The sequence below is a fragment of the Festucalex cinctus genome, chromosome 9 (genome assembly GCF_051991245.1).
Source record: "Festucalex cinctus isolate MCC-2025b chromosome 9, RoL_Fcin_1.0, whole genome shotgun sequence".
Taxonomy (NCBI): Eukaryota; Metazoa; Chordata; class Actinopteri; order Syngnathiformes; family Syngnathidae; genus Festucalex; species Festucalex cinctus.
Window position 1 is genome coordinate 19,603,881 of NC_135419.1, and position 144,179 is coordinate 19,748,059.

A 144,179-nucleotide genomic window follows, 5' to 3' on the forward strand; every position below is an offset into this window, starting at 1 on the left:
GCATCCTGGCCATGGTCCACGAGGGCCACCTGGGAGTCGTGAGAGTGAAACAGCGCTGCAGGGGTTTGGTTTGGTGGCCGGGTATCGACAGGGACATCGAGACCATGGTGAAGGATTGTGTGGCCTGCCTCACCAGTGGCAAGACGGGCATGACACCGCCACCGCCTTTGCAGCCCCTCCCGTGGCCAGCTGCTCCGTGGTCCCACATCCAGGTGGACATCTGTGGGGACCTGCACGGCGTTCCCCAGCATCAACGGTTCCTCCTGGTGGCCTATGACCTGCACTCCAAATGGCCGGAAGTGCATCCTGTTGGGTCTGTAACCACCCAGGTCGTCACTGACTTCCTCTCTTCTCTCTTCGCCCGCTGGGGTGTGCCCGACACCATCACTACCGACAACGGGCCTCAGTTCATCTCAGCGGATTTCGCCTCCTTCGCGGAGAGGAGGGGGATCAAACATGTCAGGACTGCCCTGTATCACCCACAAGCCAACGGGGGCGTAGAGAGGTTTAACCAGACCCTTAAGAATGGACTCAGAGCACACCTTGCTGATCATTTTCCATTTTTAGCAGCACTGCAGAACACCCTGCTGCACTACAGAGCGACGCCTCATGCCACCACAGGTTGCTCCCCAGCACTCCTCATGCTGGGTCGGGAACTCCAACTTCCTTTGGATCGTCTACGGCCTCCTCAACAACCCACTCCAGGAGTGGCAACACCTCCAAGTGACAGAGTGGCAGAGCAGCAGCGTCGCATGAAACAGCGCTACGACAGGGTGCGTCGGGTGAGACACCCCGCACTCGCAGTTTCAGATTGGGTCCGGATCCGTAGACCCAGCCGACCACACAAATTGCTTTCGTTTTGGTCGGAGCCTCAGCAGATCACAGAGCAGCTGGGACCAGCCACATTCCGTCTGACTGATGGCTCACGGTGGCACGCCAGCCGTCTTAGACGAGTTGCTTCACCACCGGCCCCTGACGGGAAGGCTGCAGCTGAACCGGATCAGGTGGATGTGGACTGGGACTTTTCCTCTGCACACCCGGGGGCCCCAGTAGCAGACCCACCTGAGCTGAATGCACCAGTTGGACCCGTGCGTTTTGAGCCACGCCCGGCCCGGGTCCGCCGGAGACCTCTGTACCTCCAGGACTATGTTTAAAAGTTCAGGGCCACTGAAGTTTAGTGCATAGCCTGTCACGTGGCAGAATATTCCACAAGGTTATGCGGGTGAACTGGTAGTCTACCCAGTTCATCCAGTCAGGCCATTTACGTTTAAGTCTTTGTTAATGTTATGTTATTTGCGATTGGTTTGCACTTCTTTGAAAGGGGGGGGTAAATGTGGTGTATGGCTTTAAGCCATTGTTTATGGTCACGGGGTGGTGACGTCACGGCGACCGGGCCCAAGAGAGTTGTTGAAATGAGACAATAAAAGTTCAGTGAGCACAAGCCGTTGTCCGCTCGTTATTGGGGCATAACAGTGACGAGCACAGAAGTCCAATAACAGAACACCGCTCGGGTTCCGATCAGGGGGGCCGTTCCTCCCAATCACGCCCCTCCAGGTCTCACTGTCATTCCCCACGTGAGAGTTGAAGTCCCCCAGCAGGACGAGGGAGTCCCCAGAGGGAGCGCTCTCCAGCACACCCTCCAAGGACTCCAAAAAGGGTGGGTACTCTGAGCTGCTGTTTGGTGCATATGCACAAACAACAGTCAGGACCCGTCCCCCCACCCGAAGGCGGAGGGAGGCTACCCTCTCGTCCACCGGGGTAAACCCCAACGTACAGGTGCCGAGCCGGGGGGGCAATAAGTATGCCCACACCTGCTCTGCGCCTCACACCGTGGGCAACTCCAGAGTGGAAGAGAGTCCAACCCCTCTCAAGAGGATTGGTACCAGAGCCTAAGCTGTGTGTGGAGGCGAGTCCGACCATGTCTAGTCGGAACTTCTCGGCCTCACACACCAGCTCGGGATGAATACTTATTATTTTTCTGATATTGTGACAACTTAGTATAAGTGAGAAACAGTGGACTGTATCAAATGTCGATAATGAGTTGACCCAAGTCCCCACCAACCCACAAAGTTTCATGGTTCAACCATTTTAGCCTAATCCTCTTTCCACCAACAAATAAATAGCAGTGAAATCCTCCTGGCAGAAGTCACGAAACACACAAAACAGCTGGAACATATGTAAAGTTTGAAATAAACTCATTGGTGCGCTGCACAACAACCGCTGTGTAAAAATTGTGTTTATTTGACAAACATGAGCCACATAGGAATCGTAAACAAACTATTGAGAAGTGGAAAATGTACCCATGCTCTACTTAAGTAGAAGAAAAGGTCAAATTAGACATACTCAGTAATTTGTTGTTTACATTTTGTTGTATGCGACTTATACCAAAACTGGTAAAAATAAATAAAACACGTCTGACCATGAGGCGCTCTAATGCTGGCATACCAGACCAAAGTCCCCGTCCACATGCTGGCTACCGCATCTGACTTAAAAATAAATAAATAAATAAATAAATAAATACAATAAATCCGCCTTGCTCTTCCACCTTCTCTGCATGATATGCGCACACTCATGGCCAACGACGAGGCACTCGAAAACGGCTGAGACACTCATGTTGTGAACAAGGTGCTTATACAGTGGGGGAGGGGACACGCACATGCTCTCAGAAATGTATCTTCAATCATACCTAATGTATTTACAAAGTCAGAATAATTTTGTATGTTTTCATTCAGTTAGACGTCATATTCCCACCAGAATTCTGCCAAACGAGGATCCACGTACATCTCCATCACGCCACCTCACCCCACCTCTGCTTGTGTGTAAAGCTCGGAGGCAAAACAGTAGAGGAATGTCCCCCCTCCAAAGTGACGTCGCACTCCCCCCCCCCCCCCCCCCAATAAAAAGGTGCCTGACGCGCGAGCTGCTCATTGTGCACACAGGCACCGAGAGGTCGTCCCTGCATGTTCATCTTGCTCTTTTTTTGCACGCCACACTCCATGCAAAACAAAAAACAAAAAAAACAAAAAAAGAAAAGAAAAGAAATCTCTAATTAGAACTGTCTCTGTCTGTCGTCCCGGGTGGGAGCACCTGTCCGGAGGATACGGAACCAGAAGAGCGAGAGCGAAGGAGGAGATCTCCCACCGCAGAACACGTCATGGCAGCGGGGAGAACCGCGGCTTCCTGACGCGCATCCACCTGAGGCTTCTTTTAGTTCGCTTGTCATATTTGCAAGCTCTCTGTTGAGGGGCACATTTATTTTGTCGCACGTACTGCAAGCAGAAAGTCATCTACTACCAGGGACGATTGCTTTCCAATTTTTGGGGGAACTTTGTTGAAACGTTTGGAAAAAGGATGACGGTGCTGTGTGCCTGCGTCAAGTTGGCAATCATCTTGAATTGGTCGTCCCTCACAAGTGGTAAGATGACTTTTTTTTTTCTTTTTTTTTTAATGAAGCTGAGGTCATGTTGAAGTCATATGTTAGTTAGTTGATAACAACTATTCTACCATTGGCTAAAAAAAAGAAAAAGAAAGAAAGAAAAGAAAAAGGTTCTACAGATAGTACCCCATAGTTTTTTTTGCTTGTATGCATATCTTTCTTTGTATTTATTTAGCACCCGTTCTTAGTATATGGATGTTGGAAAGTATCCAAAAGTGGTTCTTTGGCTTGTATGCATATAGTGAAAATGATTTTAGCAACTATTCTAGTGGTTTTGGGTGCTAAGTACCCACAAGCAGTTTGCCCAAAGGCCAAATGAGTACTATAGAAGCTTTTTCCCCCTTTCTTTTTAAGATTGTACATCAATAAAAATATCATGTCAAAATGACCAACAAATCTTCATTGAGATGCAAAGAAACTCAAACGTTCATCTTAAAGTATGTTTCTGACATAACTCAACTCAACTTTATCTATAAAGCGCTTTAAGAACAGGCATTGCTGTATACAAAGTGATGTACATAAACATAAATATCAGTTGTGCAGTAAAGAATAAGGAAACAAAACAAGAACAAAGCAAATATTTTGAAGTGCGTATAAGTATATGTCAGTAAATTAATAAGAAATAGGCGAGTGAATAAAGAAATGAATAAATGCATAAATAAGTAGACTAAACATCAAATTCATAAACACCAAAAACAAGTCTCATGGTGCGCCAAAAGACAAAGAATACAGATGAGTTTTAAAAGAGGATAACTCTGCATTCTTTTTGATCTTCTTCAGATGTGTGTGGTACTACTACATTTCGGGTGTCCTTGGCTTTTCACTTCTTTGCCAATCCACTAGAGGTAGCCCTGTCCCATTGTAATGTGTGCCGATTACTTTAATGCTTTGTGACACTTAGCAGCCATGTGTCATATCTTTTCTTGCATTTGCTCGAGCGCAGTATTGATTGAAGACGTTTGAAATCAGCACATTCCTCACAACGTGTTTGTTCCAAGCTATTGTTATCAAGAGGATTCAACAGATACTGTACAGTTTGTTTCTTCTCCACGGGCCCCAGCACGCCATGTCATTGTGTCTCTCTTGGGACATGTCAGCAATGATAAGACAAGAGTGTCAAAAGGTGTGATACGGTCAGATACACACACGGCGTTTCCAAATAAACAGCTCATCCAAACAAAGGAAACGGTGTTCCTGCTCACACCTTACGGTAGTTTGGAGGACATTTCCTTCACGTCCGCACACAAAAGGCGTGGGAAAGACACAAAGAGGAAGCGGACGTTTGGGCTTGAAGGCAGGCAGACCGCTGGGGGGTGGGGGGGCTGAGGTCACGGATGTGTGACATGTACCTGAGCAAAAAAAAAAAAATCATCCTGGATGCGACTCACAAGCCGTGACTGCATAGCAAGAGCCGAGAGGGAAGGAGAGCATTGTTATTGCACAGGAGGAGCCGCTGACTGTTAGAGCAATTAGTGAAGGAGCGGCACTGCACTGTCAGTGATGATGATGTGTCCTGATATTTTGCGTCCATTAGGCCAAGGGGGGGCCCCAACTTGGTCCAAGGGGACGTTTGTGGCCTGCTGCGCTTTCTAATTCTAATAATACATGAAAAAATGTGGCACGTATCACAAGGTTCGGGAAAAAGTTGGACAATATCAATTTATTATAAGTAGAGGGATACTTTACTAATTTTCCAATTTTCTGCAGTAAAATTTAACATCTTTTTAATTAATTTAACTTCATTATTTTTTTTTATGTACAATTAACACTTTAAAAGGCATTTTGCCATTTTCTGTCAACTGAAAATGACACCAGCAATAATCAAACAAAATTGCAAAATTAGTCAAGTATCTCTTTAGGTACACAGATATCACACTTTTTATTTGCTTATTGTAAATCATTCTTAATAATTCATGAAAATGTGTGGCATGATTTTTATTTGTTTATAGATGGATTGACTACAACAATGATTAAAAATGCAATTTTGCAATCACACTCATTTATCATTTTTAAGATAAATATTACAAGATATGGGCAGTTATTTTTCATGAACAATTTTAAAACTTATTTTAAATTATTTTTGAAACCTAAAAATTTATAGCAATTTTTTAAAAAAAATATTTAAAACTGTTAAAAATATTGCAAGACATTATCTAATTCTATCATTTGGCTACTTTTATTTTAATGAGGGAATATTTTTTATTTTATTGATGTTATATTGTCTAGTATTTAAAATGTATTTTGGGTTGTGCTTAAAGGGGCTTTTTCTTCAAAATTTTAAAGGGATACTTGATTCATTGATCAATTTTCAGCAGCGAAAAGTTAATATTTTGTCCAGAAGGAATTTGATAATTTAATTATTTTTCATGTACAATTAATACCTTTAAAAAGTAATTTTTCTACTTGCTGTCGACTGATGATGACATCACTTGTGCTGAGGAAGTAGGTAACGGCCAATCATGGCTCACCTGTTTTCTGGGTTTGGTCAGTAAACTGACTGGTGGTTACCTACTTCCTCAGCACAGGTGATATCATCAAACGACAACAAATAGAAAAAACATTTTAAAGGTATTAATTGTACATGAAAAATAATGACGTTACCAAATTAATTATAGACAAAATATTAACCTTTTAATGCTGAAAATGGCTCAATGAGTCAAGTATACCTTTAATAGCCAAGCCAAACCACACGAGGCAAGAATTCGCTCTTCTTAGTTGGGGACCTTCTCTGCTTTTTCTCCTTTTTAATTATACTGCATCTACTTGCTACTACAGTGAAGGCGGGCTGTTAAAAACCCCTGAGAAAAAAAAAAAAGACTGCTTAAAAATCTGTGATACAGCTTACTCTTGTTTATAACTGAATCTCTTCTTTTTTATCACTCAAATATTTGCTCTAATAATGTGAGAATCTGGCTTCTATGTTGTGTCTGGCTTGTGTTTTTGATTTTGCTCCTCGCTCGGACACTTGAGATGGTGGAGTGGAAAAAGGGAGTAATGAGAGGTCATCCAAGTCCGATAGAGGCTCATTGCTCACGGCAAAAAGCAAAAAAACAAAAAAAAACACACACTCAGACACTCTCCTGGGCTAAAAATCGATTCCACAAGCTATTAAGTTTAACGATCCAAATTGCTCTCTTCTTATTGGATGATTGAGGCGTCTGTCCACTCCATATTGGGCCTGCCAAATATTCTTGATAAATCCTGCATGAGATTTTAATTTGAAGGAGCTTCCGTGTGCCGCTCAGTCGCGATTAAGTGCGACGGAAGCAGAATCCGTTCACGTTTGCCTTTTTAAGTGCTTCATCCAACAGATTCCTGTTTGTTGGCTTTCTCAGACTTATATTGGACACCCTTCACGACCCCCAGATGTTTCTTTTCTTTTTTTTTTTTGCCTCCAATTCTCCGAAGACTAGTTTTGAGCTAATAAAACAGCTCTCTCTTAACTGTTGTCTTAACCTCACCGCTGGCAAAGTGGGAACATTTCAGAGGAATAGGAAGAATAAATTCAACACGCACACACGCCGGCTGTATAGATTGAGCAGTTTGGCAGTGGATCTGAGGTGGCGTCCCGGGCTCAAACTTGAGGAGTGACCTCTTATTTTCTTACCGCACGTCTTGAGACTCTCCAAACGAAGGTAACTTGCCGTGAAATTTATTTTTTATTTTTTGCCAGAACCTGCTGCGCGCCACATCGTAAAACCGCCTCCTTTTGTAAGGCTGTGTGAGTTCTTTTTATAAACTGTTGGATTTTTTTTATTTTTTTTTTTTATAGCCAATACAGAATATCAAACACAGATTGGTGGCCCGTCTTCTGATACCGTTCTGATCAAACTTGTCTGTTATGGATCCTGTAATGCAAATGCAGAACATTGTTTCGAAATAAACCCGCAAACAAAAAAGAACTACAGTGTACCCCCGTTTTCCGCTGGGGTTAGGTTCCAAAAAAATATCCGCAATAAATGAAATCCGCTCAGTAGTTAGCTTTATGTTTTACATTGATTATCAAATCAAATCAAACTTTATTTATATAGCAGCAAGAAAAAGCCCCCCCCCCAATAGCCCCATGATCGTACCCACAGACACACACACAAACCACAACATGGCGGGGCACAGAAGAACCCTGTGAGGAAAGGCACACAGGAGGAGTTCATCATATATGTTTTAAGGCTCTAAAACCCCTTCACCACACAGTTTATACACTTTTCTCATCGAGGCATTTACATTTTCTCACATTTCTCTCATTTAAAGTTTTGCAATGTTCAAACCTTCATAAATTTTATAAACTACGTACATTACTGTAAAAAGATACATGCATATACTGCGAATAGTGAACCGCATTAGAGCAAAGTAACACTGTACTAATAATCCTTTGAAACAACTTCTATTCGAACTAGAGCTGTCAAGATTTTCTTTTTTTAAGTCAGATCAATCATATCTTAGAATTTTGATTAATCATGATTAATCGCTTAATTAAAAAGGCTTTTTTTTAAATCAACATTTCTTGCCTGCCAAATGCATGCAAAATTGCACACAAAAAAAAATCCGCGATACAGCGAGGTCGCAAAAAGTGAGCCACGTTATAGCGAGGGAACAATGTAGGAGATTTTTGTGTGACCCGAGCCCCTCTCCCAGTTGTACAACACAGTCAAATGGGTGCTATTAATATTTTTAAAAGAGTAATGACAGCTTCCAGAAATAACTCATTTTTGCTGTTGTAATATTATGAATGAAATACGATGAATTCCACTGAATACATCCGCGGAGCTGAATCTCTCTGCCAACACTACCCACGCCGTAAGTTAGACCTGTTTTTTGCAAATCTACAATCTAGTCTACTTTTTTGTCACCATATTGCAAGATGCGAGAAGCAACACGGCACAAAAGTGACAATGTGCCTGTTTTTACTCCGACCGCCTGTCCAGGAAAATAGAGCCCGAAGTGTCAAACTGTTTTAAAACCCATTTTTATATAATGTGGTGTCAAATTGATGTCATTTTAACTGTAACGGGAACTTTTAATGTATCACAAGTTAGCCTTCCAAAAAGTGAGGCAGGCCGAGACAGGATGCACGCTGCCATTTGCTACCGTTCCTCTCCAAACGTCAGGGTCACAATTTCTTTTTTCTAGCCCTAATGACTCTTCCCCCTTTTGTTAATAATGTCACCCGCGCCCCCTTTTTCTGCGTCTGCTCTTGGAAAAGAGTGGCATGCCGAAACAAAAGCGTCATCAGGCCGCATTGTTCCATTCACCTTGATGCTGCCGTTGGAGACGACGTGTAAAAGGAGTGACGGGAAGTCCTGACATTATTCTCTACTCTTTGCGTTTCCCTGAACAGTGATAGTCATCTCATCGGGAGCAATAACGGCTTTTACTGGAGATAACTGGGCTCACAATTCCTCTGACACAATGACTTTGCTTCTTTGAAAAAAATGGTCCAACAAAAAAGCATTGAATCGCATAAAACCCTTTTAGGGTATATTTGGTGGTGCAAGCTCAAACACAGCCACTTTGTGTCATGCTTTTAACTCAGGTCAATGGTATTCTCTTGCTTTCTGCCACCCGGAAGGATCCTGTTGCTTACTGTGAACATTAATGATGAAATAGTCTACTTACAATGGCAAATCCTGATGTGTGTGACTGTGTGGCCAGTAGCAAGTTGGGTCCAAGATGGTGCTAAGTTCACCGAACTGTTTCTATTTCTTCCTCTATGACTACTCATTTGTATTTTTTAGCTGTCTGGGTAACCTATGCTGCGTCTCATAGGTCAATCTTGGTACTAACCCCCCATATGGAGTGGAGATATGTGATATATGTGTGGGGTGTCTCATAGTAGAAAGAAAGAAAGAAAGAAAGAAAGAAAGAAAGAAAGAAAGAAAGAAAGAAAGAAAGAAAGAAAGAAAGAAAGAAAGAAAGAAAGAAAGAAAGAAAGAAAGAAAGAAAAAGAAATACACAGAACAGCTCACTTTCAGTCTTAGCACGAATCTCTATTTGACATTGATTTTCATTTCAATTCCCCCTGAGCTATGATGAATCTATAAACCAGTTCCAAGTGCATCTTAAAGTGTTGGGGGAATGGAGACTGAACAATTTGGACATTTTCACTCGCGGGTCAACTCACTTTTGTTGCCAGCAATTTTGACATTAATAGATGTGTTTTGAGTGATTCTGAGAGGACAGTAAATGTATGACAACGTCATACAAGATCTACAGTGAAATCTTGACATTGTTGCAATTCTTCAGTCTTGTCCCATGAAAATGTATAAAGGTATTGAATCTTCTCTAGAGTGAGACAGCTAAACCTGAGGCGAGAGGACATTTTGTTTTTCATGTCAAATTGTAAATATCCAGCTATTTTTTTTTTCTTGAGGCTTTTGAGTGTGGAGTTTATAAGAACACAATTGCTATCCATAAAGAATGTAGGGGGAAAGACTGTTGTGAGCTAGCTAACGAGTTGTTATACTGTTGTTAGCCTAGATGCTAGCAAAAATTTGCAGTTGGGATCAGTTGCCACATTCTCTTTGGGATTGGTTATCAGTCAGGTTATACACAGTAGGCATATTTTTCCTGTTCATATTCCTTATTTTGTATTAAGATGGATTACATTTCTCAATTGTTCAATTCTACATTTTTATTTTTTACATGGTTATACTGTTTTTAGCCTAGTATATGCTAGCAAAAAAAAATAAAAAATGGTGGGATCAGTTGTCACATTCTCTTTGGGGTTGTTTTTCCAGCCAGGTTATACACAGTAGGCATGTTTTTCCTGTTCATATTCCTTATCATTTTGTATTAAGATGTATTACATTTCTCAATTGCTCAACACTGCATCATTTTTTTACATTGTGACAACCCCATAGCGTGTGACAACCATCCCCGAGATCAGGTTGTCTCAGAATGCCTTTGAAAATTAATTGCCTTTTTAAAAAATGAATTTTAAGTCAAAATCTTAAGCTTCGATTTTGTCACGTCATGGGGTGTGGTGGTGGACCCAAATGCAGGGAAGCAGGGCGTGGAGGCAGAGATGTAGTCAAATAAAGGGATTTAATTAAACAAAAACAAGGAAGTAAACAAGGACCTGGCTAACAAACAAAACATAAAAAAAAACAACCCAAAAAACAGGCAAAGCAAAAACATGGGGGAACTTCAAGGCAAAAACCGGCAGCATGACAGGAGGAAACCACAATGAATCGACACAAACAGAGGGGAGACAAGAGACTAAATACACACACACTAATTGACAATGAGACACAGCTGGGCAAGACTCAAGTGGCAGAGGGTTCTGATAGGTCGACACACAAGGAAGTCACACAAACAGGTGGGCAGGACAATGCTTGACGAGAAAATGGGAGACACTCAAGGAAAGCAGAACATAATAGATGATAACAGAAATTTAAACTCAACTCAACTTTATTTATAAAGCGCTTTAAGAACAGGCGTTGCTGTATACAAAGTGCTGTACATAAACATCAGTATTGCAGTAAACAAGAACAAAGCAAACATTTTGAAGTGCGAATACAGGTTTTCTTTTTTTTTTCTTTTTTTTTTTTACAAGTAAATACATTTTACATCAGTGAATAAATAAGAAGTAGTGAATAAAGATATAAATAAATACATAAATAAGTAGACTAAACATCAAACTCATACACACCACAAAACACCAAGAACAAAACAAACCCAACCCAAACCATGACAGATTTCATGAATGAATTTGAATGAGAGCTGTTTTGAAGTCTCCTATATAGCGAGAAAGTGGCGCAGAGGTCAGTCGTCTTGCTTTTGTTGCCCTTCTGCGTCTTTGGTGCTTGCCTGTCCTCTCTCCCCTAATGGCTCCTAATGAGAACCAGCTTCAGGACTCTTTGAACCAACACGATAAGCGCAATTTCTGGCATTTTCTTCTGGCCGTCCCGTCGGAGGAACGTGGGCGCACGCAGCTGGCCCGGGGGTGGGGGTGTGGGAAGGTGGGGGGCCCGGGGGGCGAAGGGTGCGGGATATTTGCACCCTTTGCGGAGGTCAGTGCCGGCTGGCCAAGCAGCGGCCGGCGCAGGTTTGGGAATTGGCAACCGCGGGCTGTTTTCTTTCATTGGTTGAGCACGCTCCCAAGGGGCCCCTGCCGATTCATCCATCTGTAGCCAGTTACGTTGGAGCATCGCTTGGCAATTGGCCTCTTTTATGAAATGAGTGAGTGCAAATCAAGGTCAAGTTTCTTTTTTCGGTTTTGGTTACGTATGCGAGCAGATGTCTCGTCCTTTACATGTGTTGCATTCCAGATGCGTTCTTTTTCAAATTTGCTCCCAGGAGGACCCAATTATTGTTTGAATCGTTCCTACAACGTTGTCAACTTCCTGCCATTCGTGAACACGCAGATGTGAGGCAACACGTTTGTTTGTTTTTTGTCGCAAGAAGCAGTCAACAGCAGATTTTTATGTACTCGTGAAAAGTATATTCTCTCATTGTTTGTGAAAGGGCACACAAACCTTGATTTGTGTCATCCATCCCGCAGATAAAAGCCGCGCGTTAACTTTTCCTCTTGCATGGCCTTCGGACAATCAAACAATGATGTTGGGAGTATTTTTTTTAAGGGAATCCGCTGCGGAGTCTTACGACCGGCTTTGGCGCAGTCAGCTGTTTGTCAGCTCGACAGCTGTTCTGAATAACAGTCTGTTGTAGCTGCAGGTGTACGTGTGCATGCGTCTATCAGCTTACTCATCGTGGGCCGGAGAGTGTCAGCCCTATTGTGCAACTATTTTCATTCAAGGCTACGGCTAACAGCTCTCGCATGTTGATAGCTGACTCAAAAGAGTTGTTTTGTCAAGTGGAAGTCTCGGTGAAAACGAGGTGATCTGATGTGGAGCTCTGTGACACCTTGTGGAGCGGCTCAGGGAGGATCGCGGTGTTTCCTAAAGAGGGCTCAAAACGCAGCTTCAGCCTGGTTCACACATAAAGAGAATCGGTCTGTTTTTGTCCCGATATCTCCCCTTCCTGACCAACGACGTCAAACACCCGACAATCTTTTGTCTTATAAGATTATCTTATAAGATTATCTGTATATGTGAGATGTGTTAAGAGTGGATTTGTACCGATAACTGGGTCAAAAACCAGTCGGGGCCGACAATCTTAAATAATGAACATGTTCAATATTTACGTAAAAAATCTTAACGTCGGCAGGTACGCCGAGGTGCGCCTGCGCCACCAACTGTGACGTCAAACGGAATGTAGCCAATCAAGAGGCGCCCTAACTGAAAAAGACGGAAGTGTGCGTATACAAAAACAACAAGCATATCAGAAAGCATGTCCGACCAGAAACACAAAGTCCGGTGGACCTCTACCATGGAGGACCAGCTCGTGGGAGAAGTAGTCCGCAAACCACCATCATTACTTCTAGTTCGTCGCGTTCGTTGTCTTCCATGGTGTGTCTCGTCGTTTCCAAGTTGATTCAGTTGTTTTTTTTTTTCCCCGTCCGGTTTTATTAGATCACGTATAATCACGTGAGAGGTGTCTCACAGAGAATCATGACCAGTGTTGAAATGATAATCTTTATTTTTGTGAGGGAGCTGTGATGAGATTATCTGCGTACCTTACACACAATATGACCAAACCTGTTAAATGCCTGATTTTTTATCTTTATGAGTGGCATCTGACAAAGATAAAAGATTTTAGATTTGAAAAATCCTTATATGTGTACCAGGCTTTAGCAGACCTCACACACGGCAAAGAAGAAAATTGTGTTCTTACTGTTCTTATGCTGCATTCAAGGATGGTCGGAAGTCGGATATATCTGAGTTGGTTTCTCCCAGTTCTGACCTGAAAGTGTTCGAGGCGAAAGTAAACAGCCAAAATGGCAGATAGTGGTAAATTGTTTTTTATTGATCTTTTTGACCTCCAGCAAACTTACCTTCTCGCAATTTTGCTTCATCTATTGTTTTTAACTTATTTCATAAGCATTTCATACAGTTCAGTAGTTCACCGTATAATTTCATGCCGGGAGTTAGCGGCATACTGTCGTATGTATGCTGCGTTACGTGGATATTTATGGATGAAGAAAGATATCTAGTTTTATACTTGAGTAAATAGTGTTTTGCCGTGAGAGTGACGTCACATTTTAGTCCGTCAGTGAAGTCAAGTCAGGGTCCTTTTTTTTTTCCAACCTCGCAAGTGGAATTTCCAAGTTTGAGGAGGCGTTCCCGTACACACTTCCTGGTTTGAACTCGAAAAAGTCCGACTTACAACCATCCTCGAATGCAGCATTAGTGTGTGGTGTAAAAGAGGCACTATACATATACAATAACTGCAAGTGGACAATAGACATTAGGGATAGACGATAATCGGCCAGGCCGATTATCGGTGCTGATATTTGGCATTTTGACAAATATCAGCATCTACCTTTATACAAATAAAAGCCGATAAAGCTGGTACCTCACCGAGCAGCGATTGTTTGCGAACGTAGCAAATTTAGGGTTTTCATCACAATTTGCAAGTTGTTCACAGACAGTTTTCACTTGTCGCAAAGACATTTTGAACAACCATTTTTAACCGTCTGTGAGGATCTTTTGAAACTTATATGAACCCTGACAAAAAAAAACAAACAAAAAAAAACAAACAAAAAAAACAAAAAAAAAGAAAAACAAAAAACAGCTACATTAGCATTAGTCGCTCAGTGAGATACAGGAAACTTTAATGTATGGGGGCAGCCTGGCTCAGTGATATGGTGGTTGACTCCCAACCCAGAGGTTGTGGGTTCGATCCCATGCCATTGTAACCGCGTCAAAGTATCCTTGAGCAAGATACTGAACGCCCAATTGCTCCTGATGCTGCGTCATCAGTAGGTGAATGGGTAGTCAAAATGTAAAGCGCTTTGAGGGCCTTTTAAGGTGGAAAGCGCTATATAAATGAAGTGCCATTTACCATTTGCATTAGTCGCTCAGTGAGATATAGGAAACTTTAATGTATGGATTTGTTTAAATTTCCACTTTATAAGAATGAGGCTACACTGGGAACTCCCTAAGCTTTTTCTTTAAAATAATAATAATAATAATGATAATTAAATTGTTGAAATTTTCAAAAACTTAATTTACAGTAGAAAACGTTAGGGAACTATTCACTTGCTTAATTTTTAATTTAGCTTAACACATGCTAATTTGAGTACTTATACCAAAGTTGTTTTTCTACATAATTGTACTTACTGTAAGTAGAGAATGCCAGTACTTTTCCTCATCTCTGCTCCTGTACATTAGATAGATGGAAATATAAATAGATGATGGTGTCTATGTTGTCCAGGATATTTAGCGGGAGAGGGCTTGCCGAAAATATGGCCTTCTGAGAATCCCATCGTTCTTCACCGGGGGGACCCTCTTCACCTCATGTGCAGGTAAGTGCCAAGAAAACCCAATGCTATGGAAAATGGGGCAAAAATTTTATTCAGTCTCATGCTCAGTGACCAGACAATTGAAGTTGAAATTGCCTTTTTAAGACTGCTTTTATGACAAAAAAAGCCCCCAGGGAAATGACTGAGGGCAAATAGCTTCAATGACACTGGAACATTTGATGGCGCTCCAACATTTATCAGTCGTTAGGGCCGCTGGGACCGCTCATATCTCTTTTAGCCGTCATCGTTTTTGCAAGCCTGCAAGGAATGTTCAAGAGCATGTAAAGTGTCGACGTAATGCAGCGCTTCCCTATAAGGCCGTTTGCTCGGACAGCTGTCCTATATTTTCCCAGTCTTCTGTTACTGGATGAGAGCGGCGAGAGGGTCGTTTGACCCCAAATTGTAACGTGGTATGCAAGACATGCTTGATGGTCCTCTGGGATGCCTTTAATGAGAAGGTTAAAAAGTGGGCGCTTGTGTGGAAGGAATGTGTGAGCTCGAGCACGTTGTTTGAGAGAAATATGTTCCCATGTGAAAGTTCACCTTTATCAGATGAGTGGAAATCAAGCGAAAGCTGTCGCCGGGTCCGAAATTCCCCCGAGGGGAGATGCCGACCGATGCTGCCATCGTGAACTAAAAAGGCGTGAAAGTTGGATTGCCAGCTGTGGCACAGTTCCTTAAAATAGACGTCGTCCGCAACGTATCAAGGAATCCAACATGGAATGGCAATTCTTTGCTTCGATGAGTTGCTTTTGTATTCAGTTAAGAAGTAACCATATAATTAATTTCTGCCAGGTATTTGTACTTTACTTGAGGATTTACTTTTTCTGATGACGTTTTTCACATCTGTGCTTTCTATTTTTGTTGAAAATCGGCCTGTTTATTTAAAAAATGATGTTGCGTTTGGGGTGCAGTGGACTGTTTACATAATGCTAATGCTAGCTTAGCGTGCTAATGCTAAGTTAACATGCTAATGTTAAGTTAGCATGCTAATGCTAAGTTAGCAGGTTAAGTTAGCATGCTAATGCTGATCGATTTTAATATCTTTTGTCCCATAAATTAACAACAAAATAGAATTTTAAAGGCCATTTTTTGTCTGACCGTTTTCTTGAAATTTACTGTTTACATTAATGTAAAAGTATTTTATTGCACTTTGACAATTCAGAATCTTTTTAATTTATATTTACGATTACTGAATTAGAATTATGAAAACATTTTCAGCTCATCCATGCTGATGTCAATGTTTGTGTAACACTTAAGTGATTATAATGTGTTATTATTTTTTTATTAATAAAGAAATAATTTAACCAGTTACTGCCCCTGCAAAATTTAATTTGGAATTTAATGTTTGTGGAGTGTTTTTTTTTTTTTTTTAAATCATGTCCTTATTTAGGAAGAATTGATGTTCCAAAATTCAATATTGGATTGAACTAAGTGAATTGAATCGACTCAAAAAAAAAAAAAAAAAAAAAGAATTAAACTGAACTCATGAATCAAAATCCTTCACCCAGTACTTTTGGGGAAATTCTGCTCAGGGTGCTTCAGTTTTGGGAAGAACTGTGAAGGAGAGACAAAAAAAAAAAAAAAAGTAAAGCTAAATCAAATGTTTGATGAATTTTTGGGGGCTAAGATCAATAGTGTTAAATTGTCGCAGGTCACAAGCCAATTAAAATTGCACATAAGCTTTAAAAAAAAATAAAATAAATAAAAATCCTTAGCTTAATCTGAGTTCGTGGTGCTTTGAGACAAGGAGTTGAACCTTTTACCAGCGTCTGTTTCACTAATCATTATTAAACATATGGAATTGCTTCTGTCCTTAACCAGGGGCCACGGCCAGCTGCACTGGACACTCCCAAAGTCGGTGGACTCCCGACGGGAGAGCAAGAAAGTGCAGCGGTGCGATTCCAAGCATGCGTCGCACTGCAGCAAACTGACTATCACGCACCTGAACGCCAGTCACACGGGGGAGTACAGTTGCGGCTACTCCGCAGGGGGCTCGGAGCACGTTGCGTCCACGTACGTCTACATCACAGGTGAGATCTCAATCATCAGTGAACATGATTGACAGCCCGTGAAAGCCTTTCGAGGTTCCCCCAAGTCAAATAAACCAAAGTAATGTTCCACCATGAGAAAGTCAAGTCCAAACTGCGGCACAGCGGATAAGAATCGTTTCTGGAATTGTTTTCTTTGTCGGGAGGGTTGCCCGTTTGTTTTTTGTCAAAGTCATGAAAGAGCCACGATGAAAGAGGCGTGCGAGGTTCTCACAGGGCGATTGGGATCTGCTGACACCAGTCGAGAGCGCGATTGTGCTTCTTGACGGACAAAATGTAAAGTGGTCAGTGTGCATTTCGCAACCCCGTAGCAAAAAAAAAAAAAAAAAAAAAAAAAAAAAAATGGATGTCAGAAAGCAATCGTTAAATCCTGTGAGGTATCGTTTTGCCCAAGCTTATTTCAGAGCAAGACTGAAAAAAAATCAAGATTACTTCTGAAGACTTCACATTGTTCAAATTCATTAAATGTTCCAATTCTGCTCCAGATTTAGCTTCAGATTTGTGTGTAAGTGTCCCTCGCTAAAAGTCTCCCTTCACGTCTTAAATGGCCAAAGATATTCGATTCAATTCAAAATGTTGATTTCATTCTTTGAAAAAAAAAAAAATGAAAGGGGGCAGAAAGAAGTAAAACAAAGTGGTATATAAGTAAAGATGACTTGACTAGTTCTGTATTTAGGTTTGGAAAAAAATAGATGTTCCTCTTAATTTGTACTCACTTTCCCGTTTAAGAAAAATAAAATAAAATAATAGATTTTCATGTTAATTGGTACAATTTAATGATGGGTTTTATACATTATTTAATGGTGGCTGTACTCCAGCAAGTTCTTAGTTGTATAAATAATGGATTAGTGTGGTCTCTGTATCCACATCCAAACACGACACGAATAGCACGTTTCTGTAAAAGAAAAATGGATTTGGTGTAGGTTTTGCAGGCAAAGAATCAGTGAATTATATAACAATAACAAAGCATTCTTGTTCAATGTTTCTTTAACCTCGTATAAAACGGGTACGGTTTGGGTTACCGTAGATTTGACATGTTCTATATGTGCTTTCCATGTTAAATATTCTTCAATAATAATGCCTAGAAACTGTATTTCATTAGTCCTTTCTAGTTGTATACCTTGTACAATCAAGTGTTGCTTCAACATCTATATTTCTACAACTGAAAATCAAAAATCTGGTCTGTTGGCGTTGAACCACTTCATAATATTCTTAAACGCTTGACTCATATATATATATATATATATATATATATATATATATATATATATGAGTATATATACTCTGAGTATATATATATATATATATATATATATATATATATATATACTATGAGTATATATAAATATATATATATATATATATATATATATATATATATATATATATATATTTTTTATTTTATTTTATTTTTTTTCCCCCCAGATATAAATTAAAGTGGTGTCGACTGCAAACAAAATACATTTTAACAATTTTGAAATAGTTGTTATATTCACATACAACAGAAAAAGTACTGGCCCCAGAATTGATCCCTGGGGCACCCCACAAGTTACATAACTGTGTTTTGATCATCTATGATTGAATTCAACACGTTTTATATTTTTTTATTATTATCTATTTCTATTTTTTTTTCTTTTTTTTCCCATTGTTTAAGTAACTGGTCACCCATTGATGTGCAACACCTCATGTACCATATTTGAACAATTTATGCAATAATATTTCATGAATTTATTTAATCTTGTCACATAAAATTTATGAACTGGGAGAGAGGAAATTGTGTCTGACTGTGTCGAGTTTTGTTGCGAGCATAGGTGAGAAGGAGCCGCGTGATTGCAAGGGAAGCCGCGGTCTCCGATTGCGATTTCCTGCTCGAGCTACTGTTTCGCTTCAAAACAACACATGGAACAAGTTAGCGCCGATCGAGTACAAAGGAGATCGTGTGAGGCAGCAGAACAACGAGTACAATTTTATTTCGGAATCAGACAGTTTTCCTTGGATTTGCATGAAAAGTCTGATGGACAAATAAGCAAGCGACACAATTTTTGGGGATATTGCACCAGGCAGACTAAACAAACGAACATTTTGAATGTGTTTCCTGATGACAAGTCACGCAGCCTGCCTGTGCCTTTGTTTAGTCTCACGGCCTTTTCAGCTGTTTGTTACATCATACAATGAAACCCTGTTTAAAAAATATCACAAAAACAGAGCTTTTTTTTTTGCTTTTTTTTTCTTTTTTTTTTTTTCAAATCTATAATTGTCCGCCCTTTTTTGCCCCTGCAGACCCAGAGCAGCCATTTGTGGAGCCCCATGACGACACACCTTACGTCTTGTTTATCGACAGGCGTGAGAACAGCCTGGTGATTCCTTGCCGTACGTCGTCTCCTAGAACTGTTGTGACGCTAAGTCAGGTAAATACCTCACACGCGCACACTTGAACCTATTGAAGCACAGTCGGCCTATTCCTTAGCACCTTTTCTCTCACTCTCAAGAAACGGGAGACTATCGTATAAAATCATTTTGAGCACCAAATTAAATGCAAAGTATGCTTGCTTCAGGTTGTCACTCGGTTTACTGTAAAACTGACACACAAAAGAAAAGAGATTGGCCTAATGTATAAAAATAAAACAAACCAAATGTTTAAACAAACCATCCTTGTAATTAGTGTTAATTTGTCAACAAAAATTAAACAAAAATAATTTCGCCAACACACGTTTTTCACCGGACTAAAACTAGACTAGACTAGACTGAAACCCTCATTAATAAACAATAACTGGGACTAAATCAGTATGCATCTTCGTTGATTAATGAAGACGGGACGAAAATGTCCTTCACTTAATTAAAACTAGACTAAAATCTATGGACATTTTAGTTCATGAACAGAAATGAGACGAAAAATATGATTTTGTAAACTCTTGTCTCTGCTAATCTGTCATGAGACACAGCACAAACATGGGACAAACAGGAGGTTAATTCACAGTGAAAGGTTAAAAAAAAAAAAGTACATTATAGTTATAATTTAACATTAAAGGTGGGTTCAAGGATATTTTTGTGGCTGCGTCTTCCGGGTGGATCATCTTAACGATTGTTTCTCGATCCTGTCAATTAATCTGCGTAATGACGTGGTGCGTGGTCGTTCCTAGCTGCGCATGCCCACTTCGAGTGCTTGTAGCATGTAGCTAGCTTCGTGTAGTGAGCTTCGGATTCGGCCATTCATCGTTGTAGCTCCACCGAGCTGACCGTGTACTTTGAAAATAGCTGAGAGCCACAAGAGGACGGCTGCAGAGACTGATGAAGGTGATGGTGAAGATGAGCTCGGACGTTAGCAACATTTGAGAGGCACTAATGCTGGCTAACTTACTAGCTAATAGCATGGAGTCATAGTAGCCACTGTAATTGTGTGTCAAGTTGTTTTTTATCATCAAAAAGATGAGAAAGTTTTAGGTGAAATAGTTCCGAAAAGGTTCAATATAATCTGGTGACAAAAATATATACAGGGGTAAAAATGGTTGTCCTGACTAAAACGTTGATAGTTTTTGTTGACTAAAACTAGACGAATAAAATTACGTTTTCTTGGACTAAAATAAAGACTAAAATGCTCAAGTTATAGTCGACTAAAAATTGACTATATAAAAATGGGATGAGGTTGACTAACTGTGATAAAAACTAACAAGTGTGCCTGAAATTGGACTAAAACTGAGACTAAATTTAACAATGGCAGACAAAATTAACAATACTTGAAATACCAGTCTGAGTTTAATGCTAACATATATTGTGATATGGGCTAGATAGGCTAATACAGGGATGGGCAATCTCGGTCCCCGAAGGTCGCAGGCCCTGCAGGTTTTGCAGGCTTCCCTCTTCCAACACAAGCTGTTTCCAATCAATGGGATCGTTATCAGTCTAATGCAGAGCTTGCTGATGAGCGGATCTTATACCAGCTGTATTGGAGAAGGGCAACATCCAAAACCTGCAGGGTTGCGGCCCTCGAGGACAGAGATTGCCCATCCCTGGAATAGGAACAATGGCCCTAACAAGCTGTGAGTGAAAAGTACCAAAACAACACCATCCTATTGTTGCTCCCTCCCAGGGAACAAACCCACCATGACATAAATAGAGGGACTCCACACCTAAATTTCAAACTGAAGAAGCTTGTTGAATGAGCGGTAACGTTAAACATCATCAACAAACAACAACAGTCCAGTTGCCTTGACTCAACTTTTGCGGATGAATCAAATATGAATGAGTTTATTGCTTCATTTATTGACATATTCAGTGTGACAAAATTCATGATAACAAATCCAAACAACATAAAATAATGCTCACCAGCAGATGTTCTCTCTGCTCGGTGGGAACAACAATAGTTACTGAAACTTCTAATGTAACCTCTTCCAGTAGACCTCACACAACGTAGTTCTTCACTGAAGCCACACAACTCGGAACTTGAACTCCTGTATTGAGTCAAACCCCCACACACACCAAAAAGAACACAAAAACATCACGTAAAAATCAGTGATACCGTGGGTACATGAAAGATAAAACCACAATGTTGTGAGGGTTCACTGTACAAAACTTGCTGAGAATCCAAGATTTGACTCTCGCAGAATTTTCGCCTTCACTCGTCACCTTGTGGTTCCCACAAAAAACAAATCTTAAAGAAACACATCAGGGGAAACGAAGGGGAGTCGGTCTGTCTGCTTCCTGTTGGAACAGGAAGGTGCTCCAAGAGTGTTTTTTTTTGCTCAGAATAGAATCTCCGGCTAAATTTGGTTGTTTCAGGAAATGCAGGACAAAACCTGTACGCACCGTATCCAGCCGCAGGAAACAACAAGGTAACCTACACCCCTGAGGACTTTTCATTTTCATAGTATTTTCCATTGGATGCCACAGGAAGAGAATTCCGCCGGTGAACTTCTCAACTCGTTGGCGCGCGCCCCAACTCAGTCCGTTCAGCTGTAAACTCGCCAATCGCGGCGCTATTTGTGGCATTGATTTATGACTGCGTGACTTTGTGCCCGCTTGTGGACAAACAAGCTGGCAGAGATGGAACAGATAGTGCTGGTGTGACCTTCCTGCCATTGCTAAAATCAATGGCGCTCCTCCTTCCTGCTCCCTTTCCTTCCCTCCTTCCTTCCTTTCACTTCCCTCACCTCTTCTCCCAGCCGCACTTTTGGCATCACAACAAGCAATAGCAACCTATTCCAAGTCCACCATGTGCTGTGCTACATTTTCTACAAAATAAAATCTACAAGATTGAGAGACCATATAAAACTAGTATTACCTTTCACGCATGCTTTAAACCAGTGATGGGCAAACTCGGTCCTCAAGGGCCGGAATCCTGCAAGTTTTCGATGTTTCCCTTCCCCAACACCGGTCCGCTGGTATATAATCAGCCCATCAGAAAGCTGTTCCTGATCCTGTTGATTGGAATCAGCTTGTATTGGAAGAGGGAAACCTTTAAAACCTGCAGGACTACGGCCCTCGAGGACCGAGTTTGCCCAACCCTCCTTTAAACACTTTTAAAGGTCATTTGTGTGTAAAAACGACAAAATATTCTCTCATAACTTAAGTGTCCTTCGTTTAGATTTATTGAACATAGACCAATGCTGCAAACTCAGATCTGCATATGTGTTTAATAGGGCTGGGTATCGATTCAGATTTCCAAAATCAATTCGATTCAATTCAGAAGGGCCCGAGTGTTTACATCACATACATGTCTCACTACGGGGAAGTAAACAAACATGTCTGACTATATCCATACATTGGCCCTTCAAGATGCTCTGGATGCTTTAAAAACCCAACAGGAAACTTTCCAACGCGAAATATAAAAGTGGAGATGTCTTCTGTTGAGATCGTCTTAATATAAAAGTAGCCTGAAACTGCTCACTTACAATCTAACAGTACAATTTGGTCTCACATCAACTAACACTAACGTCACAGATGGGCTAATGGAAATTAGCATTTGATAGGATAACTTTAGAACAACTGCTACTTTAACACACATACGAAGCATAAACACATGCAAACAGAACAAAGAAGAATGGACAATTGTATGTAAAAAACTCCAAATTATGTTTGATTTTGTCATACAGGGAGTCCTCGAGTTACGTCGGAGTTGCGTTCCTACGCTAGCGATAGAACCTAAATTTCGACCTAAGTCGAATTTTCCCATTAGTCAATATTTACATCAAAAATAATTTTCATAAGAAATCTAAAATACATTAAATTGAAAATAAAATGCTGTACTTACCCTTACTGCTTAGAGGCGGATGAAAAAGAAGGGGGTGGGGAGGCTGATGTGGGAAAAAAAAAAAAAGAGGGCGAAAAAGCCAAAGATACACCCACAAGTGCACAAGCGCTAACACTAGCTAAGGGCTAAATAGCGGACGAGGGGAAAACACTCCGGGCTATATGGCGGATGAGGGGCCAAAATGGCGGACCGGGTGTAACCGTTGTAAAGTTGAAACACCTTAACTCGAGTGTGCCTTAACTCGAGGACTCCCTGTATTTGTTTTTGTCAACCAAAAGTCTGTTAGCTTAATGCTAACATCTCATGTGAAACATCGTCTCAACGTGATTTACAGCTCTCTTCATCAGAGACGATTGACAATGAATGGGACCCAAAGGTGGGCTTCACAATTCCCTACAGCCCGGAGACGGTGTACGATATGCTAATCTGCACCACCGTTGTCAACGGTCGCGAGTTCATTTCCACGTACATGCCCAAGAGACAGTGTGAGTGTGTTGTCTTTTTCACACTAAATTCACAAGTAACAATGTCGTCGGTTTCACAGCCCGTGTCTCATTTCCCCGTTGACAGCACTTTTTCTTGAGGACGTAACCATCACGCCAGAGAGGGTCAAGGTGTTGGTCGGCGACACGCTCTTCCTCAACTGCACCGGCGTGACCACCTATGGTGAAAGAATCAGCTTTACGTGGGATTTTCCCAGAAAGAAAGTAAGCGGGATGCGCTCAAAACTGTAAGCCCAGATGCTACGAAGGCGCTCATGGGATATATTTTTCCTGTCTACAGTATAACCGCCATTTCACAAACAAGACCAAAGATAACCCCGCTCTTGCTTTCACCATGAGCAAGGCATTAGTCTTGTACAACATCACAATGGAGGACAAGGGCTTGTATCGTTGCAAAGCTGAGATTTCACCCATCAAGCATAAGAACGCAACAGCGAAAGTCATCGTTTATGGTAAGCAAATCAGTGATTTGGAATTGTAATTGTACACTGTCAAGAAATGGTAGACTATCGCACACATTCATTTCACATTTCATGGTTTTATTTCAACTATCTATTTTGTTTTTGTGTTCACTGTACAGACCCATCTAGTGTGATGTCACGTTTAAGAGACATCACGCTAGATGACTTGCGATGGAGGGCAGGGTGTCAATGTGAGTGAATTAGAAAACAATCAGTATGAGCTAGAAAATAAGTCAAACAGTTGATAAATTAGCGACCAATGCTATGGTGAACTAGTGTGCGGCCGACGGATGCTCTTAATAGTTCAAAAAGAGATGAGAACGTTCTTTCGGAGGCTGCAGTGATTCTAAACCAGGCGGAAGACAGTGAGGTGTGAAAGACGAGCACGGTGGCTAGCGCCAAACAACTGCTTTGCACCCACAAAAAATATGATGATACGCTCAGATCATTTTATATCAGGTCGTTTTTCTCTTGTTCATATACACTGAGTCATAAACATTAACCTCTGATTGTAAATTCCAGGCAGACGTGATGAGTGTGCCATATCTTTAGTGAAACAACCATACTTTTTTTTGCATACTTATTCAAGTAATTTTGAACAAAAAGTTAACGATTTAACACGATTATCACGACACTCCTCTGCTGAGGAATGTGTTGTAAACGTGTGGTCTGTTTGTTAGCAGCTAGCAAGCGAAGCTAACTTGAAGACTTCGATATACAGCAAGACGAGTATACCCGGACACAAACAATTTAATGAATGGCAATTCACACCATGAAAGTAGTGATTGACATATTGTTTCAACCAAAAACAATATACCTTAAGCTTCCACTTCGCCCTCCATTTTATGGAGCTAGCGGCTCCAAACGACTGGTTTCAATGAGGCGCAGTAATGTAGTGTCCTACTCGGGATGTTTTTTGGACACTTGACGTATTTCCCACCTTTTTAATGTAAATGGGAGCTAAGCAGTGACGTCAGCTGGAAGGGTCTAAAGCACTTTGTATTCATCTTCTGTTGTTTGTTAAAGTGCTTTATAAATAAAGTTGAGTTCACCGAATGAAAGGAAGATTCGCTTGCCGTTCTCCAGCATAAGATGTGAAGTGTGCTTGCTTCAAGCTTTATATTCGTCACTCCCATTTGAAGTTTAATGTAAAGCTGGCACACAAAACAAAAGAGAATTACACTTTTTTTTTCAAACAACTAAATGATGTCCGCTAGGCTAACGCATTAACCCCCTCCCGCAAAAAAGAATAATAAAACAAAACAAAACAAAACAATGATACAATAGTGGTTCCAATGATGTGTTTTGTTGTTTTGTTTCAGAGCACCCCTTCCTCAACATCTCATACAGGCACCAGGGTAAAGTGGTCGTCAAGGAGGGCAGAAAGAGGCTTGTGTTCGAGCCCAAGGTCAACGCTATGCCGCCTCCAGATACGCTGGCATGGCAAGTCATGGTCACAAACGTAAAAAGTAGACTGCGAGCCCACTCAATGCTTAGAATTGACTGATTCGTTTGACTCTCAGGTATAAAGACGGCATCCCCATCTTGAAGAATTCTACCTGCTACAAGATTTCTGGGCACAACTTGATCATCTCTGACGTGCAGCAGAAACACGAGGGCGTCTTCACCATAAGCCTCGGCAACCAAGCCCATCGCCTGCACCGGAACCTGAGCTACACGTTGGAAGTCGAGGGTAAGCTTTGAACGGGGATGTCCACTGTACATGTGAATGAAAAGTATTTTTTTTTTATAAAATATATATTTTTCATGTATTTTACTTTCATTCAGTGGTGACCGGTAAAAGTTAAACATCTTCATGTTAGCTAATGAGCAAACTTAGCTAACACACATTAGCCTGGCCATCGTGTTAACCTAAACAAGCTCATGATAACTCAAAGAACATTCACATTTTGACCTTTTGACCTTCTTCAGGCTGGATAGAGAGCTTTTAAATGCCAATATTTCTACTTTATGTCACTGGTGTCCAAACTATGGTCCGGGGGCCATTTGCGGCCTACCCACTGTTTTTTGGGCGGCCCACGACAAAACACTATGGTCAGCTGACTACAGATTGTTCTTGTTTTGGTTCTGAACGTGGAGATGGAATTCAGCTGCTACTTAGTGGTGGGGCAGATCTATTTTTCAGTGGGATGCAGTAAACTTAAAAACTAAACAAAACCTTTGACTTATCACCTTGAAAAGAAATCCTTGACAGCAGTTTTTCAAAGTAAATATATTAAACAATGTGTCACTACTTGCTTGATTGATTGGTTGGTTTTAGTATGTTTAACATATTTAAAGGAACTCAGACTTGTGAAAAACTAACCAGCTATTCTGTAAAATGGTTAATTTTAACTCGTTCCTGAAAAAAATTGCCAATTTATGTTGAGCAATTATGATTTTATAGCACTTTTTATGAATATTTTTCCGTTAAGTACTGTATCTGGCATTTTGGACAGTCACGTGATCATCGTGACGTATCGCATGCGTAAAATACACATTGAACGAGGAATATCACGTCCCACGGCAGACATCAAAGGTGGAATTTCACCTTACAACAAGGAAGCACTTCTTCAAAAGGAGTACAGCCATGGAGGACACGCCAAAGATTTGTTTCCAATCGAAACTACATGTCGTGTACTAACTACTTTAGCCCACATTAGGAGAGTTTAAAATAAAATACGGGGAATAAGATGCCAGAGATATTTGCACTTTAATTCTTTGTACATGTCAGCTAACAATTTCTTCCGATTTTATTTGATCCTAATGAGTAACAAGATGTTTACCAGTATGTGCACATTTTAGTCATTAAATGTCACAGGGTAAAAGTGCAAGTTTCCAGGAATTTCTGTGACAATTCTACTTCAGTGAAAGTATTTGAACTTGGTCACATTACAAAAAAAAAAAAAAAAAGAAAAAAAAAAAGACTGAATGGCAGGTAGCCGCTTCAGTATGAGAGGAATTTGTGCGCTTGTTGATTCCAGAGGGAGATTTGACGTGGATGGCGCAGCAGCTGTTGTTGATTAGTGGGCCTCTTTGGAAGGGGCTTGGCGCGGTGTGTAAACGGGGCCTGGCTCCATTCTGCACACTCAAGTGCTCCAGACCCCCCTGAGTTCACAGCCTTTTGTTTGCATCCTCACCATGTGTACACTGTACAATACGTACGCAACTGGGCCGCTTTTAGAATCACAAATGGAGTCAACATGGCCTGTATGGGGGGGCTTGTAGAAAAACAAAACAAAAACAAAGTAAGACTGGAACATTTTTGGGAATTACAGCGAGGCCCCATTTATCACAGGGAACACGGTTACACACCCTCCGCAATAGGTGGAAATCCACAATATAGATAAAAAACATTTGTCATAGTTTTGCACAGTTCTCCAAATAAGAGACAGCCGTTTATTTGTAATATTAAATACATGCAATTAACATATGTATATCTTTAGCCTAACCCTGGGATTACACCGGATGCGTGTGCGTTGCGTCTGCGTTGCGTTCCGGCGACGCAGACGTTTCCATTCATTCAAATTGTTCAAATTACACCGGATGCGTGTGCGTTGCGTCTCAGCTGCGTCGTACGGCAGCTCTCCGCACGGATAGACCTATTTTCTATTTTTGACGGACGACGCATCCGTCGGCCTCCGTCAATGGGCAAGCTAGCACAGAACACATCGAGCGGGACAGGAAGACCGACGCAGTTTCAAAATAAATTTCTAGTTACTTTTCAAAATAAAACACTCGCCAGCTCCTATTTCGCAATCATGTCAGCAAAACGTCATAATGCTTAACGCTTAATTCACTGTTTAAACACCGGCGAACATGGATAAGGAGAGATTTATAACTGAGGTGGAAAGCAACAAAATTAGATAAGACACGGCACATCCTTTTTATAAAGATAACTTAAAAAGGAATGCTGCATGGAACGTCATAGCAGGAGTGGACGGTGAGTTCAGTCAAAGAAGGTCCACCTCTCTTTCTACTCCTCTGTTGAGCACAGACCTTCTGTGTCTTTGTTGTTGTTTTCAATGCCACATTATCGCGCGCGATCACGCGAGACACGGCGGGAAGTTGTCAGTGACGGAGCTGCCAGACCGCAGTTGTGCGCAGCCGGTGTGAGTTGGACAAAAAAATGGATGCGTCCGGAGCACGCAGTCAAGACGCAGCGGAGCGGAGATGCAATGCATACGCATCCGGTGTAATCCCGGGGTAATAGCATAGTTGCCTTTTGGAAAATTTTCAGGAAACAAAAAACCTGCGGCAAATTCAACAAATGAGTAAAGTTGCCTCGATTCAGTTTTTGCTGATTATCTTGACCTGGATGACTAACAATCTACAGACATTACAAAAAATAAATAATGATTTATTATTATTTTATTTTATTTTATTTTTTAAAGCAGGCATACTTACAATATAATCAAAAAGTGGCAGCAAATTTGGCAATTACGCTGTTACGGTAGGCTAACACTTTTTTTTAAACATCACAATTTTCAGTCAACCAAACTTCCCAGATAATTATTTAACCTATCAAAAGTCCACCATCTTAATGACGTATAATCAAACTAACAAATAAATAAGTAACATCTAATGTGAACCGCATAGACAGGTTCACGGAAATTAGCGTAGCCGTTGCAATAATTATTTAATAGAAATGTTGCTTGATTTTGAGTCCCGATGAAGTACCTCAGAAATTCATTAAAAAAGAAGAAGAAGAAAGAAAAGAGAAATTCCACTGTTACACGACCATTTAGCAATTGCATATAGTGTGAGAAGTTGAGTAGGAAAATGTAAAAATCCTAATCTTTTTGACATGACATGATCGGATCAGGAGAAACCAAAAATTGCGAACCTACAAACAACGTAAACACACGCAGCTAGCAGCAACACATACATATCTGTAGCACTCGTCTTTATTAGTGTCACGGATTTGACTTCTTGTGGGAGAATGCAGAATGATTTCATAGCATTCTACAGACATTAAAATGCCAAAAATGTGACGGAAAAATTTATAGTTGTCCCATGTTGCATCACTAAAACTTATTGGAGTGACATAAAATGAAGCTTACAAATAAACATTGCCGGGAGAGACTCTGCTTTCAATTACAAAAGTATGTAAACGTCGTTTATCAGATGTGTTTTGAGTGCCGACAATGCTGCACACAGTCAGAGGTGGCAAAAGTACTCACGTTCTGTACTTAAGTAGAAGTACGAGGAAAAAAATTGTAAGGTATAACTAGAAGTACTATTTCAAGTCCTATACGTAAGTGAAAGTATAAAAGTAGAAACTCTAAAAAGTACATATTGGTAACTAGTATAAGTAAGATTACATTTTAATTTAGGTTTTAAAAATGTGCCTATAAAAATAATAATGATGATGATCACGAATAACATTCAAATTGATTGAAAAAGGTGCCGCTTCTTTCTCTTTTCCTGTCCCAGTGAAACCAAGTATTTCCGAGTCCGAGTTTGCCCCAGTGGACATCCAACCGTACATGTTTGGCAAGCGCCACGAGCTGACCTGCACCGCCTACGGCAGACCCGCAGCAAACATCACCTGGCTCTGGCAACCTTGTCACACGAACCTGGTCCTCAAACAGTAAGTGCTCATCATCATTTTTTTTTTTTTTTTTTTTTTTTGCTGGCAGGCATCATGCAAAAATGCTTCTGAAATGCCTTCAAATTCCCTTTAAATTGTTTTATTAATAATTAATAATATTCATTCCCAGCCATTTCACCCCTTTTGCTCCTTGCTTTTTTCCTGGATTTTGACTGATTTTGCAAGGCCCACAGAATATTCTGTTCTATTTCTATAAAAAAAATATGGGACCTACCAAAAGAAAGATTAGGAATTAGGAATAGATTTTCATCAGGAAAAAAAAAAGTATATTGCTATCTGTTTCCATTTTGCAGCATTAGAACATAGCCAAGTTTCGTCATTATTCACAAACCTGCTTAGAACTGTGGGGAAATCACCTTGTTTTTAACATGGCCCTGGTTGGTCTCTTATACTCTGCTGGCCATTTTTGTAATTACTGCCATTGCTTCAACCGTTCAATGCAGTAAAGAGGCTGAGTCAAAGCCATCTGTATGCTATAACATATAAAAAAACATAAAACGTATAAATACATCTTTGGGTGTATGATAATATTTAAATAAAACGTTATTTATACGTTTATGGGAGAAAATGAGTTAATGATATTCATTTATGTGAAGACATTCTAGACATCTCTACCAGTGTTTACATTTTCAAACGAAGGCTATCAAATATTCAGATAAATGTCTCGTTACTGGTGAGTTATTTTTAGCAGGACTGGACTGGCCATCTGGCTTAGAGGGCAGATGCCCGGTGGGCCAGTCTCTTTTAGGGACGATGTAGTGTTTTTTTTTTATTATTATTTTCCCTACATTTTACCCCTAGAGGACTGGCCCACAATTTGGAGCGACCAGTCCGTTAATACAGTTCGAATATAATAAATATCAACAAACATCAGTGCCAGAACTACATGTTAGGCAGGAGCTGGGCCGGGCCGGGCTGGTGGGTTTAAGTCAAAATGCCCAGGCTGATTTTGGTGCCCGTGGGCTACGGTTGTCTGTTTCTGTATGTGCCCTGTGATTGACTGGCGACCAGTCCAGGGATCTGCGGCGTAAGAGAATGAATGGTTGAATGGGCTAGGTCCCCCCATTCTTGTGCTAATATGAAAAGCAACTTAGTCAACAAAAGGTCTGGATGATGGATGGATTCATGTCTGCACACAGAGGAAGAAAAAAAAACTTGAGTTCAAGCCTAAGTTGTATAAATGAAAACATGCAAAGTTTTTCCAGTTGATGTGAAGTCTGACAGTTGCATTCAAGCCACCCTAGAGTCCCAGTTAAAAAAAAAAACAACAACTCCAGTGCCTACACTGCCTCAGAACGCAGCACATTAATCAGCGAAAAGTTACCCTGGAGAGTTGCCCTCCCATTTGAGGTCAGCGCGTTTGGAATCCAAAGAGGAAACAGTGGGGAGATATATTACCCCTGTAATTCTTCATGTACGATGAGTGACTGCTGCTTGCTGAATACCAGCCTGCTAGTGAACCCACAAACAAGATGAACATTCCCCGAGCCGTGACAGCGGGAGACCTGCGAGTCGTAAGATCAGCAACAACAATGGGCCATTAGTCTCGAGGTTATCAGGACCCGGCACCATTAGCAAAAACAACAGCGCCTGACTGAGGTTGGGGTGCCTCAATTAATGCCTACAATAAACACACATTTCATTATGCGTTAGTAATGGCAGGGTCAAGGTTAAAATAGTTTTGAAATGCAGTTGGATTTAATTAGTGTTTTGAGCGTTTGTGTTTTATTTTCTTACTAATTTTTCTAGTTGATCCCCACCCCCCTTAGTTTTAGTATTAGCCTTAGTTTTTTCAGAATATGAGGTAATTGTCATGCAAGATTAATAACGCCTTGGTGGTACTTGGACCAGTTTTGGGCTTTTTGATGGTTCTGACTGGTGATAGACCATATGTTTTTTCAAGGCCGATACGATACAAATTATTAGTAGTCAAGGAGGACGATAACCGATATTTCAAGCCGATATTCATTTGCGGTAAAATAGAAAAAAAAACAAAACAACTTCTTTTAAACTATACAGTATTGTCAGATTTGTTAAAAAAAATAAAAATAACAAAAAAAATGCAGTGAGCTTCCAGGGTCATTAGCGTGTGTTAACCTCCTGACTACCAGGGGGAAAAATATTGTCCAATCATGTTTATTTTGATATTCCCCAATCTTTGTAAAGTAACTGGAATACTGCAAAAGACATTTTTGAAAAACAAAAAAGTTTTTATTTTTAAGGTGTGATGTGTCCACTCAGAGGACATTTTTTTAAAACTTAAATGCTCGGATCAAATACAGTTAAAATAATTCAAACAATACTTTCATGTGTTCTTAAAAGTCTTATAGAAAACATGCTAACAACCTTTAAAGCCTAAATTTTCTAAAAAAAATTATAATAATAATAATAAGTGTTATACACTTACTTTTCCTCTTCCCTAAAAAGTGTTTGCACCGAGGGAAGCCATTTTCTTCAAAGGTAGCAAAGCCCCACCCCTACACATTTAGTATCATTGGAAAGCTCTGAGTGTCCTCTATAGAGCACAAACGGAGTTAATTCAATCATATGCACTGGGTGGGAAATATTCAGATTTAAAAAGGTCCACTACAGAGGACAATTTTGAATTGCTGGTAATCAGGAGGTTAAGCTAAATTAAAAATAATAATAATAAATTAAAAAGCAAGTAAATAGATCCCTAAAGATTTCTACTGTAAATAAAGTTTTCTAAAAATTCAACATAATTTCTTGATTTCATTTTTTAAAATAAAAAGTGTAGGGAGTTCCTATTTTTTTAATAAAGTGGAAATTTAAATAGATCCATAAATGAAAAGTTCACTGCATCTCACTGAGTGACAAATGCATGTGAATGTAGCTAATTTGGGGGTTTTGTTAGGGTTCATGAAACATTTCAAAAGATCTTTGCAGTCAAAAATTGTCTGAATATGTTCCAAATGTGTTTACGACAAGTAAAAACTGTCTGTGAACAGCTTACAATTCCTGATGAAAACTCCAAATTCGCTACGTTCGCAAGTATTGACTGCTCAGTGAGAGATCAGCGTTACTGGCCTTCAGATTTAAAAAAAATAGCCGATTCCGGTATTTGTTAAAAGAACAAAAATCGGCACCGATAATCGGTAATTCAAAATAAAATACCATCCGACAACAAAAGATACCAAATATTTACAGTGGTACCTTGACTTTAAAGTCAAGCGATTAGATTTTTTAAATCAGATTAATCACATCTTAGAATTTTGATTAATCACTTTATTAAAAAGGCTATTTTTTTAAATAAACAATTTTTGCACCCCAAATTTGAAGATCACCTGTTAAGTGTTCATTCTTTCAGAATTTTTCAACAATTTTTGATCCACTGCAAACTCTCATCCTCTTTTTCTAATCACTTAATTACTTGCATAATTTAAAATGAAAAAAAAATATATCCCAGTAGTTTGACATGAACAAAATATTCTGAATGTCATACACAAACATTTATTAAATGCCTTACTTTGTAGTTATGCTTATTGCTCAACACAACCTGTGCTACATTTAATGTAGCCATCCGCTGTCAAGATAAAGGATAATCTGTGGTCAGTATTAATAGCGATTAATCGGCGCTAATACATGATTAATGCAATTTTTTTTTTTTTTTTAGACTTAGACTTGACTTTATGGATCCCTTTGGGATGGCTCCCTCTGGGAAATTTACAATTACAATTTATTAATTAATTTTGATAGCACTACTTTAAAGATTAATTTGATCCACAACCAAGCTTACAACTCAATTTAATCACGTAGCAAATAAATTTTCCCATTAATTGAATACACCCCCACCCCACAAAAAAATTGTTACACTTTTAACAAAGAAAAATAGCACCATAGAAAATTAAAAGAAAAATAGGTATTATCAAGTGTAATGAAGTTGAAATTCACACGCACTGTAGTATTTATTAGGGATGTAATGATATCCAAACATCACGATACGATATCACGATATGAAGGCCATGATACAATAATTATCACGATATTGTGGGGAGGTTGGTGATACAAAAAAACGGTCACAATATTGTAAAAAATAAAAACAAAAATTAAAAATTACAAAAAAATCATCTGACCATTAGCATGGATTTTAAACATAGAAGGGCCAAAACATGCCTTGTGAAAATTAAACTACACACAAAAAAAAACTAGCCACCAGAGGGTGTTAGAACTGCACAAATGGAAATTAACTTTACTTTGTAAACAGATGCCCTTCTTTCAATATGGTGACATGACCACGCCGATATTTTTTTGTCAGTGATGTCTCATTTTTATCCAGAACTCTCTGCCGATCACGGCCCCCGAGCCGGATTTGTGTCTACGTCTGGCGTAAAAAAGTTCAGGGGGGTGTCTTTTTGGGTTGCCAGGTTGAGAAGTTATCAGTGGTCCCCTGTTGCTCGCCAAGGTCTACGCATCAGCCTTATCTCCTTGGAGCAGATCACGCCGGCGTTTCCTGTTGGAGGTGACACACAGCCAGGCCCTTCCTGTCGCTCTGGCCCGTTTCCTCCTCTGACTCTCGTCTCATCAGCTTGATTGTTTGCCACGCCAAGCGGCGGCGAAGGCATTGGGGGCTCGGAAGGAGGGCGGGGGGCCGTGGCGAATCGAAACTTGCTCTCCACTCAGCCAAGGACGGTTGAAAAGCCGTTTGAGCAGTTAGCCCAATAACCAGCTTAATGGCCACATACTAACTAGTTCACTCTTTGGCCTCACTAGTAAAATTAGTCGTGAAAAAAATTACTAGTAAGACACAGTCGTAGTGTGTCCTAGTCATTCTACTTGTGCACTGAATTGCCTTACTAGTGCGTACTTGCACATTGACCTTAACCCTCCTGTTATGTTGCGGGTCAAAATGACCCGCTTGAAAGTTACAGAACAAATGGTAGCTTTTCACTATCAAACTTGGCAACGACATATTTTTTTTGCTAAGAAACTTCAAATTAAAAGACTAAAAATATGTTTTAAAAAATGACAGGTACAATGAAAACTGTTAATAAAAAGCTATTAAAAAAACATTTATTAGGTTGGTTTTGGAATATTAAACATTCTGGGTCAAATTGATCCATTTGAAGAGTGGAAAAGTATAAATAGTTTGAAACGCCTTAGACAGACAATTAAAATGTTTCGATTATACAAATTTTCAGTTAAATGTTCATCGGAATGCTTCTGGAACATTAAACGTAGCCCGGGTCAAATTGACCCATTTTAAAGTTTAAGAACAAAACCTTAGTAGCTTTTTTGCAACAGAAAATTAAAATTGATGATTTTGGCAGTTGTATTGAAAATGTGAAATTGTGAGCTATGATTCATTATCAAGGGCGCTCTTGGAAGAAACATTTAATAGCCCGGGTCAAAATGACCCATTTAAAAAAACTGCAAATTGTATTTTATTTCATGATGAAACTTGTTACAAATGGTCATTCCAAGTTCCAACTATTTGCAATGAAAGCGGTTAGTAATGTTTCTTGGGATGTGTTTTTATCATTACAAATACCTGGGTCAAATTGACCCGGGAACATCATTGCTGTTCTTGAGAAACCAACTGGAGCGTTTGATACCAAGAATATGGAATCATTGCTCAAACTCTTTTTACTGCATTTCCTCAATTTTCTTGATAATGAGGCTACGAGTGAGTCAACATATGCCTTCTAGTCGGGACTCGTAGTTGTGGGAACGCTGAAAGCATCCCACTTATGTTATTCGGATTTTTATTCTCCATGGCAATTATGCTTATAGTGATATAACTGTATACCAACTGTCATATTAGGAAATGCATTACAATTTCACTGAAATGATTAAAGACACGTTGGCTTTCATCAGATGGCTATTTTTTAATACGCCATTAGCCATGAATTTGAACAAGGCAAGTTAGCTCAGTCAGAGCAATTTCTTCCCCCATGGAGAACCTGGGTTCAAACCCCGCTTGGACAACATTTTAGTACATTTGATGGTTTGATACGAAGTGACTATCGTTTCAGGAAATTAATTATTATTTCTCTGAAATGATTAAATCCTACCTTAGATTGCAGTTCAAGTTTTCTTCTTATTCATTTATCTTTCAACTTTGTCATTTTTACATAATTTATCTTTCAATTTACTTCATAAGCATTCAGCTTAGCAGTCAGCTATTAGCATTCAGCTTTCAGCGTTCCAACGCAATTTCTCCAGAAATTGCACGTAGTCTAGTTTACTAGTAAGGTTCAATTTTGCACTAAAAGGCCAAAACTGGCACTAGGAGTGGAAATAACGACAATTCGCACGACACACTGCTTCTTCTCGTACGCTGAATTGTCTTACCAGTGAGGTCTTTGTCCTGACTTAAGCTTGATATCAAGGAAAAATGTCAAATAGGATCGGACTGTACTCTCCCTGTGTAGTCTCTTGTGTGGTGACAGCTGTGAGGCTGTTCGGATGAAATACAATCGCATAACCGCTCCACTCGTATTCGTTCCATCTGGGCAAGCGTTTCATACAGATACATGTTATATCGTTCAAGGTTTAACACATGTACGTTTGTTTTTTTTTCCTTCATCCTCGCCATTTTTACGGCCATTGTTGCCTCTCCATCGCAGATGCATCGTCTACTCGGAGCCAGAGGTGGTCAGCGTTACGCGAAAGGGAAACACCAGCAACTGGATCGAGCGTATAAGCAGCAAGCGTCAATTGGTTCAAGGGAAAAACAAGGTAGGCCGTTGTCGCATTGTTTTCTTTCTTTTTTTCCCCCCATTTGAAATATTAGCGACCACATTTTTTTTTTATGAGCACTGCAACTGGCCAATATCAAGACGATATCCAATAGCAAGGTCAGATCGGAGTGGAAATCTTCCACGAGGAGCACATTAAAGTCATATTCCTCATCTGAAATGAATAAATCCTTTTCCAATTCGCGTCCAATGAATGTGACGCGTAACTCTTGCATGAGCAACTGTGACCAAAACACATGCAAAAGGCGGCGCATTCATGGGAAGTCCAAGTTCAAGGAATCTATTCTTCATTTGTGAATCCACTTGGATTTATTTATTCCTGGACGGGAGAAACCAGGAAAATGAGATACAGGGTTTGTGTTTTGTTTTGATTTGTTTTTTGAATGGCAAATGGGGCCCTGAATCTGAAAAACATTAAATGGTTTTCTTTTTAAACTACAGAATTAACATACTTGCACAACTGAATTTGTTTTATTTGGTACTTTTCAAAGAGGAAAATTGCATAAGCTCCCGAATGGGGTGGGGGAGAGAGGAAAAAAAATAAATAAAAATAAGCGAGGATGATTGCTCAGATGTCGAAAAAAAATATCAGCACTCATGAAAATACGAAAAAGTTGGCAAGTTTTTACCTGTCACCATGTGTATTACTTGTGCGCAATACTTAAAAAACACCATGGGTGCAACGTCATCTGAAGGTGCTTTTCTATTGGCTGCTGCGAGATGACGTCACTTCTGCGTGACACATTATCAAACGTCATTATTATAAAAAATAAATCTATTAAATATCACATTTAAAATCATTCCCAAAGGCTCATGCATTAAAATAATTACCAAAGACTGAAACGAACGACGTTTGCTATAATTATAGTTAGTTTTAGTTAGTTTTGTAAACATAAAATATAGTTTCAGTTAGTTTTTGTTTTTTAAAAAGCATTTTCGTTTTTATTTTATTTGAGTTTTTACATTAGTTTTAGTGAACTAAAATAACCTTTAAAGCCCCAGTGTGTAGCTCACGACCGCCATCTATCGGTCAAACAAGATAATGCAATGATTTTAAGCACACGAACTACGGCGTCCCAGAGAGACCCTACTTCAACAGCCTACCACCAATTTCACCGGAACAGAACGCAAACAACTTCTGGTATTCCCTCGAGTGATGACGTAAGTGAATTGCATTTGTTAGACATACTGTACAGATCCCTAATAATTGTGATTTAGTCATTTAATTTCAGAATTAATATTTTTGTCGGCATTGTTTGGAAATACTGTACGTCAGCTAATGATAATGGCTATCTATGTTCATATTTGTTAGTGCAAGTAAATCATGCAACAGAGAACACACAGTTATGTTATATGTTTTATAGACATGTGGACCATCTCAAAGAGGGCGAGGAGGGGGCGAGAGAGACGACGAGGAAGAGAACGCGGAAGAGAACGCGGAAGAGAACGCGGAAGAGAACGCGGAAGAGAACGCGGAAGAGAACGCGGAAGAGAACGCAGTGTCTCGTAACGTACAATTATGTCATCATGGAAAAATAATTCCATTCGAGCATGCATGTGAATGGCTCAAAACATACCTTTGCTTGGAATATGTGGTATTTAGATTACATCGTTTGCTGATATGTTTAGTATATCGTGCAAAAATAATGGTGTTAACTGAACGACACATCTGCAACTCAGACTCGTAATTCCCCCCGTGTCTTGTTGCTACTAACCACTCAGAAAAGTGCTGCTTACAAAAACATTTGAAACCCTTTACTCAGATATCGATTTGTCACCATGTTGAACAATTTTACCTAATAAATATCACTAAGCAACTTAATTAGTTTTGATTGAAGATACAACAGCTTCCTTGTACTTCGATGTGCAGGAATTTACATGGCTTTCACAAATAGTCTTGCTCATGTAATAATGTACTTCATTGGCTCAGTGACTTTCAGTTCATTGTTTGGTACCTCATCTGACATACAATTGTTACCTTCTTGCAGAGACTCGTACAGGAAATTACCATGGAGGAACATGAAGATATCCAAGTCCAGCTGATAGACTGACACCAAGAAATACTTTTTGACACATTGCTGACACATCAGCACCACCATGATTTCCTGTACCTGGATCCCAGACTGCAGCACCTTGGTGGACTTGTAGCAAATAAGTGACACTTTCCCAGATCCTTGAGGACAATACAAAGGTTTTTTACCTGGCATATAATTAGTCCATGTCTGACACTTGTTGTTGTAGTTTGTATAACGTATATTGTTGTTGTGTGTTAATTTGTACATTTTGAATAACTAAAAAAATACTATTTCCTTTGGCGTCAACATGCAGTGTTCATTCGACACCTAACCTAACACTATTTTACATGACCAGAAATGTAAAACATCAAAAGCCTGGAGAATTATTATAAATGCTTGCAATGACAAGGAATTCTTCATTGGCCAATGAATGTAAGGTACAGTACATGAAAATGAATGAATAAAATAAAGTAAAATAAAAGTCTACATGAAATGAACATATTAACTAAAAAAAAAAAAAAATGCTGTTAGAATATAATGAGCTACATGAATTGCAGTTGTTCCAGAATTTTACCAATACGCTGTGCATTTCAAAATATGGAAAATAGACATACAGGTTTGGGCCAAAAGTAGTGTTACAGAGCAGGTATGTGTTGTACACAGCTAAAATATCTGATTAACTCAATACCATGATGTTTTTTTGTTTTTTTTTGTGTGTGTGTGCTGACATTTCCCCCCATTAACATTGCAACATTCCTCAAACTCTCCCGAACACAGTATGATCTGTAACACTACTTTTCGCCTACTCTATGATGTTATTGGGGCAAAATTAAGGAAGGCTTGTCCATTGATTGTGTGAACAGACTGCAGTAAAAATGAAGTCACTTCAATGTTTGCTGGTTTTATTAAGTTTGACATGCTCCTTGACTGCACAAGTACATGTTATGGAGTGAGGGCATGTTCCCACCAACGATGATATCATATTCTTCAAAGGCTTGCTGAGGAAAGTGAGGGAGGAGTCACTCCATGGCTTCAGACACCTGGTCAGCAGGTCCTGTGTAAAACAAGTGGTGCTTGTACATGTGACCATTCCGTATTGCTTCACACAAAAAGTTAATGTAGTGTGCAATGCCGTCCATATGTAAATGACATACCAAGACGTCGGCTGACTTCAGTTTGTTGCAGCTCAGATATGGTAGGTGGAGATACTGGTGGTACAACACCGAAGCCTTCTGGGGTCCTCCATTCACGTGTCCTCATTCGGGGCATTCCAATTTGGCTGCTGACTCTCCCCTTGATATTTTTTTTTCTTGCAGGTCGGTGATGTATTTAAACGGTGCATGAATGCTTGTATACATCAGAATATGGTTCTGGAACCCCTCAAGTTTGGCTGTTGATCTAGTGTGACACAAACAAAAACAAAATTATAAAATAAAATAGAATAATTGATGGTACTACTATATGTCACCAACTTTCCAACAAAGCCCCCAAAATAGAGGTAAGATCTTTAGTTTTTGGGCCCAAAACATTGTATTAGCTAGATAAAAGTAACTTGACTGCATACTGCATAGAATATGCAAAGGCTGCTTGCTTGTCGAATTTCCGTGGAAAACGTGGCAGCCTGTAAATTCTTGTGCACCCAATTACACAATGGACCAGTACACACTTGAGTGAGAGAGTTCAGACTCTAGCAGTGCTTACGGTACAGCCAGCATTTAAGTCCAGAAAGTTATTCCCTGCCGAAAATTAATTTCGAGAACACTATTTTCACCAACCACAACGAAAATAATTTTCAACTCCTCCACTAATACACTATGCTTTAGATTCTCCATTGAAGTTATGGGCAAATATACCTCCGAAATCACAGTTACATTACATTACACAATAACTTGCGCATTTACTCTAAATATAACGTGCCAGCGGGAATCTTTTTTTTTTTCAAAGCAAGTAGCTACATAACGAAATCGTTCGAGTGGTGCGGAGTTGCTAATCAACAGCTACAGTGATCGTAAAACAAAGGTACGAACATCGTATTAATTAGTACAGTGTATACTTTTTCTCTCGCTCTCAAAACGTAAACACAAATGTACTCTTACTTACCGGTCAAGTAGAAAGCAGTCGAAGGCACCGGCACGTCCCAAACCTAGTCTGTTCCTCATTTCTCTCCATCTGGCAAATGCGGCTACAATATAAACTCTTGTTTTGTCGCGCTGAAATAAAATAAATTCCCAAAGTAAGTGTGATGCTTGATAATGCTCTCTTCGGGGACCGGAAACTCTTCTTCTTCGTGGACATGCGGTCGCCATACAAACCGGAAGTGCGTTCCAAAAACGCGTTACGATATAGAGCGCTGAAATTTGTCTTTGACGGCACCCGTAGCAGAAAGATGGCGGCGAAACATGGCGGACACTAGAAGCCGCGGCCCGGACATGTAAGATAATTTGCGATTTCTAGACTAACCGTTATATTTAAAAAAAGTACGTTTATGCGATACAACATATCTTTTTACATACTACTAACACAAACAATTGTTGTTTTTTTTCGAATGATTTATTGTTTCACCACTAGATGCCACTGTATAATACTGAGTGTACCTTTAATGGCACCTGTTTTTTGATACCCTCCCTTCTAAATTTGACCATCTCCAAACATTTTTGTTTTATTTTATTTGAACTGAGTCAAATGCCATTTTTAGCATATGTCGCGGGCCACTGAAAAATGGGCCGCAAATGCCCCCCGGGCCGTAGTTTGGACACCACTGTTTTATATGAACTAAATACTTTAAGGGCAGTGAAAAATGTATATTTAAAAGATTGTTGACATAATACGCATGCACATTTATTATACGTGTGCACGTTCGTACAGAAATGTGATGACGGTTGAAAATAAGATCAGTTTTAATCAGATTAAGTTAAACAAATGACTGTATCCCTTCAGGCTGTAAATGGCATTCAAAGACTCCAACTAATTTCATCATGTAAACCCAAACGAGAGACAAGAAATTTCACCTCCAATATAATCAAGAGCAGATTTGACTGCATCGCGTGGGTCTTTCCATAGAATAAATATTTAAATACTTGACTCAGTTTTTTTTTTTTTTTTTTTTTTTTTTTTTTTTTTTTTTTTTTTAATTCTAACATTTCGGCCTGTATGTCGGAATTTGTCTGAGTGTGGATTAAAATTAGATTTTTTTTTTCTTACAAGGCTAATAATTGTAAATGTTGCCATTTTCATAGGGCATCCTTCCTAATACGCGGCCGTCGTAAATAGCGGAAGGTGGCCCCACTTGTTTACAAGTACCTGCTGCCGCAAGGCTTGCTTTATGATGGGTGGCCACCAAGGGTCAACGATAACAAGCGGGAGTTTAAAAGGCGAGGGATTTGCTGGCGAATTCCTTTCTGTCACTCTACATAAATCGTGTGGGCCCGCGAATTAGACGCCTGTCGCGATGGGGGTCCTCCCAGCCGAGCTGCTCCCCCAGAAGGCCAGCGAGGGAGAAAACTATAAAGTCTGCTGGGGTCAACAACACTCAGACTTGCAGTACAGTGGTAGTTTTGACGCTTACATCATAATGGATGTAACTTCATTCCTTGCCAATGTTTGGGTGAATTTTGTTGAATTTCACTTTCAGCCCTTTTAGCAGTGCAATGACAATAATATGTTCTATGCAGCCCCACTAGTCTAAATATGTTATTCTGGTTAATGTTGCGCTAGTGGAATATGATTAATGTAGCAAAATGCAGCCGTTTTGATCCATCTTGGGGGGCGGCCATTTTGCCACTTGCTGTCGACTGAAGATAACATCACAACCAATCACAGTGTCGCTGCAGAAAACAGGTGAGCTGTGATTGGTCGTTGCCCGAGCCCTGCACAACTGTGATGTCATCTTCAGTCAACAGCAAGTGGTAAAATGGCCGCCCCCTGAGATGGATCAAAACGGCTGCATTATGCCTCATAACTCATATTCCACAAATGTAATATTAATCAGAATGTCACGTTTAGACAAGTGAAGTCACATGTGACATATTATTGTCAAGAAATGTTTAATGTCCATGTCCTAGTACGCTCTTTGTCCTCACTAGTAAGACAATGAATGAATGATGATGAATGAAAATGCCAATAGTTGCATGTTAAACTACACTAGATTAGAGGTAAGATCGGACCTAAAAACAATCTAGCCAGACACGACCCAGGCCCGTGGGCATTAAAGCTCGACCCAGCCCGACCCCGACCAATTAACTTGATTTGCAGGCCCGAGCCCGAAGCAAACCCGAATTTTCAATTTATCCCATTGTATTTTTGGCAGAAAAAAACGCAAGATTTTTTCAGGTTAAAATAATCTACATATTTTTATGATCATGATAAATACATTTGCACAACGAAATAACGCTGGAACACACAATAAGAGGCCGGACAAAGAGAGTGAAAGAGAGATCTTGATGCGCACTCGCTTAATTACGTGTAGAAATACGGCAGCGCTGCCTTCTCTGTTTTATCCAAATTATTTATTTACAACAAGTATTCCTTAGTTTAGTATCCATACATCGTTTTTCGATACATTTTTATAAACATATATTTATTTATTTTTTAAAGTCAGCGAGAGAGAAGCCCGGCCCGAGCCGGGTCGGGCTCGGGCTAAAGATCTTATGTCTACACTAGATATATAGTAATGATAAAAAAAAAAAAAATCGTCCGAAAACAATACTGTGGTCTAGTAGTGACTGTTTGTCAACATATACTGTCTATAAACGCATTCGACGTTAATTCAGGCTTCTTGTGTTACCAATAATTACTACTACAAATAGGGATAGACCGATCGGTGCAAATATTTGGCATTTTGACAAATATCTGTATCGGCCTTTTTACCAATCTGAAGGCCGATTAAAGCTTCTTTTTTTTTTTTACATATTTAGACAATTTTTCGCCGTCTGCGAAGATCTTTTGAAAATTTGATGAACCCCGATGAAAACCCCAAAATGAGCTACGTTCGCATGCATTTGTTGCACAGTGAGATACAGGAGCTTTTCATTTATGGATCTATTTAAATTTCCAATTTCCAGGACTGTCTCAGAAAATTAGAATATTGTGATAAAGTCCTTTATTTTCTGTAATGTCATACATTTTGGATTCACTTGGAAACACTTGCAGGTGTTTTGAGTTTCAAGTGATTAGTTGAATAGCCTACTTGTATACTTTTTCATAATATTCTAATATTTTGAGATAGGATATTTGAGTTTTGTTTAAGCTGTAAGCCATAATCAGCAATATTAAAATAAAAAGGCTTGCAATATTTCAGTTAATTTGTCATGAATCCAGAATGGATGAGATTGTTGTTTTTTAATTGCATTCCAGAAAATAAAGGAGTTTATCACAATATTCTAGTTTTCTGACTCAGTCCTGTAATGATGCTGACACTGGGAACTCCCTACACCTATTAAAAAAAAAATAATAATAATAAAAAAGCTAAAAAAGAAATGTTAGAAAACTTTATTTTCAGTAGAAAACTTTAGGGAAATATTTACTTGTTTAGTATTTAATTTAACACATGCTGATGACCCTGGAAGCTCCCTGCATTGCTATATATATATATATATATATATATATATATATATATATATATATATATATATATATATTTATATATATATATATTTGTATATATAATTATTTGTTATACTTTTTAAACAAAGCTGTCAGTGTAGTTTAAAATTAAAATAAAAAGTTTTTTTTTGTGTTTTTTTAAAGTTTTGACACTGTTTTTTCTTCTACTGCAAATGTATATCGGCTTGAAATATTGGTTATCGTCCTCCTTGATGACTAATAATCGGTATCAGTATCTGAAAAAGTCATATTGGTCTATCACTAACTACAAACTTTATCTTAAGTCATGACCATTTTAAATGACGGATTACATGTTACTGTTTGTAAAACAGGATGTTTATCTGGACTAAAAAAAACAAACAAAAAAAAACTGTCTGACTCCTCTTTGTCCTGTTACGAGTGAATCGCTACTACGAGGCTATTTTTCCCCGCAGTTTTACTATCAATTACTGTTGTTCCCATTTAGACACTGAGCACCCTGGTGATCGGACAAGCCCGAGTGTCTGGAAATTTCTCCTGTTTGGCCCAGAACGAAGACGGCAAAAGCGTCATGACCATCCCTTTCTTCGTTAGCGGTAAGTGGCTCGCCCCTGCACACGTTATTAATTTGGTAAATACGCCTCTGCAAAAATAATATGGGATGGATACCAGATGATTTTCCTTGTACAATATTCCTGACAAGTAATTACAATAACGTGGAAACGTGCGTGGCGGGTGTACATTGTGCAATAAAAGACACCAGAGGGGGGCATTAATTGAAAACACGTTCCCGTGCAGCTGAGCGGCTTCGGGGTGTAAGCGAGGCTAATCCATCCCAAGCCATATGGAGCACTATAATGGCACACGTTTAAAACAAATAAATTATATATATATATATATATATATATATATATATATATATATATATATATATATATATATATATATATATATATATATATTAGGGGTGTGAATTGCCTAGTACCTGACGATTCGATTCGTATCACGATTCACAGGTCACGATTCGATTCGATACCGATTAATCCCGATACGAATTTCTAAGTCGATTGTTGCGGATTTTTTTTCATTCAAATTTAGAAAATACTAATCAGTAAGCTTGTAGAGTGTAAGATTTATATGAAAATGTATTATTTATTTATCTGAAATTTCAGTCTTATAGAGGTTGTAATCTGTTTCATGTTTGAACAGCATTAAAATAAAATATTATGGCTTAATGTTCCGTTCATATAACATTCTTCCATGCTCAAGGTGTGAATCCTAAAAAACAAAACAAAAAAAAAAACAAAAAAAAAAAAAACGATTCTGCCGATTATTGAATTGATTCGAGAATCGCGCGATGTAGTATCGCGATATATCGCCGAATCGATTTTTTTAAACACCCCTCATATATATATATATATATATATATAAACAGCTACAAATAACTGCATTCTTTCCAGTGCAAGTAGGTCTTTCTTTTTTTTCATCTGCGAGGATTCACTATGAGTGTGCATTTTATGTGCATCTGAGCAGTTCCAAATGTTCCCACATTGAATAATCCATTGCAGAACTGGCCTAGCAACATAAACTCAAATTGGCGAGAAAAAAAAAAAGAAGAAGAGAAAATCACAATTGAAATTTTGAAGCCTATTAGACCCCAGCATGGGAGCGTTCCCAAGAGGAATCTGACGAGGGATGTTGGAATGCGGCTAAAAAAAGAAACGGACGAGGACAGGATTGTAACAACAGCTGTCTTGTGTTACGGAACACAGAATGCTTCCCAGCGACGTGAATAAACAAGCGCAGTCTGGTTGGTCCCCCTGGGGCCGGCGCTGCAGCTTGCCCGCAATTGGTTGACCGCTGCCGCACCATCAGAGCCGCCGCCGTCGTCGTGCGCCAACGTGCTTCCAATTATCGGTGATGAAACAGGAAATAACTCACATTTGACATTCCTGTCCTAGCTCTGTCTTCAACGCAAATTTTCTATCCACTTCAGAATTACTCGAGGAAGCATCAATACCATGCTGACTGCTTAAATGCAACATTAGCGGGGCAGGTTATTTTAGTTAAATAAAACTAACGAAAAAACTAAAACTAATATTCAGAAAACAATTCCGTTAATGAAAAAAAAAACGAAAACTAACTGGAACTACATTTCATGTTTACTATAATTATAGCAGATATGTCCGTTTTAGTCTTTGGTCATTAATTGAATGCATGGGGATGATTTTAAGTAGATTAATTTTGATATTAACCAGAATAAGGACTTTTGAAAGTCTAGCGACGTCATCTCGCAGAAGCCAACAGTATTGCACCTTCAGATGATGTTGCTCCCATAGTGTTTTTTTTTTTTTAAATATTGTGCACAAGTAATACACATTTAAAAAACTAAAACTAATACTGAAACTAAAACTAAGCATTTATTAAATAACTAAAACTAATAAAAACTAACAGAGCCACCATGAAAACTAATTAAACCAATTAAATTTAAAAAACAAAATTCAAAACGAAATAAAAACTAACCAAAATGAAAAATTCAAAAACTATGATATCCCTGGTGGGGAGTGGGGGGTTGGGGGTACACTGTATAGTTTGTTCGTAGAGCCAGCATTAGGGATTGTGAAGGCCCTGGGCAGATTAGATTAACGTGGCAACACAAATGCTGAGTTCAGGTCAAGGATTATTTTAGTGAACTAAAACTAATGAAAAAACTAAAACTAAAATTCAAAAAACAATTTTGTTAACGAAATAAAATAAGGAAAATGCTTTTTAGAAAACGAAAACTAACTGAAACTACATTTTATTTATAAATTATAATTATAACAAAAATGTCCTTCGTTTTCATCTTTGGTAATTAATTGAATGCATGAGCCTATGGGGATGATTTTAAATGTGATTTTAAGTAGATTTATTTTGATATTAATTGGAATAAAGACTTTTTTTAAAAACTTTATTCAATACTTTCCATTTCCAATTACAATCAAGAATCAAGTACATCAAAACCAGTACCATTCAAACATGAAAAAAAATCTTACAATATGTAATTGACAGAAAATAAAGCCTGAGTTCATTAATGAAGGCCAAAAAAAAAGAAGGCTTAATTCCCACAAATTTACACTTATGTATGTGAATTATTATTATTTTTTGAACACTTTATTTGAAATTTTCCATTATCACATGAAACAATCTTATCCAACAAATAACAGATATGAACAACCCCAACAAAAACAGATCAGGTTCAAAATTCGACTTGCGTAATAGAAAAGAACAAACCCCCCCCCACACACACACACACAAAAAAAACCAAGCAAAAAACAAACAAACAAAAAAACACAAGTGCACTTCATAGCTACGTATGTGAAATTTTGCCAAAATAATAATTAAATTAATCAAAAACACCTTTATTTTTATTTTTCCACTTCTTTCAACAAAACCAAAAATAACATTCTTCCAAAATAAAACAAAACCTTTGTCAAAATAAGTTCTTATAAAAGAAACCGGAATAAAGACGTTTGAAAGTGAGTCAACACAGAAGTGATGTCATCTAGCAACAGCCAATAGAAACTCACCTTCAGATGACGTCGCTCCCATGCTGTTCTTTTAAATATTGCGCACAAGTAATACACATTTTTTTTTAACTAAAACTAATACTGAAACTAACCAAAACTAAGCATTTATGAACTCTTTGACCGCCAAAAATGTTTCTTAATAACAATTAGTAAAATCACAATGTATGCCACCATAAACGTTAAATGTCAACTACGTTTTTTGTTTTTTTTGTTTTTTAAATCAATGGGAAGTTAAGTGCAGCGCTGCCTGGTCAATGGGTTGTGGAATCAAAACCATCCACTAACTATGGCCAGCAGATGGCAGCATTGTATCTGGTTTCTTATCTCAAGGTGTATGGAATTACAATGAAACGTGACGGAATCTGATGAAATCTGATGAACTAGAACGTTTTCAAGGATGACGTGAATGATCAAAGCCTTTGTCACAAAACTCAAAACGAAATCAAAACTGACTAAAATGAAAATTCAAAAAACTATTATACATCTGGTTCAGATTAGACAAAAAAATAAAGAAATCCAGCATAGCCAAGATAAGTAAATGTAGTTTAATGTTTCCAATAGTGTTAGTATAAAGTCGAACTTGGTGACACTGGTGACATCATCTGTCCGTCCGTCTGTCCGTTCTTGTCCCACCAGATGACCCCGAGGCCATTTCCATCCAGCCGCGGTCGGCCACGGAGCGAGACGACGTTACGCTGAGCTGCCGGGCCTCCCGTTATCTTTACGTGGACCTGCAGTGGTTGGATTCCCAGAACGGAACCGTCGTCACGTCAGACGTGTCACCTCTCCGGCTCGACCGCTACTCCATCGCCGTCTCGCTACGTTTGCGCAACGTCAGCAAAAACAGCGCCGCCGGTTACAAGTGTCGAGCCTTTAAGATGCAAAATAAGACTGAAGTCAAGTCGGCTACGTTGGATGTCATCGGTAAGCAATTCACTATCAGATTTTTTTGTACATGCACTAGTAGCTTTTTTTTTTTTTTTTTTTTTGGTCCTTACCGCTTTACTACTTGTAATATAATTCGGTTGCAATAGTAGAACAATTTATTAGCGACTCCTCCCCCCACAGTTCTACTCACAAGAAGTACTAAGCTGCACTAGTAGAATGACTACTAATGTACTTGAAGTACTTGTACAGCACACTAGTAGAACTTGTTATAATTAATAATAATAATAATAATAATAATAATAATAATAATACCGGTAATAATAATAATAATAATAATAATAATGTCACTAGTAGGTCTGCTCAATTAATTAAAGAAAATATTAATATAAATATTAACGATCAATTTGGTAATAATTGAAATCACGATTAGGACAATCGTTTGTTTTTTGGTATAAAACAAGAACGTGTAAAACATGTTAAAATTTTAGAATGTTGGAATTTTGTAAGATAAGAATAATTTAAAGGGATACTTGACTCAAACAATTTTCAGCAGTGAAAATTGAACATCTTGTCCAGAATAAATTTGATAACTTCATTATTTTTCATGTACAATTAATACCTTTAAAAAGTCATTTTTTTCTACTTGCTGTCGATTGATGATGACGACATCACCTTTGCTGAGGTAGTAAGTAACGGCCAATCATGGTTCACTTACCTTTTCCAGGTTTGGTCAGTAAACAGAGCCATGATTGGTCGTTACCTACTTCCTCAGCACAGGTGATGTCATCAGCAGTTGACAGCAAGTCGAAAAATTACTTTTTAAAGGTACTAATTGTACATGAAAAATAATGAGGTTACCACATTAATTATAGACAAGATGTTAATTTTTTACTGCTGAAAATAGCTCAATGAATCAAGTATCCCTTTAATGATCCCCAGAGGGAAAACTAGGTATAATAATAATAATAATAATAATAATAATAATAATAATAATAATAATAATAATAATAATCACCATCATCATCATCATCATCTTCAAAATGATGATGTCACTACTGATACTTGTAGCAGTACAGTATTGTCATTGCCAAGTGTTTTTTTTTGTGTGTGTGTGTGTGTGTGTGTGTGTGTGTGTGTGTGTGTGTGTGTGTGTGTGTGATTCAGCGCGAACGCAGCCCTGGCTGAGTCAAAATCTGACCGACCGGGAAGTGAACAGCAGCAACACTTTGACGCTGACGTGTCTGGCACGGGGAGTTCCTCAACCCAACATCACCTGGTACAAAAATGGCATTCTGCTGGAGGAAGGCCCAGGTAAGATGATGTCATATAAATAATGACATATGTCGAATTGACGTTTTTTATACGTTATGTACAGTATATGAGAGGCCTTGAGCGAGTTACTGCAATAGTAACATCCTTGGTGTGTTTATTTACTCAACTGGGTAAATATTTGCTTTGGTCTTTCTTCCCGATTTGTATTTTATGTTTAAAACAGCACTGATTCGGTTGTAGAAAATGTGGGCTGCCATTCAGACAAATTAGGAACAGATGAGCCCGATGAAAACTGCCTAGCAACAAGTGACCGCATGTGACAAGAAAATAAAATGAATTCATGCAACGTCAAGCTGGCATATTTTACCACCTGAACATATAGTCACCACTAACAAATATGTTTGCTACTAGGCCACATTTTCACAAGCTCAAGCGCCTGATGAAAAGGACTTCACATCTATTTTTTAAGCTCCCAAAGACGTATAAATACGTTCTATTTTTAAAATTATGGGTGTCCCAAAGACGTATTTATGTTTTTTTTAATGCTAGAGCATACAGAAGGCTTTGATGCAGCCTCCGAACTGTAGAGAATGGTTGAAACAATGGTAGTTATTACAAAATCGGCCAGCAGGTGGCAGCAGAGTATCAGATTAGCCAGAGCCATGTTGCAACAAGCTCTTTTTTTCCAGTGTTTTCAATGATCAAACTTAGCTATATTCTAATGCTAATTTCTGCAAAATGAAAACAGATACAAATATACTTTTTTTCCCATGTTTGTGTAGCAATAGAACACAATATTCTGGGGGCCTTGCAAAAATCAGTCCAAATCCAGTAAAACAGCCGGGAGCAAAGGGGTGGGTCGCTTCAGTGAAAATGGCGGCGAGCGAATGAGTTAATAAGCGTTTTTCCCGCCGGCTTGCAGGAATCACTCTCAAGTCGGACGGCGTGCTGAACATCGAGAGGGTGAAGAAGGACGACGAGGGTCTCTACGAGTGTATGGCCGCCAACAGCGAGGGCGTCGTCAAGACCGGCGCTTTGGTCACCGTGCTCGGTAAGATTTCCGACCGTCGTCCACTGAGATCGAATCGCCTCCGTCCATGTTTTGGCTTCGCAGCCACAAATACAGCTTCTAAAGTTAGACACTATATTTCAAGTACAAGTAGTGGGGTTTAAAAAAATAGTCCAAGTCAAAGTACAAATAATTACTCTAATAAGTACACAAGTAGAAATTGGTTAGTGTCAGCGTATATACAGAACATGTTTTGATAATAAATCAAAACAAAAAATATCCGCACATAATGGTTTCCTCTTTTGCTAACTTTAAAGGCATGACAAGGCAAATTTCTTTTTATACAATCATTCATACAAAACTAAAATTCAAGCTAATTTACGGAGAAAATGAACTTCAAAACAAAAGCAAATTAAAAGATGAAAATCAAGAGAAACTCCAACATAAAACATCACAAAATTAAATATATAGTAAAGTTATATTTTTTTAATTTATAAAAAATCCACAGAGACCATTAACTCATTTGCTCCCAAAAATGTATAAATACATTCTTTTAAATGTTTTAAGTGTCCCAAAGACAGTATTTTTTGGTTTTTGTTTTGTTTTGTTTTTTATGAGAAAAAGGCTTTGATGCAGCCTCTCGACTGCAGAGAACGGTTGAAGCAATGGTAGTTATTACAAAAATGGCCAGCAGGTGGCATCAGAGTATAAGAGATCAACCAGGGCCATGTTAAAAAAAAATTATTTCCCCACTGTTCTAAGCAGATTTGTGAATAATGATGAAACTTAGCTATATTCTAATGCTAATTGCTGCAAAACTGAAACAGATTGAATTATTATTATTATTATTATTATTATTATTATTATTAATATTATTATTCCTGATGAAAGAAAAGACTCATCTTTCTTTTGGTAGGTTCCATGTTTTTATAGCAATAGAATGCAATATTCTGTGGGCCTTGCAAAATCAGTCAGAATCCATTAAAACAGCCGGGAATGAAGGGGGTTGCTTCAGTCAAAATGGCTGCCAGTGAATGAGTTATGTTTTAGGTGTGACTTAAACCTGAGCTAAATTTATAGTGCTCGTATAGAGAATAATAATAATAATAATAATAAAATAATAATAATAATAATAATAATAATAATAAAAGCTGGCGGTGTTCTTGTTGCTTTGCTAACATGATCAACTTACAAACAAAAACAAAAATGATAAATTTGCTAATATTCAGCCAAAGTATTACACCTGCTTATTTCTTCAGATTAGATGGCAAATTTTAGGCTGGCACAATACACAACAGATCAGGAATAGCTTTAGCATCTAAACCCAAAAGATGGAAAGAGAGTGGGAAAAGCAGAGCGTTTATGTATACAAATGTAGTGAAATACAAGTGGAAAGACTAAGACACACATGTAGAGTATGAAATACAATCTCAACTAATCAAAATCTGGAGTAGTCATCCCAACCGGTTCTAACTAGCTAGTAACTAGCCTATTTTATTTTGACAAAGTAGAAAGTACAAATATCTGTTTCTATTCATGTTAATGAGCTGCTGGATACTTGTTTTACAGAAATTGTTGTTTCCCGCAGATTTGGCCCCCAAAAAATTAGTGGAAAGACTAAGACACACATGTAGAGTATGAAATACAATCTCAACTAATCAAAATCTGGAGTAGTCATCCCAACCGGTTCTAACTAGCTAGTAACTAGCCTATTTTATTTTGACAAAGTAGAAAGTACAAATATCTGTTTCTATTCATGTTAATGAGCTGCTGGATACTTGTTTTACAGAAATTGTTGTTTCCCGCAGATTTGGCCCCAAAAAATTAAATATTTTGATGAAAATTAATGGCACTTTCCCACAACTGGATGCCATCGTCATATTCAGTTTCATAGGTTGGATCAAAGTCAGAAGAAATCGTATACTGCCCCCTATAGGTCAGGAGTTGGACAACAGCAACAACAACAAAAACAAAAACTTGATTTCGAGCAGTAGTCATCTGAAAGCCTTTTCCAAAATGACAAACATGGATTTGGCCCACTCAAGTTGAGTTGTTGTTGCATTTTTCTACAGGGGAGGAAGGGAAGCCAAACGTGGAGGTTATAATTCTGGTGTGCACTGGAGCCGCCGCCACCTTCCTCTGGCTCATGCTCATCCTCTTCATCCGCAAGCTGAGGAAGGTAAGAAATGTTTGTTTTTTTTGTTTTTTTTATTTTGCGGCAAACAACTTAAGTTAGGGATGTAATGATAACCAAACGTCACGATACAATATTGGATTTTTATGGAGAGGTTGCCGATACAAAAAAAATACAACAATATTGTGCTTTTGTCCAATTCAGCAATGGAAAATATAAATATTATACATATTAAAAAAAAGAGATATAAATTTAATATATTTATACATATAAAAAAAGATTAATGTATTTATACATATAAAAAAAGATATTAATGTATACATATAAAAAGTATTAATTTAATACATTTATACATATAAAATTATTAATTTAATACACTTATACATACAAAAATATTAATTTAATACATTTATACATATAAAAATATTAATTTAATACATTCATACATAAAAAAGATCGATTTAATACATTCATACATATAAAAAAGATACATCTAATTCATTTATACAGATAAAAAAAAAAGAAATTTAATATATTTATACAGATAAAAAAATTTTTTAAATATATTTATACACATAAAAAAAGAAATTTAATATATTTATACACATAAAAAAGAAATTTAATATATTTAGACACATAAAAAAGAAATTTAATATATTTATACACATAAAAAGGATACAAATTTAATATATTTAGACATGTAAAAAAAGATACATTTAATATACTTGTACATGTAAAAAAAAAAAAGATGATAGATAGATAGATAGATAGATAGATAGAGGCACTTAGTTGCTAATGCACGCACGCACACTGAGTTCCTCCACGTATTGACTCGGTTATGTTCCCCTTCATCTGACCATTAGCGTGGATTTTAAACACAGAAGGGCTAAAACATGCCATGTGAAAATTAAACTGCACTAAAAATAAAAAGAAAAATAAACTAGCCACCATAGAACTGCACAAATGGTAATCAACCTGATTTTTTTTTTAACAGATGTGCTGCTTTTAATATTGTGACATGATGACGATATATTGTGGCACTTTTAATATCGCGATATCACGATATTGCTGGTATCGTTATATCCCAAGTCGTGGTTTTCTAAATGTGTCATTGTCAAACCTTTTAAAACGTGTACTAAAAAGTCCAATACAACTGAATCGCATTCGGTCAAGTATAGCACGAAAGGTTTGACTTTCTAACCAAAACAAGATTTTTGGTTATCCTGTCCCCCCACCGTCCATAGCAACAGCCGGCGCACTACAAAATGGGTCCGTCCATCATCATCGACCCGGACGAGTGTCCTCTGGACGAGCAGAACGATCTCCTGCAGTACGACAGCAGCAAATGGGAGTTTCCCCGCGATCGCCTCCGATTAGGTGGGCACATGTACAAACAAACAAAAGCAGTGCCATTTCCAACATGTCACCTAAACATCAGCCAAACCGTCTTCTCCCTTCACCAGGCAAAACTCTGGGCCACGGTGCCTTTGGGAAAGTGGTGGAGGCCTCCGCCTTCGGGATTGACAAACTCTCCACCTGCAAGACTGTTGCAGTCAAGATGCTGAAAGGTTTTTTTTTTTTTTCATTTGTCTGTTTTCATTCTTGTCCACGTAACACAAACGAGCAAGTCCCGATGGCCCTCTCAGGTTCAACTTGGGGGCAGCACCGACACGAACTGGCTTGCATTAAAAGCTCACATGGTGGATGGAGCGTTATGGGGAAGCGGTCGGATGGCGAAATCCATCTTCAAGATGGATTTCGGCCACACATGACGGATGCGCCATTTAATTCAAAGTCAAGTGCGGTTCTAAGTGTACGCAAAGGGCATCCATCTGGAGGTTTAAGTCAGCGCTTCTCAAACTGGGGTCTGCGAGTCGTCGATTGTGGGTCCGCAAAATCATTGGCAGTCATATTATTACGTCCAAGTGTGCCGGTAAATATTAGGCAATAAACCAGTGACTCATTAATGCCTTGGGCCAATTTAAAGCTATAACATGATCGTGACATATCATCACATAAATCTGGTCACCAAATCAATTAACTCATTCACTCCCAGCCATTTTACTGGATTTGGACTGCCCTCAGAATATTGTGTTCTATTGCTATAAAAACATGGAACTTACCAAAAGAAAGATTAAAATATCTTCTTTAGGGGGGGGGAAGTACATTTCTATCTGATTTTATTTTGCAGCAAGCGCATTAGAATATAGCTAAGTTTCATCATTATTGACACATTTAATTAAAATTGTATTTGAGCTTTTTTTTCAACATGGCCCTGGTTGATCTCTTTTGCTCTGCTGCCACCTGCTGGTCGTTTGTGTAATAACTACCATTTCTTCAACCAATATTTGCAGTCGAGAGGCTGCCTCAAAGCCTTCTGTATGCTCTAGCATTAAAAACAAAAAACAAAAAAACAAAACAAAAAAAAACAACAACAAAAAACGTATCAATACGTCTTTGGGACACTTAAAACCTTTAGAATAGAACGTATTTATACGTTTTGGGGAGCAAATGAGTTAGACAAAAGTATAAAATAGGAATACTGTATACAAATTCAAGTTTTTGATATAGAAGCCCAACAATATCACATGAAAACAAGATATACAGCATATTGCTCTAGCATAAAAAAAACCAAACGTGTGTATATATATATATATATACACACGTCTTTGGGTCACTTAAAACATTTAATATAGAACGTATTTATATGTTTTTAGGAGCAAATGAGTTAATTTTTGAGAACAAAAGGCACAATGCAGGAATAAATTATCACTATTTTTGTTTCTTTTTTTTTTCTTTTACTGAGAATGTCCCAAACATTTTTTTATTTATTTATTTAAAAAAAAGAAAAAAAAAGCGTATTTTCCAGAGTGAAATTTTTAAAGTTGTATTTTTGAAATTCCATTAATGACTTTATTTATTTAATTAGTTAAATATGTATATTTATAACAATTAATTAATGATATTTATTAATAATATGATTACTATTTATTTCAGGCAATAGCATTTCACAGAAGAACAAAATGGAGATAATCAATTATATTGCTAGTTTTGTATCATACCAACAAAAGAGCAAAATGTAATGATGCATTCATTGATTTCCTTGACCGCTTAATCCTCACAAGGGTCGCGGGGGGTGCTGGAGCCTATCTCAGCTGGCTCTGGGTAGTAGGCGGGGCACACACTGGACTGGTTGCCAGCCAATTGCAGTGTAATGATGCAATGATGTGTTAAAAAAAAAAAAAAAAAAAAGAATTTCATTTCAGATGTATTTTTCTCAAAAATAGCCGTTTATTGCATTTAATGGTACAGATGGCAGTTTTGTTTATTTGGCGTTACGATTATGATGCGGTTCTTGGAAAACTTTTTCATCCAAAATGTTTTCCTTCCTGGTCCCCGAAAGAGAGAACAGAGCACAATGGAGAATGGGAAAAAAAAAAAAGACAAATATGAATAAGCAAGGAATTGAACATTTTCTTAGTTTTTTTCCTCCCACATCTTTTTAAAATTTAAGTTCATTTGAGTGAGAATCGTCTATTACAAAATGGTGTCGAATTTAAAATCGATATGCACCATTTTTTAGATTTGCACACTATCATCAATCCTCATAATTGTGATATGAGCGGATAATGCATCAGCACAGATAAGCATAGGAATAAATGGCAGCGGCTGCTGTGGAATTCATCTTCATCACAAATAAACGAACGCCTCTCGCTGGCTCCGTCATCGACTCGCAGGTCAACTTTAATGGCGAGCGGCAGATTGACTCGCTTTGGATTTTGGATTGCACGAGCAGAGACTTTTTGTGGCTCATAAATTTCAGACTGGGCCAAGCAACATGAAACCCCACAAAATGTCAAAATCCTCGCTAAATCAAGATTATCTGCATCTTTCACATCATGTTTAATGAACACGCGTTATTAAATTCCAAACTCAGCCGGTGTTCCGTCAACGATAACAGTCTCGTGTTTGGAATCGTCTGTCCTATTTTGCACATGATGACTTCACCGTTATATCATCTGGAACAGACTGAAGTTATGCTTCATATCCAGTTCAAGGTGCACTTTGTTTTCACTAGTAGACTGATTAATCGGTCTTCAAACATTGGCAAAAACAATTGGCCAATTATTTTCCCCTTAAAACGTTAGAAGAAAACCAAAGTTTCCGACGCTGTGAAAGTACCCTGAATGCATCATTTTGCTTGCTTAGCATTAGCAACTAGCAAGTGTGTAGCGCATCTTATTCTGGTTATTCTGTTGTCTCCCCAAGCGTCCTTTAAGCTGTTTAATAATACCGCAGTTGGACTTAACTCATTTGCTCCCAATAACGTGTAAATACTTTTTTTTATTTAAATGTTTTAAGTGTCCCAAAGACGTATTTATACGTATTTATACGTTTTTTTGTTGTTGTTGTTTTAATGCTAGAGCATACAGAAGGCTTTGATGCAGCCTCTCAACTGCAAAGAACGGCTGCAGAAATGGTAGTTATTACACAAACGGCCAGCAGGTGGCAACAGAGGAAAGGAGATCAACCAGGGCCATCTTAAAAAAAACAACTCAATTACTTAGAATTTTAAATAGATTTGTGAAAACTGATGAAACTTAGCTCTCTTCTAATGGTAATTGCTGCAAAATGGAAACAGATAGAAACATTTTTTTTTCCTGATGAAAGAAGAGACTTTAATCTTTCTTTTGACAGGTTCCATGCTTTTATAGCAATTGAACACAGTATTCTGTGGGCCTTGCAAAATCAGTCAAAATTCAGTAAAACAGCCGGGAGCGAACGGGATTGCTTCTGTGAAAATGGCTGGGAGTGAATGAGTTAATTGTAAAACTAAATACACAACGCGAAGAATTACATCCACTCTATATATGTAAAACATGCTTCGTTTTTAAAACATCGCTAGCCTAGCGCTAACAGGAAGTTAGCAAATACTAGCAGGACTTAACTTTAAAACTAAATACACAACGTTAAGAATTATATTCACTGTATATATAAACAAAACATGCTTCGTTTTAAAACATCGCTAGCCTAGCGCTAACAGGAAGTTAGCAAATGCTAGCAGGAAATTAACATCGACTTCAGGAGTGTTTTTTTCCTTCAAATATAGAATAACCACACACAAATCTTGTGGGAACACATACCCACAGATGGGATAGAAAAGGTCAGCGCTTTACAGCAGTTGTAAACAAGTAAGAATGGTTTTATTATTGATGCATAAATCTATACAATAACCTTGTATACTTCATGAAATGTTTTGATATGGACTTGTCATTCAAAGCAGAAACTCTTAATAGCGAAAGTTTGCGTTGCAAGTGGCATGCAAAGGAATTGGGGAAAGGGTTAATTTTATGCATTATATATTGTTTTTAAATAATCGACGGATTAATTGGTAATTGTTTTTTTTTCCTGCCAATAATCGGTATCGACCCCAAAAAAAATGCATAACACTCAAATGTTCTTTCCGTAGTAGCTCTGCTTGATTCAGATTAATTTTCTGAATTTGTAGCGGATAGAAGAAAACGACTCATCTGTTGTCTGTTCCATATTATGCAGATATCGCGATGATCGTAAACAGTCGAAGAGAATTGTTATTCGAAATGGCTCAAACAACTGTGCGTTCTTCCCCGCAGGCGGCGCGACTTCCAACGAGCGCAAAGCGTTGATGTCGGAGCTGAAGATCCTGATTCACATCGGCCACCACCTCAACGTGGTCAACCTGCTGGGCGCTTGCACCAAGCCTGGAGGTCAGAAATTATTCTACACTTCCACCGCCCTCCTACTCACTCGTATACAGTGTTCCCTCGTTTATTGCCGGGTTCATCTTTCATGGCCTCGCTGTTTCGCGGATTTTTTACAGTGTGCTTTTTTGTTGTTGTTGTTGTCTCTTTGCGCAGCCGTATCTCTCAAACCCTACGTCCAATCCGCGTATTTGTCTTGACGAGACCTTTCCAACGGTGTCTGTCCCGTCGCTACACGACATTGCATTACGAAGATAGGAAATATATACTGTGCTGTATAACAAGTAAATTAAAAACACATATTTTAAAAATGACTGTAAATTAAAAAAACAAACAAATGATGAATGAAAAATCATTCATAATAAACTAAAACTCATACTGTGTTCCCTCGTTTTCCGCTGGGGTTAGGTTCGAAAAAATACCCGCAATAAATGAAATCTGCCAAGTACATAGTTAGCTTTTTTTTTAAATTAATTATAAATGTTTTTAAGGCTCTAAAACCCCCCACCACACAGTTTATACATTTTCTCATTGAGGCATTGACATTTTCTCACATTTCTCTCGTTTCAACATTCACAATGTTTAAACCTTCATAAATTTTATAAAATGGATACATTACTGTAAAAATACAGCGAGACCGTGAAAAGTGAACCGCGTTATAGCGAGGGAACACTGTATACTGTGATAAATGGAAAAAAAACAACAACATACTTTTAATGGAAAAAAAATGAATGTAAATGAAAATAGAACATTAATGAAAAAGCATTTATAATCAAGTAAAAATCATACCAAAACGAAAAAACAAATGAAGAAAATATATATAATTAATGGATTTTTTTTTTCTTTTTTTTTTTTAATTAACGCGGATTGCCATTATCGCAGGTAGATTTTGGAACGTAGCACCTGCGATAAACGAGGGAACACTGTAATCCAAGATGGCCACTTGAATCGGCCAAATTTACTATCACCACAAAATTAATGAACACAGCCATTAATGTCTGAATTGTTGGCAACAAAAGTGAGTACACCTCTCAGTAAAAGCTTGTGGTCTGTGATTGGCTGGTGACCAGTCCAGGGTGTTCACGCCTTTCACCCAAAGTCAGTTGGGATAGGCTCCAACTCGCGCCCGATGACGATAAATGATCATCATCATTTCATCATCTTAAAAAAAAAAAAAAAAAAAAAATCTGCTAGTTTAATGCTAACATATAATTCAAAATGCTAAGGTAAATTAGCATGGACGTCGGCTAGTCGGTTCATTTGGTGCGTCTCGTCTTAAGCAGGGCCCCTGATGATGATCGTGGAGTTCTGCAAATACGGCAATCTGTCCAACTATTTACGAGGCAAGCGAGACGACTTTGTGGTTTACAAGGTGAGTCTCCTCCCGCTCCGTTCGGTGGTGAGACGACTTCACCGTTTGAATGGCCACATCGTTGTCATTTTTTGCGTTTCAGATTCAGGACGGCAAGGCGCCGTCGTCGGGCACGGCGTGCGAGCTGAGCGAGTTGATGAAACGCCGCCTGGAGAGCGTGGCCAGCACGGGAAGCTCTGCCAGTTCCGGTTTCATCGAAGATAAAAGCTACTGCGACTCGGAGGAAGAGGAAGAAGGTAACCGATGGGCCTTGCATTCCTTTGCGGCTTCCGTTTCTGTTTGGTCCTCCTCCTGTTTAGCCTCCAACTTCTTCCTGTTGCTGCTTCAATGCTATAACAAGCAGTGAATGACCGACATTTATAACCGAAAAGTTTCATATTTTTCTATGAAAACGGTTCTTAATAACATCTTCAGTTAGTAGCATTTCATTCAGCTGCATTGCTTCCAGCACGTGATGTTAGATTTTTTTTCTTTTTGTCAGATTTCAGCTTCTCAATTGAACTATTACTTCAGCGATGCGTTAAGGATATACAGCACACCCTAAGAACAGCTGGCTCAAACTTGACGCAATTTTGGGAGAATGAATGAATGAATGAATGAATGAAGAAATAAAGAAATAAATGAAAGAATAAAGAAATAAATGAAAGAATAAGTAAATAAATACAAAAATAAAAATATACATAATTAAATAAAAGAATAAATGAAAGAATAAATAAAGAAATGAAGATAAAGAAATAAAATAAAGAAATAAATAACTAAATAAATAAAAGAATAAATAAAGAAATAAAAGAAAGAAATAAAAGAATAAATAAATAAATAAATAAATGTAAGAATAAATAAGGAAATTAAAGAAAAAGAAATTAAAGAATAAATATAGAAATAAAAGAATAAAGAAATAAAATAATAATTTAAAAAAAAAAAGAATAAAGAAATAAAAGAATAAATAATGAAGGAAAAAAATCCAATCACTACTTGGGTCAATTTTACCCAACTAAAAGTTGGGTTGTTTTACACAAAATCATTTGGGGGGGGGGATTGGGTCATTTTACACAAGATAACCCCCCAAAATTGGGTCATTTTGTACAAAACAACCCAGCAAGTTCTGCCAAATTAACCCAAGCTGTGGATTGGTGCATCTCTTACCTAAATTGGGATATTTATTTGGCCCGACTGTCACTTATTTGCATGAGATACAGACAGATTGGCCCGCAAATAGCGAAAATATGCCTATTAATGATGCACATAATAAATGTAGTGTGTGTGTGTGTGTGTGTGGGGGGGGGGGGGGGGGGGGGGGGTGTAGTGTCCCACCCCCCACCCCCACAACCATTTAAACATCCCAAATTAATGAAAAAAAATGGGGATAAACTTTCAATAAAATGAATGGGAGTTAGCTACTTGGATCAGCTCAAAAACAATAAATAAATAAATAAATACATAAATAAATATTTTTCCCCTCCAAATTGTTTAAAATAAATAAATAAGATACAAATAATAACTGGATCCTTTTCACCCAACTAAAAATTAAACAAAATTAAAAATAACCCCTCAGGAGGTTTGACTTCTAATTATATGGCTTGACTTGACTTGACTAATTGAAGGCAAGTTGTTTAGCGCATCATTTCATACCCTGTTGCTTTTGACCTCTGCAGATGCCACTCGGCAAACGTTTTTGTTCCCTCCTTCTCGGTTCATATTTTGGCTTGCCCTAACAAAACGTTTCCTCACCTCACTTTGTGCCTCTTTTCTTTTAACGAGCTGTTGACGACTGTTACATTCAGGTTCCATTTGCCCCAGGAAATAAGAACATTTTAGTTGGCATACCCTCTGATTGGTTGTTCAGAGCGCAACTTGTTACCGAGCTAACTTTGACTAGCAAAACACGTCTGTAGCCAGTGGCCCCCCTCTTCCGCCTCCGTTTGTCCCCCTTGACCCCAAACTCCACCTTCCTCCCACGCCGCTGTTCCGCCCCTCGCACTGGGGCACAAACACTCCCCCTCAGATTGTTTTGCGGACGTTTCCTCCTCCTGTCTGGCCGTACAATCGGTGCAGCAGGCGGCCGCCGTCACCCCACTGGGTCTGGAGGCGGTTGCCTTTCCTGCGCCGACCCGCTCTCTTTCTCTCTCCGCCCCCGAACGGCAGACGTGTTGTTCCGGAGGTGTTATTTGGCTTTGATTAGTTGTTTGTTTACTCAGGTGGTGCTTCTTTTGAACCCCCCCCCCCCCGACCTGCAGCTTCCAATCCCGTGTGCGCATGTCACCTGACCCATAGTGCTTTCAATATCCAAAAGGAAACATACGTGACATAACATGGCCCCCCACTTATACCTGAAGGCACCTTTTAAAATGCCACAGTAGGGAGTGAACTTGAAATTTTGTTTGCCTGTTGATTCCGCTTATAAAATAATAATAATAATAATTAAGAACTGGATTTAACATAATAGCAGTCAGGCATGATAGTACACCGTGCATGCTTGAAAGTGGCTCTGGATCTTCACGCACCCTAGCTGATCATGAGATGGGTGGAGAAAGTTGAGAAAAATTGTAAAATACAACTTGACCCAGTCTCCACAAATATATTATTACATTTATTACTGCTAAATGTTTATGTGGACATGTCTGATGCATTGCGAATGGAATTCCCCCAGTACAGACTTTCCAAGTAAAGGGCGGTTATTAATTGCACGTTAAAAACAAAAAATAGTGGCATTAAAGTAACTTTAAATTAATTCAAAATGAAGGCACTCATTTTGACACTCCTAATATATATATATATATAATTTTCTATAATGTCTCAGTCTTCCTTGAAGAATGATTCCTATAAATCCAGAAGGAAAAACATCTTTCACTGGATGATATATATATATATATATTTCTTTTTTTCAATCCTTTTATTTGTTTTGCAGAATCCGAGGATTTATACAAGCGAGTTTTGACTTTGGAAGATTTGATTTGCTACAGCTTCCAAGTGGCAAAGGGCATGGAGTTCTTGGCCTCTCGCAAGGTACTCAAAATCACTTTACGTAATGTGTTGCGCAACAGCAAAAACTTCATTACAGCAAATGAGAAATTTTCCGTTTTTATGCAAAGGTCATGTTGTTTTGATTGATTCAAACGAAGAGCCAAGCGAGCTCAAGTCCAAAAACTTGAAAATGGTTTTCTCCATCGTATTTTCAACCCCACCTGTTTATCGTAGTCATTCATTCTTCCAAGTTGAGTGGCTGGGACTGATTTAGAAATGCAGCCATTGTTGTAAATCAACATTTTCAGCCTGGATTATGGACGACATCATGTCCTTTTTCTTTTTTTTTTTTTTTGCAATCGCTTAACCTCATGTTGCTTTTCAAGCCTATATTAACTACACGCGAGCCTCCAACTCACAACTGGCTTTTTTTTTTCCTGCGCGCCACTCAGTGCATCCATCGGGATTTGGCTGCTCGAAACATCCTCCTCTCCGAGAACAATGTGGTGAAGATTTGCGATTTTGGGCTGGCCAGAGACATCTACAAGGATCCCGACTACGTGCGCAAAGGAGATGTGAGTTTGGCCGACGTCAGCCGCCTGGCACTTTGCAATGATGGGAAACGTCAATGTGATATACAAAAATTCAATATAATGATTGTGAATTCTGATTTTGTGCTTCTCCAGGCACGCCTGCCGCTCAAGTGGATGGCTCCCGAGGCCATTTTCGACAAGATCTACACCACCCAAAGCGACGTGTGGTCCTTCGGTGTTCTCATGTGGGAGATCTTCTCCTTGGGTACATACAAAAAAAACAAAAAAAAACAACAAAAAAAACACACATTTGATCGCTCTTAATTCAAGTCGATGTCTTTGTTCTTTTCTAAATTTTGGTGGCTGTAGTAAAATATTTGATTGCACAAACATACTAAAAAAATAAAATAAAGTAAGAATGTTTCTAATTGAAGTGTTAAGCTCTGTGAAAAGTCTGAACTCAACCCGCCATTCAAAGTAACGCCCAAAAAAATTGCAAAATAACTTGTGTTAAGGCTGCTCGATTATGAAAAAATATTGACAATTATTTTGGTAATAAATGAAATTATGATTATATCAAGCCATTTATTTTTTTGGTACAGAACAATAAAATATTTAAACATGTAAAAAATAAAAAAATAAAAATATTTGAAATACTAATAATGGTGTTAATTTTTGGACCACACAAAATTGATTTATTTTTATTTTTTTTAATTAAAATAAAAAATTAAAATTAAATTAAAGAAAAAGGTGCAAATGTATAAATTCAAGTATGGTTTCCTTGCATAAACAAATGAAGCGCATTGGAGTTTATTTGCAATAAAATTATAAATTGCCATAGGACTGTTTAAATAGTTAAATAGTTTTGAATAGATCTCGCAAGTGCAAATTTTCAACTCATAGTATTAGGCATTGTAAAACGAATACTAGTTTAACAGCCTTGAAAAAAGTGCAACTTGTTTAAAAAAAAAAAAAAAAAATTGCGTTTTTCTATTTATGCCAATCTTGTAATTGTGGAGCATAATTGTAATCGTAATTAATTTTGATTAATTGCACAGCTCTAACTCATGCTATCACCTGGAACAGTTCACAATCAATAGTCATCTAATGATGACCAAAAAAAAACAATTAAAAGCTGATTATTAAATATTTTAAATCTTTAAAGATGAGTTTTGACAGTTGAAGTAGACCGTATCACATTTTGCTCTCACCAACTAATCAAAGCAACTATTCAAAACTCTTCGAAACTCTTCATCCAGTGCCAGCGCTCTGATTGGATACAAAAAAAAAAAAATCTAACATCTGTGTTTACTGAAAGTCCGAGTATAGATCAGGAATATAATATAATTTCATAGAATGAATATTTGGCATGAAATGTAAAATGTAGGTCAGTGGCCACCACTTCTCGAATGCGAGCTGACCAAACGGCGTTGCCAAACAACCGCGTCCTGATGTCAATGCAAAGTTGCGAACCCCCACACTGTTAAACGGTGACGAGGGCATTGTGCATTGCTTTTGCAGCCAGAGCGAACGTTTCTATAGGCGGACTTAACATGAAATATTACACGTCACCACGGGAAGCCACGAAGACATCACAGAAAATGGGGGGGAGTAAAAAAAAAAAAAAAAAGAAACCCGCTCGATGCAATGCTTTTGAGCGGGAACATTTTGAAAAGAATCGCGGTGTGACCAATCGTCCTTCAGAAGTGACGTCACTGACACATTTGTCTTGTGTCAGCTGGAACACGCACGTACACATCTGGCGAGCGTTAGTCGGACAAATAAATCTTGAAAAGAGCGATACCGAATGAAACGCTTTTGTTCACGCGCTGATTGAGTGTGTACAGAAAAACCAAACGGATGATTGCTCGTTTCCATTAAACAATGTTCATCAATAAGCAATTGGGACGGCTTTTACCGTGGCAACACCTGGGAAAAACTAGGTCAAGTCAGAAAGTATGATATTTGCACAAAATGTGTTTATTTCTATACCAAGTGGGTTTCTAAGGATTATTATAGTTTTGGAATTTTCATTTCAGTTAGTTTTCATTTCAGTTTTGTTTTTTAAATGTAGTTAGTTTTAATTAGTTTTTAGTGTGGATGTTAGATTTTATTAGTTTTAGTTAATAAATTCTTACTTTTAGTTTAGTTTTAGTTAGTTTCAGTATTAGTTTTTAGTTGTATTTACTTATTTATTTTTTTAAGTGTATTATGCACAATATATTTAAAAAAACAAAAAACAAAAACACCATGGTAGCGATGTCATCTGAAGGCGCTTTTCTATTGGCTACTGCTAGATGACGTCACTTCTGTTTTTTTCAACTTATTCCGGTTAATATCAAAATTAGTTGTAGTTAGTTTTGTAAACATAAAACGTAGTTTCAGTTTTCATTTTTTGAAAAGCATTTTCGTTTTTATTTTATTTCGTTAATGAAATTGTTTTTTGAATTTTTGTTTTAGTTCGTTCGTTAGTTTTAGTTAACCAAAATAACCTTTGTAACACCCAAAGATGCCTTTTTTTATTCTTTATTCATCCTGAGTCAGCCAAACTTGTGCAACGGGTGCTAGTGCTGTCACGATCTAATATTTTTGGCATCGATTAATATATTAATTACTCAGTCGATTAATTTGATTCATTTTAAGTTTGCATTAAAAGTGTATTACAAAAGCATTTTGTTTGATGGTGTACTATGTTACCGGTTATTGTTTTCCAAAGTAAAAACAGATGTTTGCAAATATCTTACTTTAATAAAACGCAGAAGAAAATCATTTCTTTCAAGAAGGAATACAGAAACCGGTGAAAAATTACTGTTGATATGCTGAAACCTGCAGAGGATTTGGACAATTTTAAATTAACTCATTCAAACCCAAAAAACATATGAATGTGTTTTTAATACTTTGTCCTGCACCCCCAAAAACTAATTTATATGTTTTTTGTTTCTTTTTATGCTAGAGAATACAGAAGGCTTTGATATAGCTACTGACATGAAGAGGTCGCTTAAAGCAATGGTAGTCATTGCAAAAAAAAAAAAAAAAAAAAAAAACAGCCAGCAGATGGAAGCAGAGTATAAGAGATCAGCCAGGGCCATGTTGCAACAAACTCTTTTTTTTTTTCCAGTGTTTTCAACGGGTTTGTGAATAATGATGAAACTTAACTATATTCTAATGCTAATTGCTGCAAAACAGAAACAGATACAAATGTACTTTTTTTTCCTAATGAAAGAAGAGACTAATCTTTTTTTGGTAGGTTCCATGTTTTTATAAAAATAGAACACAATATTCTGTGGACCTTGCAAAATCAGTCAAAATCCAGTAAACCAGCCGGGAGCGAAAGGGGTTGCTTCAGTGAAAATGGCTGCCAGTCAGTAAGTTAAAAAATGGCTCCATGATAATCGATAAATTTAAACTTTAAACTTTAAACATTTAAAAAGCAACAACCGCTACGTATGGTCTCAGAGGTCGGACCTGGAATTGTTCCAAAAGCTGCCAAATGATATTCGAGTGAAAATGTAGCACTGCTCTTTTTTTTCCCCCCCACATGGAACGTACGCTCCAACATTCCCATTTGAGTTGCAGCCTGAACATTTTGGAAGCAAATAAATTGCTGCTTTTTGATTGATGATACTCTTAAGTCAAACACAACTCAGGAGTAAGCGTGCCGTATTTTACATGTATTGACACTGCACCGTAACTACTACTGTGTATATTTTTGTGCCCAAAAAAAAAAAAAAGTGTGGGCGGAGGGCAATCATTTAACTTTTATTGCCGCCTCAAATCTTATTTACATAATTCTGGCTTGAGTTTGCAGCCTCCATCATCAACGTCACCGGGGAAAACATGGAAAGCCGTTTAGTCCGTAACGTACTCGTTCGTTCGAATTGTAAAGTGCTAGTCCTATTCTTTGTCCTAAATATAGTCATACTAGTAACATGTAGTCATTCAATTAGTGTGACAGTGACCTAGTTTTACTAGTATGCAGAAATGTCATAACTGTATAATAGTGGAAGGACAAGAGGACTAATAAGACAGTCATAATATAATTTTGTGTTCCTGTCGCCTGGTTTAGGAGCGTCGCCGTACCCCGGCGTCCAAATCGACGAGGAGTTTTGCTGCAGACTGAAAGAAGGCACCAGGATGAGAGCCCCGGAATACTCTTCCTCTGAAATGTTAGTCTTCATCTCACTCTCACTACATTGCAGGGGACATGAGTCAGTACAACTATTGTATTGCTTGTTTATTTTTGAGGTGAAATTACACTGTTTTGACCACTAGATGGTGACAACCTTTTGTTGGACACTCAATTTGAAAGAAGAAGAGAAGAAGTAGCGTAAAAACAGGAAATATTTCAAGCTCAGCCAGCTGATAGCCCATACACGCCCGTGCAAGCCGTTGAAGTCACAGGGTGGACATCTTGTTACTCCCACCTCACCAGCAGACTACGGTATAAACCATACGGTATACGTACAGATAGATGAGACATACAGCTCGTGGGGGTGGGGTGGGGGTTGGGGGGTTGGTGGCGGAGATGTCCCGGGGTGGTCATTAAGTAAAAAAATTCTAATAGATAAATAAACCAATAAATAAATAAACAAATAAATAAACAAATAAATAAATAAAAATGATAAATACATAAATAAATAAAAATAAGTGGTATGTGCTGCTCATAACTCAGTTCAGTTCTTTAGACCTCAATATTAGATTTGGCAGAGGCATCTTTTGTTGAATTAGTTATTTAATTTTAAAAAATAGTTTGAGTTTCCTTTTTTATGTTTAATAAATTTAAAACACCATAAAATTATGCCGTTTTATACTAAGTACTGTCTCAAATGTTCTCCAATTTGGATACTGTAAATGTATCTGATCGTATGCCAAGAAACGTTTCTCGGGAGGAGCTATATGGCGGCCTCGCGACCTTAAAAGTTTTGGCCTATCGGCTATCCAGTCATATAATATAGATCAGTGAGCTCAGCCTAGTTTTTGCTGTAGATTATTGAATGTCACTCCATTTCAATCCTTCTTTTTATGCCTCCAGAAAGTGATGGCAAAAGGTTCATTTAATTATCTTTGGGCATGATTAATGATTAATCTTGCGAGATAAGAAGTTAAGTTTGTTAGCTTGGAAGTGGAACAAATGGGATTTATTTGTTGTATACATGGAGATGGATCGGTACACTTTTTAGACCGCCTGCCCTTATTTAATAGGCAAAATATGTTTTTAAATGTGTTTGTATTATTTTAAAATTGTGTTTAATGACCGTAAAATTAAGTCACATAAATGCTATAAAATCATGACTAGGGAATATTTAAATAGGGAATTTTTATATCCCGGACTTCACTTACTGCGAAGGTGTTGTGAAACGTAACACGATGGAGAGGGTTTACTTTCATACTCATAGTCTATGTGGCTGATTTTTTTTCACCAATCTGCAACCTATTCCTCATAATATCTGAGATTCCCTTTGTCTTCACATTGTTAGTAGCGTTCATTCGTCAAACAGAGCGCAGTCGGAATGATTCAGGGCCGCCCCAATTCCGATTTTGACCACGTAAATAAACCCCCGTGACGAGACGTTGCGGCTCCAAACACGCACACAATTAACCCCAACGACTGCAAGTGCATTCCTCGAGATTATCAACAGGTTTCATCTTCCAATCTCACATCGATCAAGAGGAGAAAAACACTCGGCACCGGCCCGTCTGCATGCGCTTTTGATTTTCGCCATCATCTTCAATCAAAGTCTCGGCCGCAAAGTCGATGAATTCATTTTGTTTTGTTTTCGCTTGGCGCGAGAGGGCCGTAAACGTGTCGATGGTTCGATTCCAGATTGTCATTAAACAGAAGTTGAGGCGAACCGCTTGGAAAACAAGAAAGATTGATGGAACTACTCGAGTGCAAAGAAAGAAAAAAATCTTTCAGCATTTACTGCATTAGCCTTGACATCCATTTCAAAATCCATATACGAGTGAACACTCCTTTGTCGTACTCACTAGTAGGATAACACAGTATACTAGGCCAACAACTAAATGCTACTAGTGAGGCTGAACTTTGCACCTTCTACCTACATTCCACCTTATAAAAATTTAATAGTGGCCGTTTTTGTGCTACCTAGTGGGGTCCTGAAGGGTACCACTCAACTCAGCTTTATTTATAAAGCACTTTAAAAACAACCATCGCTGCATAAAAGTGGCGTACATGGAGTAAATATAGTTTCTAATTTAGCGTTTTTAGCATTAGCATAGCTATGAAACTGAATTTTGACCAGAGCCTATTTTTATTTTTGAGTTAACCACGATTGCGACCATTTAAAAAAACGCTGGGGGGGGAGGGGCGCGGCTTCTTTTTCCTCCAAATTCCTGCATGAGAAGATCGAACCTCACACGAGAACTTTGTGAGTCTTCCCACATGGTCCCGCCCGACACTGACAGCTTGTCACGGAGCCGCCACAAGCGATGTGCTTTTTTTTTCGCACCCGAGACCATCCCACACTATGCGCCGCCGCTTCAAAAACAAACAAGAGGGGATTCAGGTTCAAGATGACATGCACACAGAGGGGGGAAAGTACTCTCACATGGACTGAAGTAGAAGTATAGAAAAAAATATTTTTTTAATTTCTTTTAACTTCTTTAAGTAATTGCATACAAAAGTAAACCAATTTTGTGCCATCAATCTGCACTAGCCACTTCAAACTGCCATTTAAAAAAAAAAAAAAGCGCCTTTAAGGGGTGGGGCCCTAAGAGTGATTTTAGGAGTTCCAAAGCTAGTGGGAATGCTAAGTTAGCATACTAAGCTAATGCTTAGCTAAAGCATGCTAAGCTAATGCTAAATTAGCATGTTATGCTAATGGTTATCTTATGCTAAATTAGCATGTTACGTTAATGCTTATCTAATGCTAATGCTAAGCTAGTGTTTATCGAATGCTAATGCTAATCTAATGCTAAACTAAAGCTTATTTAGCATGCTAAGTTAACATGTTAAGGTAATGCTAATGCTCATATAATGCTAAAATACAGTGTTCCCTCGTTTTCCGCTGGGGTTAGGTTCCAAAAAATACCCGCAATAAATGAAATCCGCGAAGTAGTTAGCTTTATGTTTTACAACTCTTAGAAATGTTTTACGGCTCTAAAATCCCGGACCACACAATTTATACACTTTTCTCATTGAGGCATTTACATGTTCTCACATTTCTCTCTTGTTCAAACATTGACAATGTTCAAACCTTCATAAATTTTATAAAATGGGTATATTACTGTAAAAAAAAATATGCAAAATTGCACTTAAAAAAAAATCCGCGATACAGCGAGACCGCGAAAAGTGAACCGCGTTATAGCGAGGGAAGACTGTAATGCTAAACTAATAAGCTAATGCTTAGCGAATGCTAAACTAATGCTAATTTAGCATGTTAGGTTAGCATACTAAGCCAATGATGATGCTAAGATAATGCTAAGCTAATCTTAAGTTAGCATGCCAAGCTAATGCTAAGCATTAAACAACACAGCAATTATCGACTTAACGGTCGACATCTGCATCTAAATTATTGATTAATCGGTATCAGTTCAAAATAGCATTATCGTGCATCCCTAATAAAAACATATTTCTAAATGCACTAAATACACGACTTATAATAATATTACTACTACTACTACCACTATTACTAGTAATTACTGGTTATGTAATTTAAACAATTTATCCTTCAGGCATTTAGCTATTAGCATTCAGCTTTCAGCATTACCACGCAATTTCTCCAGAAATTGCACTTTGTCTAGTGTTTTGTGGATTTGACAGTTTATCCCATTCAAACCACAAAAAAAAAAAATTGACAGCTGCTAACTTTATAAACTCATTCATTTGGAGCACTCGGAAGTCCAGGTGCCACTGTCGTCAAGTTAGGTACAGATCTAGCGACAGTAATCAAGCATTTGTACTTGGTTACTTGCCAGCACTGCCGAGCAACAGATGTTGCGCCTCTCTGACTAAACACCACCTGGCATTTGTGCACTTGAACATGCTAAATATTTTGGCACTGTGAGGTGCCATATTACATTACCTCAAGCCTAATGTATGTTCTTACAGAGTGTGGCTATGTGTGTGCGTGCGTGTTGTAGCTATCAGACCATGTTGGCGTGCTGGCAGGGCGAACCACAAGAGCGGCCCACCTTCACCGAACTGGTGGAACAGTTGGGAGACCTCCTTCAGGCCAGCGTGCAGCAGGTATACAACACCACACCAACATTTTTGACATTCTTCCAAGGGCACACTTGAACGACAATAAATGGAAAAGAACATTTTTTGTTTTGTTTTATGACGATGGGCTCAGTAGTTATGCTGGTGATCAGCACAAGTAGCTTGTCTATCTTTTAACTTCCTGTGTCACCAACAACATTCCATTTAAGTTGGATTTATAATCAATTTAATTGCTAATATAATTTTTTTTAATTAGTTTTGTAATATGTAAAATATGCATTTTTAATTTCATGTGTATTTAATTTTGCATTTTATTTTTAAATTTAATTGGTAGTTTTATAAATATTGTTTCCCTTATTTGTGTATTTTTCATTTAATTGGTAATGTAATGTTGAAGTTCTATATAAACTAATTAGATTTTATTTAATTTAGTATCTTTTTATATTCATTTTAATCTGCTATAAAAGCTTCATTCTCCTTCTTCTTCTTCTTTCGGCTTTTCCCTTCAGGGGGTCGCCACAGCAAATCAGTTGCCTCCATCTAACCCTGTCCTCTACATCCTCTGCTCTCATACCAACTACCTTCATATCCTCTTTAACTACATCCATAAACCTCCTCTTTGGTCTAAAAGTTTCATTCTCATTAATTGTTTTTAGTATTTTAAATTTGATTTATAATTATTTAATTGCTAATGTATTTTTTAGATTAATTTTGCCATTTAAAAATATGTACTTTTAATTTAATTTGTATTTAATTTTGCATTTCATTTTTAAATGTAATTGGTAATTTTATAAATGTTTGATTTAATGTTTCCCTTATTTGTGTATTTTGCATTTAATTGATAACAATGTTGAAGCTTTATATAAACTAATTAGATTTTATTTAATTTTGTATCTTATTTTTATTTTAATCTGCTAAAAAAAATTCATTTTCATTAATTATTTTTTTATTATTATTTTAGGTTTACATGCATTGTTTAATGCAATTTGTGATTGAATTAGTATTTTAATGTCATGTTAAAATTGTACTGTTTTTGAAAAAAATTATATTAATTGAAATTTCATTTATTTTAATATTTATTATCAATTTGTAATCTAATATGTTGGACTTTTTAATCAAATAGTATTTTATATATTTATTTTTTAATATTCTTTGTATTTCAGTTATTCAATGTTAACTTTATTTTTGTATTTATTAAAAAAAAAAAAAAAAAAAAATTTAATTTTTAAATTCATTTACATTGCAAATAAATCCCAACTCAAAGCCGATTGTGAAGCAACAGGATCGTTTTAGCGTCACAAACGGAAAGTTGCAAGAGCCGCAAAGTAGCAGGAAGTGGGCGTGGCCTGGCTTGTCCCGCGGGTTGACAAGAAGCAGGCGGGCGGGTGGGCGGTCAAGGCAAGCGGCTCACAGTAGCCGGCAAAGAGGAAGGGGTACTCATCGCGTACAAACATTTGGCGCAGATGACGCTGACACCATCAGCCTTTTATTAGCGCTTCAGAGGAAACGGGAAGAATTCCATCAGCGTGACGTGAGATCATGCTACAAATATTTGACAAATAGCAAGCACATTTGTTACGGTTTGGCAAAAACAAAATATAAAGTGGACGGAGCTACAGTGAAATTATTTTAGGAGAATGGTTTTGGGTTTTTTTGTGTTTTTTTTGTTTTGTTTTTGTTTTTTTTACGATGCTTTTTCCCCAAATCAGGTCCAAACTCACATCCTATGTTAGCATTAAGCTAGCGGACTATATGGTTTGATTGAACATTTTAGTGTTTAAATGTTTTAAGAATTGTTGTATTCTGTTTGAAGGTTTATAAAACACCGTAACATTTGTGCTATTATACAATCTTTAATTCTCTTGTTATGGTTTGAAGGTTAGCAACAGTAACCGGCACATTTATGCCAACTCCGTAAGCCTGTCTATGGAAATTTGCATTACACGTTAGTATCAAGCTAGCGGACTCATGTTTGACAGATGATATGGTTTGATTGAACCATCTGGTGTTGAAATATACAATGTTTACATTGTATACCCCACGATAAAAAAAGGTTTCACACACACAGTAAGCTTCTCATTAGTGATACCCATGAATCAAATACTTGTACTCAAATGGTTTGTGTTTGTGTGGCCCATTTAGGGGGGTAAACACTACATACCCATCAACACCGCCCTGCTGGCCAAAGTCGGAGATGAGGACACCAGCAAGATGGCAGAAGAAACGCACACCCGGCCCGTTTCGCAGCGCGACTCAGGCGGTACCTGGTAAGTGGGGGGTGGGGCATCACAATCACGACCAATGTGATCCTCGCACAATTACAAGATTTAATACAAAAAGGATATTCCTGTCATTTTTTTTCTACTTAAATTTATTGAAATGTATTTTATGATAGTTATGTTTCAAGAAAATGGGGGGGGGGGGAGGTTCAATCAAAGCAAATTTAAAACCATAAATTGGACCATGAGCCTCCAGTATTTGAGGTGAATCAAATTTAAGTACATATACAATATTTTATTACATAAAATACATTGACCAGTTTTATTAATTTTACTAAGTAATATTAAATTAAACCTAATGTAATGAAACAACATTCAGGAAAAGATATTTCAATAAATTAATTTGACCAGTTTGTCTATTAAAAAAAATAAATAAATAAAGCTAATTTAAGTGTAAGTAAATAAATTACATAAATCAATTTGACTGTCAGTAATTGAAATAAGCCAAATTAAAAGTCAATTTAGAAACAAATGAATTACATTTACCACCATATTTTAAGTATACCAAATGAAATTTTAAATTAAATTCAATAAAAATACATTAACACACTAACGCGTCATGAAATCCAAACATTGGACAGCACTGTGATAACCAATGTGATAACTAAGTCATTTATGAATATTTTTTTTACTTACGACCACTCAAAATGTTCAGTGGCATCTGACCTAACCATACATATGTTTATATATTATTTATTTTTGATACCCTCTATGTACAATAAAAGCAATACTGTGCTACTAGCAAAAAAACCCAAAACAAAACAAAAACCAAAAACAATGTGTACATCTATATATAAAAAAGTTCAAATTGGAATATTTGATATGATGTAATCAGGGCCTTGAATATGTTAATTATATAAAAAAAATAAAAATAAATTTGGAATGCTCATTTTTCTCGACAATGGCACTTTTCTATTGTTTAGCCGGCTAACGCGTCATGAAATCCAAACATTGAACAACACTTTCAAAATGTGATAACTAAGTCATTTATGAATATTTTTTTACTTACGACCACTCAAAATGTTCATTGGCATCTGACCTATCCATTACATGTATGTTTTTATTACATTAAATTAAATTCAATAAAAATACATTTAATGTCGTAAATTTAAAACAAAAGTATATAACAAAAAAATCAAATTCAATCAATTGAGTAGTATAACTATTGCGAGGAACTGGCATGAGTTTTTTGTTTTTTTTCCCCTCAAACTTGCTAGTTGCCTTTGAGAAGTTTGCAGGCCGTCAACCTGCTTTCCGTCATGAAGTTGCAGCAGTTTTATTGCCGCTTGGCTTCACCAAAACGCAAAATGCTGACACTTTGATTTTCATCGGAAAATCTTTCTGTGCCTTAAGGAACATCAAGATCAGACCGGCCAGCGTCAAAACCTTCGACCAGGTCACCGTGGACGGCGACGACAACCGCATCAAAAAGGTACGATGGATAAAAAAGGCAATTTGCAGATGTTAACAAATGAATACAAACATTTTTTCATATTGAACATTTTTCAAGTGTGAAATTGGTATGTAAATAATTTTCATGCGTGCGGGTGTGTCCATTGCGCAGGGCGTGCAATGCGACAGCGGGATGGGCCTCTCGTCAGACAACATGGACACTCTGAAGAAGCTGGAGACGCTGGCCGGACGACCTCTCAGCATTATGGCTCTGGCGTACGTACACAAACACGCAAAATGGCACTAGTAGCAGGGGGAACCCATTAAGTCATTTTACTTGTGAGGACGAGTTCTCATACATGGACCGAAATTCCGGATATCGCATGAGAACCTTTCTGTTAGAAATGAAGATTTTGATTCATCTTTCTTTCCTTTGATCTTTCCTCTGGTCTCTTGACCTTCACAATTTTGAAGTATCTGATTAAGGTGAAGAGTAATTGGTTTGTATTAGGTTTCAGGTGAATTAATGAGCACAATTAAAGTCCAGGCGTGCCAAGAATGATTTTTGCGCGTGTCCTTGTTGTGCAACTGACCACTCACATACAGTCCACCTTTGAACTTTTCACAAGCACCCCACCCCGCATCTCCTCCACTATCCACTCTCGCCCCTGTAGGCCGCCTTTGTTTGAAAGCAGGCGGCCTATTGGTTACTGGCAGGGCACGTCCACATTTCATCATCATTATTATAATCGGTGAAATATGAGGGGAAATTGTAGATTTCATGCCACGCAACCACCAACCCTACACCACAAATGCTTCATTTTAATAGTAGGGCTGCTGGATTGTGAAAAAAACATTCATCACGAATAATTTGGTCGTAATTGAAATCGTGATTACAACAATCATTTGTTCTTGTTTTTTTTTTGTTTTTTTTTTGTGTGCAAAACAAGAAAAGATTTAAACCTGTAAAAGATATTAAGACTTAAAAAAAAAATGTCTTTGAAACACTAATTATGAAAGTTCTTTTTGGACCAAGCAAGATTTATTAAATTAAATTAAAATTATTAAGTAATTTAAAAAAAACAAAACAAAAAAAAAGGTGCAAATATATCAAATTTAAACAACTCAAAATTAGTATCAATCATCTTTTATTTTTGTTTATGATTGTGCCGATTTTTGTGTAGTAACTGAAATTGTAATTGAATTTCAATTAATTGCAGAGCGCTGTTTAATAGTTTTGGTATTAGTTTAAGTTTTTTTTTAAATATATATATATATATATATATATATATATATATATATATATATATATATATATAGTTTGTTGAGGGCAAGATTTAAAAAAAAAAAAAGATTAAAATAAAGGACATTTTTACTCTAATTACAGTAGTTTGAGTTGGTTTTATAAACTAAGATGTAGTTTCAGTTAGTTTCAGTTTTTTTAAAAACATGTTTTTTTTATTTTTTTAATATTATAATGTAATATAACATAAGGTTATATCTATAGCACGACCCAGTGGTGCCAAAAATTGTCTTCTTTTTTTTTTACATTTTCATCTATTATAGTTAACTACAATAATAAATATTGTAAAATTACATGTAATAATTACAATTAATTGAGCTGGTTTTATCAACGTAAGATGTAGTTTCAGTTAGTTCTAGTTTTTTTAAAAGCATGTTTTTTTGTTTTTTTTTCTTAACAAAAATACTTTTTCAATTTTAGTTTCTTCATTAATTTTCATAAAATAGAACCTTGCGACTCAGTAAAATGTCCATGTGGGAACTTGATACAGCTCCACATTGTGCCAAATAAATAAATAAAACATTTTACTATAGCTGTCAGCGACCTAGCCACCAGTTGAAAATCATTTTTGAAAACAATACGAGATGCAGCAGCAAAACAGCATTCAGCTGCAAGTTTATGAGAACGTGCAACAACAATGCAAGTGGAAGTTAACGTGACTCGCGTGTGTCCTTGTGGTTTGCAGCATGAAGGCGATGAGCAAGAGCAAAGAGTCGGTCCTGAGCGAGGCCGACAAGGACAAGTACTCGCCAAGCGTCCCGCCGCTGGACCTCGGCCTGGACGACTCGGCCTTGGACGCCGACCTGGAGTGTCACAGCCCGCCGCCCGACTACAACTACGTGGTGCGCTACTCCACGCCGCCCGTCTAAGATGGCGGCTCTCCGCTCTCAATCAAGCCTTTCGAGTGTGCTCAGAAGACCTCGGGCCCTTTGAGCAAGAACAACAACCGTGAAATGAGCGACGGGCTAAATTACGACGCGTCGGGCTGACTTTGTTGCAAGCGAAAAAGTGGCTCAGGTATTTGGGTCAGCTCCATATCAGGATTTTCTACTGTGAAAACGGCTCCACGAGGGCCAGCAAGAGGACCAGACGAGCTTCGAGGTCAGATTGTGACAAAAAAAAAATAAGGAAACTTTTTTCAGTATTGCTTTTGTTGTTCACAATTCAAAAGTGTCTTAACTTGCCGGTGAAAAAATTGCTAAGGACCCCTTTTATAATCCTAACGCCATTTGCAACATAACCGCCGTAAAGGATGATTAAGTTTGCCAACTAACAACACAACTGCTGGCACCAAGATGCCCATTTTGGAACATTTTTATTACAGCTCTGCTTACATTTCCACACTAATGTAGTGAAACGTCACCATTCATTTGCACCAAGAATGCAAATGAATGGCGTTTGTGACCCAACTATCCCATATAGGTCATGAAAAAGTCCATTTTTCAACACTGTTAATCGCAGCTCTGCTTACCTTGGTTTTAATGTAGTGGAATGTCACCCCTCTGTTACCAGAATTTCACCATTAACCCCGCCCCGCTCCTCAAAAGTGAATATTTTGTCTAGAATTAACATGGTAACTTCATTATTTTTCTTGTACAATAATTGGAAGTAGGTAACGACCAATCCTGGCTTAGTTTCCTGACCAAACTTAGAAAATTTCCTCAGCACAAGTGATGTCATCATCAGTCGACAGCAGATGTTAATTCTACATGGAAAATAATGAAGTTATCAAATTCATTCTGGACAAAATATTAACTTTTCACTGCTGAAATTTGCTCAATGAGTCAAGTATCCCTTTAAAATTTGTTCCAAGAATGATCTCACTCACACAAATTTACAAAAATTCTCATAAAGCCACAAATAAAACAATTTTCTTCTTTAAAAATAAATTAAAGAAACCTCTACTCAATTGTATAGTTCCTCATTTACAAATTCAGATAAAAACACAATTCCGACATCATACGAAGCTTCTTTTTGTTCACATTTTTTCCCCCAAACACAAAGCATGTATTTATTTCAATTGTAAACACTGTCAACTAGCAAGTTGTGGGCGTGGAGTGATGTTTAAGCAAAGCTGACGTGCACCACGCAGATGTTTATGCTGCTGTATTCACTGACAGAATTCAGCGGCTCGACTCCGCCTCCTCCTCGTCGTCGTGCCAACCATTGGCTTGCACTTTGCCCAATGCCATTATTTTTTTTTTTTAACAGAATTTTTTTTTGTTTTTTGTTTTTTTTGGGGGGGGGGCCCTTAGATACTCTTCGGGGTCAATTTTGACATTTGAGAGCAATTAAAGAAAAACAAAAATGTTCGTTTACCAGGAAGTTGCATGACTTTTCCTAAAGTCCCGTGAAATTTTGAAACAATCCAAGTCATGTACATATTTTGTTTTTAATAGAACAGTGTTCATAGGGCAGTTTTAAACCATACGAAGAACTGTCTATATTTCCACCACAGAATCATGCGTCTTTTGAAGGTCATAGACGGCATCTGAAAACAGCAGCATCGTCGTTTATTTCCAAGTTGGACATATAGGAGGCAAGATTATTTTAGTGAACTAAAACTAATGAAAAAAAACTAAAACTAAAATTAAAAAAAAATTTGTAACAAAATAAAATAAAAACAAAACTGTTTTTTAAAACTAACTAAAACTAATTGTAGCAAAAATGTCCTTCGTTTTTTTAGTCTTTGGTAATGAATTGAATGCATGAGGCTTTGGGGGATGATTTTAAGTCGATCTATTTTGAGATTAACCGGAAAAAGGACGCTTGAAAGTGTGTCACACAGAAGTGACGTCATCTCGCAGCAGCCAATAGAAAAGCACCTTCAGATGACGTCACTCCCATGGTGTTTTTTTTTTTAATATGGCGCACGAGTAATACAGATTTTAAAAAACAAAACAAAAAAAGACAACTAAAACTAATACTGAAACTAAAACTAAAAACGAAGCAATTCTTAAATAACTAAAACTAATAAAAATTAACAGAACCACCCTGAAAACTAATTAAAACTACCTAAATTAAATTAAAAAAAAAAAATCCCAAACTATAATAACTCCTGATGTAGGAGAAAGTAAAGTTATTTTGTGGACTCCTCCGTGCAACACTGGGCCAACTCCCAATTACAAGACGGTCACGCACCACCTTGAAAGCAGGTTTCACCTTTCCCTCAAAAAAAATTAAAAAAAAATAAAAAAATAAAAAATCCCCAAAAAGTGACGCTCACAAACTAAGAAAGCTCGGAAAGTTACTGGCGTTTTTGCTTGGGTGTTCAAGTATCTGCGTGGTAAAAGTGAATGTTTATCATCATCTCTCAAGAAAATATCAAATGCCAACAGATAGAGTATGAAAGGGTTACGTCAAAGTAGTGTGGACCAAATGTTAACACATCAGGTTGCTTGTTTCATGACCAACAGGAAATGCATCAAAAAGTGATTTATTTTTTTTTATGCGCAGAGGAAATGATAATGCACTGATACTTTATATCAAATGTATTTGTTTTCATATTATATTTGTCACATTTTTATTCCACAGTATCGCTCACAAGTTGTACAATTAAAAAAAAAAAAAAAAAAAAAACTTGAACTCCTTTATTAGCCTTATTCATTCCAACATTTGTTGTAAAATTCCAGTTAACCAAAATGTTTGCGTCAATGCAGCTTATCTGGAATAATATCTGTTGTTTTATTTTTATGTATGTAATATCTGCAGCAGTTTATTTGTCATTCAACTTCATTCATGTCATGTAACACTTTTTTTGATTTTTATTATTATTAATTCTCCACAACACTGTTGCTGAGCATATAGAGTAAATAAAGATCTATATATTTATACTTTAAATGTTTTCTGTTTTTTCTTGTCTTATTTAATCAAAAATTTATATATATATATATATATATATATATATATATATATATATATATATATATATATATATATATATATATGTATATATGTAGTGATGAGTTTACCATTATTTTTACCCAAAATCCCCGTTCTTGAATCGTGTTGTTGACAGCTCCAATAATGTGATTATCTCCAGACTGGCCACATCGTCATGTCTTAGCTTGCCTGCTCACGATTCTTAATACGTAATTTGAAATAAATCCTCACAAATTAACCAATTTTGTTATTAGAAAAGTATCCCCCAAAAAGAACATTCCAGTAAAATGACTCAAAATGCAGCCACATAATCGCTTTCCCTCAAATATATTTGCAACGTTCTTACTTTCTTGCTTGTCTGCTACTCTTCCAATGTTATTTTTGCGGAAAGGGAAACGATATTTTAATTTGAGGCCTATAAGACCCAACCCGACTTCTATTCCTGCCTGAGGAACATTGTGAATGACGAGGTCGGAGGTTGCAAGATTTCCTGCTCGACTTCCATCTCGTCGTTTTCAACCTTGACCTTCCTGTTGATTCACATTTTTTCAATCTGGACTCATTCATGCCTCTGGAGAGGAATGCTGGCGCTCCTCGGACTGCGTGACGGCTGGCGCTTCCCGGTCGGCAGAGCTGTTGGCAGCATGTCGGGGACAAAAGGAAGGAACTCTTCATCGCGGCGGTGCGACTAAGGGACGCCACACGCGAGGCTTCCTATGGGAATTCACTGTGTTCATGTTGACGCCTGAAGCCATGACAACACTTTGGCGCCGTCTTGTGGCACCTCAAGGCAATTGCAAGCCTTTCTCGAGGGATGTCAGTTCTCAGCAACTTTCATCACAGGAATTTTATTGGCGCAACAATAGTGCACAGACGTCAGTTAACTAGTCCACAGTTTTACCTCACTAGTAATAGGAGTGTGACGATTTATCAATATCGCTTTGTCTCCCGATAGATTATCGATAAGTCTACGCAAGTATTGCGATATTTGTAGTTAATATACAGCCACTACAATGGCTCCCTTGTTCATTACTTATTGAGCAATTACTTGGCGGGCCACTAGTGGGCACGCTTCATAAACGTTGCTGGGAAATGGACGGAAGTCTTCAGGGGAAGAAGACTCGAGCTTAGTTTTTTTTTTTTTAATTATATATATATATATATATTAGGGGTGTCACGATTCGCCAACTCCACGATTCGATTTAAATTTCGATTTTGGGGTCACGATTCGATTTTTTTTTCCGATTTTTTTATTTATTTTTTTATTATTTTTTTTTTCCGCTCCCCCACTTTATAACACAGAGGCATATGCTTCTGTAGGCTAAGGCTAGTCTATGATCATTGGTTCTATTCATTGTACAGTAAATCTTATTTCAAAAGATCGGCTACATATAGGTGATGCAATTTCCATATTATTTTTGTGTAAATTTATGTAATATATGATAATTGACATTAGGCAGGAATGATCAAATTCAAAGAATTTATTTACAATATAAAGTTAACCGTCTTGTTCTTACTGAAGTGTAAAATAAAAAATAAAAAAACAAAAACAAAAAGTCACAGTGGGTGCCTGCCATCTATTGACTGTTTTTGGTTACAACAGTGTGCTGTGCGTTCCTCTTAAAATAATGTGCAATGTGCAACAACAACAAAAAATATATTGTATCCAAAGTCATGGAACAAATACAGCCTGAACAAACTATATCCCAACATTTACAGTTGCTGGGCATACTGTAGCGTGGTTCAAGTACACTAATTAAATGTTTGAATTCAGCGTTTTCCACAGCCGAATAAGGCTGCAGGTCTGCTGCTATAAATAGACCTATGGATCTGGCGTTTCGCGCGAGCTGAAGTGTGTGGAAGTTGAATCGTGTGTCCTCTCTTCTATTTCGATGCTCGAAATCGTGACGTAATTTCGATCGATTTCGATAAAAAATCGAAATCGTGACACCCTTAATATATATATATATATATATATATATATATATATATATATATATATATATATATATATATATATATATACATATATATATATATATATATATATATACATACATACATATACATATATATTATTTATATTATATTTTTATTACTTATTTATTATTCAGTAATTATTTTGTTATTCATTTATATTATTATTAATATTATTCATTTATATTATTAGGATTTAATTATTTTTATTTATTTATATATATATATATATATATATATATATATATATATTTTTTTTTTTTTTAATATATATTATATTATGTACTTATATTTATTATTATTTATTAATTAGGTTATTATTTTATTGATTATCATCATCATCATTATTATCATTATCATTATCATTATTATCATCATTATTATTATATGATTAGTTTCATGGATTTATGACCTGTCCAACATATCGATAATCACGGTATCGTCATTTCGTGAGATAATCGCTATCGTGAGCCTTGTATTGCATATCGTATCGTATCGTGAAGTAGCCAGAGGTTCCCACCCCTAACTAGTAACATGTTGATGTCCTACTAGTATGCCATATGTGTCCTCCTGGGGAGGACAAAGAGCGTACTAGTACCTTAATTAAGATGGACGTGAAGGATATCAAATAAATGCTCAAATGGCTTTCCATAATAAAGTCATTTATTAGCGTTTATTCAATATTCTTGACCAAGAGGTAACTAGTGCATGACCCAGGCCTATACTAGTTGGTCCTAGTAGCATAACTAGTGCAGCACAGTCCTTAGCAAGTTCAACTGCGTACTGTAACTACTAAAGTGATAGTAGCGTTGAGAGGAACGTTTCTCGTAAGACACGTTCTACAAGTGCACCCTTTCTACTAGTGCTCTGAATTGTTTTATTATAGCAAGGACAAAGCGTGTACTAGTAAGCGGACTGGGAGGGGAACCAGAGTCTCCTTGAGGGTCTGACATGCAGGATGTGTCATGTTGACGTAGAGGTGAGCAGCAAAACACGCACAAACAAGGGAAGGATGTTGGTGGGGAAAGGAGGTGAAAGGGGGTTTGAGATGTAAGTGGGCGGGGGGGGGTGCTACTGTCATGGTTTTTGTTTTTTCCATTTGGCAACAAACAACAGGCTGGTGTTGGCCACGGTTATTTTCCATGATGACTGGCATCCGTTTACCTTCCTCGTCTTAAGCTGGAATTGATTTCCCAGTGACAAAAATCCACTGCAGGATATCCGAAAAGCGCAATCATCATCATCATCATCATCATCATCATCATTTTGCAGAAATGTAGCATCAATCAACCCCCCTGAAATATGTGAAAATACCCAACACAGTGTCCATTGTACATTTTTAGACAGTCGTTTTACATTTTCAACAATTTTTTAATACTTCAATTTATTAAAAGATACTTTAAGTATTCCCTAACACCGGTTGTAAATTATTTTAGATATCATACATATTTTCATAATAATAATAATAATAATAATAATAATAATAATAATAATAATAATAAATAATTATAATTGTTTAATAATTAAATAATTAACTATTTGCTACATTTTCTTTTAAGTTGACGCATTAAAAAAAAACAAAGGAAAGATAACTAAAATGCTAAAATAAATTAATACACAAATAAAATCTTCTCACATAAGACCCAACAACTCATTTTGTTTGTTCCCAAAACAACAACTTGACCGCTTAATGTCATTTATTTTGTGTTGATTATTATTATTATTATTATTATTATTATTATCCATCCATTTTCTTGACCGCTTATTCCTCACAAGGGTCGCGGGGGGTGCTGGCGCCTATCTCAGCTGGCGCTGGGCAGTAGGCGGGGGACACCCTGGACTGGTTGCCAGCCAATCGCAGGACACACAGAGACAAACAACCATCCACACTCACAAGCACACCTAGGGACAATTCGGAGCGGCCAATTTACCTGCCATGCATGTCTTTGGAATGTGGGAGGAGACCGGAGTACCCGGAGAAGACCCACGCAGACACGGGGAGAACACGCAAACTCCACCCAGGAAGGCTGGAGCCTGGACTCGAACCGGAGTCCTCAGAACTGGGAGGCGGACGTGTTATTATTATTATTATTATTATTATTATTATTGTTGTTGTTGTTGTTGTTTTTTTCCCCCCATTTTTATTTTATTTTCTGATCAGGGGCAAAGTCATACAAGTTTTACTTCTTTCTGTCCCCTTTCATTTCTTCTTTTTTTTTTCTTTTTTTTTTGTGAATGTAATTTTTTTTTTTTTTTTTAATTGAATTGAATTGAACTCCATAAATGGACTCATGAAAATTACAATTGATGTTAGAGTAATTCTAATCCCTGGTTAGTAAATGTACGTGTTTCCCTAATTAAAAATTAAAAATAAAATAGGAAGAAAGAAAATGTACTCACTCATATGCCTTTATTGTTTCATTGTTGGATTTGCCTATTTACACCATTTTTTCCAGGCGCTCATCCTCCATTATTTCTTGAAAAACTCCCCTATTTGTCGTTTTTTGCTCAGCTGTGTTTTGAACATAGCAAGAGGGGGGGGAAAAAAGAGCTGTACTGCCATCCTGTGGCATCGATAGGAAACTGCAAACCTTATTGAACGTGTGTCAATTACTTTCTGATTTTAACATTTGTGGCAGTGGCTCAGTCCCTGTTTAACTGTAATGAAATATCCATCCATCCATCCATCCATCCATTTTCTTGACCACTTATTCCTCACAAGGGTCGCGGGGGGTGCTGGAGCCTATCTCAGCTGGCTCTGGGCAGTAGGCGGGGTACATCCTGGACTGGTTGCCAGCCAATCGCAGTGTAATCAAATAACTGTAACAAAACAACTATGTGGACATGAATTGAGGAACAACATTAGTAATACTTTGGTGCCATCTTGTGGCATCAATGAGAAATTGAAAAAAAAAATGTAGGGGCTGTCAGTTTTGTGGATTTTTCGCTGACCTTTAGCAAATTACAACATGACAAACATCATTATGAACTACACTAAGTGCAATTTCTGGAGAAATTGCGTGGGAATGCTGAAAACTGAATGTCAATAGCTGACCGCTAACATTTGAATGCATGTGGAATGCTTATGAAGTAAATTGAGAGATAAATTCTAAAATTATTCCTGGTTACTGGACAATGCGCTTTACCAACTGTGCCACCGAGCAGTATCAGACACCTGGTAATGATGATAAGTTATATGTATAGAAGTGGGTGCGTAAAGTGATACTTAGAAAAAGTTCAATGTCTGTCCCATTGAAAATTAATAGGAAAAGTTGATATTGAATGTTAAATTGTTGCAAATACTGTAAGTAATGTGGAATCAGACGATATATACCCCGGGAGGCGTGAATCTTTGAAGATAGTTGAAATTTGAACAATGTAAATTGGAAGTATTATGTGATAGTTGTTACGTAGCAATAAAGTATAAAATCACAATAACATATGTGGGAATGCTTCAGTATTCCCACAACTAGACAAAGTGCAATTTCTGGAGAAATTGCATGGGAATACTGAAAGCTGAATGCTAATAGCTGAATTCTAAGATTTGAGTGCATGTGGAATGCTTATGAAGTAAATTGAGAGATAAATTATGAAATTATTCCTGGTTACTGGACAATGCGCTTTACCAACTGTGCCACCGAGCAGTATCAGACACATGGTAATGATGGTAAGTTATATGTACGGAAGTGGCGTGGAAAGTGATACTTAGAAAAAGTTCAATGTCTCTCCCATTGAAAATGAATGTGGAAAAGTTGAACTTCAATGTTAAATTGTACGTGTACTATAAGTAATGTGGAATCAGACGATATATACCCCGGGAGGCGTGAATTTTTGAAGCTAGTTGAAATTTGAACAATGTAAATTGCAAGTATTATGTGAGAGTTGTTACGCGGAAAAAAGTGTGGCGGATAAAAAATCACAATAACATAGGTGGGAAAACTGGGAATGCTTCAGCATTACAACAATTAAAGTTTGATTTGGAGCTGTCCAAATGGGCCCCCCTGATGTGTAAACGATTCCCAAAATGTTCCCTCCGGAATGTGTCAATTCCTCAAGAGCGCTTGCCTGCCCGCCTGCTGGATGGAATCAATGCTCAGCCTGACTCGGCACGCACGCACGCACGTCCCTCTGATCTATTTTTGGGCACATGCTCAGACTCAATTAGTTGCAATGTGATGCGCTTGCAGGATCCGCCAACAGCGCAACGTGTTGTTGTGTTGCCATTCCGTCTAAAAATAGAAGCAGATGTTCCCGTTTCGCACGCCTTCCCGCGGCGAGGCGCTGCAGCCGCTTCCGCAAGTTATGCAACGCCATCAGTCATTTGAAACACATTCGCCTCCACCAGAAGACATGTTCATCTCTTAAGGGAAATTCAAGATCATCATTTATCGCAAGGGGGGGGGGGAGGGTATTCCCGAACCCGCAACAGATGAAAAGGCACAATAACGTTGACCACATTTCACCCCTCCCACACACTTTAATAAACATATTTAAACTTACAAAAGCAATTTTTTCCCCTTTAACCCTTTCAGACCCATAGATGGTTGCAGAGGACATTACATATTTGCGTGTTTAAACCAATACAACGCATAATTTGGATGATGTCAACACTTCTGGTTCATGATTAGATCGAACATAACCAATCACAAGTTGATGTTATGTGCTGGAGGTTGGATCCCAAAGCGCAGACGCAAATAAGATTTTAACTCTTTATTCACACAACTTAACTAAACGAAAAACGAGAATGCATCGAGAATCACGAGATGCCAAGCCCCCTTGGGCTGCGGCGATGCACAGAGGAACAACAGGTAATAATCCGACAAACACACACACACACTTCTCAGACCGCTACTACAGACACTGAATTGATCTGATGGTTGTGACTAAGTAAAGGATTAAAAGGTTGACATCACAAAGCTCATGACATCACATAGCATAAAACTAGGTGAAACATCACATAGCTTTCTTCCAGTTGAAACCAAATGATGGTTACATCAGTTCAAAACAGACACTTGACCTCACGGTCGTGAACCCAAACTTAACAGGGCGTGAACTCAAACTTAACCCTGGAATGACCCCAGACATGACAGTTGATTTCATGCTAAAAATGTTGCATATAAACCATATAAGTTGACAACACGTTACAGGCATGTTATCCTGGCATCCACTATAACAACTAAGAAAATTAGGTAAACCCTAAAAAAAATATTTACATGGTGTTCTTGTGTGGGAAAAAGTCAAAATAAGCATAAAAAATAAAAATAAAAAATTGCTCAGCACTCGCTGAAAAGAATTGAGATCGTCATCAGTTAGGAATTTAAAATATATATATATATATATATATATATATATATATATATATATATATATATATATATATATATATATATATATATATATATATATATATATATAGCTATATATAATTTATGATTAAATATTTCACACACCAAAATTTTCAACTAAGCCTTACAATAAATCAATGGTAGCCTAAAGCTAGCATAATGCCAAACACCATAGATGTTATGGTCATTCTAAACCTCCTGCAACACAGCTTAAGCATCTTAAGACAACCATTGCTGTGTACAAAGTGCAGTACATGGAGTAAAATTCAAGTCCTTCAAACAACTTCTGCTTAAAACATACACGTAACATATTTGTTGCGCCCGGTTGAAGTCGACTGTAAATTGATCCATAGAACTAGTGAAATTTAATTAAGATTAGGATATACAAATCTGTTCAACCAAAGAACCACAAACTACGTTAGCTTAATGCTAACATAATGCAAAACGAGGCTATAAAACTATTTGTGGCATTAAAGAAGAGACAGATGCACTTTGCATGCCAATCTTAAATCAACGAACCTTAAGTTGATCTTCCAATACATCACCTCCAAAAAAAAACAAAAAAACTCCAAACTAAATTATAACACTCCCAATCAATGTTTGGCTAATTATATAACAAAAACTACACATCCAAACTTGAAATCAAATTCATGTTTACTCACCAGGCCTTTCTTTCTTTCTTTGTTCGTGCCCGTCTGTGTTAAGCGAGCTGGAGCACTTTTGTCTCACACAAGCCACTCAAAACGTGTCCACAAATTTTATTTTCCAGGTTGAATCGAAATAAAGTCCACTTTTTCTTGAAAAGTCCAAAGTGGACCCAAAAAATACATTTTTCGGGATGTCCGACTTCTCAGCTCATTCACCTGCACGTAATTAAGAACGCTTGCATTTGATCGACCTATCAGAGAATAGGAAAATGCTGACGTCACTAACCCTTCGCGTTGTCAATCTGAAAGATGTTTTCAGGGAGCCTGGTGGAGGAGTGGAACCGTCACTTGCCTTTCGTGCCGGTTGGCGTGGTTTCGATCCTCCGCCTGGGAGAAGCCCTTGTGTGTCTTACATGAAGTAAGCTTGTGTGAGTGAGTTGATTAAAAAAGAAAAAAAAAAGAAGATGTTTTCATGTGAAATGTCTATTTTATTTTATTGATTTATTTGTACTTAACTTTGAAATGAGCAAAGATGTTGTCAGTTAACTATGCTAGATATGTTCTTGATTGTAAATTTGTGTTGAAATGTGTCAATAAAAGCATTTTAAAAAAGCTGTCAATCTGAAAACTATTCTGCATCTGCTGCTAAAATAGAACAGCTGTCAAACTGACATTTTTGTAAGTTTTCAACGTTTTATTTATGACCCCTGGCATTTTTTAAATCTACTTTCTTTTTTTTCTTCTTCATCGTTGACACATTGTCTTTTTTCTTAGTTCTGTATCTGAGCTCTGATTAATTACGATTGTTAAAAAAACAAAAAACAAAAACAAAAAACAGCCATTTCTTTAACTTGCGTTCATGTGTGTTTTTTAGGTGGTAAACAAATCAATTAACTTTCCCGGGACGTTGTGCATGGAGCTATGCTGCCCTCTTGTGTTCACTAGTGACATTGCAAGGTGAAGTGGAATCCAATGCCTCGAAACGCCACCAGAGGGCAGCAGCGTGTCGACGAAAGCTAACAAACTAAAAACTAACGTGTCCAGTGATAACACTTAGAACGTAATCTTTTTGTCGTTCTTGCTGTTTTTTTTTCGGTTTCATGTCCAGTTTTGCCTGCCTACACAAGTGACACCTTTTACAGGGATTTGTATTATTTTATTCTCCGCGGCTAAGTGGCACAATATGGAGAAAAACACCACAATCTAGCCTCGCACTTAATAAATATTTTTCTATTAACACGCCTGACACTCAATAAATTTCCTTATTAAAAAAAAAAGACAAGCGTAAAGGAGGAAAAGTGCTGTCTGTCAGTGGGCACTTGTAAATATTTTGTAGGCAATAAAGAGACATGGTGGACATTTATGAGCCAATTAATTTGTCACCTGACAAACGAATGAGCCCAAATGATTTCCAAACCATTTGAAAGTCGTCCACGTGGCTCGTTTTGCATGCAGGATTTTTTGGGAGGAGAATTTGCGGTGACGATCCTGTCGCTCTCGTGGGAAGGGAGGAGGACAAGGGGACCTGGGCAGTGGAGGGGGGCGGGGTGTCTTCATCCTTGTAACCGGAATTAGCTGCGAAGTGCGACCTTGAGGTGTGAACGTAGCGCACGATTCAAGGGAGGAGGGGTGGACAAAAAGAGGAGGAGGTGTGCTTTGGGGGGTCTCTCCCATACTTTGCACCTCGTTTGCAAGTGAATATGCGAGCAAATATTGGAAGCGTGGAACTTGCAAATGTGCGCACATCCAGTTCGTTAGAGGACAATCATATCAGATGAAAACTTTCGGCTCGCGACCTTTTCGTATAACACTTTTCACAGTTAGGACGAACAAAGTGCTTCACAATACAAACACGTCATTTTAAAGTTAATTGAAGAAAGGCACATATGTTAGCCTATAGGTATATTTTTAACTTTTTTTTTTCTTTTTCTTTTTTGAAAGAGTACGCAACTGTTCCACACAGTCGCACATTTGCTTTAAATGTATTACTTTTGTTTATTTTCACTACTTGTTGGTGTATTCATGTCGATAAACAACTAAATAAAAGTGAAAATAAATGAATAAGCTCATGTATCAATGTACAATAAATAATATTCAAAAGTTTGGGGCTCACTTAAGAAATGTGTTTATTTGAAAGACAATAATACATTTTAGCCTGCATTTCCTATATTTTCTAAAAAAAAAAAAAGGTTTTATATATATATATATATGTATATATATCCATCCATCCATCCATTTTCTTCCGCTTATCCGGGGTCGGGTCGCGGGGGCGGCAGCTTCAGGAGAGAAACCCAGACTTTCTTCTCCCGAGCCACTTCAACCAGCTCCTCCGGCGGGATCCCAAGGCGTTCCCAGGACAGCCGAGAAACATAGTCTCTCCAGCGTGTCCTGGGTCGTCCCCGGGGCCTCCCGCCAGTGGGACATGACCGGAACACCTCCCCAGGGAGGCTTTTTTTTAAAAATTATATATATATATATATATATATATTTATAAATGGGGTACCATATAGGCCTATCCTTTTTTTCAATGAAATTACTAAATAAATCACTGAAAAAAAAGCCCTTTTAAAAATAAATAAATAAATAAATAAATAAATATACATAAATAAATAAATAAATAAATAAATATAGGTCTGGGTGATCACGAACTTTTTTTTTGCATTTCTTGCATAATTTTTGCGGCCTGTGGTTGGCGCCTTTCATCTTTGTATCAATGAATTTTTGGGCGGAGGCCCGCATGCACTGTCACCTGATGACGTGCCCCCTCGCATGGGTGTGTTTGGGGTGGTGTGTGTGTGTGTGTGGGGGGGGGGGGGGGTCACTTTCATTTGGATGCAAATGTGCAAAAAGGAGTTGACGTCAGGGCGGCTGCGTGCCTTGCAAAACTTTTTTTAGTGGCATCTTGTCAAGCAAGCCGCAAGCACATCATGCGCATGAGGACGCCCGCAAACTGCACGGACTAACACAAGAGGGGGTGGTGGGGGGGGGCACCATTTTTGGACCACTATACTTTCACCAGGATTCTCTTCTTTTTCTTCTTCGTTTCAAGCATGCGCCCGTAAGACTCTAATCGAAGTTCTAATTCCTCTCTCGAGCCAATTCAAGCCATGTATGTGGGCTACCTCCTGGATAAAGAGAGCGGCATGTACCACCAAGCCGGCCCCGTGCGGCGCTCCGGCATCAGCCTGCCGCCGCAAAACTTCGTGTCGTCGCCACAGTACCCGGACTTCGGCGGATACCACCACCATCACGTCCCCAGCAACTTGGACCACGGCCAGGCGGCGGGCCAAGCGGGCGGCGGCTGGGGCCCGTCGGCGTACGGAGGAGGAGGAGGAGCCTCCCGGGAGGACTGGAGCGCCTACGGCATGGTGCCCCCCAACCCGCTGGCCGCCCCCGTCAACAACAACAACAACAACAACAACTCGTCGTCGCCGGCGCAGGTGTCCTACTGCTCGGCCGAGTACGGACACATGCACCCGCCGCCCGCCGCCGCCCTCTTGCAGCCGCCGCCGCCGGGTGTCACGGACGACGGGAGCGCGGGCGGCGGCGGCGGCGGCGGCGGGAGCGCGCACATGTCGCCCGACCGAGAGAGGCGCAACTCGTTCCAGTGGATGAGCAAAACCGCGCAGTCCTCCTCCACAGGTGAGAACACAACCGAAAACCAATCGTTCCGAGTGGGATTGGGGAAAGTATACGTCACAAAAAGGCCTGCAGGGATTAAATTATGATGACGTGGGGGGCAAAAAAAAAAGCACATGATATTTTTAAGTGTCATTTTGTACACTTATAATGCGGCAAAGAACCCTATTTGGCTTCTAAAAGGTGCAGGGTACCATAAGTTCCACACTTATTTATTATTATATTATTATTATTATTATTATTATTATTATTATTATTATTATTGGTTTGGTTTGTTGGTTTTGAACATACACATTACAAGTGTAAAATACACTATATAAAAAAAAATTAACGGAAAAACGGGGGGGATTGGTCAACATTAAATTCCATAATTTACATGTTCAAGGAGTATAGGAAGAAGTACACGTACTTATTTATAGTCCTATACTTCCTATTATTTCTACCATATTTATATGCTAACAAGTTTTTCCTATTCAATATGTAAAATTCAAATTATGGAATATAAACAGAAACATTATAAAAGAGTCTATAAGTGACACCCTTAGCTCAAGAAACCATATTTGGTTCCCAAAAAGTTAAACTGTTCAAAAATGATTTCATAATATAGTGTACATTGCCTTAATATAGCCATACTAAAATGTTCTTTAAGGAATGCATTTTACATTCTTAACATGGCAAAGTATCATATTTGGTTCCCAAAAGTGATTTCCCCTCTTATAAAAAGTGTATTTTACTTTCTAATGTGTACTTCAAAATGATTTTTCCTTTAATAAATGTACCTTGCCACTTTAATAGCACAAGGAACCATAATTTGGTTATTAAAAGTGATTGAGCACTATTAAAAGAATGTTTTCCATTCCAAAAGTGCATGCCGTTTTTTATTAACTTTTATTATTTGCATGCATGATGTTCTTTTGTTGAAGCATATTTTGCAATCTTAAAGCACAAAGATCCATTTATTTATTTTTTGGTTCCCAAAAGTCCTTGTCCCCTTATTAAACAGTGCATTAGACATTCTTAATATGATAAACCATAACTAACTGATTTTTCCTTTCTTTGAGAGCGTATATGTTACACCATCGGAAGCATATTTGGTAACTAAATGATTTATTAAAATGCACTGTTATTCGAGAGTGATTTCACAGCCGTAAAATGACAAGAGAATGATCGGACTCTTCTAAAAGGATCATCAGTCTCTAGTCAAGTCAAGAACCATATTTGGTTCCCAAAAGTTATTTTTCTACCTAAAAATACAAAATGTAGTTTGAGAAGCAAACTTTAAAATGAGAAGAAACAATTTTTGGCATTTTCATGTAGCAAATATTTGGTTCCTGACAGTGATTTTCCACTTACTGTTCTTTACAGTCTTGATATGGCATGGTATAAGGTACCATATTTGCATCCTAAATGTTCTTTTAAAAGTCAGGTTTATTTATAAGTGCATTTTCCATCCTTAAAGGCCAAGGAAGTATATGATGCTGCATGAGAAAATGCCTTATTAAACCGTATACGCCCTTAATAGGACAAAAAAAAACATATTTCATTATTGAAAGTTATTTATAAAATAGTGCATATCCCTTGAAAGAGCTAGAATTCCTATTTTTGCTTCTGAAATTTCTCTTCATAAAAAAAGACATTTGATTCTCTTAAGAGACTCAGGAACCAGATTTGCTTCCCAAAGGTTATTTTCCCCCGTAGAGTGTATTTTTATGCCACATATTGGATTTTTTTTAACCCTTGATATCCTTAAAAGCAAAAGGAATGAGGCTACATTGACTTTTCACAAAACATATTTTGACTGACTTGAAAGGTCAATGAACCATATTGCATGTATTTGGTTCTTTACAATGATTTTGTCTACTTTAATGAGGAAAACATAGCAGCCAGGAACCAAAATCGGTTCCTTAAACCTATGACTGTCTGGGAATTCACTCTTGAAATAGTGTTTTTCAACGTCTTTAAACGGGCAAGGAGCCATATTGGGTTCCTGAAAGTTATTTCCCCTATATGTGAATCCGTCCATTTTCCAATAAGCCCACATGCAGGCCATATTGGGCTCCCCTTAAGTTCAACGCCCAAATTCCTCCCAGGATGCAAACTTGCTATAGTGAGCATTCATTGTACACATAAACACATGATGAGCATTAATGCTAACAAGCTAACAAAAAGCTATTTGCAAGAAAATGATGACCCATGAAATTGTTTACTAGAGCTGGACCAAGTTGGTAAACCAAATCAAGCAAAATGTTCATGTTTTTTTTTTTTTTCTAAACAGGGGAACCTCGTTTTTGTTTCTTTATCAAAAATTATGAATAAAAATGTATCTAAACTAATTTTACTAATCTAATAATAATAACAGTAAACTAGATTTATTTATTTGTTTTGTTTTTTAAAATAACTTAAAACATTATCATGCATTCAATGGTTTATTTTGTGGTTCTTTTTGTACTATTTATTTTTTTTGCCTGAATTTTCTGGTATTTAAATGACTTGTGAGACTGAATTAAATGGTTGACTTATTGTTAACTATAATTGAAAAATAATCATGACACAATTTGACATGTACATTTAATAGTTGTGGATTTATTAAACTGGTATAAAAAAACACTTGAATTATTTATTTACAATATGCATTTAACATTTCTTTATTTTATAAGAGGAGCTATACTTACAATGAAATGTAATTCCATTTTAAATAGAAATAAATTATTTTATTATTGAAATAAACGATTTTTAGATACTTGTTTTTAATGTATCATTCATCTCATTCAATTATTGGTTAATTGCTTTATTGTAAATAATAAAATAAAAACAGCTTATTAGTAACATAAATAATTTTACATGCATTTTATTGAATTGAATAATTGATTTGGATGAATTATGATTACATTTATTTTTCAACTCAACTCAACTCAACTCAACTCAACTTTATTTATAAAGCGCTTTAAGAACAGGCGTTGCTGTATACAAAGTGCTGTACATAAACATCAGTTTTGCAGTAAACAAGAACAAAGCAAACATTTTGAAGTGCGAATACAGGTTTGTTTGTTTTTTTTTTTTTTATTTCTTATATTTATTTTGAATCATTGTAAATAAAATAAAATAATAAATAAAAAATGGAAATAATTTTTATTATCAAAATGAACCATTTCACCAAGTTTACGTTCATTTTCACGATTTATTGTGAATAATTTAAGTCACATCTATTTAACCGACACTATTTGACAACTGGTTTGAATTGGTTTAATGAAATTAATCTATAAAATGGCCATTAATATTTAATTATTATGATGTTATTAAAATAACTTCTTTCCCACGTATGTAGCTTACTTTTTTTTTTTTTTTTTTTTTAAACCTCATCATCGAATGACTTGCATGTCGTCTTTTCGTTTTTTAAAACCCAATGTGGCCTAAAATTTTCCGATCGAATCCAATTACCAGAGTGACCTGCAAAGCCCGCAGCAGTCGTGGGAACGTGCATGCGCGCGTGCGTGGATCCGAGGCCCGTGACCGACGTGTCTTTTTACCTTGACGGAGGTGTGAGGAAGTGAGGGAAGATGAAAAAGGGTGAAAAGAGGAGAGAAGGCGTCGGGCCGCGCTTGTCGTGTTCATTCATGCGTTCAGGGAAGTCACGTGATTTGCTTGCGCGTTTGCCGTATACGCGTGCGTGTGCGCGTCAATTATTGTAGTGTGGGGCTTGGCTGCTTGTCGTCACCTCGCCTCACTTTGATATACATATGTGGTCGCGCTTCCTCTCTCCAGGACGGAGCGGTGCTTCTTGCACCTGTGCAACGCGCGCAGTAAGCCTACGTCATCATTACGTACGTTACGCTTCGTTACGTAACACGAGATCGGAAGACACGCACGCGACATGGCAGGGGCGAAGACAAATAGTGCATGCGAGCCTTTTATTTATCCCATGAGGCGAATTCAATCAGATGACATTCATTCTGTGAATATAGCAGATTAGCTACTAATAAAAGATTTAAAAAAAAAAAAAAAAAGGACAATTCGAGCTCTTAAAAAAAAGGGGGGACACCGCTGCATCTCATTATTTCATATACACAACAAATCCATATGGACAACTCGTTTTCACTTCTGTCAGTTTGAATCAATGATAATTGAATTGACTTCCTGTACACAAGGTTTGGAAACAAAAACAAAAACAAAAAAATGCTAACAATATGTCAGTGTTAAATTCTGGCACAGATTTTAGCACGAATCATGCTAGCTGATGCACATGATTTGCCGTGTTATAGCGAAGGAACACTGTACTACAAAATACTCCCACACATGTGGGTCAGTGATTGCAAACAAGATTTGTCCCCCAAAAAGTAGTTTTTTTTTTTTTTTTTTTTTTTTAATTTTGCACAAAGAAGAAGATCCCGAGAAAAAGACTGACAACTTGTTAATTCCAGGCTGAGCAAACATGTTGCCATAAAATACTAGATGTCGTCATTTTTGTTGTGGGTTGCATTCATTTTTTGCATTAGTTAATATGATTAACCGGAAGATTTTGTAACCGATGCATTCTATAACAACCTTACTTTTTATGTTGTGAGTTAAACACAAATTCTACAGAAAACATTTGGTCAAAATTTTGGAAATTGTTCTTATGTTGATTGAGATATTACATAAAATCTTTACATTTTTCGAAGTGGGCGTACTCATGTATGCTGAGCACTGTAATATACATTATTGACATTGATGAGAAAAAAAGTGTACGCAGATGGCTGTTGAAGAAAATAAAACAATTTAGCAGTTTGTGCGCGTTAGATATTCGGACGTGGCCATAACTGAATATGTCATGACCAAAAAATACATTTGTAGCCAAGATTTAGGATTTTGTGGCCACAATTTAGTATTTGTGGCCAGAAATTACTATTTTGTGTGCACATTTGATCAAATTTGTAGACAAGTCTATATTTTCAAACCACAATTTAATATTCCTTGGCCACAAATGGCTACTTTGTACATGTAGTACCTTAACATGTCACATTTATTGTGGTAATGCTGAAGCATTCCCACATATGTTATTGTGATTTTTATTCTTCACACTTTTTTTTTGCCGCGTAACAACTCCCACATAATACTTCCAATTTACATTGTTAAAATTTCAACTAGCTTAAAAAATTCACGTCTCCTGGGGTATATATCGTCTGATTCCACATTACTTACAGTATTTGCACAATTTAATGTTTAATATAAATTTTTCCCCATTTATTTTCAATGGGACAGACATTGAACTTTTTCTAAGTATCACTTTCCACGCCCACTTCCATACATATAACGTATCATCATTATCAGGTGTCTAATACTGCTCGGTGGTAAAAAGCATTGTCCATTAACCAGGAGGTTATAATTTCATAATTTATCTCTCAATTTATTGTGGGAATGCTTCAGCATTCCCACGATAAATTGAGAGATAAATTGCTTCAGCATTCCCACATATGTTATCGTGATTTTACCACTCCACACTTTTTTGCTGCGTAACAACTCCCACATAATACTTCCAATTTATACTGTTCAAATTTCAACTATCTTCAAAAATTCACGCCTCCAGGGGTCTGATTCCACATTACTTAAAGTACACGCACAATTTAACATTTAATATCAACCTTTCCCCATTCATTTTCAATGGGACAGTCATTGAACTTTTGCTAAGTATCAATTTCCACACCCACTTCCATATATTTAACATCATTACCAGGTGTCTGATACTGCTCGGTGGCACAGCTGATAAAGTGCATTGTCCAGTAACCAGGAGGTCATAATTTCATAATTTATCTTTCAATATGCTTTCAGCATTCCCACGCAATTTCTCCAGAAATTGCACTTAATCTAGTTGTGTTTATTATTGTTTTGTTTATTATTGTTAATCTGGGTGCTTAAAACACATGAAAATTATCATTTTGACTTCACCCCATCCCTCTCGTGCAATAGACCATTGCCCGTCGTCTCCCTGCAGCTTTGAGTCAGGAAAACCAAAGTAACTTGTTGGTGCGTTGTGGGGTAAATGATGCACTCTATTTATTCCAAAAGTTGGCACCGATGCGAAATCTTTTACTAGTAAGACAGTCTTTCCACACATGACTGTCACAGATTGCTTTAATCTGCTGTCTTGCATGTGTGTGTGTGTGCTGCAATTTCAAAAAGAAATCCCGGCAAGTAACTTGCAGGTCCACATCAAAGAGCAGCACATTTGCATATGTGAAGAGCAAAAGAGCCGAGATGCGGATTTGATGCTGGCAGCTGATAGGGCCGGCCGGGGCCGATGCATGCCCAAAGGCCGGCAGCCGCTTTCCGGTCCGACCAGGCCTGCATTGCTCACTCGTGTCTGTTGACGCGCTCGCTCTCAAGCACAGAACAAACCCAAGAACAGAATTGTGAACAATTCCAAAACATTTGGCATCATTGTGCCTTGGTAGATATGATTTGAATGAATGGGTCACTCATTTGAGGTGATGCAAATCATCATCAGCACTGATTTGGCAGTTAGCTAGCAAATGCATGAGACACAGGTAGCAAAGTAATGCTAAATTTAATCAAATGGAATTATCTAGTCAATTAAACTCATTCACTGGCAGCCATTTTCACAGAAGAGAGCCCCTTATTCACTAATTTTGATTGATTTTGCAAGGCCCACAGAATATTGTGTTCTATTGTTATAAAAAAATTGCTATAAAAAAAAGGGAACCTACCAAAAGAAAGATTAAAGTCTCTTCTTTCATCGGGGAGAAAAAAAAGTATATTTCTATCTGTTTCTGTTTTGCAGCAATTAGCACTAGAAGATCTATTTAGAATTTTGAGTAATTGAGTTTTTTCAACATGGCCCGGGTTGATCTCCTTCACTCTGCTGCCACCTGATGGCCGTTTGTGTAATAACTACAATTTCTGCAACCGTTCTTTGCAGTTGAGAGGCTTCTCTAGAATAAAACACAAAAAAACATATAAATACGTCTTTGGATACTTAAAACATTTAAAATAGAACGTATTTATATGTTTTTGGGCGCAAACGAGTTAAATTACTGTACTTTTAAAACTTTACTACTTAAAATAGACGTGTTACATTTTCAGCTAAAAGATGTTGAGACAAAATAAAAAAGAGAATTGAAGAACACAAAGTAGAGTAACTTACTTCCCATCATTGCCTCTTTATAAGAAACCTAAGCCAGAGCTTCCAGCAGAAATCTCAGGAAAGAATTCACTTCCTGTTTGTGGTAGGAAGTAACAAATATTAAGCTTCTGTACTTATTTCTGGTATCTCTACTTAATTCCAGTGTTTCTTCTATTTTCTACACAAAAAGCAGATCTGTACATACTACTTAAAATAGGCTAGTTACTTTTTCTATTTGTCGCAAATAAAAATGTTATGTACAAAAGATGTAAATAGAGAAATCTGTACTTTAGTACTCCAAATAATCCTCAGTCTCGCCATGTTCCCAATTGGACACGTTGGGAGCTGGCTAGCTGCATGCTAGCATAGCATATCCTTGAATTATCAAATGTTTTCATGACAATCAAAACACCTCAGTCGCAAAGCATATAGTGAGCTATCCAGTGAGCTGTAATTCCAAGTCGTCCGTTTTATGCACCAGAATTTGCCAATGGAGATTTAACAATACGTTAGCGGTGGCTCACAATGTTGACGCAAGTGCGGTGTGATGTTAACCCCCGGGAACATTTTTTTTTTGTGCTTATCCTACGATAATAAAACGTAATTGCACATCCACTACAGTAGGTGGCCTCGCTGCAATATGATTGGCCACCGTGTCTCTAGAAGGATAGGATGCACATAGCTAGCTTTTCAACAACTCCACCCCTTATACATACGTATATATAGGAGTGTGACGATATTTCAATATCGTGATAAATCAGGATATTTTGTCTGATTATCGATAAGTCTATGCAAGTATCGCAATATTTGCAGTTAATATTCAGCCACTATAACGGCTCCATTGTTCATGACTTATTGAGCAATTACTTGGCGGGCCACTAGGGGAAGCGATTCATAAGAGAACTCTTCAGGCAAAGATGACTAATCAGCTTAGTTTTTTAATTTATATATATTATTATTATTATTATTATTATTTATATTTTTATAATTATAATTTTATATAAATTATAATTTATAATATTTCTAATTTATATATTTCATCTAAATTATATAAAATTATAAATTTATAATTATAATTCATTATATTATTATAATTATATATATATATATATATATATATAATTTATATTATGAATTATTATTATTTTTATTATTACTTATTATTATTATTTATTGATTGATTATTTATTTTATTATTATTTGTTTTATTTTTATTTATTATTTATTTAACTTGACTTATATTATTATTATTATTATTATTATTATTATTATTATTATTATTATTATTATTATTATTATTATTTCATCAGGATTAGTTTCATTGTAGATTATCGTGGATTTATTACCTGAGCAATACATCGATAATCGCGGTATCGTTATATCGTGAGATAATTGTTATTGTGAGCCTTGTATCGCATATCATATTGTGAGGGAGCCAGAGGTTCCCACCCCTACTTATACATGACCGTAATAGTTGACAAATGAGAGTTTTTGTGAAGTGAAATTGACATAATTTTCCACACACGCTAGTGTAAATATCGTGTTTATGAATGCCAGCTACGTGATAAATGCACGTTTTTGTGTTTCATGTGTCCGGGCGACGAAGGGAAGACAAGGACGAAGGAGAAGTACCGGGTGGTGTACACGGACCACCAGCGGCTGGAGCTGGAGAAGGAATTCCACTTCAACCGATACATCACCATCAGGAGGAAAGCCGAGCTGGCCGTCAACCTCGGCCTGTCCGAGAGACAGGTGCAGCGTTTCTTGTCTTATGATTGGATTTCATTTTCACTCAAACGTACTTGTTCATTTTTATTTACTAGTTCTAGTTCAAGGGTGTCAAATTCATGTTTTGTGTGGACCGCTTCTCTGTAGCTGGTACTTTGCATACTCCTCACAAGTATAGTTGAGTAACAACAACGTCTGATTTCCTTGAGCACCCAAATTGTCTGTCCATTCAAGACGTGTTGTCGTGCACTTGTGTGCTAAAAACAAACAAACAAACAAAACAAAAACTTTATGTCTGTTTTTTAATTTGCTTGTTTCATTGCCAACTTTGATTTCAAGTTGGGGGGCTGCAAGTTTGAGATCCCTGTTCTAGTTATATTATAATAAGGGTTTTAATGCCTTGTTAAATACTTGAAAAAACAATAAAAAAAATTTGTGAGAGAGCCATTTTATGTGAGATAAACAAAATAAAAATAAAATAAGAAAAACAAAACGGATTAATTATTGTGAATAACAAACTATGTAACATCCAGGTTTTTTTGAAAGTATACCGTTTTTTTGTTTTTTTTTCCAAAAAACAAAACAAAACATATATTTAAAGTTAAGATTTTGACAAGATACATGCCATTATGTACATTATAGATGACGCACGTGCATTACATTGAGTTATTTTTTTTATTTTATTTTTTAAATATTCTTTTTAATCCAACAATTTACATACAAGAAAGTTAGCAAGACATTTTTATTCATTAATTTACATTGTACGATATTTGTATGTTCTCCTTGAAAAGGGTTAATAAAATAAATACAAATAAAATATACATCAAACAAAAAAAAGATAAAATTATATTTAAAAAAAATCTAATAAAATAGAACATACAAAGATAGAACATACAATATAAAGACAAATCAAATTAAAACATAAAAATAAAAAATACAGTTAGAAGACCTAAATACAATACATTAAAATTAAATTAAAAGATTTAAATTGAATAAATACAAGCATAGAATAAATAAGATAAAAAAATGAAAAAAATACGATATTTGTATTTTCTCCTTGAAAATGGTTCATAAAATAAATACAACTGAAATATACATCAAACAAAAAAAACAAACAAATAAAAAAATCTAATAAAAAAATATAACAAGATAGAACATATACAATATAAAGATAAATCCAATTAAAACAAAAATATAAAATTCAGTTAGAAGATAAAATACATTAAAACAAAATAAAAAAAATAAATTTAATAAATACAAGCATAAAATAAATAAGAAAAAAAAGAAAAAAAAAGAAAAAGGAAAAGGTAAAACTAAAAAAAAATACAGGTAAAATCAAACAAAATTATAATATAAAATACAGAAAATATAAGATGAAGTTAAACAAAAGAAAAACTATTAAAAAAAAGATTCAATAAAGTAAAGAAACTAAAAAAAACAAAAATAATATGCGTGTGTACATGTGCTTTGGATGCAGGTGAAGATCTGGTTCCAGAACCGGCGTGCCAAAGAGCGCAAGCTGATTAAGAAGAAGATGGGCCAGTCAGACGGCAGCGGGGGCTCCGTGCACAGCGACCCGGGTTCCGTCAGCCCCCTGCCTGTTCCGGGTTCGCTCAGTCCCACGGACATCCACGGCGCCCTGTACCCTGCCCCCCACCCCCACCCTCTTCCTCACCCTCACCCCCATCCTCATCCTCACCCGCACCCGCACACCCACCCTCAACCCCCTCCAGCACAGGCCATGAGCACGTTGCCATCCATCAGGAATATACAGCAAGTGACTGTGAGCCAGTGACGTGGCACCAAACACGCGCAACCAAACGGAGCACTCCGACACGCTGCAGCAGGACTCTTCACACAACATACTTCTTAGCTTTTTTTTTTTTTAAACAATAGTTCCATTAACTTAGGAGGAGGAGGGACGGGGAAAATTTGATATTGTGAATTTTAATGAGATATAAATGTTTTTTGGATGTGATGTCTTTGTGAATAAAAAAAAAAAAAAGCAACTCAGGGAATAATCATGTTAAATTTTACATTGTAAAAAAAAAAGAAAAAGATGTGGATGATAATAGTGTAGAATGGTGTTTTTATGTCAATGTTAACAATGTATATAAAAGACTTTTTTTTGCAGAATTTGTGGAGTTGATGCATTTGCAAAGAATCATCATTTTTTAAATCTGGTGAATTTTGTAATTGACCGTGTATTTTTCTTAGCATTATATAAACATAAAATAAACCAACAACAGACCTTCTAAATACATATTTTGAAGTAATTATTTTAAAATTAAAATGGATTTCAAGTAATTCAAAATATTTTTCAATGCACAATATTCCCCCCCCCCCCCAACCCCCACCCCCCCACCCCACCCAAAAAAAAAAAATGAGGCGGATAACACTAAAATAAAAAAATTAAAAAGACCTGGTCAAACTTTAGTACATGGTCTGGTCTGGATAGGTATTCTGTGGAACTTTTTCCGGATCTGCTTGGTCCATTTCTCTTTGAAAAACCTTCTTGTTCTTCTCCGAAGATGAAAAAGGAATTATAAAGGAGAAGCACTCTTTTATCAACTTTTAATATACTGTACAATTTTTAAGCAAGGAGATGAGAGGGAATCACAGTCCCAGTTTCATAGTTGTGATTGTATAGCATTGCATTTGCAATGTGCAAGTCTCCATGTTATTTTGGTTTCGTCACATGCAGCTCTTCGGTGGTAAGCAAACTCCTTCTTACACAAATAACAAAAAACCCATGATTTTACCAAGGCTTCCATCAGATAGTTGAAATGGAAAATAATAATAATAATAATTATATATATATATATATATATATATATATATATATATATATATATATATATATATATATATATATCAAAAGTCTACATAATTATATGAATTATTTGGCTGTCTGTGATCTTAATAATGGGCAGTATTTATTAAAATACATGATGTCTTTTAAAATGCAGCAGAGGCCTTCATAGTAGACTGTTTCCTCATTCAATCAGTTAAAGTTTACTTTTTGGGGGGTTATTTTCACTGACATGAGCGATGTGAAATATGGGCGCAGCTAACAAATTAGGCCCAGTTAAGTCAATTGCATCCTGCACCTTGCAAGGCCCCACATAATAAATGTGTTCAAGAAATATTCATCATTTTAAATGGAGTGCTTGGGTCAAGAGGGTCAAAGCACTTGGGATTATTTATGAGAGCACCTCTGTCTTTTCATGCAAACATGGCCAGCAGTTAATTGAGAAAAACAGAGATGTAGACTTACAAAGCTCTTCTACATTCATGTAAAACAGGGAATGTTTATATTATTCATAGTGCATCATTTCATTTATTTTATCGTCTGATTGTCTTTTCAAATTTCTATTTGAAACAAATAAAATCCATATTTTGGGTCAAGTGATACAAAAAAAATCACTAAATCCGTCTGGTTTATAGTAACAAAAATAAAAAATCTCTTGTCATTGAACAAATGTCATGATTTGAATGGTAAAACGTTCGCTCATCTCTCCTGCACTGTCTGACCTTCTCCCCTGCGTGCTCGCTCTCGCGCTCGTACGTGCAAACGCGCGAGCGCGCGTCCCCGCGAGTGACGTCACGTCTCGCTGCCCCAACATGGCGGACTTTGATACCATTTACGAGTTGGAAGACGACGACGAAGATGAGCGTGTCGTCATCGAGGAGCGCTTATCCAGATACTGCCCGGATCCCGTTGTGATGCGTGGCGCCGGACACATCACAGTGTGCGTTTTTTTTCCTTTTCTTTTTCTTTGTCTTTGTCTATGTTTCGTCACGGTGTCGTGTGTTGTTGCTGTCACTTTTGCATCTGGTAGCTCGTGTAGCCGCTAGGGAAGCTAACCAAACCACTCGGTGAACCCAAATTGTCCCTCAGGGTGTTGTTAGGACACGAACCGAGCGTCTCCAGCACCTGGCGTCACTATGGCAACCGATAACTTGAAACTGTTGTTGTACGGTGTGGTCCAGCCGGCAGAGGTGGACGTTGTAGTCAGCGGGTGACGTAAGGTGACGTTAGCAGCCGAGCTCACCGACACGTCACGTCAAACGCGTTTCACTTGGACGTCAATTTGACGTTTGACAGCCGCCATAGAGCGTCACTCTTGCGTTCACATCGACAAAACGTCGCCCCGCCGTTTGTTGTGACGTCATCTGTTGCTACCAAACGTGCCACCGCTGTCGAAGCCGGCAATAACAAAAAGTGTCAAAACAAGTTTCTTTTTTACTGATTCAATTGTGTTTTTATTTATTTCATTGGAGTTTTCTTCCATGGACTTACTTTTTAACTTGTAAGGGATTTTTTCTATTGTATAGGATTTTTGCATTTTGGAATTGTATGTTAGATTTGAAATAAAATCTTAATTGAATTATTTCTTGCATAGTCATTTTTAAAATGTGATTATAGTATTAAATTAGAGGATTAAAACAATTTAATTACTAAAAAATATTTCTTGCATGCTTATAGAATTGGTTATATTTATTATTTTACAAGATATTATTTACCTTATACGTTTGATGTTATGTATTTTGAAAAACTAGTAATAATATACTTTGGAATATACTATTTTTATGTCCTATTTTATAGAGCATTCTTTAATTGTATTTGTATTTAATTATAAATTAAATTTATATTTGTGTAATATACAAATGTACGTCTATTTGTATTTATATCATGCCATTTTTATTTAATTACATTTAATACATAAAATAAAAATATTGGGAGTTTGTATTTGCTTTTTTATGTAATATAGTGTAAAATAGTATTAATAATATATTTAGATTTTTTTGATGTAATTATTTTTTGCTATTATTTTATAATTATTTTTACTATTTCCTTTTCCTCCCCATGACATGGAGTGTATTGACAATTATGGCCAGTGAATGTGTACATACTATATTTAATTTTTTTATTTAATTTTTTTTATGAAGTGTGAAAAGGACACTGTTGTTTCTATTTTTCCTAATGTACATTATCTGTCTGTGTTTGCAGGTTCGGGCTGAGCAACAGATTCGATAGCGAGTTCCCGTCCATTCTCACGGGAAAGGTACATTTGCACGTTTGGACTTTTCTTGCACTTTCCACTCACTTCCAGTTGAACAATGAAAAGGCGCAGTGCTACTTTTGTCTTCCCCATTCAAACGTCCCCGCCGGCTGATTGGTCGCGTGCTCGCTGTCCCCCGTCAATGAGTAAGCCTGCGCCGGGGGGGGGGGGGTTACCGAAGTCTCCAGGTGACGAAATAATGCGAGGGCCCCGAAGAAAAAAGGGGAGCGCTTCCTGGGTCAGACGTAGGATCACAAAAAAAAAAAAGGCTGCAGGGCCGCGCGCGGGGCTGAGGGAAGTGTGGGGCAATAAAAAAGCGCACCTCGGCCATTGTGAGGCCGGCCGACATGTGACGGACGAGGCTCGCGGTTATGATGATTGAAGGGTGGCGCATCAGGCCCTGCTGGGGCTTTATTCCCAGCTCTTTGCTTGTTTGCAAAGAGACCTTTGCATCCTGTCATAAAAGATTACGACCCCCCCTCCCCCCTTTTATGGCGTACAGACTCGGGGCCAAGGAATGAAGATCCATTCAGCTCGGCGCTGGCCAGCATTCACGCCTGCCCGCCCATCGCAGCCACAGGCCGCACTTCTGCTGCTTATCTGGTCCTTTGAGGCCTTGGACACGCGCTCGCAAGGCCAGGGACAACATTACAAGACCGCATCGACGCACAAAATGTCTGACTTGCCATTCCTGTTGAGATAGCAAAAAATAACACCTCAGAGAGTTTTGATACAGTCAACCGCCGTTATATTGGGGTTCATCTTTCTCACACAACCGCCATATTGTAGATTTTATGCAACCATTTTTTTTCAAAAAGTTAATTTTTTTTTTACATTAGAATGTTTAGAGTCGCATGCCTTCAGTGTAGTACCACGTTGTGGCCACAACATGCCGGGCAGCGCTGAGCTCGACTGTCAGAAATGCACTCTAATTAAGAGCTAGCAAAGGCAAAGAACGTCGTCGTTCCCACAGAGCAGAGAGAATATCATTAGCTTAAACCGTGTTTGTATGTGTGTGGGTTTGTGTGAGTGTACCAAAAAATAAAAATAAAATGAAATTATAGCCTAATAGCATTCACACTGCAAGTCATATTTAAAGCAACACTAAGGAACTTTCAGTTTACGTTGATAATGGTGGCCTGTTATGGACAAAAGCGGTAATGTCATGCCTGAAGGAAGACCACATTTCCCATGAGGACAAGTGCATTGCGTCGCTTTTGAGCTCACGCCAAGGTTATTTTAACTAAAGCAAACAAAAAACAAACTAAAATTAAAAAACAACTAAGTTAACGAAATAAAATAAACTAAAGTGCTTTTAAAAAAACTAAAATTAAGTGAAACTATATTTTATGTTTACAAAACAAAACTAATTATAGCAAAAATATCCATTTTAGTCTTTGGTAATTAATTTAATGCATGAGCCTTTGGGGATTATTTTAAATATGATTTTAAGTAGATGTATTTTGATATTAACAGGAATAAAGATGTTTGAAGGTGTGTCACACAGAAGTGACATCATCTAGCAGCAGCCAATTGAAAAGCACCTTCAGGTGACGTCGCTCCCATGCTGTTTTTTAAATATTGAGCACTAGAGGTGTGCAAAATTTCCGATTCTTAGATTATTCACGATTCGGCCGTGGAACAATCGAGAACGATTCACAAACGTCCAAATTCCGATTATATAAATATGCCAAGGGAAGCGAAACGAGTGAAAAGTACGCGGAACTGAAACGCAGTAGCGCGCGCGGTCTTCGGGACGCTTTTTGGGACGGACCGAGAGTACACATCCACAACTCACGCCTCGAGATTCAAAACAACAACAAGCATGGCTGAGCTGACCAACCCACCTCTTCGTGAGATCAGACCTGCTCCGAAAAGGCAAACAACTTGAGGCGGAAGTATCAGCTAGCTGGCTGCAGTGCGTCGGTTAGCGTTCGACAGGGCGCCGCGCAGTGATACGAACGAACGAACAGAAAAGTAGTGGCTGGCGGTAATGGCGTCTGACTTTATTCAGAAAAGAGTATTGTGGTGGAAATGTATCACGCTTTTGAAAACAAAAAGTTTTTAGAAGAAAAACGCTTTATTTCCGAGACCCCAGCCAGCTTGCTGGACTATTTTCTTTTTTATTTTCTTCTCGTCCAACGTCGAACCAGAACGCGTGTCACCGAACGCTGTCAGAAAGAAGTCAGTGCTGATCGCACACACGGGAGGTGAGGATCAAATTGAGATTCATGTTAAAAAAGCCCAACGATCCCATTAATGTTTACACGTTCATGTTTACACAAGTTAAAAAGCAGAAAAGCACTTGAGGTTTTTTTTTTTTTTTTGTACCTCTGAGAAACTTTAATGTTTACATGTTCATCTTTACACAACTTAAAAAGCAGGAAAGCACTTTTTTTTTTTTTTTTAGGCATTTGTATTGAAGTAGTAGTTCACATTGTCTTTCATTTATACCTCAATGCACTTTTGAGTGGATAAAAATAATATATTTTTGCTCAGTGCTATGTTTTATTCTGTTGAAGACTGAATATACTTAAAAGCTGTTGTTACAGAATGAGGACTTGAGTATTTTATTTACTGTTTTGAACTGTTAACTTGATACTGAAATAGTAGTTTATGTAGGCCTGAGAGGACTTTTGTACTATTTTTGTAACTAATGTACGAAACATTAAAAGCACCAAAATACATTGTTTTTTTTCTGCTGCCTGGGGGGGAAATCAATAATCGTTTTATAATCGAATCGTAGCCTCTGAATCGTAATCGCAATCGAATCGTGAGGTGCCCCAAGATTCCCACCTCTATTGAGCACAAGTAATACACATAAAAAAAAATACTAAAACTAATACTGAAAAAAAATTTAACTTAAAAAAAGAAAACTAAGCATTTATTAAATAACTAAAACTAATAGAACCACCATGAAAGCCAATTAAAACTAACTAAATAAAAAAAAAAAAAAAAAATCAAAACTAACTAAAATGAAAAATTCCAAAACTATATTAACCTCAGAAAAAACTTCAGCTGTTTTGCAGCACATTTGTAGGTTTTTTGTTTTTGTTTTTTTGTGTGGCAGTGTTCCTACTATCCTCCTCAAAGTTGCTTAGTTACCGTAAAAATGATACAGACCTCCTCAGGCCACGGCAAAGGTCAACTCGTTTCAAGTTGTTTCGTCAGAAGAGTTATGAAAATAAGATCCTTAGTGCTACTTTAAACATTTTTTTCAGAAAACAAGAAAAAATACAAATTCTGTTTGTATGTGTTGCTGCTTCATGCGTGTAAGGTAGCAGTTTGACATTTTGGAATTTCCACAGCATCGATGCTCATTTCTGTTAGCTTGTCTAGGGTGTTTTGCATTATATCTTAGCATTAAGCTAATAGACTCAAGTTAGAGGAAATAACATGGTGTCGTTAAGACATTTTGGTGATTTTTCTTCTGCTTTCCATATGTCAAAGATTGACAGCAAACCTCAAGTGGGGGTGACACCAGATTGCTTATTTGACAAACTGTTCAAAAAAAAAAAAAAAAAAAAAAAAAGTCACATGACAGACTCCCATTTATTGACAAGACCACACTATCCTGTATGTTTTACCCCGGGTTTACACCGGTTGCGGTGCGGTTGCGGTGCGTTCCGGCGACGCAAGCAATTAGATTCCATTCATTCGAATGGTGCAGTTTACACCGCTTGCGGGTGCGTTGCGTGTCGACTGCGTCTCAGCTGCGGTGTGCCGCAGGCCTTCCGCAAGGATAGCCTATTTTCTATTTTTGCCAGACGCCGCAGCGGTAGGCCTCCGGCAAATGGCAAGCTAGCACAAAACACATCGAGCGGGACAGGAAGACCGACGCAGTTTCAAAATAAATTTCCGGTTATCTTTCAAGATAAAACACTCGCCAGCTCCTATTTCGCAAGCATGCTAGCAAAACGTGATGTGGGCGTAGACGGGCCTGGAGTTAACGTGCGAGGTGCTCATTCACGGTTTAGACACCAGCGAACATGGACGAGGAGAGGTAGAAAGCCACAAAATAATAAAAGTCCACCTCTCTTTCTGCTTCACTGTTGAGCACAGACTTTCTGTGTGTTAGTCGTTGATTTTAATGCCACATGATCGCGCGCGGTCACGCGAGACACGGCGGGAAGTGGTCGGCGACGGAGCTGCCGGACCGCAGCTGTGCGGAGCCGGTGTGGATTGGCCAAAAAATTGACGTGTCTGGAGCACGCAGTCAAGACGCACCGCACAGCAACCGCACCGCACACGCAACCGGTGTAAACCCGGGGTTAGAGATTCCCTCCTCCAACACAGCTGATTCATATGATCAGCTCATCAGCGAGCTCTGCTAACGATCCTGTCATTTGAATCGGGTGGAATCGGAGGAGGGAAACATCGGAGGCATGATTTTGATTACGATTTTGCACACCTACTTTTGTTATAAATCTGTTTATTCTATTTATTTATCTATGTATTTCTTTATTTATTCATTCACCTACTTCGTGTTATTCATTTACTGAAACTACTTCTTTACTGCATGACCGATTTTCCGTTTCATATACAGCACTTTGTGTACAGCAATGCTTGTTTTAAGGTGCTTTACAAATAAAGCTGAGTTGAATTGAATGTCTGCAATCAAATCTGTGGTTGTCAAATTTATAATCTTGGTAATCTGTGGTTGTCAAATTTATAATCTTGGTAATGTCTTTCTGGATACATTTTTTGGACAGAAGTTTTTTTTTTTTTTCCCCCTCAGATTTGAGTTGACTCAAACATCCGTCAAATCTGAATGATTTAGAAATCAATCCAATATGGCCCATGTCAAATTTGGGAAGTCAAACTGGCCGTTTGTTGTCGGCAGGTGGCGCCCGAGGAGTTCCGCACCAGTGTGGGCCGCGTCAACGCCTGCCTGAGGAAAAACGTCCCGGTCAACGTCAAGTGGCTGCTGTGCGGGTGTCTGTGCTGCTGCTGCACGGCCGGATGCAGCCTGTGGCCCGTCATATGTCTCAACAAGAGGGTCAGCGCATAAAAACCAAATACAAAACAACACTTTTTTTTTTTCTTTCTTTCTTTCCGAGCTCATTTGGTGTTCTCTCCTAACCGCAGACAAGAAGGTCCATTCAGAAGCTGTTAGAATGGGAGAACAACAGATTGTACCACAAGGTAGATATAACCTTCCTCCCTCTCTGTCTGAAAGAAAAGGAAAAAAAAAGAAAAAAAGAAAAAAAAAAGCCCTTCAGCATGTCTGGCCACAATTTGACCTCACATGCCAGACAACCCTGCTGTGTGGGCGTGTGCGTGTGTGTGGGGGTGTTCTTGTACATAATACATAGTGAGGACCAAAATACGTCTTTATCCAACAGAATGAGGACATTTTTGTGAAGTGAGGACATTTTGGCCGGTCCTCACTTTGCAAGACCTCTTTTTGAAGGTCAAGACTTGGTTTTAGAGTTTAGGTTTGAATTGGGTTATGGTTGGGGTTAGGGTAAGGGTTAGGTTTAGGTTTAGGCAATCATTTTTGATGGTTGCGGTTAGGGTAAGGCTCTAGGAAATGCATTATGTCAATGGATGTCCTCACAAAGATATATGTACAAGGATGGGTGTGTGTGTGTGGGTGTGTGTGTGTGTGTGTGTGTGATGAATGTATTGATCCGCTCTTTTCTGTCCAGCTGGGCCTGCACTGGAAGCTGAGCAAAAGAAAATGTGAGAGCAGCAACATGATGGAATATGTAAGTAGTTGCCGGGCATGTATTCATATGATATGAACGACAACCACAACAGATGGACCAACGTGACATGTCTATAATTATTGCTGGATTTCTTTATTATTTGGTTTATCTGTATGAAATCAAATTGCCGATAATTATCGGCAGATTTCTCTATTATCTGGTTTATCTGTTTCACGTCAAATTGGTCAATAATTGCCGATAATTATCGGCCACCAATATTATCGTGCATCCCTAATTTTAACTCATCTTTCAAGGTAAACAGAATATTGTGCGCAATGATTACATAAACATTGGGGGGGGGGGGGGGGGGGGGGGGGGGAGTTGTGTGGAAGCTACCGAATTGAACGCAGACGGGCCGAACCGAAACTGTTGAACCAATCGGCTTTAACGGTTTTCAAAAACCGTCCCAGGCCTAATGTGTGTGTGTGTGTGTGTGTGTGTGTGTGTTCTTGTACATAATACATAGTGAGGACCAAAATACGTCTTTATCCAACAGAATGAGGACATTTTTGTGAAGTGAGGACATTTTGGCCGGTCCTCACTTTGCAAGACCTCTTTTTGAAGGTCAAGACTTGGTTTTAGAGTTTAGGTTTGAATTGGGTTATGGTTGGGGTTAGGGTAAGGGTTAGGTTTAGGCAATAATTTTTGATGGTTGCGGTTAGGGTAAGGCTCTAGGAAATGCATTATGTCAATGGATGTCCTCACAAAGAAAGATATATGTACAAGGATGTGTGTGTGTGTGTGTGTGTGTGTGTGTATATATCTATATCTATATATATATATATATATATATATATATATATATATATATATATATATATATATAGATATAGATATATATACACACACACACACACACACACACATATATATTTAGGGGTGTTAAGAAAAATCAATTTTTAATGGAAATATTCAGCAAACTTACTTTTGCAACCTGTTTGTTACATACAGTGACTCACAGTTATAAGCCTCAAGTTTCAGATAAAACATTTTTCATCATATTCGTCATGTTTCATTGTAATTTCATACACTTTTGAGCCCATTGAAAAAAAAAAAAAAGGTACAATGCTGCCATCTACTGGCCATAGTTAGTGGGTGTTTTTGATTTCACAACTTTATTGACCAGACAGCGCTCCACAAGAAGTTGCACGACCCATTGATTTAAAAAAAATAACTAAATATTTGACGTCAACATTTATGGCGGCATTCATTAGGGTTTTAGCATATGTCATTAAATGTTTTTGGCGGTCAAACAGTTTACATTTACATTCATATTGTTTTTGGTTCATTATAAACGGGTGCACAGAAGAGGTGCACTGGTGCGCATTTGCACTGGAAATTGTAAAATATTAATCTCTGAAATTAATGTGATTTTTATTCTGTTGTGTGTGTGTGCAGGTGATTCTTATAGAATTCTTACCCAAGTATCCAATTTTGAGACCAGACTGAAGATGCAGCCCGCACCCCCTTTTTCCTCTTCAGTGCCTTGTCGGAATGGGAAAGAAAAAAAATAATCTGGTGCCCATATCCCCCCCCCCCATCCCACCCCAGTGCAGCTGTACGTGGAACTCTTGCCACATTGTCATTTTGCTTTTGAGCGCATTTTGCACAGCCAATGAGATACGTCACCCCCCTTTTTGTTGCACTCCTGTTTCACGTTGGGGATTCAAAAGTGGTGAAAGTGCATTTATACCCCCAGCGAAAGACGTTACGGCCTTACGTTTCTTTTGAAGATCACAACATGGAAGGTTCATTTAATGCTGCGCTGGCAATTATTATTTTTTGTTTCAAATCCTCGTCTTTTACTTTCCCGCTCTTGTAAATACTGTTAACATCAAATGTCCATTGTTTACATCATAGCCGTTTTATTTGTTGTCGTCGTTGCCAATGAATTGCAGTGCTATAGTTTTTCTAGTTCGTATACGGACCTGTTGACCTTTGTAAGCCATATAACAGCATATGTAGTTGAAGAGAACCTAATACGCACAGTGTTGAAGTTGTCATGTTTGCCAATAAGGGAGAACGAGACCCTTCATGTGTGTCATCGTTTGGTTTTGTGCAGTTCAAAGGTGTCAAAAGTCACTATAATGCAAATCGTGTCATGTTTTTTGCTGAAATTGATTTCTTTGCATTTGAGCAGGAGAATCTGTGCCGAAATTGAACATTTTTTTTGTTTGTTTGTTTTGGTTACTAGAATTATTGTGTTCATTTTATTTTTTTAAGGGTTGCAAAGAGGTGGAGCATTTCTGATCAGTTTCTGCAAAGTTCAATTAAAAGGATACTTTACTTATTTAGCTATTTTTGGCAGTCAAACAATATTTTGCCCATAATAAATTTGATATTTTCATTATTTTTCATGTACAATTAGTACCTTTAAAAACACATTTTGCAACTTGCTGTCAACTGAAAATGACATCACAAGGACTCAGGTAACCAATCACAGCTCAGCTTGTGAATGTCGCATGACCAAACCTAGAAAACAGGAGAGCTGTGATTGGTTACCTGAGCCCTTGTAATGTCATTTTCAGTCGACAGAAAGTTGCAAAATGTGTTTTTAAAGGTACTAATTGTATGTGGAAAAATAATGAAAATATCAAATTTATTATAGACAAAATATTAACTTTTTATTGCTATAATGGGCTAAATAAGTGAAGTATCCCTTTAAATTTCCAAGGGAATTTAACCGGCCATTTTGGAAATACAGTGTTCCCTCGCTATAACGCTTTTCGCTGTATTGCGGATTTTTTTTTTTTGTTGTCGTTTTTGCATTCACTTTTGACAGTAATGTACCCATTTTATAAAATTTATGAAGGTTTGAACCTTGTGAGGGCGGCACGGTGGATGACTGGTTAGCATGTCGCCTCCCAGTTCTGAGGACTCCGGTTCGAGTCCAGGCTTCGGCCATTCCTGGGTGAAGTTTGCATGTTCTCCCCGTGCCTGCGTGGGTCTTCTCCGGGTACTCCGGTCTCCTCCCACATTCCAAAGACGTGCATGGCAGGTTAATTGGGCGCTTCAAATTGTCCCTAGGTGTACTTGTGAGTGTGGATGGTTGTTCGTCTCTGTGTGCCCTGCGATTGTCTGGCAACCAGTCCAGGGTGTCCCCTGCCTACTGCCCAGAGCCAGCTGAGATAGGCGCCAGCGCCCCCCGCGACCCTTGTGAGGAATAAGCGGTCAAGAAAATGGATGGATGGATGAACATTGTGAATGTTTAACTCATTTGCTCCCAAAAACGTATAAATATGTTATATTTTAAAAAAATGTGTCCCAAAGACTTATTTATAGTTTTCATGGTTTTCTTTTTTAAAATGTATTTATTTTATTTTATTTTTTTATGCTGGTGCATACGACAGAAAGCTTTGCAGCCTCTCAACTGCAGTGAACGGGTGAAAAAAAAATTGTAGTAATTATAAAAACGGCTAGCAAGTGGCAGCAGAGTATAAGAGAACAAATCTATGCAGATTTGTGAGTAATGATGAAACTTAGCAATATTCTAATGCTAATTGCTGCAAAATGAAAACATATATACTTGTTTTTATAGCAACAATATTTTGTGGGCCTTGCAAAATCAGTCAAAATCCATTAAAACAGCCGGGAGCGAAGTGGAAATGAAAATCAGTGAAAATGGCTGCGAGTGAATGAGTTAAACGGGAGAGGAATGTGAGAAAATGTCAACAGTTTAGAAACTGTGTGGTGTGGCGGGGTTTTAGAGCCTTAAAACATTTAGAATAAATGTAAAACAGAAAGCTAACTACTTCGCCGGATTTCAATTATTGTGGGTATTTTTTTTTTGGAACCCAAATCCAGCGGAAAACGTGGGAACACTGCATTCCCATAAATTCCTGTGGAAAGTTTCCAATGTTGACAAATCCCAGATATTTTGCAACCCAAGTTTGCACCGTGGTATCGACCCACCTGAAGAAAATCCTAACTTCGAATGAAAACCCAGTTTGACATCGTTAGGTGGTTTGATCCCAGCGGTTCCTTTTTGTGTTCTTGTCTGCATCCATGTACACAAACTTAAGAGTGCCTCTCCCATAGCTGAACCACAGACCCGCGAGGCTGAAATTGTGTCCTGTTACCATAATTTCTTCTCATTTGTTTGCCCACGTGGCCACGCCCCCTCGACAAATAAGCAAATAAAACTCATTTGGGACTTTTCATCTGTCGTCATTTGTCTCCCTGCTCCGCAAACCGCACCTCGTCCAAATCTTGTTAGGAAAAGGTGTGGCGGCGGCGGCGGTGGTGGAATCGTTAACTTTTAACAAGACAGCTAGCAATTACTTGGACACGAGTGTAAAAGTCAAGTAGTAGCAGTATCTCAGAGCGAGTCCCCCTTTTTTTATGGTCCTTTGTCTGATAGTTTTCTCGGCGTCTGGCCCACTGGCCTGCAGTAGAACCCCCCCAACATCAAGAAGATAAGAAAGTGACACATTTACTGTCATATAAAGCCATAACTACATTTACAGGTACTTTAGACAACACTTTATGCTCATTTGGGACTGAACCGACAGCAGGAGGCCTTTTAGTGCTTCAGTCCACTAGGGGTCAGGATGTACAATATGTTGGATAATTCTGCTGGACTGTTGCACAGTTGAAAGAAAAGGGTGAGAATGTAGTTCATATCTTTGTGTATCCATCTTACAAAGTTATGTACGAGTACACTTATTGCCCACCCTAGTTGTTCTAGTAGTGCTGAATTGTCTTTCAAGTGACGACAAAGCACACTAGTATATAGACCTTAATCTGGATATCAAATAAATGCTCAACTGGCTTTCCGTACTCGAGTCGATACCATTTCTCTCAATTTACCTACTAGTATGCCGTTGAACCTTACTTAGTAACACTGCTAGTCTGAACTAGTAGGAATTTGTCACACACGAGTAGCATCCCTGTCAAGGATATAAAATAAATGCTCAAATGGTTTACCATTTGAGGTCCAATTATCAATTTTATTTCAATTGATTTATGAATAGAAATAAAAATAATAATTTCCATCCCGTTATCTAAAATCAGAATATTTATGACAATGTAGAAAATACACAAACATGGATTATGATTGATTTCCTGGTTTGGTTTATAACATGTCAGAATATAGGTACAAATGTTTTATTTCAAATAAAATAAACGCTTTCATGGAGGACAACAAAATTCGGAATATTTATTGTTGAGAGGCCGAAATTATTATTTTTTTGTTGACCATTAAAGGGATGCCTGACTCATTGAGCCATTTTCAGCAGTAAAAAGTTAACATTTTGTCTATAATTAATGTGATAACTCCATTATTTTTCTTGTAAAATCCATCCATTGTCTTGACCGCTTATTCCTCACAAGGGTCGCGGGAGTGCTGGAGCCTATCCCAGCTGGATTTGGGCAGTAGACGGGGTACACCCTGGACTGGTAGGCAGCCAGTCACAGGGCTCTTGTACAATTAATACTTTTAAAAAGTAATTTTTCTACTTGCTGTCGACTGATGATTTCGACAACATCAGCTGTGCTGAGGAAGTAGGTAACGACCGATCACGGCTCAGTTTACTGACCAAACCCAGAAAGCAGTTGACAGCAAGTAGAAAAGTTACTTTTGAAATGTCTTAATTGTACATGAAACATAATGAAGTTATGTAATTAATTCTGAACAAAATATTAACATTTCACTGCTGATAATTGTTCAATGAGTCAAGTAACACTTTAAATGAGGTCTGAAAATAATGACTATTATCAAAATAGTTGTCGATTACTTACTGTTAATTGTTGCGCCTCTACTTCCCAATCTAAAGCAGTCTTGGCATTTAGTCGATATCCTTGACACCCAGCTTGAGATCCACATACTAGTACGTTATTTGTCCTAGCTAATAGTACAACTACAGCCTCTCCCAGGCTCTTGTAATTGCATCAAAGTAATAACAAATTGCATTACGAGTGTTTTGCGTAGCACAATTTACACTGTTTAAACTACATCCTTCAATTCCTAAAAAAAGACCCAACAGTTGCACTTGACCAGACAACCTATTGATTTTGGCCCCACCCTCCAAAAATAAATAAATAAATAAAACAAAATCAATAAAAAATAATTGAACCTGTTGATTCGTTTTGAATTTCATAACATCTCTTCAAAGATTTAGACAAAATTTGTTTCCTTACTTGACACTCCGCTTTAATCAATAAATATCCACTAGTCACTGTAGCACTTTTTATTTCATTTTATCTAAAGAGATGACAGTGAAGAGTGGCTCAGTACACGTCACAGCCACTCTGACCTGAAAATTCTGGGGTCAATAAAAAGTAAAAAAAAAAAAAAAAAAAAAAAAAAGGAGAGAAAAAGAGGAGTGGTTGGCGGGATGTTAGAGGTCATTTTTGGAGGGCATCTTTACATCCACCTATCAATATGAGAAACTGATGCATCTCAATTATTCAGAATATGGCAGAAAAGTCCATTTATTTTCGTAGCTGAATTTGACCAGTGACACTCATTTGACAGATTCATTCAACACACAAGAAGAGAATTTTTAGGCCAATTCTTACATTAAAATTTTATGGTGAATTTTCAAAGCTATATTCAACCAAATTTAAAACAATAAAATCTTTAAAAAAAAAACAACAACAACAACAACCTCAGTATGAATTGAATCTATATACAGTAATAGCAATTTTACTTAAAAAAAAACAACAAAAAACTAAAAAAATAAATGACATTTTCTACTTTTGAGATGCACCCGTAAATGTGAATAAATACAAGACAATGATGACGTCATATAAGATACAAAGTGAAACATACATGGGGTGAGTCTTGCCGAATGGAGAACTGCATTGTAAGGAACTTTAAAAAAAAAAAAAAGTTTTTATTTTTAAGTCAAGACCCCCACAGTGGCTCGAGCACCCCCACCCCCTTTTCTTAAAAGAAGCATTCACTGTGATGGCTTTGAAAAAAAGTGCAATAAAAAAAGTGGACAAAGGACACTTTGGTCTTTTACAGTCACAAGTCGTTTGGATTTTGGTCACGAGGAGCCGACGTCTATCCTTCAGCGCGACCAGTTTGTCTATGTGTGTGCGTGCGCATGTGTATTCTCCCATTAAAAGCAAAACTCAGAAGAAATGCACTCCAAATCATTCGTGGACCTTGTTGTCGATTGTCAATCACGGTTTGTTTCACCCTGGTCAAACTCAAAAGTGTACAAATGGGGTGTCCTCCCTCCTCTCCAAATATTTATCAACTCACTCTGGCTGATTGTTACTCATAATTTTGGTTTTTCAGATTTAAAAAAAAAAAAAAAAAAAAAAAAAAAGCCAAAATAATGGCAAAAATACAATCAACTTTTGTTGAAAGAAATGTCACTGGGAGTAAAAAAAAATGGTACAAAAGGTGATGGCGGCAAGTTCCTCCAACATTACACCTTTTTAAAAACAAAAAAAACAAAAATGGGGATGTCTTGAAGATAAGGATTTACGCTATATAACGACAATGTCTTGTAATTCCAAATTTCATTTTTATTCCAAAGTTCAAGTATGAACCGAAAATCACAATTACGGATGAACTTAATTTCACCAATGGGTGAATTTGGAAATGTCAAACGCCAAATATGCGGGTGTCTGTTTATAAGTAATGGCCAGTCAAAGAGTGAGTCCATTTTTTTTTTTGGGGGGGGGGGGGGGGGGGGTGACACACCCTGTATTTACACAAGTGCCGGACAACCCTTAAAAGCGATACTTGATTCATTGAGCCATTTCCAACAGTAAAAAAGTTTATATTTTGTCGATAATTAATGTGGTAACTTCATTATTTTTCATGTACAATTAATACCTTTAAAAAGTCATTTTTCTACTTGCTGTTAACTGATGATGACATCACCTGTGCTGAGGAAGTAACAGCCAATCATGCCTCAGTTTACAGACAGGTGAGCCATGATTGGCCGTGACCTACTTCCTCAGCACAGATGATGTCATCATCAGTCGACAGCAAGTAGAAAAATGACTTTTTTTAAAAAGGTATTTTTGTACAAGAAAAATAATGATGTTACCACATTAATTCTGGACAAAATATTTGCTTTTCACTGCTGAAAATGGTTCAATATGTCAAGTATGTTTAAAGAAGCAAACCGGCCCACGTGGGGGAGCGTTACCTGCTGCTAGTGCACAGGAACACTTGCTAATTATTGAGTTGTCGGCTTGTTAGACCAGGCTGCCGGGCCAGCACACCACCGTCAGCGTGACTTTATTCTTCTGCAGCTTGAGCATGGGGATGAGCGACGAGTTGTTCATGCCCACCGTGGTGGCGCCGTTCACCGCCACGATCTCGTCACCGCACCTGGAAGACCAAAACTTTGGTTACGCACCAGATATATAAGCAACACTACAGTCACTTGTATTTTTATTTTTTTTTACACATTATTAAAAAAAAATTAAGATTTGAAAAGCAGGAGTGTGACGATCTATCGATGTCGATTGTCTCCCGATAGATTATCAATATAGGTAATATACAGCCACTATAACGGCTCCATTGTTCATTACTTATTGAGCAATTATTTGGCGGGCCACTCAGGGGGGTGCCTAATGAGAGAGGCGGGAAAATGTACGGAAATTCTTCAGGTGAAGAACACACATTAGCTTACTTCTACTTGTGTAAGACTTATCTGTCCAGCAACTGACTCAGTTTTTGTATACGTATCTATGAAAAATGTGTATATCTTCAATTTTAACATTTTAAAACCTATTTTATGCTTCAATTTATTGAAGCACACAATGTCTGAGGAATATTAATACTGATTTAATTGGATTTAATACAATAGTGTTTCAGAAAGACGCAAATTTGTTGACAAAGACATTTGTATTTGACTTAAAAAACAAAACAAAAAAAACAACAAAAAAAACACTAAAGTACTCGCTGTTAACAAGACACCAGTTTTAATTAGGGATGTAACAATATCCAAACATCACAATACGATATCACGATATGAAGCTCACGATACAATAATTATCACGATATTGTGGGGAGATTGGCGATATTTTACAAAGGTCACTATATTGTATAAAAAAATGGCTCATACTTAAAAAAAAGCACAATATTGTGCTTTTGTACATAACAATGTTATGTTATTATTATTATTATTATTATTATTATTATTATGTTATGTTATTAATGCACGCACACATTGAGCTCCTCCACATATTGACTTGCTTCACAGGCATATTACGTTCCCCTTTCATATGACAATTAGTGTAGATTTTAAACATCGAAGGGTCAAAACATCCCTAATGAAAATTAAATTGTACTAAAAAGAACTAACCACTAGAGGGTGTTAGAACTTCACAAATGGAAACGAACCTGGCTTTTTTTTAACAAATGTGTTGCATTTAAATATCGTGAATATGACGATGACGATATATATATCACGATATCGCGCTTATCGTTACATCCCTAGTTTTAACATTGTGTTTCAGTGACGGTACAAAAATATTTAAATATCAGTTTATGTCTTGAGTCGTTTTATCGTAGATTATCGTCGATTTATTACCTGACCATTATATCGATAATTGCGGTATCGTAAGAGATAATCGTTTTCGTGAGCCTTGTATCGCATATCGTAACGCATCGTGAGGTACCCAGAGGTTCCCACCCCTATTGAAAAGTGTTGGAGAACAAAATCTTTGAACTCTTGAAATGTCTGAATAGCGTCGTAAAACTCCGCCTTGCCAGCATTATGTCACCTAAAGATTGAACGGTAACAATATGATAAGATTGTAAAATGTCTTTACTTAACATTTTTGGTAATCTATAAGTGGATTTGATTTGGTTGGAACCCAAGTTCGATCAAATCAACCAATACTGTGTAAACTTAAAAGGGCCCCAGGCTACTTTTGTGCAAGAAGAAAAAACAAAAAAACAAAAAAAAAAACAAAACAAAAAACAAAAAAAACAACCAGAGAAGAGCGGCTGCTTTTTGACCGTACTTGAGGCGTCCGTCAAAGTGAGCGGGTGTGCCCGGCACGATGGTCTTGATGAAGAAGGGCTGCTGGCCGCGAGTCTCCTCGTAGCCGCCGACGATGCTGAAGCCCCAGCTCTCGTTGTTGCTCTTCTGCAGGACGATGTCCCGGCACCAGTGCATGTGGCTGACATGACAACGGCAACACAGCCGAAAAAGAAGACACACACACCCCCCCCCAAAAAAAAAAAAGTCTTACAATGTGGAATTTAACCATATTTGTTCATTTTTGTTCTCTTGGCATATCACAATTTTGCCACTTGGCGGGAAAAAAAAAATGGAATTGAATCACCACAGGCACAAAATCCAGCCCTATTGGACAACGAGTTGTACCTCGGTAAGCCCAGCCATCGTGTCCACAGCGGCGTCCAGTTGAAGGCGTCTTCCCGCGTGTCCTCCGCGCCGTCCTGCCTGTCGCCACCGCCACCGGCCTCGGCGTCCTCTTGCGAGTCTTCTGAAATGGTCTGGATGACCCGGAGCGCCACCTGGGGCTGGGCGGCCTGTGCCTTCAGCGCGGAAACGGCTTCGCTGTAGGTCAGTTGTGTCAGGTCCACGCCGTTGATGCTCAGCAGAACGTCGCCTGAGGACGCGGAGCGCAATTTTGTGAGCGGAGGAAGACATTTGTAATCGGGGGGAGGGGGGGGGGTTTTAACTGTAACTCAAAGATTCTTCTTACGTACCTCTTTTGATGGTGCCGTCTCGATGCAGGCATCCGACGGGCTGCACGCTGGTGATGTAGACAGGAAGGCGGCTGCGGCAGTCCCTTCCGCCGGCGATGGTGATTCCCAAGGAAAGGCGAGGCTCCTTCTTCAGGCTCACCGTCTTCTCCTGGCTGGAAAAGCCACCGGGAGGGTCCTGCAAGGTGCATTGTGCTCACATTTTTAACTCATTCACTCGCAGCCATTTTCACCGAAGCAACCCCTTCACTCCCGGCTGTTTTCCTGGATTTTGACTGATTTAAAAAAGGCACACAGAATATTGTGTTCTATTGCTATAAAAACATGGAACCTATCCAAAGAAAGATCAGTCTCTTCTTTCATCAGGGGAAAAAAAAAAAAAAAAAAAAAGTATATTTCTACCCTTTTGCAGCAATTAGCATGAGCATTAGCCTGTTTTAAACAGCTTGTTTGCAACATGGCTCTGGTTGATCTCTTATACTCTGCTGCCGCCTGCTGGCGGTTTATGGAATAACTACCATTGTTTCAACCATTCTCTGCAGTTCAGAGGCTGCATCAAAGCCTTCTGTATGCTCTAGTATAAAAAAATTAAACATAATACATCCTTGGGACACTGGTAATATTTAAAATAGAACATATTTATAAGTTTTTGGGAGCAAATTAGATATACATTTACATGTGCACAGAGCGGAGATATGATGTGCTGTTCATCCTGAGTACACCACACGTGCTAAGAGCAGGACAAAGTAAATTTTGTAGAGTACATTCTTCTCTAAAAAGAGTATTTGGTCCCACTTTAAACAGTAAAATTTACAATTGGAAGAGAGTAAAATATTGAGTAAATTTTACTCAAAGTATATTTACTGTGTATGTATTGGCCTATCCCATGACAAAAAATAAAAAAGTTTTTTTCACTCATAACTTCATACTTAAGTATAAGGATAAGTACATTTTAGAATGACATTTTTTGAAGAGCTTTTGTTAGTTTTTTTTTTGTTTTGATTTTTTTTTTTTTTTACAGTTACGGTTAAGGAATTACAGCTTGGGTGACGGCCACTCTACCATCTGTGCTATGCCACTCCTGCTTTTGCTGATATCCAAAAGGAGACCAACAACATTCTCTCGCACCCAAAATACTCTCTTCCAATTGTAAATTTTGCTCTTCATAAGTGGGACCAAATAGACCCTTTTTAGAGTAAAATGTACTCGACAAAATTTACTGTGTACACAGAACCTTGCTAATTTTTTTTAAGGTAAATTGTTTTGTTTTTTTTCTGGGCTCAAATTGGGACAAAGGCGGTACAATTTTGAGCTATCATATTAGTATGTAGACATACCCTTAGTTTTTTCATGTATTTAATTGTTCCAGAACATTTTCTAAAAACACTCATTGTCTTGAATAATTCCTGACATGAATTCTTTGAAAAGTCAAAAACATAAAAGGTCTTATGCTGATTTAATAATACCTGCAAATTTTGCCTCCATAATTAGACTTATTTGGTTACGAAATAACTCAGATTTAAAAAAAATAAAAATTAAAAATAAAAAAAAATCGCCCAACTCAGTAGTATGAAAAATTTGGATTACTGAACTCCTTCAATGCCTCGAAAATAGTTCAAATTTTTAACTAATAACTGCTGAATACAATTGGCCCCCTTTCATTTGTAAATGCTGCCGTCAGCAGGAGTTTCTGGGTGGGTGTGAATTAGGGGGGTGCTGGGGGATGGAAATGGTGAATATTAGCTAAAATGAATGGTGACACTGCACTGAAATGTGGGAGCAATGGTTAGAATCTCCGAGAGGCAATTTTAGGGGCTTCCAGCCCCTAACAGCTTCCAGCTGTTTCTGATACAGGGCCACATTTGGAAAGAAAAAAAAAAATCACAAAGTTTGCAATTATGGTGTCATGGAGGTGGCATCGGCATGTGTGTTCATTCCGCTGCATTTATACTTGAGTCAACACCCAAAGGAGAGCACTGATTAAGATGTGTGGATCGCTGCTGTCATTTTTAGCTAACATTCATCAAGTGCCAATCACGCCCAACAATCGCCTTAATGGAAACGCCTGGGGGCCAGTAAGTAACAAATGTGGAAAGATGCGAGATGGAGGCGACGTGCGAGCTCCCACACCGGGTGTCTCGTAACGGAGAAAGATGTGTGGAAAGCGACGGCTGCCGGCAGCCTCCTGGCTGCGCTCCGCAGACTGTAAACCGCTCCAAAGGGAAGCTGGGGGAGGGAGGAGGAGGTGGCGAGGCCTCTTCCTCCGCCCGGCGGGGGGTCCTTCCCCCCCAGCAAGACGAAAAGGCTCCACTCTGCAGGCGAAAGCTAACTGTTACCCACTTTGATCCTCTGCCACCCAAAAGAAAGAAGGGCCCCCAAAAAAACAACAAGGCAAGCGGCCCCGCGGCCCCAGTAGACTGAGCAAGCACCCCGGGCCTTTTGATCAGGACAGAAGGAGGGCCCTCCACCGGCCTCGCTTTCATCTTCCGCGCTGCGACGCAGGTGTCTGCTCTCAAAGCTTTGCACCCCCCAAGCTGGGGGGGATGCTATTCTTCCTGCTCACACTGCATGGCGCTGACAAAAGCGGCCCCACGTCACAATTACGCCGTGCAAACACCAACGATGTCCTGGTTTAGGGATGCTACCGCAAGCCACAGTGTTTGTGTCACAGGAAGGTGGACAACATGCACGCTGCAACGCGGGTCATTTCGGAGTTGTTGGGGGGGAATCTCAACTTATGGCACAACGAGGAGGTGTCACAATGCTGTCATAGATTTGAAGAAAAAATTACACAAACGTTCCCTCTCATTGCAATTAGCTGGATTTGCACTGCAGTATTTACATGACAATTCAGATTTCTTTTTTTTTTTACATTTTAAGTGGCACAATTAGGATACACTGTAATATGTTGAGAGCACAAAAATAAATGAATAAATAAATAAATACATTTTTTTAAATAAAATTGGTTATCTCAATATCAGATTCAGGTCTCTTGCCATTTTTCATAAAAAAAATAAAATAAAAAATCTATACAAACTGGGAACCTGCCAATGCACATGGAGTGTATGAATACACAGAGCGGCAACACCCCGTCAATGCCAACTTGATGTCATCGAAACACTGATAATTGACAACTCCGACCACATCTACTAAAAGAATACAGATAAACATAAAAAAAAACATTGTAACGTCACCATGTAAATATCCTACATTAACTCATTCAAGCCCAAAAACGTGTAAAAACATTTATAAAACTTTGTCATTCACTCCCAAAAACGTGTTTACATGGTTTTTGTTTTTTATTTTTATGCTAGAGCATACAGAAGGCTTTGATGCAGCTTCTGATATGAAGAGGTGGCTTAAAGCAATGATAGTTATTAAAAACACGGCCAGCAGGTGGCAGCAGAGTATAAGAGATCAGCCAGGGCAGATCTGTTTGTCAGTGTTTTCACTAGGAATGTGAATATTGATGAAACTTAGCTACAGTCAAACCTCGGTTTTCGAACACTTCTGTTCTCGAATTTTATGTCTCAGAACTCGTCCAAAAAAATCGGCTCTCGAAATGAAAAAAGCAGAGCGTACCTGAACGCGACTCACTCGCCGAGTGTAGAAAAGGCTACTAAGCTGTCTATTCTTTAAGTCTGATATGTTCAACTTTAACTGCGTAACTGAGACGAATCCTAATTTGCATAATTTGTAGTCTGTTCATTGGAAAGCGAGTTCACGTGACACAACTTACCCTCGCGTTCGTGCGTGTGGCCACTTGAACAGAATCAGTCTTCGCCAGCAGCGATAACAGCAGGAAGTCTGGTGCTAGCGTGTGCGTCAATGACTGGTGGGTCCTGTTGTCCTTATTTCTTGTCTGTAACCTTCTTGCCAGAATCAGCGATAGCTTGTTCCTTCTAAAATGTTTGTTACGAATGTTTGGGCGGTGTTTCCTCATCCACACGTTACCACATAGCACTCGTAAGTTGATGTTGCGCTGCTCAGCCCGAAACCGGAAGTGTCACCATTTAGTTTCACAATAAGAGCGAGTGATGTTCTAAATGACACTAGCTTAACTGCGCTAATTTAATTTGCTTTCTTTAATAATGTGAGTGCCTTAACTTACGTTTATACATTTACTTATTGGCCTATTTTCTGTCTTTGTTTAGGAAACCACACACTCTCACACACACACACACACGCATACAGACACAAACAACGTAAACCAAAAGCTGCAAACAATGAACATTTGTATGAAGATTGAAGAAATACTGTAAGTGCTTTTTTTTTCTCATCATTTTAGATAGGATAGCTTCTATTAAAATAAAACGGTGTCTATTTCTACCCTTTTCTATTTACAACATACAGTGCAGTTTATGGTGTAAAATAGTAAACAAAAAAAAAACTCAAAGTTTTTTTTTAGACTTGGAACGGATTAAAATTATTTACATTAATTATAATGGGAAAAACTGTTTCAGATTTCGAACAATTCAGTTTTGGAACAGACTTCTGGAACGGATTATGTTCGAAAACCGAGGTTTGACTGTATATTCTAATGCTAATGGCTGCAAAAAGGAAACATACAAATATACTTTCTTTTTGTAGGTTCCATGTTTTTATAAGAGTAGAACACAATATTCTGTGGGCCTTGCAAAATCTGTCAAAAGGGGGTTTCTTCAATGAAAATGGCTGGTAGTCAATCAGTTAATAGGGGAATAAATAAAATAAAATAAAAATCTCTTTACAGTTCTATGTACCCCCACTAGTCTAAACACAACATTATTAATTTTTTTTAATCAATATTGCATTTGTGGAATACGAATTAAGCAGAACAATCCACCTGTTTTTTTTTTTGTTTGTTTTTGTTTTTTTAATCCTTGCGTGAACTGAAGATGACATCACAATTACTGAGGTCTCAGGTAACAACCAATCACAGCTCACCTGTTCTGAAGCTAAGCTGTGATTGGTTGTTGCCAGAGATCCTTTAGCACCGCAATGTCATTTTTAGTCAACAGCAAGTGTAAAAAACAAAAAAAACAAAAAATAAAACATGGCCGCCCTCTGAGATGGATTGATAACAGGTGGATTTTTCTGTTTTATTCATATTTCACAAACATATTAATCAGAATGCCATGTTTCGAGTAAATAAAGTAAGGAAAAGGTTTGACTTGACATCCACTGTAAAGCAGTGTCCAGCAATAAATAAGGAAAATATTTTCCATTTAAATCAACTAAATTAATTATTATTATTATTATTATCAATTAAATTAATTAACTAACCTCTAATTTTTGCATTATTTTTATTAATTATTCTTCTGTGCATAGGGTTTGTTTCCACATATACACAGCCATATGCGATGTAAATCACAAATCCTTGTGTGTGGTCAAAAGCGAGTTCAGCCATTTTGAAAAATCCTTCAGGATGTGACAAATCAGTAGGCGTGTTCACCGCTTTCCACATACCGCACACGTGTAAAATTGTGCAATGCGAGGGTTAACGTCAGAAGATGACTCAGTGGGAGATACGCCGAAACATGTTTGGCCCGTACCTTCATGTAGGTGGAGCGCCGCCTGAAGTATTGCGGCTCAGGTGCCCTCCTGGCCGCTCGGCCTTGCCCGCCTTCGTCCTGAGTCTCCCCCTGCCTCAAGACTACAAAGTTGACGCGCACCTCGCTGGCCTGCAAAACAGACACGTACCTTTTGACAACATCTTGAAATGACATGGTAATAATTCTTCACAACATTTGCAAACGCACAACATCCTGTTTCCATTGATCATCCTTGAGAACTTTCTACAGCTTAATTAGAGTCCACCTGTGGTCAATTCAGTTGATTGGAAACTGATTTGGAAAGCTAAGCCCCTGTCTCGATAAGGTCCCACAGTTGGCAGTGGACGTTTGTAACCTTGAATGTCTTATTAATCATGTCTTAACGCAGATTAATCACACTATTCATTTTGACCGCAGGTGATCCTTTAGCTGACAGCGGATGGCTACGTTAAAAGGTGGCACAGGTTGTGTTTGAGCAATAAAAATAACTACATGCATTCAAGTGAAGCATTTAATAAATGTTTGCAGATGACATTCAAGGTATTTGTTCATGTCAAACTATTGGGGTCATTTTTTTCCTCATTTTCAATTATGCAAATAATTACTGATCAGAAAAGGAGGAGGAGGAGCTTGTGCAGTGGATAAACAGTTTTGAAGACGTTCTCATAACATTAAATGTTGAAAAAAAAAGATACATAACAGTTGCTCTTTAAAAACGGATTCTTGACTCATTGAACAATTTTCAGCAGTTAAAAGTTAATATTTTGTTCAGAATGAATTTGATAACTTATTACAACTTTATTACTTATAACATTATTTCTCATGTACAATTAATACCTTTAAAAAGTAATCATTTCTACTTACTGTCGACTGATGATGACATCACTTGTGCTGTGGAAGTAGGTAACGACCAATCATGGCTCACCTGTTTTCTGGCTTTGGTCAGTTAACTGAGCCATGATTGGTCATTATTTACTTCCTCAGCACAAGTGATGTCAGTCGACTGGAAGTAGAAAAAAAATATTTTTTAAAGGTATTCATTGTCCGTGAAATATAATGAAGTTACCGCATTAATCCGAACCCTAACCCAATGAGTTAAGTATCCCTTTATATTTGGCGGGCAAAAATGTTGATAAAAGGCCTTTTTAATTAAGTGATTAATTGTGATTAATCAAAATTCTAAGATGCAATTAATGAAATGTTTGACAGCTTTGTTGAAAACAGACAAAAATCCCAAGCATAAAATGTGTATGTATTGTCTGTGCATGCCATGTGACTTTAAGAGGCGGGGTCTGATGGGACATCATCGGCAAATGTGGCTCTCCTTTCCCACTTGCAAGGGCATTGCAGAAAATATATTCATAAAAAAATGACTGCTTAAAAACCTGCAATATAAAAACTGTACCTGTATGATCTGGGCGGCACTCTCAGGTGTACCGTGTCTCAGGTCCTGCCCGTTGATGGCCAACACCTTGTCACCGTTCCTCAGCTTGCCGTCTTTGGCCGCCAACCCCCCCGACAGCAGGTCCAGGATGAAGACGCCGCTCTCGTCCGATTTGCGTATCAACTTGATGCCCAGCGGCTCCGAGCGCTGACTCTTGGTCAGCGTCACCTGCAGTACGGTGCTTGGGTTGTGAGCGGAGGAGGCCGCGTTGCCGTGGGCGGCGGCGGACGGGACAGGCGGCTGCTGATCGGTGGGGCGCGCCTCCCTCGGTTTGAAGCCTTTCTCCTGCATGACGGTGAGCCTGACGAGGGCAGGCTGGCGCAGCACGGCAACGGCCCGAGCGTGAAGCACGGACGCCAGGCTGATGTCGTTCACCTTTAAACAACGAGGCACATGCCAAATAAAGCGGTGTGTACATCAGCTAGTAAAATACTGTTTGGAATAGTACACCCAGAATTATCTTGTTTTCCATTACGGGGCATGAAAACGGAAAGAGTTGTTGAAGCAGTTTGTATTTGCAGGTAGGAAACTAAAATGTTGCCACTTCACTTTACACAAAGTCTAACTCTAACCAATATAACATTTACCTAACCAGATTGAACTCTAGCCACCCATGCTGAAGAAACAATGCCATAACACATTTTGTCAATCAGCGACACCAGCCACAAGTCGACCCGAGGTGCTCACGCCTGCCGGGAGTAACCACACCTTGTTGCCATGGAGATCAAACCAGTTTATCTTGAATATCTGCTTTCACATTCCCTGCTGGAAAGTCGCGTGTTTACAAAATTGGGGGGGAATTTGTGAAAGAGTGTCCTGCTCCCAGCATTTATACATACTAGTGTTAATTTCGTCAACACACATTTTTCACTGGACTAAAACTAGACTAGACTAGACTAAAACCCACATTAATAAACAATAACTGGGACTAAATCAGTATGCATTTTCATCGACTCATGAATACGAGGCAAAAATGTACTTCACCTCATAAAAACTGGACTAATATCTATGGACATTTTAATTCATGAACAAAAACTAGATGAAGATTTTTTTTAAATTTTTTATTTGTTTAAATCTTGTCTCTGCTAATCTGTCACTTTTGCAACACTGTCATATGACACACAGTGACACACCCCCTTCCAAATCTGAAGCTAGCGAGTACAACATGCACGAATGATTCATGGTGAAAGGTTTTTATAAAAAATAAATAAATAAATAAATTGTAGTTATAACTTAACATTAATCCACAGCTATAACGTTCCAACAATAATGTTAACCCGACTACTAACTAATGCTGGCTAGCTTACCCCTACTTTTTTGCCATGTAACAACTCCCACATAATACTTCTGATTTACACTGTTCAAATTTCAACTTGCTTCAAAAATTCACGCCTCCCAGGGTATATATATTGTCTGATTTCACATTACTTACAGTATTCGCACAATTTAACCTTAAATATTAACGTTTCCCCATTCATTTTCAATGGGATAGACATTGAACTATTCCTAAGGGTAATTTTCCACTCCCACTTCCATACATATAACTTATCATCATTACCAGGTGTTTGATAGTGCTCGTTGGCAGAGTTGGTAAAGTGCATTGTCCAAAAACCAGGAAGTCATTATTTCATAATTTATCTCTCAATTTACTTCATAAGCAGTCCACATGCATTCAAATCTTAGCATTCAGCTATTAGCATTCAGCATTCCCACGCAATTTCTCCATAAATTGCATTTAGTCTAGTTGTGTGTGACTTTTTCCATCAAAGAGATGAGACAACATTTTATGACAGATAGTTTTAAAAATATAAAGTGGTAAAATAATTACCCTGACTAAAACTAGACTAAAAAGTCGACAGGTTTTGTGAACTAAAACTAGATGAATAAAATTGTTTTCTTTGACTAAATTAAAGACAAAAATGCTAGATTTATAGTCTACTAAAACTGTACTAAATAAAAACGGGATGAGGTTGAGTAACTGACAAGCGTGACAAATTGGACTAAAACTAAGACTAAATTTTAAAATGGCAGATAAAATTAACACGAATGAATATATGAAAACCCCCCCCTTTTTTTTTTTTTTTTTAAATGAAGTATTAAAACTATGTTAATACTGTCTGGACATCGTTAATGTGGTAAAATAAACAGTAGTTTTGCTTAAAAAAAAATATTCCACGACCCCAATATTTTTGTATGATAATGTAATAAATAAGTTGTAGTAATACTTGAATAAAGAGTATTTCAGAGTAAAGCATCATAGTGATCCAGCGGTTAGCTTATTATCCGCAAACTTCTGTTTGAATCTCTTCAAATGTGAATCACTGTTTGTTTACTTTATAAGTGCCCTACGGTTAGCTGGCAAGCAGTCGAGGTTGTACTCTGCCTCTCGCCCAAAGTCAGCTGTTTATAGGCTTCAGCTCACCCACGACCCTAATAAGGACAAGCGCTATAGAAAATGGATGTATGGATTGACAGAATGTTGGAGACACTTACCTGTCCCAACAACACTTTCCACTTTCCAATACAAATTTAATGGCGTCTGATTTGTTTTCCATGAAAATACATGGAAATGCTATGCCACTGGAGTGAGTTCTGATTTTCAAGCTTAAAACAAATTTATAAAATTAGACTTTTAAAATTAGACTTTTCACACATAATAAGACCTTCTCACAAATATCTTGTTCATATGACATGGGACGGTTTGCTTACTAGTGGTGCATTCTGAGAAAATATCAGTCTGTTGACACTCAGGAAGGCGCATGAAAAAAGTGCACACATTTGAGAACGACCCAATCTTACTTCCAAGATGTGGTCTCCGGGCGCCAGTCGGCCGTCACGAGCCGCTTGTGAGTCGCGCACGATCTCCTGGATGACGATGTTGCCCAGCGGTGTGTCTTTGCCGCCCACGATGCGCAGGCCCAGCTCTTCGTCGGCCTCCTCTCGGAAGAGTTCCACCACATTGGACTCGGCCACCAGGCTGGAGCGCAGCGGCGTGTTGTCTTGGCAACAGGAAGGAAAAGAACCGTCATGAAACGTGAAACACCTTTCCTACTTTGCTCCATTCATTTTCAACATGATTCATGACTAGGATGTAATATACTTTGGCTTCACAATTGGCTGTCATAACGTGACTGTAGCCTAACTTTTGCTGCACAATGTTACATATTAATTTTAACTCATTTGCTCCCAAAAATGTATAAATACATTTTTAAATATTACCATGCTCCCAAAGACGCATTTATATTTTATGTTTTTTTTTTTTATGCTAGAGCATACAGAAGGCTTTGATGCAGCCTCTGAAATGAAGAGAATGTTTGAAGCAATGGTAGTTGTTACAAAAACGGCAGGTGGCAGCAGAGTATAAGAGAGCAACCAGGGCCATGTTGCAGCAAGCTCTTTTTGACAGTTTTCACCAGGAATGTGAATAATGATGAAACTTAGCTATATTCTAATGCTAATTGCGTCAAAACTGAAACAGATAGAAATATATATTTTTTCCTGATTAAAGAAGAGACGCTAATCTTTCTTTTAGTAGGTTCCATGTTTTTATAGCAATAGAACACAATAGTCTGTGGGCCTTGCAAAATCAGTCAAAATCCAGGAAATGAGACGGGAGCAAGGGGTTGCCTCAGTGAAAATGGCTGGGAGTGGATGAGTTAATAAAGTGCTAATTTGTGTGTTGGCCACTTGCATGCTACAATCATGTTAAAATTATTTCAAAGAAACTATGGAGAAAGAAAAGGTGAAACTACAACCACTAAGTACAAATGATGATGAGATAGAATGTTACTTGGGACAACAGATAGGTTCATATCAATAAGGTATTACAGAAAAGTAAATTTATTTCAATCACTAAATTGAAAATATATTCTAAAGATATCCTGTGCAATATTCCAATTTCTTGAGATGTTGAATTTTAGAGTTTTATTGACTGTAAGCTATAATCATCAAAATTACTTTAAACATGAAATATTTCACTCTGTGCAGTGAATCTGTTTGAGTTTAACATTTTAAATTGAACTTGGAAGTCTTCCACAATATTCAAATTTATTGAAATGCAACCGAGAGTGAGTAAACTCCCTTAGAAAAGAAACTTTTGTATTCGGTTCTCAGTGAAAGCGCGAACAAATATTGATTCTGGAAGGATACTCAAGATTGTCTGACTAATCTGTTGGGAGTGTATCAATTTATGTTGAGTATTGTACTGTACATTGCATCTTAGCCTTAATAAAAAATGTAAACAATACCACACAGCATTGATAACGACGGGAAATCTCCCTGCTTCTACTGATGCCTGTTTTGAAGCAAAGGTGAAAGGCTGTAAATCTATGACATAACGCCATGTCAATAGAGAGAGTGACACACGTGATGTTCCATTTTGTAGTGTAGAGATAGGCAAAACAAACAGGACAGCAGGGAGGACTTCCACGTGCAGACCACATTGAACCATATGCACATTACTTTACTAGTTAGTCGTGTTGACAATTCCTATGAGAAAATTTTGGGGCGTTATCTTTCAACTCCCCCGCATATATTGCAGATTTTTAAGCAATCATTTTTTTTCATGGGTTTTAGATCAGGCAATGTTGAATTCAGAATTGTGTGCTTTCGTTGTAATGCCAGAACGTGCCACAATGTGACGGGCAGCACTGAGCATTACTGGATGTATGCCGTGTAATTAGGAGCAAGAAGAGGAAGCACAGAGGGCCCCCAACTCAACTCCAATAACAGTACATTTACAGGCAGTCTCTGAATATTCGCAATATTCAGGTTCTGAAAGGCCACATATTGTAAATGCTCAAAAACCTGAATATGCTCATATTTTTAACTCATTGACTGGCAGCCATTTTCTCTGAAGCCAACCCCCTTTGCTCTAGGCTGTTTTACTGGATTTTGACTGATTTTGCAAGGTCCACAGAACATTCTGTTCTATTGCTATAAAAACATGGAACCTACCAAAAGAAAGATTAGTCTCTTCTTTCATCAGGGTAAAAAAAAAAAAAAAAGTATGTATCTGTTTCAGTTTTGCAGCAATTAGCATTAGAATATAGCTAAGTTTCACAATTATTCACAAACCTGTTAAACACTGGGAAAAAAGAGCTTGTTGCAAAATGGCCCTGACTAATCTTATACTCTGCTGTCAACTGCTGGCCTTTGTTTGTAATAATTACCACCACATTGTCTTGTCAGAAGCTGTATCAAAGCCTTCTGTAACGTATTTATACATTTTTGGGTTTGAAAGAGTAAAAAAAACAAAACAAAAAAAACAAAACAAAAAAAAACAATATGAGGTGGGACTGAAACGTATCCCCCTGCGATAAACTGGGGTTGACTGTAGTTTGTGAACTAAATGTTGGTCCAGACTCCAGACAGACTTGCGAGAAGCTGGCAGCAATTTTCCAGATAAAGGGTGTCTTGGTTAAAACAGCTGTAATCTGCTGCGTGTTCCTGCAGCTATGCTAATGATTCACCCATGGCAGACTTAGGATTCAACAATCAGCAATTCTTCAGCGTCTGCAATCACTCCCTACAGACGGGAGAGGGGGGATGGGCACACCGGCGAGATCATTTCTTTTCATCTCAGCTAAACATCATCTTGAGGGAACGACTTGTGCACTTGGAGCAAACGTCTTGATGACAAACAACTCCGTACCGTCCTCGTTTTCTTCGTAGGCGGGGTTGATGAGTCCGGGATCGGGCGGGTCTCTGGTGGCGCTGCGCGGCGGAGCTTCTGAATGCTTAGCGTCGGCAGACAGCTCGCCGTCACCTTTGCGTCCCTTCAGTTCGTTCCACGAGGGCCTCTTCCTCTTCTCCGCTTCCTCTCGGAGTCTCCTGAAAGCGGGACATCTGGAGGAAACAAAATACGATCAGGGAGAAGTGATGATGGTTCAATGGCTTATTCAACTTTTTTTTTTTAATATATATATATATATATATATATATATATATATAAACATGGGGGAATAGCAGTTTTATGAGGTGCAATGATAGGGGTGGACATACTAATGGAGAGAATTTTTTTTATTTATATTTATTGATTGATTGAATTTTTATTTTATTGTTATTATTATTAATTCAATCTCTGGTGTAATAACCTTATTTATTGATTGATTGAATTTTTTTGTATTTTATTATCTGGCTTATTGCTGCTTGATATGTAAATTTCCCAGAGGGAGCCATCCCAAACGGATCAATAAAGTCGAGTCTAAGTCTAAACTCAAAAGGATGTGTCACAAGCAGCACAGGACCTTACTGTGTGGTTTCATTGCATACAAGTAGGCCAAAAGTGACACTAGCAATAGAAAAAACTAAAATAAAATACTAGATCGCCATTCTCCTAGTGCAATGACTACTAAGTACAAAGAATGTACAAGTATATGGACTTTAAGCTAGTTATCAAGGATATGGAATATATGCTCAAAATGCTTTGCATACTTGAGCGAGCTTATTCCTCACGGCCGAACTTTGCCCCCTGTGATTGTTTGCGCAGACCGGCTGCTGCCTGCCAACCACAACAGGCTGCGTTACCGCGGCCGACCTCGGACATGAGAAGCACCTCGCTGACCATGCGGATAACAAGGCGACTGATTTACAGATCGCCGCGTTACGCAACTGAATATATGACAGCAGTTCCAGCAGGTCACATATTTTTAAAGTGCACATGCACCACTCTTCTTGTTAATGATTTTCAGGACGTATTCTATGAAATGGAGCGGAATGGGATACTTTTTATAACTCACATGGAGACAGGGGACTTACATAATATATGGTTGTGTTGGGAATTACTCCCTAGCCATACAAGTGCCCTATTTAGTGGAGTTGCCATTTTTGCAGAAATGCAGGTACCTAATGATATGACCAGTGAATTTACTGTATAATGTATGAATTACAAATGAGCTCACAGGCTTTTTAGCAACTGATTAGAAAAGAGCAATACCACTCTCGTAAGCATTACACTGCAGCCATCAACCAGTTAGCTTAGCATTAAACCGCAATCAGGATGAAGCTAAACTTGTCTGTTTGATTGAATAAATGTCCAGACAGCCAAGTTGCCTGGCAACCAGCAGAAAAGAGTAAAGGAAGTTCCTGTTACCCAGCTGAGAGGCCGTGTGGCTCATAACTATCCGAGGATTAAACGCATACATTTAAAAGTGTGACTTAATGCACCTTCGACATGCTATAGTAGAAAGATTAGCTCAGTTGTTAGTCTTTATGCTAAACTAAGGAGCTGTGGGCTTCGGCTGCATATTAAACTGACAAATCTTCTCACCTAGATATTAGGACGGAGGAGTGTGTTTTTCCACAAGCACCACAACAAGCTTGTTATGCACTTGCTCTCTTGTTACACTTTAACCTATTTGGTTATTGGCTGACATGTTCTTGCTAAGTTATTTTTTACTTGACCCATTTTGTACTGTGTAAGGGAACATCAACTATCTCATGCTTTCGCTGGGTTAGGCGTAAACGGCAGAGGGGGAACTTACAGATATTTTGACACCAGCTGTGGGAAATTTTATATGGACATGTAAAAAATGTTTATAGTTTTTGTTCAGATTAACTTTTAGGGGCCTCAACATACCCGAAAACGCACCAATTTTGTGCCAACGGATGTACCCTGGTCAGAAAATTGTGACCCCCGCATCGGGTTTTGAGGCTCCACATACAGAAGGTTGTACTGTATTACTTTGACTGAACACAAAACCATGGTGCAATTGTCAAGCAATGTACGCAAAAAAAAAAAAAAATCTCAAAGGACCTCAGCCATTTTAGTTTAAGAAAAACATTTTGAGGGCAAACACCTGGGCACACTGATATGGAGGACCAAAACTGCCAAAGATTCAAAATAAATAAGTGACTAAAAGGGAAAATAAAAATGGATAGAAAAAAAAAAAGATCATTCAAAAATTATATTAAAAAAATAGAAATAGAAATAAAAAAAGAGCTAAAAATATATATAAATAAATACATTTTTATTTAATTTTTTAATTGTATTTTTTTTTATATCCGTATTTATTTTCACTTTTAGTCATTCATTCATTTATTTATTTAGTCATTTATTTATTTATTTATAGTCGTTCATTGCTGGAGCTCTCCATTGCAAGCCGGCGAGATGTCCTTGTTCGCCGAGCTGCTCACTCGACCAATGACAGGCAGTTTGCAATGGTGGAGTCCAACCCAAGACACGCTTAGGACCGCCCCCTCATTTGGATAACATTTCGAGGCAGTACGGCCCAAAACAGGCAAAATTAAAAATAAATAAATGACTAAATAAATGACTAAATAAATAAATAAATGACAACATAAACAAATGACTACAAGTGAAAATAAAAATGGATATAAAAAAATAATTCAAAAATTAAATACAAATGTGTGTGTGTGTATATATATATATATATATATATATATATATATATATATATATACACATTCCTCTCTTTTTATTTCCATTTATATTTATTCTTTTTATCTAATTTTCAAATTATATTTTTTATATCCATTTTTATTTTCACTTTTTGTCATTTAGTTATTTTGAATTTTGGCAGTTTTGGTCCGCCATACACTGAAACTAATGAAATCACACAATGAGTGCTTAACCTACAGGTTATCTTGCTTTTTTGGCATAGTGATTTTGTAGCTTTAAGAAAATGTGGTTTCACTTATTTCTAATAGTGTACTGTATTGTTTTAACTACACCCCAATTAAAATAAGGGGCTGGAATAGATTGATTTGCGTTCATTTCATGGGAAAAATTGCTTTGGTTTGTGATGTGATTTTTATTTTTATTTTTTTAAACAAATTAAATTTGTGAAATGAGGTGCCAGCATATGAATTCAGTATTCTAGTTGATACTGCCGGCGTTCTCTAAACATATTTTATTGACTTATCAAACAAACCTGAGGATGTGTAAGCCTACCTATTGTGCAGATGAGGCTGAAGTTCACAGCGTTGCATCTGCTGCTGGCACTCGGCATAGTAAGGGCACATGACAGCCAGCTTGTCAAGCAGGTTCCTGACCAACAGGGTGGAGGGCCGACACTGGTGCAGCTGCAGCCGTTGGCGGTCCACGGGGCAAAAGTCCTTCTCTTTCAAGAAGCTGCCCAGACACTCAAAGCAGTAGGTGTGTCCGCAGGGGGTGTCCATGGGCCTGATGAGGGGCTGCAGACAGATGTGGCACACCAGCTCGTCATCCACATCGTCGGGATACTCGTACAGGTGGCTGTCCTGGCCCTCGTGCTGCTGCCCGCACTCCTTGCAGACCCTCGCCCAGGACAAGCCGGCAGTCTTGGTTTCTGCTGTAGACATGGTCCCTCGAAAACGGTGTGCTCAAGTCAAGGCAACTCCGGTCAGTGCGCGATAAAGGGTCCGACGATCACGTTACCTCCATGTCTTCATCTTCTGTGGACGGACGAACAGAGTGAGGTGTAATGAGGCGGTTAAAGAGCTACTCCCGCTCAAGGCGGCCTACAGGAAATGACAAATCAAGCGAGCGATAGCAACATGGCAGCGTTACTGCAGCTGCTTCCTCTCAGCGGGCTTCCTGAGGGACAAAAGGAATTCTCATTTCAGCTAAAAAAAAATATGTTGCTCTATATTCCACGGCAGGAGCTAACTATGATAAAAGGAGAGAGTGGACTGAACTAAGGAACAAAGACTGGTGCTAGGAGAGAGCGAGAGGTTTGAATGAAGTGGGCAGCAGTGGAGGTCCTGTCACTAATGGCCCCTTGTGCCCAATCAGCACCAGTCTTGCTCTATGTGCCCCACTTAATCTCCTTAAATTCTCCTCATAAAAAGAATGCTGAATATGAACACATTCTTGGAACAAACATCTGACCTCCTAGAACACATAGAAACACATACTGTACTTGTCTCAATTTCACAAACTGTACGTAGTGATACAACACACGGTCCACAGTATCGCGATTTGGGACATGCCTCTCGACTGTTCATTTCAGTGAATCCTTGCTTTAACACACCCTTGGTGTATTGCGGATTTGTAACTAATTATATATATATATATATATATATATATATATATATATATATATATATATATATATATATATATATATATATTTATTTATTTATTTATTTATTTATTTTTTTTTTATTTTTTTTTTAAAGGACACAGGAAAATCTGAGATTTACATGTGCGAGCCTCAGTGTAGTACCATGTTGTGCCACAACACACGGGGCAGCATTGAGCTCTACCAGAATAGATGCAGCGTAATTAAGCGTAAGAAGAAGACACCATTTTCGTATCACGTTTTTGCATTGAAAGATTAAAGTAGCAGAAGTTTGACGGTTTAGAATGACCAATAACATCAATACAATGCTAATTTTCATTCTCCGTTTTTCGCATTACCTGCTAGCATTATGCTATCAGACTTTCATAGATGAAATTATGTTTTGGTTTAAAATGTTGGTCCTTAACTCATTCACTGCCTTGGACGAGTCAGTTCGTTAAAGTGAAAAATAGCGCCCCCTGCCTTCGACGAGTTAATTCGTCAATCCCTTTTTTTAATGGCAAGCTGTGGATAAAGGTCTGGTGCATCAGATGTGTGATTTTCAAGGTTGTAGCCTATTTACTTCCACCACTAGATGGCAGCACTGCCTTGGGAGTGAGCTTATCCAACGTGACGCACCAACGGAAGTTGAGGAGTAGTTGTGGAGCGGAGCAGAGCGGAGCATATTAGCATAGCAGAGCATATTAGAATAGCAAATCCAGCATTATGTCTACTTTTAGACAGCTTACACTGGAGAAGAGTTTGTTGAAACCAAAGTCCAGCCAGAAACGTGGAGGATCGTCATCTTTGAACGAAAATGACGATCAAAGAAGGGAAAAGATGACTTTGAGGAGCAAGGTACCACGTGTGCAAACGGAGCCGCATGTTAGTCAGCCGGTGAGCTCACAAGGCAGTCAGGAGGAATCTGTTGCTGCATCCATCGATTCCACTGAATGGACGGACACGTCATGCGACTCATCGGATGAGTATCTGCCCACAAAAACCCCTGACTGGAGCGAAGACTCGGACACATCTCAGAGTAGCGATGACGGTGAGAGCTAACGTGCTAACTCGCTAACTTTTCCTTTACTCGCGATCTCCTCGTCTTTCCGTTACATGCACTTCATTTATTACACTGACGTAAATGTGTTGTGATAATGAGCTAACTTGTGCGATCGTCAAATCCTGTACGAGTTGTGTTTTTCTGTCGATGTGGGTGGGGATAAAAATGTGATACGGAGTACAGCATTGATGCTAGAAGGACTAGTTAGTCTTATTTATTGTTCTTCTTTCAGTGATCGACATCTGTGCATGTATATAAAAAGCTAGACTAAGTCAAGCAATGAGGAGAAAATGAAAATAGTGTAAATCTAAGTGTATGAAAGGGCAGGAAAATGTTTAGGTAAAGGTAAAGAGGAAAAAAAATCCAGGCAGCAGTAAAAATCATATGCTTCTATTATTTACAGAGGGGCCATCCACCAGTCGGGTCTCACAGATTGGCAGAGCAAAGAGAGGTAAAATAAATAAATAAATAAAAAAAATCCGCAAAAAAATATAGCAATAAAACAAAAAGTAATCTTTTGATTCTATGTTTCACAGCAGGTACATCCAGAAATACTGCAGCTGCTTTGGGTGGGGCTAAAAGAGGTAAAAACGTTTTTAGTACAAATCACACCACATCAATAAATAAAAATGTCATGGTATTTATTTTTCTGTAATTTACAGTTGGATCATTGAACCGAAGTGAGGATCAATCCTGGAAGCAGACAAACTGGAGGCCAAAAAGGATTCGCTTCACCGCTAAGCCCGGACCCCAGGGCTCTGCTGCGGAGCTGGAGTCAGACCTGCCGGTCGATTTTCTCGAGCTTTTCATCACCAATGAGCTGCTGCAGCATATTGTTGATGAGACAAATGCCAACGCGCTTGATTCGTTGCAGGAAAACCCCTGTGGACTTCCATACAGTAGAAGTCACGACTGGAGGCCACTTACTGTAGAAGAACTCAAAACCTTCCTTGGCCTAAGTTTCATTACAGGGTTCATCAAGAAACCTGTCTTGGAAGACTACTGGAGTGTAGAGGAGTTTGAGAGCACACCTTTTTTTGGACAAACAATGTCCAGAAATAGATATCAAATTATTTGGAGGTATTTGCACTTCAATGGCACTGCACATGATTCATCAGACAAAATGCACAAGGTCCGCCCAGTCCTGGACTATGTAGTGGCCAAATTCAAAGATCTGTACACGCCAAAACAAAACATTTGTATAGATGAGGGCATGATGATGTGGCGTGGTCGGCTCTCCTTCAAAGTGTACAACCCCCAAAAACCCATCAAATATGGGATTAAATCATATATTCTTTGTGATTCTGAGACTGGCTACTGCTTCAACTTGATGCCATACATTGGTGTATCCCGTACCCTGCCTGACATTGTTTTTACATTACTTGACCGCCTCACAGGTCAGGGATATACCCTGTTTATGGACAATTTTTATAACTCTATTGGCCTCTGTGAGCGTCTTCTTTCAGCAAAGACTAATGTGTGTGGGACACTCCGAAAGAACCGTGGGGAGCCTCAGCTCATAAGAGAGGCAAACAAGACAAGCTTGGGGGCAAATGGCAAGCTTGTCTGTCACAATGACAAGGTGATGGTTGTTGCATGGCAGGACAAGCGGACTGTCAAGATGGTGACAACCTGCCATAAAGACAGAACGCATCCTGTCGAAGTGTGGCAGAAGGGGAACAAGGAAAAAGTCACCATTCTCAAACCGGAATGTGTTGTGGAGTACAATGCTTCAATGAATGGGGTGGACAAACTAGACCAAAACATTGTTTATTACCCCTTCCTCAGGCGCTCTGTCAATTGGTCAATGAAGTTTGTCACTTATCTTTTTCAATTGTGCATGTTCAATGCACATGTTTTATACAGAGTCAAAAACCCACAGAAGCCTGCAACCTTACTTGCGTTTATAAAAAAGGTTGTTGTTTCATGGACCGTGAAAAAGCAAGTTGGACAGGGTGATGAGCAAGCTGTGGGGAAACAAACAAGGGCCCCATACATGAAAGACCCGGAGAGCAGGCTTGATGGGCAAATGGGCAGACATCGGCTGGAGAAGTTGGTGCCCACCAGCAAGAAGTTGGTGCCAACAAGAAGGTGTCGGGTGTGCCAACGAAAAGGCCTAAGGAGGGAGACCACCATGTGGTGTGCATCTTGCCATGTACCCTTGCACCCAGGAAGCTGCTTCACGTCATACCACACCAAAAAACACTACACATCATAGGGGCGATACACATTCTCTCACATGCACACGCACACACACACACCCACACACATTTGTAAATAGTTAAAAGTTCATACAAGCAGTGCGCACCCACATACTCGTGCATATGCACAAAACATGTATATAGTTCAAAATGAATTTCTTTTTTTTTTTTTTGTAAATATTGTAAATAGTTGTATTGTTGTTGTATGTAGTTCAAAATTTTTCCCACTTGTATATGTAGTTCAAAGTTTTTTTGTTTGCTTCATCTGAATTGTCAATAGTTATCAATAAATTTACCATCAAAATACATTTTTCTGTGTTTTTTATGTTGTTGTAACGAAGGAAAGGACTGTTCAGATGTTTGAGATGCTACAAAAGCAGAGAGTATTGGCATCAAAGTCAAAATTTAACTCAAAAGGAACCTTTTCACAAAAAGCTGTTTTTCTCCGTTTTCTAGTCAAAAACAGAAAAATTGGTTAAACTTAGTGTTGTTCTATTGCGAATAACTAGAGAAGGGAGAATGTTAGAAACTTACTTTTTTTTTTAAATGAAAGAAGAGGGTTTAACCTTTCATTTGGTGGGTTCCATGTATATATACCTATAGAACAAAATATTCTGTGGGTCTTCAAAAATGAGTCAAAATCCTCAAAAATGGCTGGCAAGCTGAAGCTCGCTTTTCTGAAAATGGCTGGCAGTGAATGAGTTAAATATACAACTTCTATAATTTTTCTTTTCCTTTATGTGTCAATTCTATAGTAAACATTCACTAAGGGTGTTTGAATGTGTTTAAATATGATTAAAGCATGTGAGAAGAGTCAATTCTAAAAGTTTTATTTTTTAAAATATGGTCTATATTGCTGATTTCTACCTATCAAGTATGTCTGGAATGTATTCTCTGCGATACATAGGTTTCACGGCCGTGTAATTGTCCTGTCATTTGGCACACAGTGCACAGAGCAATAGGCGGACAACTGTATTGGAATTTGGGACACACCTCTCAATTTTTGACGTCAATCATTCTGACATTCTTGGATAAGCGCATGCTTCCAACTCTGTGTGAACAGGCATGGATAAGTTCAATGTGGATGAACTGTAAGAGAGATTGCAAGCCAGACCCTCTTGCAGGACAAACTTCAGTGACCTCACAAATGTTCGTCAAGATAATACAAATATTTCCCACACAAACACTCCCAAATAGTCTTCCCAAAACAACTGGAGCTGTTGTATCTACAAGTTATACAATGAATATTTTTATTTCTTTGTTTACTTCTTGTAGTTATAAAAGGCAGCCGTTCATATACCTCCGCACCGCCATTCCAACGGCAGCGATGTAACGTGACTTTGTATGTAAAAAAGTACTTCAAAAGTCCAATTATTTTACGGACATCCATCATTTTTTGTAATTTTTATTTATTTATTTATTTATTTTATCGAGGTCACGGGTGAGCTACAGGCCAGCTGACTTTGGGCAACCCGGATCTGGTCACCTGAAGTGGCCACCAGCCAATTGTCGCTAACATAATTACATTAACCCTGGTGTGCCTAAAA

The 144,179-nt window shown here is 38.0% G+C and overlaps 5 protein-coding genes and 1 long non-coding RNA gene across 9 annotated transcripts in view; 4 read left to right on the forward strand and 2 right to left on the reverse strand.

Moving 5' to 3' along the window:
* The first annotated feature begins 2,944 nt into the window (after positions 1-2,944).
* Positions 2,945-80,463, forward strand: kdrl (kinase insert domain receptor like). 2 transcript variants are annotated; one of them, XM_077531640.1, is made up of 30 exons: positions 2,945-3,415; positions 14,711-14,801; positions 16,623-16,831; positions 19,130-19,257; positions 23,431-23,581; positions 23,667-23,803; positions 23,880-24,051; positions 25,383-25,503; positions 25,584-25,753; positions 29,497-29,653; positions 36,262-36,373; positions 44,476-44,584; positions 48,194-48,481; positions 49,610-49,756; positions 50,640-50,768; positions 52,799-52,905; positions 54,105-54,237; positions 54,324-54,428; positions 58,494-58,607; positions 59,882-59,973; positions 60,056-60,209; positions 62,879-62,976; positions 63,387-63,509; positions 63,621-63,732; positions 67,534-67,633; positions 71,571-71,676; positions 73,792-73,916; positions 75,282-75,360; positions 75,493-75,596; positions 77,309-80,463. In XM_077531640.1, exons 1-30 carry the CDS (start codon positions 3,352-3,354, stop codon positions 77,490-77,492), a joined length of 3,921 nt encoding a protein of 1,306 aa, XP_077387766.1. In that variant the 5' UTR covers positions 2,945-3,351; the 3' UTR covers positions 77,493-80,463. The 2 variants fall into 2 exon arrangements, with proteins under 2 accessions (XP_077387766.1, XP_077387767.1); XM_077531641.1 differs by having other exon boundaries at positions 59,885-59,973.
* LOC144025515 (uncharacterized) lies at positions 37,387-39,969 on the forward strand. 2 transcript variants are annotated; one of them, XM_077531653.1, is made up of 3 exons: positions 37,387-37,554; positions 37,758-37,904; positions 38,382-39,969. In XM_077531653.1, exons 1-3 carry the CDS (start codon positions 37,441-37,443, stop codon positions 38,442-38,444), a joined length of 324 nt encoding a protein of 107 aa, XP_077387779.1. In that variant the 5' UTR covers positions 37,387-37,440; the 3' UTR covers positions 38,445-39,969. The 2 variants fall into 2 exon arrangements, with proteins under 2 accessions (XP_077387779.1, XP_077387780.1); XM_077531654.1 differs by having other exon boundaries at positions 37,758-37,899.
* On the reverse strand, positions 39,294-40,904 carry LOC144025516 (uncharacterized). Its single transcript, XR_013284901.1, has 3 exons — positions 40,509-40,904; positions 39,563-39,806; positions 39,294-39,462 (listed from the first exon to the last, which is right to left on the reverse strand). It is a non-coding gene; the product is annotated as an uncharacterized LOC144025516 (long non-coding RNA).
* Positions 80,464-91,581: 11,118 nt separating the features above from the next.
* cdx4 (caudal type homeobox 4) lies at positions 91,582-102,753 on the forward strand. Its single transcript, XM_077532783.1, has 4 exons — positions 91,582-92,116; positions 100,837-100,982; positions 102,436-102,606; positions 102,697-102,753. The coding sequence occupies exons 1-4, from the start codon at positions 91,582-91,584 to the stop codon at positions 102,751-102,753; spliced, it is 909 nt and encodes a 302-aa protein (XP_077388909.1).
* A 1,793-nt stretch (positions 102,754-104,546) lies between these two features.
* Positions 104,547-114,033, forward strand: chic1 (cysteine-rich hydrophobic domain 1). Its single transcript, XM_077532785.1, has 6 exons — positions 104,547-104,710; positions 105,973-106,027; positions 110,868-111,023; positions 111,113-111,169; positions 111,676-111,735; positions 113,134-114,033. Exons 1-6 carry the CDS (start codon positions 104,583-104,585, stop codon positions 113,182-113,184), a joined length of 507 nt encoding a protein of 168 aa, XP_077388911.1. The 5' UTR covers positions 104,547-104,582; the 3' UTR covers positions 113,185-114,033.
* A 3,875-nt stretch (positions 114,034-117,908) lies between these two features.
* The window catches only part of lnx2b (ligand of numb-protein X 2b), a 32,855-nt gene continuing 6,584 nt past the window's right edge, over positions 117,909-144,179 (reverse strand). For both annotated transcript variants that reach the window (XM_077532476.1, XM_077532477.1), the window contains exons 2-10: positions 138,279-138,760; positions 135,018-135,211; positions 132,164-132,363; positions 129,326-129,739; positions 127,921-128,049; positions 122,390-122,564; positions 122,043-122,289; positions 121,678-121,836; positions 117,909-120,034 (exon numbers count right to left, since the gene is read on the reverse strand). In XM_077532476.1, the coding sequence (XP_077388602.1) occupies positions 119,899-120,034; positions 121,678-121,836; positions 122,043-122,289; positions 122,390-122,564; positions 127,921-128,049; positions 129,326-129,739; positions 132,164-132,363; positions 135,018-135,211; positions 138,279-138,667 (2,043 nt within the window). In that variant the 5' untranslated portion in view covers positions 138,668-138,760 and the 3' untranslated portion in view covers positions 117,909-119,898. The remainder of the gene's footprint in view (positions 120,035-121,677; positions 121,837-122,042; positions 122,290-122,389; positions 122,565-127,920; positions 128,050-129,325; positions 129,740-132,163; positions 132,364-135,017; positions 135,212-138,278; positions 138,761-144,179) is intronic.

What these genes read in the sequence shown, in the direction of transcription:
- chic1 (XM_077532785.1), top strand. Translation starts at nt 104,583, where the DNA reads ATGGCGGACTTTGATACCATTTACGAGTTGGAAGACGACGACGAAGAT. An exon ending in GGCGCCGGACACATCACAGT is followed by an intron (nt 104,711 to 105,972) that starts GTGCGTTTTTTT and finishes CTGTGTTTGCAG; the next exon opens with GTTCGGGCTGAGCAACAGAT. An exon ending in TCATATGTCTCAACAAGAGG is followed by an intron (nt 111,024 to 111,112) that starts GTCAGCGCATAA and finishes TCCTAACCGCAG; the next exon opens with ACAAGAAGGTCCATTCAGAA.
- LOC144025515 (XM_077531653.1), top strand. Translation starts at nt 37,441, where the DNA reads ATGATTTTAAGCACACGAACTACGGCGTCCCAGAGAGACCCTACTTCA. An exon ending in GTATTCCCTCGAGTGATGAC is followed by an intron (nt 37,555 to 37,757) that starts GTAAGTGAATTG and finishes TATGTTTTATAG; the next exon opens with ACATGTGGACCATCTCAAAG. An exon ending in AGAACGCAGTGTCTCGTAAC is followed by an intron (nt 37,905 to 38,381) that starts GTACAATTATGT and finishes ACCTTCTTGCAG; the next exon opens with AGACTCGTACAGGAAATTAC.
- cdx4 (XM_077532783.1), top strand. Translation starts at nt 91,582, where the DNA reads ATGTATGTGGGCTACCTCCTGGATAAAGAGAGCGGCATGTACCACCAA. An exon ending in CGCGCAGTCCTCCTCCACAG is followed by an intron (nt 92,117 to 100,836) that starts GTGAGAACACAA and finishes CGGGCGACGAAG; the next exon opens with GGAAGACAAGGACGAAGGAG. An exon ending in TCCACGGCGCCCTGTACCCT is followed by an intron (nt 102,607 to 102,696) that starts GCCCCCCACCCC and finishes CCTCCAGCACAG; the next exon opens with GCCATGAGCACGTTGCCATC.
- kdrl (XM_077531640.1), top strand. Translation starts at nt 3,352, where the DNA reads ATGACGGTGCTGTGTGCCTGCGTCAAGTTGGCAATCATCTTGAATTGG. An exon ending in ACGACTTTGTGGTTTACAAG is followed by an intron (nt 59,974 to 60,055) that starts GTGAGTCTCCTC and finishes TTTGCGTTTCAG; the next exon opens with ATTCAGGACGGCAAGGCGCC. An exon ending in GAATACTCTTCCTCTGAAAT is followed by an intron (nt 67,634 to 71,570) that starts GTTAGTCTTCAT and finishes TGCGTGTTGTAG; the next exon opens with CTATCAGACCATGTTGGCGT.